General features: G+C 39.4%; 2 protein-coding genes across 4 annotated transcripts; one reads left to right on the top strand and one right to left on the bottom strand.

Moving 5' to 3' along the window:
• Positions 1 to 55071: 55071 nt before the first annotated feature.
• LOC127640611 (chemokine-like protein TAFA-5) lies at positions 55072 to 114403 on the bottom strand. Of its 2 annotated transcripts, none has more exons than XM_052123262.1 (4): positions 113766 to 114403; positions 82455 to 82604; positions 57572 to 57699; positions 55072 to 56139 (listed from the first exon to the last, which is right to left on the bottom strand). In XM_052123262.1, exons 1-4 carry the CDS (start codon positions 113872 to 113874, stop codon positions 56131 to 56133), a joined length of 396 nt encoding a protein of 131 aa, XP_051979222.1. In that variant the 5' UTR covers positions 113875 to 114403; the 3' UTR covers positions 55072 to 56130. The 2 variants fall into 2 exon arrangements, with proteins under 2 accessions (XP_051979222.1, XP_051979223.1); XM_052123263.1 differs by lacking the exon at positions 113766 to 114403 and adding an exon at positions 98065 to 98808.
• A 16658-nt stretch (positions 114404 to 131061) lies between these two features.
• Positions 131062 to 143602, top strand: LOC127640573 (proline-rich protein 5-like). 2 transcript variants are annotated; one of them, XM_052123205.1, is made up of 10 exons: positions 131062 to 131214; positions 132131 to 132149; positions 132555 to 132713; positions 135839 to 135919; positions 136581 to 136629; positions 136890 to 136947; positions 137054 to 137145; positions 137239 to 137373; positions 142515 to 142635; positions 142743 to 143602. In XM_052123205.1, exons 3-10 carry the CDS (start codon positions 132595 to 132597, stop codon positions 143057 to 143059), a joined length of 972 nt encoding a protein of 323 aa, XP_051979165.1. In that variant the 5' UTR covers positions 131062 to 131214; positions 132131 to 132149; positions 132555 to 132594; the 3' UTR covers positions 143060 to 143602. The 2 variants fall into 2 exon arrangements, with proteins under 2 accessions (XP_051979165.1, XP_051979163.1); XM_052123203.1 differs by lacking the exon at positions 132131 to 132149.
• Positions 143603 to 144179: the final 577 nt, after the last annotated feature.

The raw sequence follows: 144179 nt of genomic DNA, 5'->3' as shown, positions 1-144179 counted from the left end.
AACTCTTCCAAATACTATGCATCTCAGCCACGGTGACCACTAGGGCTATTTCAATTCTAAAATGTATAGTTTAATATTAAGCCTAACATCTTACGCTTGTCTTACAACTCATTAAAATATAAAAATGACTAATCAAATGATTCTGTAATATTTTGGTAGGGATTCTTGTAGGTATTCTTGGGGAGTCGTGTGTGCCCCTGATGTATTTATTCAGTTCAAATGGGGTAGATGGGGGTAGGGTATAACCCCCCATTCGAACACTGCTGTTAGGATATTTTTATATTATGACATTACTTTTTTCTGGCATAGGCCAACAACAAAAAATAACCATATTTTAAAGCAGAGAACTAATATGACTAGACAGAATGGATGGATGATGTTTGATAAAAAAATAAATAAATCCAATTTGTCCATGTCAGTCTGGATCTGGATTTCCATTCATCCTGTTATGACCAATGAAAATTATTCATACTAATGCAAATGGATCAAATATACTTACATTTGATCAATTTAACTTTCTTGATTCTTTTAAAATCAAGTTGAGACCAATTTTAAATATTTGTGTTAAAATAGCTCATTTTAATGAACTAAATTGAGCAAGCAGCAATATATTTGTGTGTGTGTGTGTGTCTGTGTGTACGTGTGGGTAGGTTTAAGTGGTTTATGAGGACATTTATTAGGTTACATACTGATGATTACAAGGGTATTATGCAATGAATGTGGTTTATGAGGACATTTTTTGTGTCACCACATTTCAAATCGTGTGTGTGTGTGTGTGTGTGTGTGTGTGTGTGTGTGTGTGTGTGTGTGTGTGTGTGTGTGTGTGTGTGTGTGTGTGTGTGTGTTTTGAAGCATCCAGCACTCTTGCAGCCCATTCTGCAATGTGCCATGCAATTAGTTGGGTGAGTGTGTGTTCGGGTCTGTGCTAGCCAACCCTTATGTATCTGGACTTGCCACGTCACTTTGTTGGTCACAGTGTAGACTCCTAGTCTCATTACTCACCCACACACAGATGGGCACTACTCGTTTATTCATAAGGGAACTTTGATCTTTCTCCAGTGGAGTCACATGGTTTGAATCTGAGGGGTCACCAGATGCCAAATCTGTCGGATACCAACCTCTTTTTTTTTGTATGAGGCTCTAAATGGCTTCTCTGTAACCTCCCATTTGTGTGAATACAAAACATAAATGAACATTTGTGTTCTATTGACTGATTTTCTCTATGAAATTGGCTTCAAAATCAAACATTTGTTAAATATTTACCTCGTTTTTTTCTTTTGTTTTGTTTACTTCCTCACACTGTATGTTTCTCTTTATTTATTTATTTCTGTGTTCCGAATAAATTACAACCATAATGTGTACCACCACTTATTAAGATGATATAAAAAGCCACAGTGCCTTCAAAAGACTGCGTAACTTTGCTTCATTAAAATTTTAAAACTTACATCAGTGTGGCAAGGCTTCATTACTGTCATTATCAATTATGCAGGCATTGAGACGTGCATCTTATTGAGAACGCCCGACTGTGTTTTGCATGCCGTCTGCCCAGCTTGCTGCATCTACACACTTTAGATATACATATCCATAAACATCCATGTTTAGAGATTGTTTTTTTTTTTTTTGCAAACTAAGTAACCAATCTCGTTGTGCCTAATCAAGTATGTCATGTATGCTTATTTGAGCCTCAAACTGCAGACAGTTCCCCTCTGTGGAACTCAATATTAATTTCATCATGCTAATGAATGATGGGTTTGCATTTACCTAGCTATGGATTAATGAAGGCCAATCAATACACCTGAATAAAAGATATTTGATAGCCTCTTTGTTCGGCATACAATGAACTCGAGCAACGCAAGTCGTCACTTTGACTAGTATGAATCAACAAACAAACAAACATCTTGACCTCTGTCTACAAATTCATTTAAAAAAGTAAAAAGAGGAGACATTTTGGATCTCTTTTCTGAATTAATTGCTTTGGAGTGTGTGAACTACTTTATATCAATTCACACTGTAATTGTTAGGGGAAAAACATATTTTGGAGGAAGAACAGCTTTGATTTTTTAAATCAGATATTGTGCTCTCTAGTTAGTAACATGCAGATTTATTGACAGAACAAGACATTAGTTTTAACAAGGCAGGCTTGTTGTCACATTGCTGCTGGTGCTGGCAATGACAAAGATGATGATTTAGGAACCCAGGTGCAGTTTATTACAGTAGTGCAATCCAAAAACCCTAACTATAAACATGAACTTGACTTGATGAAATAATAGACTTCGCATAAACTTGAGACTTGATATAAACATAACATGACTAGACTTGACTATGGCTTGACTTGACTAAAACAACAAAGTTACATTCATATTCAATACTTGACAAAGGACAATGGTAAACATGAGGGCTTAAATACATAGACATGGGAGAACAATGACAAGGGAACCAATGAACAGGCAGAACTGATAACAAGATAATTAAACAATAAACCAATGAAAACAAGACACATGAACATGGAGGGAACAGGAATAACATGATTAAGGACACATGACATGAAACAGGAAATAAACTTTCAAAATAAAAGACATGAAAAACACGAATCGACAAAATACACATGACACTTGTATTTGGAATAATAAGCCAGGATCATTTTGGCAAATGTTATTTGCACCATGGTGCATCTATTATGCAGTTTGTTGTATATTCTTGTGGTTTCACCAGACTATTGGGGTGCAAATAGCTGCACTGTGTGGCAGATGCTATTTTGCAAATAGACCAATTTTTCCATGCCTTTCCTGGAACCATAAAATGTTTTGTAAATACACATAAACATATCAACATGGCAAATGGGGAGACTAGGGCTATTCATGAGGGAAAGTTGTCACAATGGCTATATCTCAGTAACTAGATTTTGAGTCCAAATTCTATTATACAAATATATTTTTTAAGTTGGTTTGTATATTGGTCTAATATACAAATATATTCCTGTTCTAATTCCCATTGTGAAAACTTACCCCATATAGTTGTAGGCATGTTACGCCAATAGCAGACATGTTTTCACAAAAAATCAATATATGTTTAATGATCTGTATGGTTTTCCTGGGCAATAACTGTGAAAATGTTCAAGAGCATTTTTATAGTCAAAACTTTAAGTGTGTGTCCATACAGAAATTGATTTAAAAAATAAACCTACCATCAGAAGTAAAAAGTGCGACAACTAGCAACATCTCCCCTTCATTTGAAATTGATGTGATACATTTTTAATGAATCATAAGATTTGTCTTGTGCATTAATATGATTTGTGCAGTGGTGATGGACAGATGAGATGCATGATTATGGCTTAAAAGAACTTCTGTGGTTTCTCTTCATCTTATTGAGGTGTTTCCTGTTGCTATCCTCATTTAGAGCACAGCAGGTTCAGTCACCCTTCCAGGATACCCATTTAATTTCACATACCTATTCATTTTCAACCTCAGTGTGAACATAATTAACAGTGCAAAACTAAAAAAAAAAGCCATTTCAAGCAGCCTTGAAATGTAAGAATAGAACACCAACAAATTTCTAAATATCGTCAACAAATATCAGACCCTTAAAGAATATTCAGTGTTCCAGACAAGTTAAGCTCCTCATCAACGAGCCCTATAGAACATTAAGAAGAGTACCAGATGGACTTTGTCTATGTTTTACAGTAAATGTTAATATACTATATCATTTGCACTTTTGTTTCCTCTTTTGTACTTGGTTTCTGGGCACAGACAAGTGAGTTATGTTTTAATCTCTTTGTTCTGTCACAGCTTGTGAATACACCGTCATGCAGTTCTGCTGATTACAGGAGTTGAGTGTTGATGTTTAATTAACTTCCATTTTCTCTGATGCCCATTTCTTTTGTACCCAACAGAGAATAAAAAAATAAACACATGAAAATTAAGAAAATAAATATAATCATTTTTTTTTAACTCCATGGCACCGCTTTGATGGTAATGTTGGAGATTCTGTCATATTTGATAAGGCAAACAGTGTGATCAAAATCAGGTGATCACAATCATTCTGCAACAATGACCATCTTATCAGTGCAGGAACAATAAAAGACAGAGCCTCTGATTTGCTCTTTATTGCCAGTAGTTTGGCCGCTCTCCAGGGTCCTGAAATGACCCAACTCAACTGGGGTGATTCAAAGGATTTGAATGGATCAAAGATGGAGCGTTCGAGTATTGAGAAATTGGAGACTAACAGACAGTGTTTGAACCATAATTGTTTCATCAAGTCAGAATTCTTCAGCCTCAGTTGGCTCTTAGTTTTCTTAACAGGCAAATGAAACTTTTCTTTTTTGGATTCCTCATCAAATGTACAACTTGGATTAAATCTGAATCCACTCTTTTAAAAAGAGATTTTAAAGCTCAAGTCTAGTGAGGTTCAGACAGATCATTGAGGTCTCATAAACTTCATAGCAATTCAACACAATATAAATATTTCATTCAACACCCCATGCTTGAAATATGTGACTAAGAGTCCAATTGTAACATGTAATCTTGCTGAATGCATTCATCCTTGAAGATCTGATTCTGTCGACATTGTGCTGATGCTCAGAGACTCACATCTCTTTATTTTATGCATTAATCATTCACATTATTTCAATCTTCAAACATGATTTGAATATTGAATTGCCCTGATGCGTCAAGCTAGATCAGCCTCCAGTTCTCTTAATCTTTCTGTCTTGTTTTCTTTTTCAATTTTTCACTTTTATTGTTTACCATAGGCTAACTCTTCATAACCAAATCATAACCTTAAAATAACTTTTTGCATTAAAAGCCAAAAACAAAACTAAAACACAAAACTTCTTCTTTCATTTTTATCTAAGCACCTATTGTCCCTATAAAAATCTAATTCCTATTTCTAGAGATTAATCCTCACAAACCTTTACACTATAAACATTATCCCTAAAACAATCATTTGCTTTATTTATGAATCAATTGATGAATTGATGACTTTCTCAGATGTCCCCATAGGGTGGTTTTGTCAGATTTATCTCACTTTTAGGGACAGTTTAGTCCTCCAGTAGGTGAAGTATACACACACACACACACACACACACACACACACACACACACGCACACACACATTGGTGTGGCTATCCTTATGAGGACTCTCCATAGACATAATGAGTTTTATACTGTACAAACTATAGATTCTATCCCCTAACCCCCCCAAAAAACATGTTTTTTCAGTAGCTCTGTGGTTCTGTCTGCAAAGCTATAAGATGAGCCCACCTCGTAAAATTGCTTGCCAATTCCAATCTGATGCTTTCAATCTTTTATGCTTTCTAAGGTCTTGGAAAGGAGGCATCAGGAAAAGCCCAAGCAGGTCAATTTAATAAGATTATGTGGTGGAGATATAAAAAATAAGGATTGTTATACATCGGTACACTTACTGCACTGCATAAACACAAACAAATCTCTATGCACATTATTTGAGGCTTGCAGATGTTGCATCTGTTTTCATGGTCCAGGGGCATTTGGCCTTGTTGAGCACAGATACTTACAGTCTTACTGGGACTTTGAGAGCTCAAGTGAAATTCTACAGTCTGGATTTCATTGTAGCTGCATGAGGCAGCCTGGATGTTAAGCTTCCATTATCCTTGGCGGCGGTGATCAGAGGGAGGCACAGAGGGGAAAGTGTTTGTGTGGCTACATCTGATTGGAAGCCATTTTGGCCCTTATATCTTGCCAACAATCAAACTCAGAGCGTAGAACACATTCATACGCACAAACACACATTCAGTCATATTGCAAAATTGCTTAGGTAGAAATGATTGTCATAACTGCTCAATTAATCCAAACTATTTTGATTATTTTATTGTGTACAATGAAATATTTGGCAGGCATTGTCTGAAACCTGAAATTTGAAGCCCTTGAAGGTCAGCCTTTGCTTTTATCTAATGCTTTCATTTTATTCATTGCCATTTGCAAAAGTGCTGAAAACAAGGTGTAGCAAATAGCGGCTGACACACAGTTTTGAAACTTTGTACTAGAGCTTGTTCTTGTTGGCAGCTGAGAGGGTAATCGATGTGGTGTCCCTATGGAGTCTTTAGCTTTCTCAGGAATAGACTTGACTAATTGGTGATTGAAAATCCCAACAGTTTCCCGTGTGTTTAAAGGTCAACTGTTGTTTTAAATTGAGTGCCATGTTGTAGGTTGTAATTATTATGCTGGCTCAATAGTTAAGGTCATTGGTAAGCCAGAATGAAGACACAGCAAATGTGCCCAGACATCTTCAATACCAGTGATGTTGTTTGATATCTGTATTGTTGGCCAACATACTGTTGTTTTACAAACTTGGTTTAGATATATATATTTTTTTTAATCATTAAACCAAGACCAAATTTTTTTTACTTTAACTCGTCTTACAGCTTTTAAGCTACATCCAACAAACTTGGTACAGACTGTTCTTGATTAGTGTGCTTTGACTTTTCAAACTGACCGGACTTACGGTTTGTTCAAATCAATCAATCAATCAATCAATCAATCAATCAATCAATCTATCTATCTATCTATCTATCTATCTATCTATCTATCTATCTATCTATCTATCTATCTATCTATCTATCTATCTATCTATCTATCTATCTATCTATCTATCTATCTATCTATCTATCTATCTATCTAATCATCTGTCTGTCTGTCTGTCTGTCTGGTTAATGTTATCCTTATAGGTAATGTTTCTTGGAACCATTAAACACATTTAATGTATGTTTGTATCCGTGTGTAACCATAAATGCTCTTAAAATTGATATTGGATCTGTGGCCATGTTGAGAGAATGTCTAAAACAGCAGTTACTCTTTTTTTTTGTTTGTTTGTTTGTTTATGGTATTATTAAGATCAATGACCTGAGTCACAAGTTGCATGACATACTTTCTGCTTGCCTGCTGGATCTCAGACTTGTGCATTTCAAAGGAATTAAACTTTTTGATAATAATACATATTCATGTATTCAGCATCTCATTATCCTGATATAACATCTCTCATTTGCATATCCTCCTAATGAGGTGCTACAATGGGGAAGATAACATCATCTGCAAAATACCATTCTTAAAATGAACGTTCTTGAAATTTAAATATTTCAGATGCAGACTATATTTTTTAGATGCTCTGTATTTCTCACAGTCTCTCAGTGGGGGCACTTTTGGAGGAAATAAAAGAATTATGAGACCCAATGCTCAGAGAGAGACAACAATTCAGCATCTATCTGTCACTCTTAACTGACAGGCTGTCAGTCAGAATCAACGAAACAGGTTGTAATGGGATCTCTTTAGATTTGTCGGCCCGCTGAGAAAATATTTTGGATTGCGTAACAACTAAGAGACAGACAGATGGAGAAAGTAGGGGCTGTGAATTCTATGTATGTAAAAATGGAAAGCACAGATCAGAGTTTGTTTCTGGCATTTGTGCCAAAGGGATGACTGAGTATTTATATTTGCAGTGCGACGGAGGAGTGCATTGGTTCATTGGTTCTCAAAAACTGCTATCACAATTGATGTAAAACATTGACAGTGAAAGAAAAGAGCAGGTTAGAGTACATTTCAGTCCAACTTAAAAGAGATGCCCAAAATGAGCAACAATAATCAATTGTACTCTTATAAGATAGGGCAGGGCTTGTGCGATATCCACCATATAGCAATAGCTGAGAAAAGACGTCTGTACACTTGCCAGCAATCGATCTGCTCTTGGAAAGGATGACATAAACACAAGAATTGCAATCCAATATGTGCCAAAATTTCCACCCATGACTCAAACTGTGAAGGTGCCTGTAAGCCTCAATTAGAACATGAGAGAAATAATGAGTGGATGGGAGAAAATGGCAAAGCAATGATAAGAGATTTGATGTGGCAGACCAATTTCTCATCCCGCGAGACCAGATTCGAATTACCACGGTGAGTATTTTTAGCTTGATGTTTTAATAATAAGCGTCACACTGATGTAATTGGAGTGGAATGACATTTGGTTTGGCGAATGCGCATTTAAAAAAAGTTGTGCATGAAAAATGAATCACCTCCCTTTGTTGGGATATATGACCATGCCTATTGCTCCATCATTTTGTTGAAAACAAAATCAATTATGCTTGATCTCCCAATGTATCATTTATAAATTAACCAAATGCGTTTTATATTTACCTTCAGCGCTCCTACGGTACAATATTTAGTTACACTTGCAGTAAATGTGTTCAAATTCTTTCGTGACCCCGCTCCCTGCTATATGAAATATTAGAATTAAGCTTTAGATTAATGTCCAAAAGGCTTGTCTTGTTCATTTTGCAGGGCAATTCATCTTGAGAGAACATGATTTGGTTATGTAAGTGAACGTGTGTGCAGCTGGCTGTTTGTCACCCCTAAAGGTCACCTCTGATTGGTCCAATGAGTGTGAAAAGAGAAAACTAAATACCAGGTTGGGTGAGCACTTATGGCGTATGAGGTACCTGTCCAATTTGGCTATAGATGACAGTATGACAGTGAGCCGCAATGATGAATAATGGCATGAATATGAGTACAGAAAGACAGATATCAAGCTGTAACCCGCACAAGAAGAGACAGTCACAATGTATGTCAAAACTGCGTTTATTTGCAGGCAAACAAAAGTACAGCACGGAAAATCCAGAGGGGGGATGGTCAGGGTAGCGTAGGGTCAAAAGCCGGGGAAACAAAGTCGAGTAAAGGGGCAAATCCGGGAGAGAGTGGTCAACGAGAGTGGGGAGGTCGAAGCCGGGAAACAGGATCAGAGTAGACAGGACTAGTGGGAGCAAAAGACAGGGGAACAAGGGGAGCTGGCAAGCTAAGAGGAGGACAAGAGGAGTTCAAAACTAGACGAGACTAGCGGGGGGCAAAGACACGGGAAACTAAATACAATAACCAACAGGCGTGAGACGAACGGGTTGTGAAATATATAGGGGCGAGTGCAGGTGTAAACAATGATATGTGATGAGACGAGTGCAGGTGAAACTAATGTGCAGGAGTGTAGATGCCGCGAGTGCAGGTGGTCATAATGTTCTGGGGGATTGGAAACGCGTGAGAAACTCGAGGAAGGGAGATAACCTACGAGCATGTGAGCGAGTAGGAGCAAAGTGGGCGTGAGGGCTCGAGCGAGCAAAAAGAGGAAAGCTCGAGGGGGCGGAGCGAGGGAGTGAGGTCGAGGGAGTGAGTGTGTGTGCGACGAAGCAGGGATGGGGCAGAGGAGCGGGGTTCATGACAGTACTCCCCCCTCTAAAACGGACGGCTCCTGACGGCCGCGCTCGGTTGCGAGGAAGTGGTGCTGGACGATCCCAACAAACAAAAAAAACCCTGAACAGACAACCCACAAAACACACAAACAAAATTGAGGGCAGTCCAAGGGGCACAGAGGGAAATGAGACAGTCCATGGGGTCAATGGGCAGTTTCAAGGCAAGGTCAGGGGGAACATAGCGGACAGGCGGGTGGTCGGGAGATCTAGGGGGCAGCCATAGGGCAGAGGCTGGGTCAGGTGGTCTGGAAGGCGACTGGAGGACAGGGACTGGGTCCGGGTTCTGGAAGGTGACCACCGGACAGGAACAGGGTCAGGAGGCCAGGGAAGAGGCCACAGGACAGGGAGAGTGTCAGGGGGCCACCGGACAGGGTCAGGGGGCCAGGGAAGAGCCGTGAAAGGCGGTGCCGTCAGAGGCGGCACTGTAGGCGGCTCTGGAGGTGGGGTTCTGGAAGGCTCTGGAGGTGGAGCCGAAGGAGGCTTTAGGGGCGAAGGCCTGGAAGGCTCAGGAGGTGGAGCCAATGGAGGTGGCGCCGTGGGAGGCTCTAGAGGTGGAGGCCTGGAAGGCTCAGGAGGTGGAGCCAATGGAGGTGGCGCCGTGGGAGGTCCCCGAGGCGACGACCTGGCAGGCTCTGTAGTCTCGGGGGGGTAGAGCCGTAGGAGGCCCGAGAGGCGGAGCCATAGAAAGCTCTGGAGTCTTTGGGAGCAGAGCCGTGAGGGGCTCGGGAGGTGGAGCCTTGGGAGGCTCGGGAGGCGGAGCCGTAGGAGGCTCGGGAGGCGGAGCCGTAGGAGGCTTGAGAGGCGGAGCCCTAGGAAGCGCTGGAGTCTCTGGGAGTAGAGCCGTGAGAGGTTCGGGGAAAAAGGTCGTGGAAGACTCGAGAGGCTCTAGAGGTGGGGCCCTGGAAGGCTCGAGAGGCTCGAGGGGGGGAGCCATGAAAGACTCGAGGGACGGAGCCCCGAGAGGCTCGGGAGGAGGAGGAGCCCTGGAAGACTCGAGAGACGAAGCCCTGAGAGGCTTGGAAGGGGGTGGAGCCCTGAAAGACTCGAGAGGAGAAGCCCTGAGAGGCTTGAGGGGAGGAGGAGCCCTGAGAGACTCGAGAGGGGAAGCCCTGAGAGGGTTGAGAGGGGGAGGAGCCCTGAGAGACTCGAGGGGCGAAGCCGTGGGAGGCTTGAGTGGTGGAGCCATGAAAGACTCGAGGGACGGAGCCCTGAGAGGCTCGAGGGGAGGAGGAGCCCTGAAAGACTCGAGAGGGGAAGCCCTGAGAGGCTTGAGGGGGGGGAGGAGCCCTGAGAGACTCGAGAGGAGAAGCCCTGAGAGGCTCGAGAGGAGGAGCCCTGGGAGGCTTGGGAGGAGGAGCCTTGGAAGGCTCGAGAAGAGGAGCCCTGGGAGGCTTGGGAGGAGGAGCCTTGAAAGACTCGGGAGGAGAAGCCCTGAGAGGCGGCGCTCTGGGCGGCTCGAGAGACTTGAAAGGCAGAACCCTGGGGGGCTTGGGAGGTAGAGCTCTGGGAGGCTCGAGAGGAGGAGCATTAGGAGGCTCGAGAGGAAGAGCCCTGGGAGGCTTGAGAGGAGGAGCCTTGGGAGACTCGAGAGGCGGAGGCCGCGAGGGCTCTGAGGGGAGAGCAGAGGCTGGCAGATCCGTGGAAGACTCTGAGAGTGGAGCAGAGGCTGGCAGAGCCGTGGAAGACTCTGGGGGCGGAGCAGAACCCAGCAGAGCCGTGGAAGACTCTGAGAGCGGAGCAGAGGCTGGCAGAGCCGTGGAAGACTCTGGGGGCGGAGCAGAACCCGGCAGAGCCGTGGAAGACTCTGGGGGCGGAGCAGAACCTGGCAGAGCAGTGGAAGACTCTGGGGGCAGAGCAGAACCCGGCAGAGCCGTGGAAGACTCTGAAGGAACCTCTGCGGTCTTGAGCACAAGACGAGACTGGGGAGAAGGGGCCATGGGGACGGTCGAGGCTACAGGCGCTGGCTCGCCGACCGTGGCGGGCATGGGCGCTGGCTCGTTGGCCGTGGCGGGCATGGGCGCTGGCTCGTTGGCCATGGCGGGCATGGGCGCTGACTCTCTGGCCGTGGCAGGCATGGGCGTTGACTCGCTGGCCGTGCCAGGCTTCGAGACTGGGGCCGTGACAGGCTTCGGGACTGGGGCTGTGACAGGCCTCGGGACTGGGGCCGTGTCAGGCTTAGGGGCTAGGGCCGTGTCAGGCTTCGGGACTGGGGCCGTGACAGGCTTCGGGACTGGGGCCGTGACAGGCTTCGGGACTGGGGCTGTGACAGGCCTCGGGACTGGGGCCGTGTCAGGCTTCGGGGCTAGGGCCGTGTCAGGCTTCGGGGCTAGGGCCGTGTCAGGCTTCGGGGGTAGGGCCGTGTCCGTCTTCGGGACTAGGGCCGCGTCAGGCTTCGGGGCTAGGGCCGCGACAGGCTTCGGGACTAGGGCCGCGACAGGCTTCGGGACAGGGCCGTGGTAGGCTTCAAGACGGGGGCCTTGGTAGGCTTCAAGACGGGGGCCTTGGTAGGCTTCAAGACGGGGGCCGTGGTAGGCTTCAAGACGGGGGCCGTGGTATGGAATGTTGGTTCAGTTTCTGCCTGAACCAGGGCGAGTGCAGGTGTAAACAATGATATGTGATGAGACGAGTGCAGGTGAAACTAATGTGCAGGAGTGCAGATGCCGCGAGTGCAGGTGGTCATAATGTTCTGGGGGATTGGAAACGCGTGAGAAACTCGAGGAAGGGAGATAACCTACGAGCATGTGAGCGAGTAGGAGCAAAGTGGGCGTGAGGGCTCGAGCGAGCAAAAAGAGCGTGAAAAGCTCGAGGGGCGGAGCGAGGGAGTGAGGTCGAGGGAGTGAGTGTGTGTGCGACGAAGCGGGGATGGGGCAGAGGAGCGGGGTTCGTGACACAAGCACACAGAAACTTAATCAGCACAATCTTTTTGTGATATTGGGTTAGAAATGCATGTTTGGACATGTACATTTCAATTAATCATAAGTATTTGAACATTTTAAAATATGTAAAATTTAAGTGTGTAAATTCTGTGCCACCTGCAAAAGTAATGATTGCTTTCAAACAGGTTTCCTGAACACTCCTCCCATCTTACATTGGTCGCTCAAACACATCTTAAATGACTGTTACTGCGGAATGCAGCAGCTAAGGACAAATATGTCAGTAATATAAGATGAAGGTTGTTCAGTGATGTCAGGAAACTGTTTGTGGCAATATGGCAGACCTCTGAATATGAATGAATGTCATTGTTTGGAGACGCTGGTCCATGCGCTGATCAATTTTCCACGTTTGAAGCAGTGATTAACTTCAGCAGATCTTATTACAAAGCTGCTGGGGTTGGCAGCCTTTCTTTTAAGTGGCAGAGTTTGATTAATGAGATATCAACATAGATAGGAAACCTCAGTGAAGGGGTAAAAGAAAGAAATGCTAGATGGCTTTGAATTGGTTAGCAATATCTAAATTATCCAAAGGAAACTAAATGTCTCAATGCAAACAAAGCTTCATGATTGACAAAAACACTTAGCGACTGCTTAGATTGGGTATGTAGGGCTGAACGGGGCTAGTTGTCACACATTTCTAAGTGGGTAAATCGCAATCATGTTGGTTTGAACAATTAGTTCAAAATGCTCTATGATCATTTTTGCACATTTTTTCTCCAAACTAAAGTTCAATATTATCATATTGTTTTTAATAGCTGTTGATGAAACGTGTGAACACAATAAAACCAAACTAGCATACATTCAGGCAACGGTCAACTATATAATGAAGGTAGATTTCAACCAAAAGATTCAACTGTGTTGATGTTCACAGGACAAGGGTAGCCTATTTTTAGTCATGTTGGGGAGAGTTGTCACTTTGATATGGGGGCATTTGTTACATGTTTTCAAATTTTGTTACTTTATTCAATTAATTTATCACAATTTATTTAAGCCAAAGCAAAAACTTGTTTTCTTTTCCATTTCGTGAATTGCTTGTTAATGTTTCAGGATTGTTCTACAGTTCATTTTTAGATAAAAAGTCATTAAATAGCCCATATAGTGTTGTGTATGGCATATATGTGGAAATATACAATGTGTGTTTGCAATATGCATATATTTATTATATGTAGCTGTATTTTAAATACAGATATGTATGTTGTGTAAGATTGCTTTTTTTACACTTAAGATACTATTTTATGTGTCCAACATAGGTATTCTTCTCAAATCTATGTCAATAAACAGTAGGTTCCCACTATGGCAACTTACTCCATATAGTGTACCAGCTTGTCCCGCAATACAACTGTACGTTTTTTTGTGGACAATAAGAGTGGGAAGCTCTGGTCTTCCCTAATTTATAAATCACTCACTCGTTCACTAATTCACAATTTGTGAATATGGGAATATAGAGCAATTTCTGACACATCAATAACAAGCATCATTCACTCTTCTGCTAATGAGGCATCTTTAAACACTTACCATAGAATACTCATTCTAGCTGGACTCTTCCCAGAAGAGTGCTATTTTGACAGAGAGATCCATCATCCTCTTTGTCCTGCCCTGCAATAATCTGTTCATTCACTTACACTAAGGCTTTATAAGAGCTCTCCAAAAACAAAATGCACCATGTCTATGCGGCATTAGTGATTTGTAGAAGGGAGTGCATGTGTTTCACAAAATGCCTTCTATAACGATGCATCATTAGTTGGCGTTATTTGCTGCAACCTTTTTTTATTTTCTATTTTTTTATTTGTGGCTTCATTTATTTCAGAATTTTTATGTCAACAAGAAAGACTCACTGAGGCGTTATAAAACGCATCATGCGGTATATACTTTCACTTTGTGTAATTTCACACTTACATCTCCAGTACGGCATCCACAGAGAAAATATCTACACGCTCCACACATTGCTCAGAATGGATAAAAAAAACAACAACAACAACATTATCCAGATTAGGATTACAAGAAAAGGAGCATCCGTATTCAGAGAAAACTTTTTATTTAGGTCAAAGTCTCCCAGTGTTGCGGGTATCCTCTGGCCCCCATTTCTGGAACAGATTGTGTGGGGATTTCAACAGGACGTTTCTATGGCAATACGGATTAGGCAATTAACCCTGATGTCAGTGTAATTATTAAGACACTTAGTAAATGAATTAATTTCCCTAAAGGTTGTGCCAGCACAACCTCTCTTACTCCATAGAACAAAAACGTAGTAAAAAATCGTAAAAGGGGTGTGAGAGGCAAACACGTCTCAGGCTTTTGTCTTCTCACCTGCTCTCACTTTCTCTGAGGGTGAGGGAAATAAAGATCATGGCCTTCTTGAATGCTGAGGTGACATGTCTTTTTTGATGGGATTTGATGGTAGGCTACTCTCAGCTTGAAAATCTAGATGGCAATGTTATGTGGCACTGAAATTCTCTGAAAAAAATCCTGAATACACATCCTTGGTCTTATTACGCATGATTCATCAGTGCATATTATTCCAAGGCAAAAATGATTGTCTTTGTAAATCTTACTCCACCTATTATACGACTTTCGATTGTCATCTCGATCATGACAATTGTGACCACCTGATTTGTGGTTACCTTAAAGTTAACCACAAATCTTTTGAGGCATTGTTTTAAGATATCTTTGTAGATAATGTACGCTTTCTAATATCCTGCTAATGGTTAACACACTAAATTAATGTCAACTATCACAAATGTAATAAAGCCTAGGTGCTCTTGAGGGTGAAATTGACCTTTAGCCTCTTCGTCCCAGTTAAAAAGGCTCCTCAAAAGTGAGTACTACAGTTGACTGCAAATTTGCATTCAGGTCTAGCTCCTCTCTGGCATGGAATACCAACTTTTCACGATCAAATCAATTGCTAATTAATTAAAATCAAGTCCCACCTGACATTTTTACTCATTAAAAATCCCATTTCACTCTGAAATGTCACATTACTGGAGTTGGTTGTAAACACATCGTAATCAGATTACTTTACTTCATTGAAAAGTAGCCACATTAATAATTTCATAACTTTGTTCACAAGTCTTTCTTTCATCACGAGTCCGAGTAGAGTCTTAAGTCACTAAATGATAAAACAAAAATACTCATAAAAAATTATAAATGCATGATATTTGAAAAATTTGTTATACTTATAGGATTCTACCTGAACTTCCTGTACTTTTGTTTTGTAATAAAGGTGCCGCAGTTTTTCTCACGGTTAGTTTAACAAGGCTCAGAATGTGCACACAAGCGATACAATATGACATATGCAATGCAGTGTAATGTGATTTCATTAGGTATAATTTTGACAAAAATTGCCAGCTGTTTTAAGTCCACAAAAAACTGTAGATGTGCTGACTGCAAGGCGCTAAAATACAGGACCAATTTATCTTTCTCTCTCTCTCTCTCTCTCTCTCTCTCTCTCTCTCTCTCTCTCTCACATACTCTCACACACACAGAGGGAGAGGCAGTATTTATACCATGAAAGCATTGATAAAAGCGCTAGGTTTAAATTGACCCAACCTATGGTCGGATGCCATGTAGCTTCACTGCCCAATGTTTGCGACAGTACAATATTAGCTAGATTTGTGTGTTAGATGTGACTACCTTTGAGAATGTGTTCCTCCTGAAGTTTCTGCTTCTGAGGGCACAACCAAATGTGAGCATATATGGCACTGTGGGTGCCGCCATGTTTCATGGCACTCTTATCACATTTTGTGGTTTATGCGGAAATACATAATCAAATTCTATGATAATGGACCGATCGATCATTATACATGGGGAAGTGTTATGCAGATATAATAAAATCATACACATAAAACACAAATTCTTCTTTTAAAAAATGAATAGTTAAGGTTAAAAGACTTATTCATGAGTCCTTTTTGTCGAGTCATGTCTGAAATCATTTTAGGTCGAATCTGGAGTCAAGTCTGAAGTCTGTAAAAATGCGACTCAAGTGTGACTGGAGTCCGAGTCTCTAACTCGAGTCCTCATGTCTGCTTTTAAGTTATTTTCCACAATACTTTTCACAGTAGTTTTTGTTATTTTGCTCAACAAATTTAAAATAATGTCTGTATTTCCTCCTTGTTCATTTTTGCATGCAATTTACACACACAGCACCAGCACATGTTTCTCCCTTACAACGACTCAATGTATGCCATTCAGCTGTACAGAAACACAAATATAAACATAATTAATGTTTTAAACTCTACATAAATAGTTCTATTTTAGAAATGTGTCATTTAAGTAATGCAATTAAAATCAATTAATTGAGAGTCAGTTACTGTAATCTGATTACTAGAGGGTTTCAAATATAATTTTTAACTAAACCAACTAACTTTTTGACTAAAAAGTAATTTGTTTACAGTAACTAATTACTTTGCAATCAGATTATACCCAGCACTGTTTGTGAATGCCATTTCATGCTGACTAAAATTTTATACTGAACTTGGTGCAAAATTAACCCATTATTTGTGGTTTATAGTTCATTTCTGTCATTAATATAAAAATGCATTTGAAAAAGATGTGTTCACATTAGGGACCTCTCCACTCCAAGAGTAATGTTTGGATGATTTGCTGACAGACTTCACAGTTAAGCTTTCTTGACCTATTAAAGTCCTTCTGAGGACTCAATAAGCATTCTTCACTTGGCTTTAACTCTATTGTCTGGACACATTGATTAAGCCAGCAAATTTAGTTAATTAAGCTGATACACAGCACTAATTTTTTCAGTCATCCTTCCTCATGGTAAAGAGGTCAAAGGTTATGGAACACACCCAGGACTTGTTTGAAATGTTCAGCTATTTTCCCTTTTTATTAATTACCAAAAGCCCTTCTAATCATGTGTGTGTGCATGTGTGTGTATATACCACTTCATTAGTATGGTCTGTTTCAATTAGTATGCTAATTTAAACCAGATTGTTTTTTCACAGTGTTCCTCAGGTGGTATCAGCATTAAGTAATGTTATTCCGTTCTGGATCAAAACAGGGATGAAAGGAATTATGTACTGTGTCATGGATGTTAATTAACTAAAGGTTTTTGCAGATTCGTTTGCATGCTTATGCTTCAAGCACATTGACAGAATGACGTACTTGATAGAGGACAGGCATTTTCTGTCAGTCACTTACGTTTGTCCACTTTTTATTACATTTATGTTACTTTTCATCATGAAAAAAATATCTTCCCTCATTTTTTGGGACTTTTTATTCAAATGCTGTCTGTGAAAAAAATACATTATGTTCTTGGCAGATTATTTTTTTCTTCAAAGCCCATAACAGGAGGAAAGTGCATAAATTGACAGGCAAGGATGCAAACCAGGCACTAATATGAAACCAAGGAGTGTCATTGAATTGAGAATGGCTTTTAAAATCCAATTTTGTTCCTTAATTTGAATGGTATTTGAATTGAGGTTGCAAACAAGATGCAGAATTGTAATTGTGATTTTAATTTAAGGTAGCAGAATTAAAATTCAAAGAATTGCATCAATTACCCATGAAAGATGCTATCATGTAGACAACATATGGGATATTTTCAGCTAAATTTAATGACATTAAAGATACAGTTCACACAAAAATATAACAGCCAAGAGCCGTCCATCCATTCACTTTCACTGAAGCAGCAACCACAGCCTCCCAAATACTGTTCAAAGAGGTGTATTGTCTTCCCTCATTGTAAATCTCACGTTTGAGAAGGGCCCACAAGTTCTCAGGGGGCCAAGTCATTATTTGGGCATCTTTGAGGCCTTGCTGGCTAGCCAAGCAGTAGAGTACTTGGATGCATGCGATGGACCATTGTCCTGCATAAAGATCATGACCTTCTTGAATGCTGAGGACTTCTTCTTGTACCAATCTCTTTTTTGGCCCATTTTAGGTTGAGGTAATGAAGCTGCCTAATAATTATGCACACATTGATATAAGGTGTTAGTCACTTTCGTCACACCCTCCCTCATTACACAAATACATACCACCTGAAAATGATTGAATCCAATAAGCATTCAAGTTTATATGGCTTGGAGTTGGAAAATGGCAATGGAAATATTAATAAGATCAGAATTCTCACTTGCCTAATAATTGGGCACGCAGTGTAAAGGGAACCAATTTGGAAATTCTGGATCCCCTTCTGTCACTCACTCGACATTGTGTCGATGTAGTGACACTATTGGTCACTCCTGAGAGCCCCGAAACAGTTCAATCTTTGAGAAAAGGCCAATGGAATTGGCGAGTGGAATTTGCATCCCACTCCCTCGGTACAAAAGGAGAAGGAATTTCCACTCTCATTCAGACTTTTTCTTCGGAGCCGAGCGATTGTGTATCATTGAGCTGAATACTACAGCTGTTCCATTCACCTAGAAAAAGCGTATGCTGTTGGATATATGGTGCATTCTAGCGGCTTTCTCTCCTTGTGCATGCCTAGTGCAGATTACGCCCCTGGGCGCTTCGACAGCGCTACTAAGAGAGTATATTGCTGTTAAAAGAGTATATTTCCCCTTTAAGAGCAAACACATCGACGTGAATGTCTTTTAAAAGACGCTTATTTATAAAGATAGCTTTCCGTCTTTGTGTGATTCCTGGATGCGGTCATTATCTCTCTGCCTCCGACGGCCACTGGCGCTGCCTCACGTGTCTGGGCAGTGATCATACTGAGGCAGCGTTTGTAGATGGTTCATGTTCTCACTGTGAGTATATGACCATGGCAACTTTCGTTCACGGCTTCCCTTCTTCTGGGGGAAAGCCACTCCAGCCATTTTAGACTTGCTGAATCGGAGAGCACACCAACTTCCAGGTTCGTCCAATCTCACTACCGTCGATGGCTGGGCGGCCCACGGGCACCCCTCAGGTGGATAAGGCCGTCGCGGTGCATCTGTGCCTGTAGGACTACGTTGTCTCTGCTGACCAAAGCCTACAGTGCTGCTGGACAGGCCGCCTCCGCCCTGCATGGCATGGCCCTCCTGCAAGTACACCAGGCCAAGGCACTGAAAGAGCTGCACATGGGTAGTCTTGATCCCGATGTGCTGCAGGAGCTGCGCTCGGTGACCGACCTTACCCTCCGTGCAACGAAGGTCATGGCGCGAGCAATCGGACAGGTGATATCCACCTTGGTAGTCCAGGAGCGCCACCTGTGGCTGCATCTGGTCGAGATGAGGGATGCCGACAAAGTTCGCTTTCTCAATGCGGCCATCTCCCAGATTGGCCTATTCGGCGACACAGTTGAGGACTTGCCTAGCAGTTCTCGTGGTGAAGAAGCAGATGGAGGCAGTCGTTGCCCCTGCACGACTCAAGATCCCGTACCCCGTCTCCTCGCCGAGGACCCCCTAGGGTCACTACTTCGAAATAATGTCTCATTCCCTCCATTAGGGAACAGAGGTTACGACAGTAACCGAGTCGATTTTGTCCAATCCTTGTCAGTACAGCTGAGCTAAGCTGTATGTTTTCATAGCATGATGCCTCAAGTCAGTAGACGTCCAGAGACTTTTCTTGTACTGACAGCAGATATGTCTTTATTTTGTCTTTTTGTGTTATTTTACCATCTCTTGACAGAAAAAAAAAACAGTGCCTCCTCCTGTCTTTGCTCTGCTACATTACCGTGATGTCCACAGTCTTTATATTATTCTAGACCATGATGCTACAGAGAGTTTGACCCCAGTGGCTTAGTGAGACTAATTGCTTCATAAATTAGCCTGGAGACATGCTATCCACATCGCTCCCAGCTGGAGTTCAGTCTCAATCGCATCTCTGTATTTTACTAATGGTCATAAATGCTGGGAAAAAGGAGAAATTTTAAAAAGCAGCAGACAGCGGGCTCTGCCGGGTCAGCAAGTAGACATATTTATAAGAATAACTCAATTTGCTCATAATAAGAACACGTTTTTGATGCAGGACTGCCTAGATTTGTTGACTTTAGACAGGAAAAAGGTTCCAATGGAAGTTGTTTGAGAATATTGTCTTTTTGGCATATAGTGTGTCTTCACTAAATATGACAGTCTATTAAAATGTGAGCAGGCTGGCTTATACCAGTGTTTCTACATTTTCTGTTTAAATTCTTAAAGAATGTCAGATAATTTTGGAATGGCACATCAAATTGCGTGCCATTCCACAAGCCCCCCAGGTGGCCATGGAAAATAAGAGGGAAAATAGCATTAGAATGAAATAATTCTTTAGGGATGTATAAAGTTAGCATTACCTTAGAGATTAATGTAGTTGTTGATTCCCCTTCTGTCGCTCTCTCCACGTTGTGTCAGAGAAGCGACACTAGAGGTCTCTCTTGAGTGCCGATATTCACCTCTGAACTATGAAAAAAGACCAATGAGATTTGGCAACCAGTATTTGCATGTCCCGCCTTTCTTCGGAGCCGATGGTCGTGTCTGCAACTGCTGCATACTACACACCGAGTTCCTGTCATCCCTCTGCTGCATAACTGTTGGATTCCACGGCGCACAACAGCGGCTTTCTCCTGTTTGCACGGCTGTGCATTCCTGCCCCTGGGCAGATTTAAAAACTCTCACGAGTTTTGTCCCTAAAAGAGTGATTTTTATTTAAAAGAGTAATTTCCTCTAAAAGAGCAAAACACAGCAGTGTTGAACGTCCTTTTATGGACGCGTCTTTATAAAGATGCCCTTCTGCCCCTGTGTTGTTTCTGGATGTGGTAGAGTGCTCTCCGCTTCCGACAGCCACAGGCGCTGTCTCGTGTGTCTGGGTAGCAATCACACCGAGGCTGCATTTGTGGATGGTTCATGTTCTCACTGCGAGAACATGACCATGACAACGTTGCGGTCGCGGCTTGCTTACAACCGTGAGCAAGCCACTCCAGCCGCCCCCCGTATTGCTCCTTCTTCCCACGGGATTGAGGACGATGCGGCTGGCGATGGAGGCGATTTGGGGATGGCTGCGGGTGCAGCTCCGCCGGGGTACGCCCCCTCGGACCACCCGCGCTCCAGCACGCTCGTTGATTCCCGTCCGTGCTCGAGGCGGCGGCGACTCGCCTCACAGCCAGTCAGCCGACCCTCTTGCGATGGAAGCCGATGAGCTTGCCGCGACATCGGAGGGCGCGGCATCTGATGCAGAGGACTCCCCTGGGCTGCCGCCTTCGGGCTTGCATGCCCAGGCTGAGGCTGACGCACAGATGTCCGACATGCTTTCCCGGGCAGCCAACAGCGTGGGCTTGGATTGGAACCCTCCATCCTCCCCACAGCCATCACGGCTGGATGACTGGTTCCTGGGGTCTGCGTGCCGCTCACAGCCTCCAGTGGAGCAAGGTAAGTGCTTTGAGTTTATTCTCAGCACCAGAGCCTCGGGATGCCACATTGCCTCCCGACGCCACGTTACCTGTTCTGCACCGCTGCGAAGCCCCGCCGGGTACGTCCAAAAAAAACTCCCTTTGGTGCCCCTAGCACGGAGTTTAGAGGCGTGGCTTTCACTGCCCAACCCGTCACGCTGGCTGCACCGGACCATTCGACTCGGTTACGCAATTCCCCTTCGTGGGCGTACATTTTTCCGCAGTACACGGCCAACATGCCCATTCCCTGCGCGAAGAAATCGCCTCCCTTCTATTAAAGGACGCGATAGACAACCGAAACGAAGAAGGGTTTCTACAGCCCTTACTTTGTTGTACCCAAGAAAGGCGGTGGCTTACGACCGATCTTGGACCTGCGAGTTTCCAATCGCGCCGCTGGGGTTGATGCATATGAGACCACTTCATTACTGGCTCCGCACTCGAGTCCCGAGACGAGCATGGCGCCGCGGCATGCACAACGTAAAAGTTACCTCTGCCTGCCGCCAGACCTTCAAACCCTGGACAGACCTTTGCTTTCTAAGGGCTGGAGTACCCTTGCAGCAGGTGTCCCGATGCGTTCTGGTCAGGACCGACGCCTCCAAATTGGGTTGGGGCGCCGTGTGTAACGGGCGCGCAGCCGCAGGCCGGTGGAACCGAGGCCCGCTGCGCTGGCACATCAACTGCCTAGAGCTGCTGGCTGTTTTTCTGGCCCTGCAGAAGTTTCTTCCGTTAATTCGGCACAAAAACGTCTTAGTCAGGACAGACAGCACCACGGTCGTAGCCTACATAAACCGCCAAGGCGGAGTACGCTCCCTCCACGTCACAGCTCGCCCGTCGTCTCCTCCTATGGAGTCAGCAGCGACTGGAGTCACTGCGCGCCACTCACATCCCCGGCAACCTCAATGTGATGGCGGACGAGCTGTCAAGACAAAGCTTGCCCGGCGGAGAGTGGAGACTCCACCCCCAGTCGGTCCAGCTGATTTGGGACCGGTTCGGCAAGGCTCAGGTAGACCTGTTTGCCTCCCAAGAAACCTCCCACTGCCCGCTCTGGTATGCCCGGACAGAGGCTCCCCTCGGGGCAGATGCGCTGGCACACAGCTGGCCCATGGGGCTGCGCAAGTACGCATTTCCCCAGTGAGCCTTCTTGCACAGGTGCTATGCAAGGTCAGGAGGACGAGGAGCAAGTCACTCTGGTAGCCCCCTACTGGCCTACCCGGACTTGGTTTTTGGACCTCACACTCCTCACGACAGCCCCTCCCTGGCAAATTCCCCTGAGGAAGGACCTTCTTTCTCAGAGACGGGGCACGCTCTGGCACCCGCACCCAGACCTCTGGAACCTCCACGTCTGGCCCCTGGACAGGATGCGGAAGATCTAGCCGGTCTACCGTCTGCCATCGTGAGATATAATCAATCAAGCCAGAGCCCCTCTACCAGGCATCTTTACGCCCTAAAGTGGCGCTCTGTTCATGGACTGGTGTTCTTCCCAAGCCGAAGACCCGCAGAAGTGCGCAGTTAGGTCAGTGCTCGTGTTTCTTCAGGAGAGGCTGGAGAGGAGGCTGTCCCCTCCACCCTCAAGGTGTATGTCGCCGCTATCGCTGCCCACCACAACACGGTAGACGGAAAGTCTCTTGGTAAGCACGACTTAATCGTCAGGTTCCTAAAAGGTGCCCGGAGGATAGCTCCCTCCCGCCTAACCTGTTCCCTCCTGGGATCTCTCGGTCGTCCTCACGGGACTCCAGAGACCCCCTTCGAGCCGCTTGACTCAGTTGGACTCAGGGCCCTCTCTCTCAAGACCGCCCTGCTGATCGCGCCGCTTCCATCAAGAGGGTCGGGACCTGCATGCATTCTCTGTTAGCGACGCTTGCCTGGAGTTCGGTCCGGCAGACACGTTCGTGATCCTAAGACCGCGACCGGGCTATGTGCCCAAGGTTCCTACCACACCCTTCAGGGATCAGGTAGTGAACCTGCAAGCGCTGCCCCGGAGGAGGCAGATCCAGCCCTTTCACTGCTGTGTCCAGTACGTGCCTTACGTATCTACCTGGACCGCACACAGAGCACTAGACGCTCTGAGCAGCTCTTCGCCTGCTTTGGGGACAGCAGAAAGGGAATGCTGTCTCCAAGCAGAGACTCGCCCACTGTTTTGTCGATGCCATTTCCCTGGCTTATCACACCCAGGCCGTGCCCCCCTTTGCGTGGTCCGAGCCCACTCCACCAGGAGTGTTAGCGTCCTCATGGGCACTGGCTAGGGCACTGCCCTAGCAGACATTTGTAGAGCAGCAGGCTGGGCAACACCGAACACTTTCGCGAGATTCTACAATCTCCGAAGTTGAGTCAGTATCGTCCCGTGTTCTCTCAGGTACCGAGCCCGTAGAACTCGGGTGGCACACCCACGATCTGACTGGGTGAATCGCTTGCATCTAGCCCTTCCCCTAACCAGGGAAACAGTGCCTTCATTCCCAGGAGATCTCAGGTTTGGGACACTGGTTGATTCCTCCCTAGCCCTCGTGGGTCGCAGTTCAGCGGAGGAACTCGCCGACCCAAGCCACTGCGTGGTACCGCAAGCTACCCTGCACTGGTATAGGTGCTCCACAGGTAAGGCCTCCTTCGGACTCCCCCTGTGTGTAACGCCACGGTTCTGTCCCCTCTGGCGAGTGGACTCCCGTGCTTCCCTTAGGCAGTCACGGCTGCCTCGGTTGCCGTGCTGTATGTTCCCCCCTCTATAGGCTGGATCCACCACCGCACCTTTTCCACATAGGCCCTAAGTCAGGCCTCTGATGGTTTTGCCACTTAAACTTGCCTCCCCTCTCGGGTAGGCGTGGCCTTCGCAGGGTCTTATCCGCCCTGAATAAGGGCTAAGACCCCCTTCCCTCAATGCGTGTAAAAGGCCCCGGCCTAAGTTGCTCTATGCGAGAAACATAGAGAGAAAAGAGGCCCGGCCAGGCTTGGCCCGTTCCCAGGTTGGCGGCCAGCACCTTGTTCCCCCCTCCAGGGTAATGATAAGGAATCCTGATGGCTTAAATGGGGCATTGGGGAAGGGTACGTGCAGCCTGATACAGTTGGTCGTCCTGCACGTAAGAATACCTGCTCGCTCCTGTATCAGCAGTTCACATACACGGCTCAGCGCGTGGCGCTTTTATAAGTGGACCCCTAGTGTCGCTTCTCTGACACAACGGGGAGAGAGCAACAGAAGGGGAATGTCTAGGTTACGTATGTAACCTCCGTTCCCTGATGGAGGGAACGAGACGTTGTGTCTCCCCTGCCACGTCGCTGAGCCGAGCCACTGTTGTGGCCGGACCATTTCCGGCTCCTCAGAAAAATCCTGAATGAACTCCCGTATTTGCGCCGCTTAAATACCCATATGTTCGGGGGCGGGACATGCAAATACTGGTTGCCAACTCTCATTGGCTTTTTTTCATAGTTCAGAGGTGAATATCGGCACTCAAGAGAGACCCCTAGTGTCGCTTCTCTGACACAACGTCTCGTTCCCTCCATCAGGGAACGGAGGTTACATACGTAACCTAGACGTTTTATAACATGCTTTACAATTGACATCCACACAAATTACAGAATATAATTTTGTTTTTCTTTTCCCTTTAAATAAATAAAATTGTGACAATTGTTTGTGACAATTTGTGACAATTTTGATCACAATGATCACAATTATTGTTTTTTACTAATAATGCATCTTTATAGATAAAAAAAAAAAAAAAGATAGATTCTTTTATATTTTAGGAAAGTGTTAATTTGAAAGGGGATCATTATATTTGGGAGCCCTTTAGATTAAAAGTGTGAAAATGCTCTCAGAAAATAATGTCATAATTTTTTCAAATAGCCTATTTTGTTCAATTAAACATTCCCCCATTCTTAGAGAAAATGAGAGCAGTTGAAAACATGAAATGAACTAAACAAAGCATAATTAAGGGTTTGTAGACCCATACTGATAAGGCCATGAACAGAAGGGGAAAAAACAATGCTATTGTACATGCAAAGTAATAAAGTACATTTTACCACAAAATGTTATATAAATAGCAAAGCAAAATAAATAGGCACATCAACTTTTAAGATAACTTTTAACAGGAGAAAATGTTTCCCATAAATGTGGTTATTGACGCCAAAGATTGTGCGTCCAATCAAATTCGACGATATTTTGGAGCAAGTTTCTTTGTCAGCGAGAAGCTAGTCAGCACATCACACATTACAATGAGTTTTGTGTGATGAATTATTGGCTGCCGAGAGCATGAAATCATCCAAATTAAATTTTGTACCATGACAATTTTGGTGCAGCAAAGTGTTTCATTGAATCCAATCAAATATGGGTCCAGAAGCAAAACCACTTGACAACTGGCTTACACTATGATCCTCATGAATACCGCATTGCAAAGCCAAAACACAATAGCTACACATTTTCTCAAAATTGAGTTATGACATAAATCAGGTCTTTTAGACTTCGATCTGCCCTGTGACAGATGTTTTCGTCTCAACTATAGTCAGATTCAAAGAAAACAGAGGGTGAAAATTGCCATTACAACAAAATCCACACAAAAACAGAGTAACTTTGAAGACCTATTTCTCAGTTTCAGTGCTGGCATAGTTACTGCACTTTGATTTAGAAGGACAGTTTAATGCTGGCATACTTACAGTATATGACAGGCACACTGTGATGTTAATGTAATTTTGTTGCTTATTTGCATACAGTGAATACTTTCAATGCAACACAATTATTGTGAAAGCACTACACGTGTAATCGATCAAAAGTTAATCCAAAAAGTGGATTTTTTGAGGTATTGTCCCGAAGACATGAGGTACAACAGAGATAAATAGGTGCATTGAGTCATGCGTTCCTGCATTTAATTACAAACAATACATCTTATACATATTTAATTTATTCATTATTCAAGACCATGGCATTATGACACAGTAGTAATTGACTAAATAAAAGTGTTGCATAGGTGATTAGTGTGATGTCGTCAGAGTGTGTTTAGCATGCTCTACTTTCCTTTCTCTCTTCTCTGCTTTCCCCTAATGCAGTGGTGGGACGTTTTATCTGATTTCTCTAGTCAGCATAAAGCACAAGGGATTGGGTACTGTCTGTTCTGCAACAACCTCTTCCCATCCTCTGTACAAAAGACCACTGGGACTCAATGCATATGTGAAACTGCTAATGAAATGCATTCATTGGTGCCTTTGTAAAAGTGATAATTCACCCAAAAATGAAAATTCATTCTTCATTTACTCCCTTTATTGCATAGCAAAAAGTTGGCAACCCTACCGTCACTATGCATTTTCATCCATCCATCCATCCATCCATCCATCCATCCATCCATCCATCCATCCATCCATCCATCCATCTATCCATCCATCCAACCAACCAACCAATTTATAAAATTTTCCACAAGGATTTATCAGTCTTTTCACATCTTTATAAACTGTAATCCATAATAACAGCAGACTCCCTGTCATTAAAATTATAATTTATTTGATGAACTCCTGGTTATGAAATGCATATACTATAGTTCACTCAGTGCTAATTAGCAGCTTTGCAGCTTCCTCCCATTAAAGCATTCCAGCACGTCAATACAAAACCCAGATGAATATTTAGGAAATTATTTATCTTAGATTTACCTTTCATTAATGCTCAGAAGCCACTCAAACCCATGCCTGACACCGTATCTGAACGATAACTAATTTCTGAACAGTGACCTAGGTGGGCAATTAAGTATATGAAGTGAGTTGAAAGTGAAAAAACATCTAACATACATGCCACTAATTGAGGCACCAAGACAGGAATGACTAATGTGGAGGCACACAGTTGAGAGAATTAGAAACGTACTGCACCACTTTCTCTCTCACACTCTTCCTCGCTCCCTTTCTTTCTTTTCTCTGTGCAAATGTCTCGGGATGCAGGTGGACAGTCAATGGCACCCATGCTTGCATTATGAGACACTGCTTAGCTCTATTACCTTCGACAGTCTGAGATAAGTTCAAATGAGTGAGAAACAGTATCTCCCCTCAGCTAGTAGATATTGTTTACTGAATGTAAAGGAATAGCTCACCTTAAAATTTAAAATTCTCCTCTTTTGCTCATCCTCAGGTCGTTCCTAACCTGTATATGACTTTATTCCTTCTGTGGAACTCTAAAGCAGACGTTCAGCAGAATGTCTGAACTGTTCTCTTCCATACAATGAAAGTGAAGGCTGGTCAAGCTCCAAAAAGCACCTTCAAAGCATCATTAAAGAAGTGCAAGCAATAATATTCTATCTCTTCTGAAGCCAAGACTGCGTGAACCCACATGAACATCTTGCATTTTTTATTTCAATATCTTCCAGGACCACCAATGTTAAGTTATCCGGCAACAGTGTTCTCTCTCCCTCTTCTGTGCCTGTTGGTTATTGCTTCTCAGTCTTTGTTCATGACTATAAACAGTCACCATAACAGATGGCTCGTCCAACTACAAGCTGTAATCATGTCAGATCCATCTGCTCTTACTCAATATCACTTCCTGCATAGATGGGGCTCCACAGGGCCTGTGCCACACCTGCAACTTCCTGTTTTCGTTCATCTGATTTCCTTCTCCATGCTATCGCTATGATCACTTTTGCTCATATGTAAAATATGCCTTTAGAGAAAAGAGACTATATGGATGGTTTCATGTATATATATGTGTCTATGGATGAATGGATGGGTTTTATGGATGGATGGATGTTTTAAAATGAAGCGGATGCACATTTGGGTGGCTTATGTAACGTTTCTTCCAAACGTTCACAAAACTGTGGCCTAAAAAATATCTCCTTGAAGACTATCTATGTTCATGACATTTTTTTTTTTATTCTGTTATTATTCAATCTCATAGTATTCCAAACCTGTATGATATTCTCTGTTTGGTGACATGAAGGTGAGTATATGATGACATCATTTTCATTTTTAGGTGAACTATTCAAATATATTTCAAATATTAGGCAATACTACCTAAATCTGGAACCAAACAGAAGCATAATGGCAAAGTCAACCTTCTTTCATCGGGCGAATGCCATGAACTATTTCTCGCTTGTTGTAAAGAAGTAAGCTATTCTCCACAGGATGCCTGATGAGAAGAATCCAGGAGATTGTTTCATACTGTGCAGGGGAATGTCACTTACTCTCAAGAGGCAGTTACTGTCTCTCATCAGCATATCAAGTATGTCACATAAACTTCAAAACAAAACACATTTACATACTCATATGTCAGTCATTCATAATGTTGAGTTTAAATAATGGGGGTAAAGGTATAAGTGGCTGCCGTAATATGGAAGAGGTTTAGTGTTTATGGGTCTTTGTGTGATTGGTAATTAAGCTTTGCTTCTGTGCGGGTAATGTGTGTTGATTACTGGGCACTGACCAGTGAAATGTGAAGGACAGAGGAAAATGCGGTAGCTGCTGTGAGGGACCCACATTTTTTTTTTTTTTTTTTAAAGAGTCCAAGTCTCTTCACAACCTAAAGCTATGCATATTTAAAATTGTTCAGGGGGAATTTGAATTTCACAATACATATTTCAGAGTTGTGTTATTTGTATCCTTTCTGCAAAAAGAATGCTACTATATAAGAAATGTAGTGCCTTTCCACATATTTCTGAAACATTTATTTTGCAAGCTTACGCTGTATAAGCAAAACTGTGCAATTGTTACTTTAAAGATTTTAAATTCTGTCATTATTTATTCACCCGCATGTAATTCCATACCAATATGATTGACTTTTTTTTTTCCATAGAACACACACATACTAAGCATCAGCTTTTGTGTTCCATGCAAGAAAAAAAAGTATTTTGGAAAGACATGAGGGTGAGCAAATAATGATAAAAGTTTCTTCTTGGTTAACGATTCCTTTAGGAGCTATTTCAACCTATTTGAACCTTTTCTTGGTGTAAACTAATGTAGTCAGGTTGATTCGGTCATATAATAATATTTCTATCAGGAAGACTCGCAGACTTGAGTGTAATTTAAGATGACATTTATTTGATGACTATAAAACAGAAAAGTTATATCTCTCTTTGGCGTAGACCCCGTCTGGCGGTCCGAAGTAGTTGTACTCGGAACCGTCATATCCTGCCGGAGATAAGAGGAAGGGGCGAGGAGCCTACCCACATGCAAGATGGGACTCAACTGGTGGTGGTGGGGTGGTGGAGGTTGCCATGTTAGCACACTGAAACAGCAATGTGATAGATTGTGAGCAGACTTATAAAGCAATGGCTTACATTTTATTGGCTGGGAATTACCCAGCTAATGGTGTGATGATGTACAGCTGCTAGTCTTCCCGCTAGAACTACGCTGTGCTTACATTTATATTAATATTTTTGTCTTGAATGAAACCAGTTCACTTAGATGTTACCACATTTATTTACAGTGTAAGGCCCTATTCGGAAGGTATTCGTTTTGTTTGGAGAAGTGAGGAACTGTAAGACCTTTTTATCATAATTTGTATTACTATTATTATTAATCGAATTTCATAATTCCAAAAGGGTAGTAACAAATCAAAACACCACAATACAGAACAGACAATTCACAAGGACGATAAAAAAATCTGTGTGGAGACTCAGAGCCCACGAAGATGCAATATGAAAACATCAAGACATTGTAAACCACTTATCAGAGGACTAAGACTTGTGGCAACTTTACCTAAGATTCATTCTGCAGTGGTAAGCTTAGTAAATTACATAAATTACATAAAACTTACCTAAACCTAAATGCTGCTGAATTAACCTGTTTCAGAATGACAATAACACGTAAATGAACAAAGACACGCCCATCTTTGCACTTTCTACAGACAATGCTAATCTTTTGCGAATTACCAATAAACATTACAGACATCTGCAGTATAAATTACTTTACAGACATATGTCCCATCCAACTAGAGCTTAATACACACTTATACATTTCTGTTACAATCTTCATAACAATTTCAAGGTTTTTTATAAATTACCGATATTCACAGACATAACTGAAGGAATTTTTCAAATGTGACCCAACACTGTGTAATGGACTATAGCCTTGAATTATCTGAGGAATCGAGAGGCGAATGTCATTTGTAACCCTTCCCCAGCAGGCATGAACTCTCGAAGCATGGAAGTCACGGCCAACAGACTGGATCACAGCATTCCCTTCCTCCCTTTTGTCCCTGGGGTCTGTCTGTGGCGTCCATCCAGGATAAACTTGCAGGTAAGCTCCTGCTGTAACCCTGCTCTGGACCATGCACCCTGCCATCTGGGCAGGTGCTGCTCCTGTGTCCTATCGTCCGTTTTGTTTAAAGTCCCGACTGGTGGGTCAGTGCCCCTGTGTGTGGTGGAGTGCTGATTTCAGCTCTGAAAAGGGCTGGGGGCCAGCATCCCCTCAGAGAGAGGCCAGATAGAAATGTGGTATCAAAAAGGCTTCTGGGTCATACGTTGAAACAGGTATATTTGGTTGAATTCAATCTTTTGATCTGACAGTCAGCCTAAGACCGTGCAAATGTAACCGCTGTGCTCTAAAGTGCTATTGTGCCAAGGTAAATTATTTTGATTCATCTCCAAAATTCTCTGTAATTTAAAACCGTCAACTGATCCAGTGAGGTAAAATGACACTCTTTTCAGCCTTTCTTCATTGGTAAATTTGACCCTTTGAGAGTGCATTAGTGTTCATTGAAGCATTTAAGGTCAGGCATTTTGGTATTGGATAACATTCAACCACTCTTAAGCTGTTAGAACTAATTGGACTCTCTCTCATTTCATTATCTAACGTCAAACTAAAGCACTGCTTTAATGCACTTAAAGACTTTTTTAGAGACTTAAGTCGCGCCAATGCGGCTGTTAATATTCCCTTGTGCAGATCCTTTAAAGATGTGATAAATGGTGTCTAATGCCTCTGCCAACATTAGCGATTAGCTAGCATTCATCAGTGCCCTAGTACTCCTGAAAAGTAGCTATTAGCCTGCAGGCAACAAAACACATATTATAAATGTACCTCTTGCAAGCTAATAATTTATACATTTGTAGAAAACAGAAATAGCTGACCTGAACAACCTTGCAATGTAAGTTTGCACTTCACAATAAAGTGACAAATATATTGTATATTTCTCTGTTTTTGGATATGTCGGGCATGGAATGATCAATAGAACAAAGCTAATGAATAATATGTAGAGGTTTTTGAAGTGATTTATAGTCTTTAACAGGTTCCAGTTTCTTGAACCATCTATCTCAGCTCTCAGTTAAATGTTTCATAAGTTTGTACTCCAGGCTGCTTTGGAGCATAAAGCATTTGAGATAAAAGTATTTCAGATACAAAACTCTGTATGATCCTAAAATTCCTGAGGCATCCTAGTTCTCTTTGAGTCTTGAGCTGCCTCCCTTTGTGTGTAGATGGAGACTATGGTGTTTAATTTAGCCCTAGCCCGCTCCATGTGTGCTAAAATAGAAATCCTCCTAAGCATTTTTTGACACACTAGGGCCTTCTTTAGCAAGGGCAGCAAAGCTCTTTGAATGGGACTTGCTTGTCCAATCAAAGGGACTGTGGACTTTGCTCCTTGCTGTGTGACAGTGGATTACTGTTTTTGTCTGCGATGTAGTTATATGTTGTATTATGCATCCTCTGAACAGTGGAATGTCCGTAAAGTGTTTGTCCTTTCTGAGTATGTACACATTCACAAATGCACATATGCATACACACACACACTCTCTTACACAGGCTTGATAATTGCTGTTTGGCCAGCCCTGAGGGTGTATATTTAGCTGGCATGAAGCAGAGAGACTGCCATGAAACTGCAATTGTTAAAGTCTTGCTTTGGTCAGCAAAAAGAAGCCCATGAGCCTTTGCTTGCATGCTTTCACAGTTTTAATTTTTTAGTCAGTTTTGAAAAGTGCTTTTGAATATTATATAATGTCTTTGTTGCTACACCGTTTACAGTAATGGCTCTTTCCATATACTGTACCTATGGCTGACTTTGCAACAAAACATAATTAACATTAAGTAAAATTTATATATACCACTTTAGAACTAAGGCTGTTTTACAGTCCATAACAACAAAGGAAACTGGTTAATGTATGTATGTATGTATACTGTATAAGAATAAAAGTAAACATAGCAATGAGAAGAACAATACGCAAGGGAGATGACAAATATATAATAGCACAACACATTCACATGAAAACAAAACATTTTTCAGAATTTGAAAGGTCCTGCGATTTATTGTCCAAAGCAAGTTATATACATTTTTTATGCATTTTGGCAGACGCTTTTATCCAAAGCGACTTACAGTGCACTTATTACAGGGACAATCCTCCTGGAGCAGATAGGGTTAAGGGCCTTGCTCAAGGGCCCAACAGTGGGATCTTGGTGGTGCTGGGGCTTGAACCCCCGACCTTCTGGTCAGTAACCCTGAGCCTCAACCACTGAGCCACCACTGCCCCCTAATTAAGTTATATACATAATTTATACATAACTGATGTCGGTCAGACAGACACACTGCACACCAAAACATATATTCTCAAACACAAACAGAGTCTGTTCAGTGTATTTTGTATACTTAATACAGTATATATTCTTTTGGCAGATCCTTTTATTGAGGTTGACTGACAATTCATTAATTTTTATTAATTGTGTGTTCCCTGAGAATCAAACTCATGACCTTGATATCACTAGCGCCATGCTCTACTGGTTGAGCTACGACAGTTAGCAATGATGTGATACAAACCTGCATCTAAATGTGTGTACTTCCCCTTTACAGAATGCAAAAAGCAGTTTGTCAAATGAGTGAGGTGTCCAAAAAGTTTTCATGAAAGTCATTTTTATTTGTAACCTCCTGAGACCCCCACATGACTGCTGTGTGCATTTCATTTCACTTTTTGATTTGTTACTAGTAGCTGCTAATAAACGAGCACAAAAAATAAAATAAATGATGTTAACATATTTAGACAGCAGGACTAAGTTGTGAAATTTTAAGTAATACCAAGCTATAAAATATCTAAAAAACACATTTCCATCAATTATTTTATTATGTGTCCAGGAGTGTTGGTTATTCATGTTTTTGTGAGACAATATAGACATTACAGCTGATTTTCTAAAAATCTGAATAAATAATTCTGATTAAAATTATGGCCAGCATCATCAAATCTCTGCCAATCATGTTATAATAAAATTATGCATTATAAAATTCTGAATCTTTGCATTTATTATCATTGTCTGCCAAACATGTTGAGTGGTTCAAACATCATCTTCAGAGTGAAACTGAACTTTTGGTTGGATTTTAGGAGTGAATGCACTTAGCTGCATAAAAAGCTATGGAATGCAACCTTGCTCCCTTGCTCCCTATTCAGTGAATTACTTAACCTCCAGTATGCTCTTTGTCTGCACTGGTCTCAGTTAGAAATGTACCTTATTTTCATCCTAATTCCATATAAAGCCTCTGAAAGCAATTTTCTTTTAGCTTTTGCATGAATACATTCATTCTCAATGTGAAAATGCTAGTAAATATATAAGAATGCATTTACTAATGTTAATGAATAGAACCATATTGTACAGTGATAACAAAATAAAATATATATAAAAGAACTGATATTAAAATGAAGCGAAATGACCCACAGATGTGATATAGTTGAAAATGATTCAAAATAACTAACATTATGTTTGACAGCGTACTGATGCACAAAAAACGAATAGATATTTAAAGTGGCATATCAAATGAAATATTCTTTACAACCAAACAGGCTTCATAAAAAAAAAACATAAAGAGGTTTCTTACCAGAGGCACTTTTGTTGGCGCTCCACCAGTATCAGTGCTTTCTGGGAATCAACGTCATGCTGTTGTGCCATGTGAAGCGGAGCGCAAGACGTTTATCCTTAAACGAAAGTGTACAGTCTTGTGAACAGTAGTCAGCTGGTTTTAATTCATTTAAATTATGCGCTGCATATTGCAAAGCCAAAATACATCATCCACACATGTGGACGTGGGGGGTCGCACGAGGCTATAGCCCTTTTCACAATAAACATAGTTTCAAAAACGCTTTACAGAAAATCATACTGTAATGTCTTAACGTCCCCATTGAGCAGTTAAATAAAAATACATCAATAGAAATTACGTCTTAAAATGTTAATGTATTTAGGCCCCCAGTGAGCAAGGCAAAGATGTCTGTGGCAAGGAACGAATAGCTCCATAAGATGTTAGATTTTAGTTAGTGGAGAAACAAACTCGGAAGAAACCAGGCTAAGTTGGGGGAGCCAGTTCCCCTCTTGCTATTCATCATGAACATATGCCAATATCAGTTAGCTATGTGTAATACAAGGCATGTATTAATTGAGCTAACTGAGTAGATGTTTTTGTAGGCAAGGTTTAAAACTAAAGAATATCAATTTTACAGTAAGATTAAGCGTACAGATTAAGTGTAAAAAAAAGTAAATTCCGATTTGATTGTGGAAGTGCACATACATTCAGAAAGTATTCAGACACCTAACATTTTTTCACACCTCCACGTCTGAGACAGTCAATCCACACATTTTATTACGTGGCTTGTTGAGCGTGGTACCGCAGAGACCTGTGGAGACTTCATGCTATTCTCTGTGGCATCCACCACAACACGTCATGCACCGCACCGAGAGTGAGAACCACATTATAGTGACCATGAGGAGGTTAACCCAACGTGACTCTACCCACCCTAGCAACCGGGCCAATTGGTTGCTTAGGAAGCCTGACTGGAGTCACTCAGCACACCCTGGATTCGAACATGCTACTCTAGGTGTGGTAGTCTGCGTCTTTACTTGCTGAGCTACCCAGGACCCCGGCCTCCATAGTTCTTAACTGGAAGATGTTTGGAACAACCAGAGCTCTTACTAGAGCTGGCTGCTCGGCAAAACTGAGCAATCGGGGGTGAAGTAACTTCGTAAGAGAGGTGACCAAGAACCCAATGGTCACTCTGGTTGAGCTCCAGAAATCATGTGTAGAGATGGGAGAATCTTGCAGAAGGACAACCATCACTGCAACACCCCACCGGTCTGGGCTTTATGGCAGAGTATCCAGATTGAAGCATCTCCTCAGAGCAAGACACATGAAAGCCTGCTTGGAATCTGCAAAAAAACACCTAAAGGACTTTCAGAATGTGATAAACAAGATTCTCTGGTCTGATAAAACAATAATTTCTGTTTGGCCTCAATTCCTAACGTCATGTCTGGAGGAAACCAGGGACCGCTCATCACTTCCGCAATACCATCCCAACAGTGAAGCATGGTGATGGTAGCATAATGCTGTCTGGGTGTTTTTCAGGGACTGGTGAGGGTTGAAGGAAATCTGAACATATCCTTAATGAAAACCTGGTCCAGAGTGATCAGGACCTCATTCTTGGCCGAAGGTTCACCTTCCAACAGGATAATGACCCTAAGCACACAGCCAAGACAACGCAAGTGTGAATTAGGGACAACTCTGTGATGTCCTTGAGTGGCCCAGACAGAGCCCGGACTTGAACCCAGCCAAACATCTCTAGAGAGACCTGAAAATGGCTGTGCACCAATGGTCACCATCCAACCTGGCAGAGCTTGAGAGGATCTGCAGAGAAGAATGGCAGAAAATCCCTAAATCCAGGCGTGCAAAGCATGTCGCATCTTACCCAAATAGACTTGAGGCTGTAATTGCTTCCAAAGGTGCTTCAACTGAGTACTGAGTTAAGGGTCTGAATACATATGTCAATGTCATATTCAGTTTTTCTTTTTTTATATATATATATGCAAAGTGGTCAAAAATCTGTTTTTTGCTTAGTCATTATGGGTTATGGAGTGTAGATATATATATAAAAAAAAGTAACAATTTAAACCTTTATACCATAAGGCTAAAACAACAAAATGTGGAGAAAAACAAATTAAGGGGTCTGAATAATTTCTGAATGCATTGTAGATGCAGCGGTCCCCGCTGTTTGTCTGACAACAGCTCTAGTTGGCAACAATTTATTGTCTATGCATTCCATTTTAAGAGAAGTGATATATTCATGATAGGTGAACAATACACAGATGATGTACTCCATAATATGTTGAATGTCTGAAGTGTGCAACCAGTGGAAACATTACATTTTCATATGGCCAAGGGAGTCAGATTTGAAAAGTTGAAAACCAAAAAAATGGCAAACAACTTTGACTGTATATAAGGTGATAATGTACAGCCATTCATTGTTGTGAGTAAAATCCTCAATATGATAGAAGATGAGATGGGTGTGATATGTGTGAATCATTTATTGTGAGTGACTGCATTTTAGAATGTGTTGAAGCAAAACAAGCCTTTCGGTAGCAAGGCAAATATGAAGAGAAATGCAATAGTTTGAATGTGAATTTCTGAGGACAGTTTCTTCATATCTCACACTAAAATGCAGTGTTAAAAAAGATGGTTAAGAGATAAAAACCAATGCAAATGACAGGTTCAACGGCCTTGCACTGCACAACAACAATATCTGTAGAAAGACCAGACTGGCTAAGGACAAGAGCTTTGGGACTGATTAATTTGACATTAAAATTACATTTTATCTGGGTCGAGCTTGAGAAAGTTATCCATCCAGTGCTTTCATTTAGAAATGGCACAATTATCCTCATATTTAAAGCAATAGTTTACCCAAAAATCACAGTTCTGTGATTATTTTACTCACTCTCATAATGTCTTAAACCTGTATGACTTTATTTTGCGATAAGGACTGTCTGAATATACATTCGCTTACTTACTAAAAAAAATAAAAAATAGACAGAAATAAGCCTGTTGATCGAAGTTGAAATTATTTTATTTTGAGAGATAGTGAGGCTTTAGTGTGATACAAGAGACATGAAATTAGCACAGTGCAGGAAAGTGATAGATAGGGACAATGGTCAGTTACACAGTTTAGTGGTCATTATATAAAATGATCTAGAAAGCAGAATAATGCGATTGACAAACCAGAATCAAGTATTCCAGAGAGCCATGTACAGTAATAACATGTAGTAAATAAGTGTCTAGCAATTGCTTGTGTTTCAAAAACAATAATGAATGATGTCTTCACCCTTGAAATGGTAATTCAAAGAGGATGTTACATAATCTGAATGCATCTCATGGTTTTAAGATTGTTTTGTTCAGCAATAAAAAGAGTTATTAGTTCATAACAAGAGTGTTATGTATTGCCATCTCTCATTTCTGTTTTTATTAAAGCTGAGTTTATTTGGGTTTATGCTAAGTCCCCAGAGTGTGTGAGACAGGCCCGTTGTTGCTTGACAGGGCACATACCTTTAACCTTGATGTCAAACACTTATTAGCACTTGCTTCTACTGTTGCCATTTTTAAAGCAACTGCCAGCTTTGAGAGTGTTGAATAAATGCACCCTCAATGTGCTCTGAAAGCTCTCAGCGCTCGCTTAACTGTAGTGTTTGATTATGTGCTTATAATATACCAGTCAACAGCTATGCGTAATGGTGATGCAGAGAATGCTGAAGTGATTCGACTGGCTCTAGAAAACAAACTGCATCACCATGTATGGTTATGGGAATTTGCCTGTTAACACAAGGCCACAGGCCCTCCAAAAGTAATAAGCACAAACTATTTCAGACATAACTATTAAAAGTGAAGTTGTTTCTAAATTCCTCTTATAATCAAATATCTTTTAAAGGTTTGATGTCACTAACCTGGAAAACTGGGAAAAACTGCCAAATTCAGTGATATGACACTCAAAAATGGTAATTGTATCAAACTTACATGTAACTTTGTAGCAAGATCTCTGATTTCTGGGCAAAGGAGGAGTCATTTTTTAGGCGTTTTATTACTCTCTTTCAGTCTTAATAAAACGTAAACAAAAACAAACAGCTTCAGGTGGTGGCTCTGGTCTCTCTTCCCATTCTGATGCTCTGATGTGCCTTTTCAGGTCCCCCTCCATCATCACTATAATGAGAGACAAGTGTTAGAGATTATTATGGCCCAGGTGACCAGTCTTACTGCTCTCCCTCTCCCACAGACCGACACATGACCATGCCACAATCAAGCAGTTCGTCAATTCGAGGCATCGGGTACTCGTCAAATTTAGACACCGCGTTGACTTTCCGGTAATCAACACAGAATCGGACTGATCATTCACAGCATGGCGCACACCATTTGCATATGTCGCTGTGAATGCCTGGCCAAAAGAAACGGGCCATTATGCGGTTCAAAGTTTTTTCGTGAACTAAGTGGCCAGCCACTGGATAATAATGAGCCACCTGGAAAAGTGTTTACCGGTGGCTCTTTGGTACTAATAGCTGCATTGTTTTCTCTTTTGTCTGTGTGTCCTGCATCACCATTTGTGGCAGGCATCCCGGGAGTCTGAGTAAAAGTGAACGGGCGGCTGTGCTTCCCCAATCTCAGAGGCCGAAAGAACTGACTGCTTTGTTCGAGGCTATGACAAACCCGTTGCTGGATGGCCTTCTTGTGATGTTGATAATTGAGGAGGCTGGCGGCGGGATATTGTTGTGCCACCATCTGCACCTCCCCGGAGAGTAAGGGCCATAGCCGGGCCGTCCACTGGTCAGGAGACCATTTCCAGACCTCCGCTGTCTTCTCAAAGAGGTCCAGAAAGGCCTCCGAGTTGTCGTCCGGCCCCATCTTCATTAGGGCTGCGGGTGAGTTCTGGGGACGTTGTAGCTCCAGCCCCCTCTCTGGTGATCAGTCTCCAGAACACCTGCCGGTCCTCCGCTTGTGCCTGGAGCAGGACTTGGAAACGTTATTCCTGCTCCAGGATTATGTCCATCAGGTCCTTCTGGTGTTGATTCAGCTGGATGCTGGCAAGGGTTTTGAAGACTTCGCCCAGCGTTGAGGATTCCATAACAGTGTGATCCTCCAAAGCTGGGTTTTTGGCACCACTGTAGCAAGATCTCTGAGATCTGGGCAAAGGAGGAGTCAGGAGACAGCGAACAGTCAAAGGTGAGGGTTTTATTACTCTCTTTTAGTCTTAATAAAACTTAAACAAAAAGGGCTTTTGATGGCCAAACACACAAACAGCTTCAGGTGGTGGCTCTGGTCTCTCTTCCACTCTGACGCTCTGGTGTGCCTTTTCAGGTCTCCCTCTGCCATCACTATAGTGAGAAACAGGTTTAAGAGATAATTATAGCCTAGGTGATGAGCCTTACCACTCTCCCTCTCCCGCAGGCCGACACATGTCCATGCCCCCCATGCCCCAAACGTATACTTTACTGAGCGAACAGGCTTCCTTTAGTTTTCCTAAAAATTATGATGAAATGTACTGATGGTTTTGTTCTGCTAAGGTATTTTGTTGATATTTCTCCTGTTAGTGTACATCCCTGAAATTCTTGACCTAGGAGGACTCAGAGGAGTTAGATAATGGAACTAATCGTGGGTGTGATTCGGACAATCATGCGTGCTAGCTGAGGAGATTGTTGCTAGCTCACTATTTTAACGTTAATTCAAATGAATAACTTTGAAGCCCGCCTCTCAGAGTTTGTTCTTAAGTATACTTTTTATATGATGCCATCTAATTTTAAAACTTTGCTGCACTTAGAATAAACACAGGTTTTTAAACGCCTAGGGCAGGGGTTTTCAAAGTCAAAGACAGTGGGCCTCCCTTGTGACACAACGTACACGATAGTTCATCTCAGTCAAACTAGTCAGAAGATCTGTAACAGAGAGGAGGAGTGTGAGTGTGTGTGTGTGTGTGTGTGAGGGCATGTTTGTGTGGTTTACGAGGACAATTTTTTTAGGTTACAAACTGGTATTACAAGGGTATTATGCTATAAATGTGGTTTATGAGGACATTTCTAGTGCCCCCATAATTTAAATAGCTTAAAAAACATATTAAACTATGTTTTATTGAAAATGTAAAAAGGCAGAAAATGTTTTGTGAGGGTTAGGTTTAGGGGTATGGTTAGGTTTAGGGGATACAATCTATAGTTTGTCCAGTATAAAAATCAATATGTCTATGGAAAGTCCTCATAATTTTTTTCCTGTACCTCACATATGTTAACAGCAGTGCACAGCTGGCCACATCAATGGATTTGTTGATCTAGAGTGCAAACAATGGGCTGTGTCTGATACTCTCTAACGCTTGCTCCTTCACATCCTGTGCCATGTCAGAGATGCGTCAGAGAGTAGAATAGAATCAAGCTTAGAAGCTGCTGCCTCTCCTACCATCAAAGAACACATTCTGCTGCCGGCAGAATCAATGTCTCTCCGATGCTATGTGCTTTGCCCGCCTTGGAAATATGCAGTACAACGTGATATGAAGCTTCAGTGGCCTTTACATTTAATTTGACAAATTCTCTAACAAATTTTCTGACCTTGAAAGGCTTGAAATTTTCTTTGGAAACTCTGGAGTTTTTCCAGCTACCTCAGCACGATTGGTGTCTGCGCAGTTTAGCAGGTCGCATGATGTCAATAGCTAAAATCTTCTGACAAACAACACATGCTGCACAAGCACTCCTTACATACTCTAGCGTTACAGGCTGGCCCTTCACTTTGAAAACCCCTGGTCTGGGGTGTTAAAGTTCAGGATAATTTTTTTTTGTTGTTGCCTTTTTCCATTGTAGAAATTGTCACCCAAACAGATAAGAGCTTGCCAGATCAAGTCCCAAATGTACTTTTCAACTTTGTGTGCTGATTGGAAACACACACACACACACACACACACACACACACACACATAATCCACCCTTGACCCACGGAGAGAAAGGAAAGAAACAATGGGAGGAAGAAGTGATATAAACTCTTTTTTTAGCATCAAGATCCCAATGCGTCTCACCTGAAACTAACTATATATGGTCAACCATGACAGGGATGTAACGTAATCTGTGCTGGAAGTATAATTTCACTCTCCTTATTTCTGTTGTCGTTACTTCTCTTTTCTAAAGTCTTAGAACTTAGAAGCCCATTTTTTTTTCATTCCCTCATTTCCTTGTCCCAGGATGATTTTTTGGGGCTCACTGAAGGGCGAAGTGGGGATTCCAGCAGGTTAAAACAATGAGATCTGAGTGTGAAAGTGATGGATGAACCAACTCCGACCACATTTGTCTTCGGTTTAACATTTTCTTGTATCAAATGTTCAGGAAAGCTTGCTTAATATGCATTTCTGTGAACACTTGCACTGAAGGAAAGAATGAATCAATAGAGCTCTGGAACAAAAGAAGAATAGCAAGATGATTTGGGACTTCAAAACTCTAATTAAGAGCTAGGTACTTCATTTTGCCTGTTGTAATGAGAGCTCTATGACGAATGGCAGCACTATAGATGCTACATAACAAGGTCTCCCAACTGGGAGATTCGGAAGCCCCTAGGGATTTGTAATGGAACTGCGGGGGTTATATAAATGCATTTTTTTTAATTATTATTTATTTATTTATTTATTTTATTTCGAATTTATGCAAAAGAACATCTGACAAGAAAATAAAATCAAGCAAACAAATCAAAACAATTACAATAACACAATAAATCAAATTAATTACAATGGTTACAGTCAAAGACTTTTTTTTGGTTTTTTTTTTTTTCTTTTCTTACTCTTGTCAGTGTCCATTACATATTCGAAAAGGAGTGGGAAGAAGAAAAAAAACTTATTTAATCCCACCCCCTATCCATAATTCAAAAGCTTACCATAAGTCGACCCACGTTCCATCATAAATCTACTTTATTATACCCCAAAGCAAAGAAAAATAATTCAAAAAAAAAAATAAAAAAAAATAATAATATTAAATAAATTATCAATTATTTAAACAAGGAAAATAATAATTAAATAAACAATATAGAAGAATAACTTAGAAATATCAGTAGCTCAGAAAAGAAATGACATAATAATAATAACACAAAGAAACGAAAAATAATTACTAGCCCCAAAACACTCATTGATTATTCACCCCATTCTTCATCCCTGTAGCTCTTGAAGACAATATCTTTATACCTATTTTTAAACTGATTTATGTTTGGACATTGCTTTAGTTCATCATTGAGACTATTCCATAGCTTTACTCCAGAGCTGGAGATACAAAAACTTTTTCTAGTTGTCCGAATTCTGTTAACTTTGAAGTTATGTTAAAAATTTTGCAACTATTTAAACTCTCTGCTAAAACATTAAAATATTTTGGAAATCTAATTAAATTTTAAATGAAAATATTTAAATGAAAATAAATCTAAACTACAGGTATATGAAAATAGAACACTCATATAGTCTTGTCAAAATGTATTCTAATAAAAAAATCTAATTAGGTGTTTGAATTATTCAAATACCAAATTTTCAAGATGTTGCAAAGTTAATTGTATTCATCTATAGTTTAGTGTTACTTAAATCTTTGGGTGCATAAGTAAATCATTTAGATCATAGTATTTGTCTGACAAAAAATATAAACCCTTTAGAAATAACAGGCTCTTTGTCTGTTTAATAAGCCAGTAGTAAACTTCCTCCTTGTGCAATGTCATGAATTAAACTAATGGCAGGGGAATAAAACAAGAAGCACTGAGAAGCACGCTTGTGTGCAACCATGTACAACATTTATATTTCACAATATCTGATGTATCACGGCACTCACTCTGTTTAGCACCAGTGTTTCTTTATATTCACTTTGGTTAAAGTATAGTCTTAGGCAGTTCATATTTGTACACAGAGGTCAAAGAAAACTTTAAAGCAGGACAATGACCAGCTATGATGAATAGTCAGGATTGTGACTGAAATGGGTACTCTAATCTACTGTATATATTGACAAGCGGTTGATAAATGACATTAATTGCAGGCATTCACTGATAATGAGTCAGTGAAGCTTCCAGCCGATTAAGCTCCAACTTTTATTCCAGAGCTCGTCATTCTTTGATGCATCCCTTGAGAATAGACAGCATGGATGAAATAAAGAATATATCCCATTGCCTCTACTTCTGAGTTGAAGATGAATATATACACTCAATTGTTACCTGATGTATACAGTATATGTTCTACATAGTTGCCTGATAGATATGACAGTACTATTAATTAATCTTAGTGTGATGTAAAATGCTTTCAATAAGGGCTGTCAATTTGACATATTAATTTACTACTTTTTTCTTTTACTTTTTTTTCTTTTACATATTTAATAATGCCCTCTGACTGAAATGTAAATTCCGTAATAAAGAATGTTTATACTACCTGAGGAATTTATGCTTGGAATGCCACCTAAATGCAAAGCATGCCAGCCCAGCCCTAGCCGCTACTAGAAGCAGTGCACCTTGCCAAGCAACACATTCACCTAACAAGAGCAAAAAATGAGTTCTCACAGTGCGTTTTTGTGTTCAAAAACTGCGAGACTGAGTCCAACAAAATAGGAAAGAGTGTGTTTTTAAAAGGTGTATTACTTTTAACTTGAATGAGACACCTTAAAAAAAATGTGGTGCTCATGGCGCAAGATGCAGAAAAACAACAGCAAGATGCGATGCAATGGCCAAAAATGTCTGTCTGAGCATATGTACATAACAGAATTTAATGGAATTTGTCATGTGTTCTGTTAACGGACCCTAAATCTACCTCTACCGATATCTAAAGATTTTCTTGCAAAATTGATTGCTGTGGATTGCACAGTCAAAATTATATTTTGTCAGATAATATATAGAATGTGAATCATTGGGTAACATCTAAATGATCTGCTGTTATTCAAGTTAAAAATACTATTTAACATCACTGAATCAATATGAATACATTAGGTTACACCAACTAAACACATTTTTAAGGGTTAGATCAGCATCCCAGATGTGTATGACTTTCTTTGTTCTGCAGAACACAAACAAAGATTTTTAGAAAAATACATCAGCTTTGTAGGTCCATACAATGCAAGTGAATGGGTTCCAAAATTTTGAAAAGTCAGCATTAAAGTAATCCATAAGACTCCAATGGTTAAATCAATATCTTCTGAAGCAATCTGATAGCTGTGGGTGAGAAATAGATCAATATTTCAGTCCGTTTTTACCCTAAATTCTCCTTCTTGCCCAGTAGGGCGAAATGCGCGAAGAATGCAAATCACCAAAAATACAAGAAAAAGGACATAAATATTAGACTATTTCTCACCCACACCTATCTTTTTGCTTCACAAGATATGGATTAAACCACTGGAATCTTATGGATTACTATTATGCTGTGTTTATGTGCATTTTGGAGCTTCAAAAAATGGCTCCCATTCACTTTCATTGTGTGGACCTACAGAGCTGAAATATTCTTCTAAAAATCTTTGTTTGTGTTCAGCAGTGTTTGCAGTGTTCGCTGCAAAAGCAGCCAAATGCACTGCTAGGAACCAAGACTTGTAAAAGCACTCCCAAGGACAAATGTTGTTCCACTAGGTGCCTGTGGTATGGTCCTTATGGAATTGCATGATGAACAAGATGAATGATGAATAGACTGTCTCCAGGGCTCATCTGTCTTCTGAGGGGTTAAACAGCATTCAATCTATCTGTTTTACCTTCTGAAGGCGACATAAAAGTGCTTTGTTGTGATTAGCTATGGAAAACGCTGTATTTAGATGATCACAAAGCATTCTTAGCTTTCCTTTCTGATATCAGGGCATGACAGACATGACTATTCAAAAGCTAATGTCTATTACTGTGCAAAAGAGCAAGGCGGTGACATCTTTTCTGTTTTCTAAATATATCTTTAATCAATACCATTCCTTCAGAACTTTGCTGCTTTACCTCACAGTGCATTTGAATTTTGCATTGTTTAAATAGAGACGTGTCACTGGTTTAAAAGCATTCTTGGTGTTTGAACATTGAAAATTGTTCAATCTCCTGCCTGCTGATGTCAATGAATAGAAATGTATTCTACACTGTCTTACATCTGAAATCATAGGGATAAAAAAGTCACATAATGCTTACACTTTACGTTTCCCATAGCCAAAGCAATATATTAGATGACCCTTTTCACAAAAATGCGGCCAAGCTATTATAAATTTTGCCATATAATAGTGTTTTATGAACAAAGTTCATGAGGAGCAAGTTCATTTAATCTGACCAATCACACAGCCAGAGTAAGAGTATATAAACAACATATGTTTATACCATCATCACTGCAGGATACATTATCATGCGAACTTCTGAAAATATAAATGAGGCAATTAAAATATGTTTATTAATTATTTGCCCAGGGGTTGATTTGCACTCTGTGTATATCATGAGAGGTGAAAGGTCCCAATAAAATATAAATATAAACCACTCAAGTGAAGCGTTTTTTAATTAGAGCTTTTAATAAGTCCACCACAAGCGGAAAATGACCAGTGGTGGGTTCTGTCACTTCATCATTCTTAATAATCTTGATATAATGTAATAAAATTATGAATAGACAGTAATGATTACTCTATAGCGGAGGAAGGGAAATGAATAAGACCTTAGAAATACATGTCTTATAAATCAGACTGCCTCAGGATTTATTAAATATCAGTTTCCTAAAGCTGAAGTGTGCAATTTATCGATGTTAAAATACTTGGTTCTATCACAGCTTGATTTCCCTGAAAAGTGTAATCACTGTGACTGTTGTGCTATCAAATCAATTACTTTTCTGTCTTCTGTAGAACAAACATGTAAATTTGTATCTAACATCCTGGCCATGAAATGAAAATGAATGGGGCTGTCAAGTTTCAAAATGACTGAAAAAAGCATCCTTAAAGTATCATAAAAGTGGTCCAAATGACTTGTGCGCGATATTCCAAATCTTCTAAAGTCATATGATAACTTTGTGTTCCACTGACAAAATAAAGTCAATGTATGTTCATGATCACATGGGAATTCGGCCTGTTGCTTCCTAGAGTTCTGGTACCCTAGGATTGGCCACATTATGCCAACTCACCTCCAGTGTGATTACCTTCCTCTGTGGCGTGTGGCGTAGGAGACCCGGTTTTGTACACTGTATTGAAACTAGGAAGTAACTGTGTTTGCATAATTATTGACGAGAGTGATTTGGAGGTTGCATTTGTCCCTCTAACATTACATTTTTACTCCATTGATGGTTAGGTTTAGTTTCGGGGTTTGGTTTGGGGTTGGGGTGTACAGTTTATAAAATATGCATTCCTCTTCACTGTATTAATGTCTGTGCAGCTGATATTTCAACCAGAACATGGAAATCACAGGTGCCCGTGTGCCCAACAACAGTTACCTCTTTGGCCACAGGGGGCAGTGTTTTGAATTTCATTGAATACAGACTGATTTTAGCTAAAGAAAAGTCAATCTACTGTTTCTGATTTCACTGGGAGATCAGTCTGGTTATTTTGAACCAAAACTGTTCTCTCAGGCTAGTTCTCACAGACAGAGTTAGATGTTTTCAGTGTGTCCTTCTGACCTTGGACTGCAGGAGTTTTTTATGTTGATTTCCCCGCTACAGTCAGTTTCCCACAATCCCAATTTGCAGTTGAGGGGTAAAGAAAGGCAAGCTGTTAATTGAGTGGCAGCGGTTTGTATATACAGTACTGGAAAAATGTCACGTCAAGCTGTTTGTGTGACCTAACTGGCACTCGGTTAGAGTGACTGAAGAGGGTAATTTATCATTTGACAGGCTTTAGAATGGGCTGTCCATGCTGTCTTGCTATTGTTAGCATCAGCGGTCAGCTGTCACGAATGTTGGATTAGCAAGCATAGATGAGCGACTCAGGATGGACACAAGCATGGCCACACCAGGAAATGTCACAGGAAGACAAGCGCTGCATGAAAATCAGGAGAAATAATTAATAATATGTGTGACGAGAATATCTGGGAGGGGACTCAAACAGTTCTAGGTTGAAAAATGTTGCAGATCAAGTTAAAACTAGATACACATTTCCTGAATAAAATACCAGTACCAGCCAAAAAAAGAGCTAATGTTTTAGGTCAGTTTTAGGCTTCCGTTATGTGTAATTAAAATGCTGCATCAGAGCTGCTTTGTTGTCATGACACTCAGCATGCATTTTCTGTTGGCTTTTTATGAGAATCAACACGGTGTCTGAAACCTATAAGGCTGCTACCTTGCTGTCCAGTCAATCAACTAGTTAATATAGACAGCGTTTTTATATGCATTCTGCCTATGGAACAGGTTTCCGTCAGGCTTCAAATTTGACTAAGATGCCTTTATCTGATCGGTCTTTGAAAGCAGCATATAGTCTACAAATAGGAATTCTGCTTATGGAACTGGTTTCAGTTAGGCTTCAAAGGCACCATATTGCTATTTCTAATCATCTACAGCAAATTCAAGTGAGCTTTAGAGATAACCATGCAAATATTTAGAAAGTACAGTGCTTGCTTATTGGTAGAAATCCTGTCAGTAGAGTCACAAGTTAAATAAATAAAACTAAATAAATTTAAAAAATGGACGTCGGACCACCAAACTACATGCACAGGGTTGTAGTTTGTGTAGAATATATGCTGCCTTCAAAGACAGATCAGATACAGGCATCTTAGTAGAAAAGATGTTCCAGAAACATTGATTTGCAATTCATTTTATTGGTTGTTCTCTATGTGAATGAAAGTAGTATTTTACGAACATGTCAAGTCATAGATATCTTACGATTTCGCCATCTTATACAAATTATTGTTGAGTTGTCATGAGACTAAGAGAATAAGTATGGGTTTAGAACAAAACCCAAACCAGAATGTCTGAGGAATTCTTCACTATAATTCAGAGAATTTAGTGTCATTTTGTAATCCTTCAGGCTAAATTACAAATACCAAAACTTTATATAGGGTCACTAAAATGACAGCTTTTGGCTTTTAGCAAATATATACTCATCGGGAAAGCTGACCAAGGTTAAGAATGAGAGTATGATACAGAATGAAATTATGACAGTGACATCTGGTTCTTATCAAATGTTTCCACCTAACAGTTGGAGACTCCCTGGAAATGAAGACTTAGAGACCTCCGTAACAAAATGAATGCTCCCCTATCTCCCCGTCGTCAGCTGTGGCATTCTGTGCACTTCTGCCCCCCAGACTTGTCTTCCTCCCTGCGTTCTTGCATTAAGTTCATATCTCCCCAAGCCACAAGCATCCCTTTCCTTCTCACCTCTGCTCCTACTTTCAATCACTCTGTGCAGTGAATGGCACCGATGTGGAAAGGTGACATTCAGGTGTTTGGTGAATTGTAGACATGAATCAATCAGTTTTGGTAGATTCGGCTCAGAATGACTCACGGTCAGAGGAGAGCAGGCTTGCCGGTGTGCATCTCTATAATCCTATTTTGCAGATGCCCCTTGCAGTTCAATGTTCTGCCATTGCACGGCTAATACTGGAGGATGCGGTTTTGCAACATTACGATTTCATAATGCTACTGCTGAGTGGGTTTACCTCTGACATAGATAAAGTAATCAAAGGGTTTTAGACTATTTATATCTGTGCAAGTCCAAAAGCCTCCATTGTCTCTGAGTGTCCATTGTTTTGGGGGTATTCGGAGGTGAAGTTACTAAAAATGTCTATTTTCATCCCAAAAATGTGTATTTTTTTTTTTTACATTGATATCTCATAGACCTGTTTTGGAAAGTAACCATGGCTGGAAGAAAAATGTATTGCAAAAGTGACAAAAAATTCTTAGATATTTATTTAGTTTAGATTTTAAAATGTTTAACATTTAGTTTATGTTAGCTTTAAAAAGGCAACATACTGTTATTCTAGAAATTCAATGAGTGTTACTCTAGAAACCAAGACCAAAATTCCAGTTGTGACACCTCCTTGAGCTTTGAAGCATCCACCAAACTTGAAACTGACATTCAGACTGTTCTGACTTCTATGACTTTTCTAACTGATCGGACATATGTTTTTCAAGTAACGGATTATCTAAAATCCAACAATTCTAAAGACTAATTATCCTATTGATGGAATGTTCAAACAGGCCTCGAAATGTCTGTCCACCCATCCACCCATCCATCCATCCATCCATCCATCCATCCATCCATCCAAACCTTGTTTTAAAAATGATTATAAACTGTCAGGCTAGGTATTTTTGAAGCCATCATCAAAGTTTGTTTTGTTTTACAAACTTTGCCTATATAGTTTAATCTGTTATCTAACATTTGGCATACATCAAAATAATTCTGATTCTATATAGTTGTTGATTTAGTATAGGTTTAGTGCCTCTACAGACAACTGTCAGATATCAGCATTCACTTTTCCAAAGGCAAGTGTTGTTAGATGTGTAAGGTAATGGGAAATGTTTTAATTAAATAAAGATATTGCCTCTGAAATCAGTAAATGTGTTAAAAACACTCCCAAGAACTTCAGTATAGAGCTGTATGACCTAGAGATCAGGCAGTTATTTAAAATATGTCCTAGCAGAGATTTTATATCTTAGGAATTATGTACAAATACTTTAGTATTTGATGTCGATTCAATTTTATATTATAAGATTACAGATCATTTTAATTTTCTACTTCTTTTTACTTTACTATTATTATTATTATTATTATTATTCAGTGAATCATTTTAAGTATTTGACAAAAAAGGTAGAAACACTGTGTAATCTTATATTGGTTGAAAAAAACATTCAATCATATAAATATTTTCTCTTAATCAGTGTTGCGTAGTAATATATAAGTATGTATCCAATATAGAATATACGTCACAGGCCATTGGCCCATTATGTAAATAGAGTATATGGCCTTCACTTGTGAAAGTCAATTACACGTACTGTATGTTTTGCATGGGCTGAGTATATGGTACAATTTTTTTTAATCATTTGGAAATAATGACCCTTAGTTCAATACCAATGGCTAATACATCATGCTCAAGAGGGAAAGAGAATACTTTAGACCTCATTTTTTTATTGGATGATACTCCAGGGTTCTATTTCAGAGACTGTCCCCTTAAGAGGTCACATTGTTTTATGCTGCATCCTCTTCTAGTGGCCATGCTTCATCTGTCCTTTTGTGCTGACTGTGTATTCAATGAACAACTCAATTAATTCTTGCAAAACATCATTTCATCTTGCATGACCCTCAAAGTACTTGCCCAAATAAATTAAATTGCACATTTTTGACCTGAATGTGACCGGTCCCATTGGAAGCTACAGCATCTCCCTCAATTTAAAGTCACAATTTTTTGCCTCATCTTTGTGGTCCCATGTGATGGGCCCCAAAAAGACTGAGGGTGGACAGGTAGGGTGACAACCAGGTCTCAGTTTGGTTTGGGAACACATTCCAGACCTCTTTCAAGAATGGGGACACCGGGCATAGATGATTAATGGCAGGCGTATATGACTGCTTGAAGGGCAGACCATAATTTACCGCACGGGCCTGGAGGAACTCTGTTGAGCCGAAACGCTTGCAACTTTTGCTTAGCCTGTGGGTAAACCACATCCCCCTACTTGTGTTCAACTCAGGTGCAAAGATGTAATTCTTTATGTGTGTACTGTTTTTTATCATGCTAATACTTAATTGCCCACTCGCAATTATCGATAATTGCGGGACTTCTCCTTCGGTTTTCCCTTAATCAGAAATTTGCACTATAAAAAGGGTCCTAGGTTTAGATTTGACACAATTACACATTCAGGGCTTTTCATCTCTTTTTAATCTCCTCTTAATCTGAAACACAGAGTTTGTTCATAAACACAGCTGAGACCAAACGATTTGCTTTGACATTTTGCTAAACGAATTGAAGCAATGCTATCAATGTTGCGCCTCTCTCTGTCTAGTGATTAAAATCATTTGAATTGCAGATGACTCGTCTTTGTCTAAAGAGTTCAGTAAACAGAGGCTTCATTTTGATAGGCATGCCAATTTTTAATTGAAATGAGATTGCCACCAGCTTTGAGCCATAACACACATAATGATGTGTGACCAATGAAAGTATTCTTTTTTCACGTTCATCAAATATGGCGGTAATGACTGCGATAATCCGGATTATTTCAGAAATCTAGTATAACCTTTGTCATTCAAAATTATTTGAAATATACAAATATATTGCTAATTTGATACAAGAAAATCCCTTGCCATTATATCAAACACAGTTGAAAGCTATTTGGTTTGTTAAATGAAGCTTAACATTGTCTTTGTGTTTGTTTTTGGGTTGGCACAGTATGCAATAGACTGGCAAGTCTGAAGGTCAATATTAGGTAAAAAAATGCAAAAAAAGAAACAGCTTTCTCTAGAAACTAATCAGTCAATCATTGTTTTGAGGAATGATGGCTATACAATGAAATCATTTTGTTACGGAGGTCTCTTGAAATTGCCAAAAGATTTCATCATACAAAGGTGTGCACTACAGTCTTCAAAGACAAAGGACAACTGGCTCTATCAAGGACAGAAAGAGATGTGGAATGACAGATGTACAACTGAACAAGAGGATAGTACAGAGTCTCTAGTGTGAGAAATATGCCTAAAATGTCCTCAGCTGACAGCTTCATTGAATTCTACCCGCTCAACACCAGTTTCATACAGTAAAGAGAAGACTCAGGAGCCCTTATGGGAAGAATTGCAAAGAAAATAACACTTTTGAAACAGAAAAATCTAAACGAATAGGTTAGAGTGGGAAAATAAACACAGATATTGGACAACAGATGATTGGAAAAGAGTGTTATGGATCTTAACATCATTGAGCTTTTGTGGGATCAGCTAGACTGTAAGGTGCGTGAGAAGTGCCCGACAAGACCACCACATGTATGGCAAGTGCAACAGGAAGTGTGGGGTGAAATGTCACCTGATTATCTGGACAACTGACAGCTAGAATGTCAAGGATCTGCAAATCTGTCATTGCTGCAAGTGGATGATTTTTGATGAAAACTCTTTGTAATAGTAATTTTTCACATTATTAATGTCCTGACTATATATTGTGATCAATTGAATGCCACTTTGGTGAATAAAAGTACCAATTTCTTTCCATAAGAGCAAAATCTGTACATTATGCCAAACTTTTGGCTGCCAGTGTGTATATATATATATATATCAGCAGAGGCACAGAGCTGCATTATGCAGAAAATCAAACTGCCTGCCTTGTTTTTCTTTCAAAAGTCTTTCTGCTTATGCAAAAACTGTGGCTAATTTATTCATAGCTCAGCATTTAGTACCTCTAATCTATGACTGATACTTTTACTGGTGCTCGTAATTGTATGATATTGTTAAAGCCTTTTTTCAGGCAGGGTGCTTATCAGGACCAGTTTAGTGTGCAGCTTGTGGGGAGGGAAGCCCAAATTGAGGAGAAATCAACTGGCGCCTTGGTAAGCAGGGTCGGAATTACCGTGATGGACTGGTCCTGGGTTTCTCTCCCATGCATATTTTTGCCCATTGTCATGATCTTCGTCCTTAATAAGAGCTGACAGAATGTAAATGGGATTTTAAGGGAACTGGCAAAGTCTGTCATTTTTCTCATTTAGTCCATGGATGAGTGAGCCAAGCCGGTAAGATTTGTATGGGAATTTGAGATGGTTCAGTGCAACATGTCAAAGCTTGATTATGAACTCAAGAGAGCCTCTTTACCTCAGTCAATAATATTCGCGCCTCACTGCCGCATTCCTTACAGGTTTTTAAAAAGGGCTAATTGTTTGCAATAACGCTCCAATAGATAAAATAGATATCTGCATAAAAAATGAAAGACAACTAGACAACAATTGCTGCTGAATGTGAAGTCTTATTTAGTATTACTGCCCTGCTTTCCAGTAAAATATCGAAACATCCTTAAAACAAGATACACTGCAAAAATGTCATGTCTGTAAACTTTAAAATGTGCTTCATGTTGTAACACAACTCAAAAATATTATTTATTATGATAAATCAACCTAATTATTAATTACTTTATATTAACAAAGATCATTTTAGATTAAAGATTTAGATAATTGCAGGGTTTTAAAGTGGACAAGAAAAAAAAAATTTCAGAGTATACGTCTTGCATTAAAGGAATATTCCTGGTTCAGTAACAGTTAAGCTCAATTGACAGCATTAGTGGAAAAATGCTGATTACCACAAAAATAATATTTTCTGCTCGATCCTTGTTTACTTGGAAAAGAAAATGCTAAAATCACAGCTTCAGTACACTGCAAAAACCATTTTCTTAATCTGCAATTTAATGTGAAAAAAAAGCATGTAAGCAAATGTATCGCACCGAAATCACAACTGAGTCTGACAGAATGAACGTTACTATGTTTTGTTTGCAGAGGCGTTTCTTAACGCTTCTTTTTCGAATCAATACTTACAAACTGCTATGTTATGATATTGAAACAATTACTCTAATGCATAATTTGAAAAACGACACATTTTAACACATATTACAGACTCACCTACGTTTACACACTTAATCCAGCATGACTAGCTTCAGCAATAGCTCACATGATAGAGCTTTGGATCTTTAGAACTCGGAACTTCCGACTGGTTAGTAACAAGCCAAGCATGCAAGCTGACACATGAGATGCGAGTGCCATAGAAACGTCACAAAAGGACGTGTGCTTTTAATTTCTTTTTTTTTTTGTTGACACTATCGGTTAGGTTTAGGCATTTGGTTTAAGGTTAGGATGTCTGTTTATTTTAGAACACAATTGGTTAGATTTAAGTTGAAGTGTTAGTTTAGGGAGGTACGTTTGACACATTTAAACCTCCATATAATGTTTACCTTAAAACCTCGTCTGATTACGACACCATTTCACTCGCTTTTGGCGCCTCCCGCTGGACAATTCACTAGGAAACTGCAGCAAAACATTTAATTAAGCACACAATTTAGTTTTTGCTAAAATGTTGCCATAGTCATATAATGTTCATGATACCAGGCTGTAAAATCATGTTAACATATAATGCTTACATCTTGTGGCAATAATTTTAAAACAGTGTGTATTTTATTGTTTATGGACAGGCCCCACTTCCATTATAAAATTGATTTCCATACCTGCCATTTTTTACCGTTTTCTATGGTAATCAACATTATGCCACAAATGCAGTCGATTCAGCTTAACTTGAATTGAACCCTGAATACAATGGACATAGAGTAACTGAAATGCAAAAATAATGATTGTTTTCTAATAGGTTTCCAGACTACTTCCCCTTTTCTTTCATTGGTCCACAAACATATAGGTCTTCCCCAAACTCCCACATTGATGGAGCCAATGTGACTTAAACAAACAAAGAGCAATGTTTTGAAAGTAATGTTTTGAGCCACAGTGTTGACACTTTTCAGGAAAATTAAATGGCTTGCTTATAGTTGTCTTTTCATACTATACTGGATTAAGAATAGCATTTTAACTTTAACAAAATTAGTCTAAAGGATAAAGGTCCTACTGTATGTTCCATATAACATAAGTAAATCATTAGGTCTTATGAGAACAATTTCTAAAACCAAGAAATCAAGCCTATTATCAACACTATTCTCCTTCAAATCCTCAAACACTCGGGGTACTTCTGGGGCGTAGGGGAACAGTGCATGGGTGGGTGTTATTGGGGGGCACTGTGGCTGTAGCTGAGAGACACTGTGTGTAATGCAGGCTGTTAGTGATGTTAAATGAAGCTTGAAGCCTGGCTGACAGCAGCATTCCTCCACAGATCTGGCGCTGAGAGAGGAGGAGACGGGCCAACAAGGGCAGAGTAATGGTCTAAGAGAAACCACGCAGGACACTGGGCTTTCTGCGGCGGAAGGTCCATTATCTCATAAGGGCCATTATCTTAATGGGGTGACCGTCTCGATATGACAGATACCACAGAAGGACTGACACATAAACAGTTTTTATAAGATGAATTTTCCAGTGTACAATCGCTGCGGTAAAACACATTTGACCCATAGCATATACTGATGTATATAACCTTGTCAAGGTGGATTACAGTTACTTTTTATGTGGGTACTATATTGTAACTGTGTTACAAAACAAGTTTACTCACAAATGCACTTACATTTTCATATTTCCTTGTGTCATTAACTATCATTTGCGATGAAAGCAACAAGTAAATAACTTTCCAGGACATGATGTTTTTCAAGCCACCCTTTATGAATAGGATCACACTGTCAGAGTTAAATAAGGTTCGCTACAAAGACACATCATACAAAACTGTTAAATATATATAACTTTATGACTCTGAAAATACATAGGACCATCTCTCCCAAAGCAGAAGTCTTTTCCAGTCTCTGCTAGAGTCTCTTCGGGTCAGATGGATAACGTTCTGTTTTATAGATCACAGGTCCTGCTCAACTCCATTTCCAAATCCTAGCTGATGTCAGTTCATTTCACAATAATGGCAGCAGATCTTCAATCGAAGAAGAGTCAACAGAGAACTCAGTTTTATTGTAAATGTCTTTGTTGTCCATTTCAGTGTGCTCAAATGGAAAAACTCCTTACAAAGCTCAAGTAAGTGTGCATTTTAACTTGCATTTTTCAAAGCAGAAGTTACTGATTTGTACTGAAAATCTTTCCACAAAAATAGTTTTTCCAAATTTCTTTGGTCTGTAAAATTTCGATAGATCCTCACATGCTGCTTGATCCAAAGCAGGTTGATTCATAAAGTATTTTGTGTCCGGCAATGTTTTGGCATTGCCAAACAAAACATCTGCTAGTTCCGATGGAGTGCTGCTGCCAACTTGATTGACAGCACGGGGGTGGGGAGTGGTCCATTCCTTGTGGCCCACCTAAGCTCCGTATCTAGAGGTCCTCACCCCTTATCTTATGAGACTGAAGGATAAATGGAGAGACTATCAGACAGGGCTAACATGACAATGATGAATGCTCCCCTCCCAAACCCAGCTGTAGCTTTGGAGAATGAAGAGGTGCTTCCAAATGTGGCACCTCTCTTGGGAAAATCGGCCCCCATTGGCGTCAGGATACCTGGGATTCAACAACACAGGGGAGACACAAGAGGTACAACATGTACAGTTAATAATTCAGAAAGGTTTCAGTGTTGGGCTAAATCCTACCCACTTGGACCACTAAAATATTAAATTGGCTGAAAATCTCTTGGGTATACTATTTGGTGATGCAATTCAAATGAAACATTTCAGAAATGTATGTTGCGTCCCAAAATCGCACACTTCTGCACTATTTTACTCTATTTTGGAGTGCGAGTAGTGTATTCACACTGAAAAATGCAACGAAAACAAAAGTATAATGTGTACATGGATGATGTACTTCAACAAAACGAAAAAGTGTGTGGTCGTGGCTTGTCCTACGTAGCGGAAGCGGCAGGTTTTCGTAAAAACGATGCTGGCCTGACACAACGATCGTAAATAACGTTAAATGTGGCAACTAGTGAAACTTCTGTCAAGACAGTACCATGCAAATTTAAGTTGAATGCTTTCTCTTCACCCATGCTGTATGAATATGTACATCATTTGTGATATAAGTGTTGGACAGAGGTAGGCTAATGCACTAATGCTAGTGGCATCACACGTTGTGGTTTGAAATGTCACTTCTGCTAGCTGAAAAACAGTGAATCCCTCCATGTAGTAAATAACTGTCAGTGTTCTATTTGAGATGATACTACTGTCTGAAAATTTGTACACTAGATGGTCGAGTGCATAGTGTAAGAGCACACTGCACAGTGCAACATTAGCAATGTTTCCATCCAAGTTACGAATCTGTATATTGCAAAAATCCCATGCCTTCAAGAAAATAATATCATCACTTTTGGAAAAACTGCCACAAATTATATATTGAATTGGAAGTTGAAGCCACTGGGGAAGCCACTGTGGCTCTTTTGTTCAATGTAATAAATGAGAAAAAATGCTCTCATGAACCTCATGTTTGCTTAAGGTTGCCAACTTTATGACACACAAATATGAAACGCTTGAGCCTTTTGAGCACTTCAATACAGGACGGGTCCCCCTCAGAATTTCGCCGTCGGACCGGGGGGCTATGCAGTGATATTGATGATATTCTCTGAGCGAATTATGTAAATAGTGTATTCACATGGCTTGTTGAGGCTAATTCACATGATTTCTTTTATGAGCATCTGTATTCCTATATAATTTATGTAGCAATAAATTTGATTCCATCATACTTTATGTGCATTTCAAAAGTGAGGTCTATGCATTTATTATTTTAGGGATCACAACAAATATATATATATATATATATTATTTTTTATTTTTTTTACTATAGGCTACTATTGATATAGCAGTACCTTTTAGGCTTTTTAATCAGGAGCTACTAACAATCGGATTGAGATTTGGCACAGAACTTTTATTTTTTTAAATGCAACTCTATTAAGTTGGCATTACTGTTTATTATGGCTTTTCAGTGAAAGATTTACATCACTTACTGTGGTAGTTTTCACTTTGCCTCCCGGTTGTGCACACGTCCAGCCCGTTCTGTTTACCAGCAGGTCACAGCCTTCATCATCCAAACACGGCAACATCTCACACCACTGTCTGTTCCTCACAATATGCACTAATGAAACAAGAGAAAGGAAAAGATCAAGAAAAGAAAACAAGAGCAAGTTAAACAAATACTTTAACTTCAACATGAAATGGCATTTGCAAGCCATTTTAGTTATATAATGTGACATTTTTAGGAAAAATGTAGGACAGGACTCGATTTTATCCATCTGCAATTGTTTGGAGCATGGTCTACATGACATATCATTGAAAGGAGAGGGGCTTTGTGATGTGGTGGTTCTTATGAAAGATCACAAAGACAAAAATGTTTTTTTTTGGAACAGTGTGCAATGATAAGTGATGCAGGATAAGTCCAGTAATGTCTATTATGAAAGTAAATAAGGTCCATTTTTTATTTCATGTTGATTTGAAGCCCATTGGTGCACCAGGCATGCAAAAGAATTGCAATACAAATTCATAGTAGAGCAAATTTATTCCTAATAAACCTATTTTAGATTCTGATTACATTAATGTCATGAAGGTCAGGTCTACTAAACTAATACATAGATATAAAAATATGGTATTGCATAGATGAACATAGTTGACTTATAGGAGTTCACACTACATTACACTCAGAGGTCAAGACTGAGTACAGTAAGGACATTTCATACAACAAAAGCAGATAACAATGAAAGAAAAGAAATCAAGCCCTTGGCCTAATATACTAAACCTTTCTCTTTGAAACAGATTGCAAAAGTTAGATTTTTTTTTTCCTGAGGTAAGATTGGTTTTGCACTTAATCAAACATAAATGTCTATTTATAATAACTAGGGCACCCTAACATGTTCATTTGCATACCATGACACCCCAATTGGCCCTTAGAGAGAGAGAAAAGGGAGGGAGAGCAGGAGACAGAGAAAAAAAATTAAAGAGAGAGAAAGAAAGAGCATTCGTGAGGTAGGGAAAATGATAATCAGAGTGAAATATAACCCAGGGAAGCAAAAGTACATAAATATCAGGGTGGCAGGTTTGTACGTTTTGAGGAAGGCTAACAAAGTGTGCGGCAAACGAGTAGATACAAATGTTGAAACAAAAGAGGGGAAATGTCATTCTCTCCAAGCAAAAAGGCACATCCTTAAAGGTAAAAAATTGTTTTGGAGATGGCTTAACATCTCAGTGTAGTTTGTTATGTAGTGAATGTTTCCCTTACAGCGTCTACTCTAGGGACTAGCTTCCACTACTAATCTCCAGCATTAGTATTCACAGTTATGCCCTGGGCCATAATGACAAATAAAAGAGCCTTTCATGCAAATGTGGTACGTCTTCATTCTGTAGCCATCATTCACAAAACAGTAGGTTGCAGCCAGTGTGGTGCTCTTGTTTATGCTTTGAGATTAGCATTCAATTCAACATGACATCAGTCTTATCCGTAGATTTTTCATTGAATTTCTTTTGTCAGATTTTTAATTCATCAATCAGAGTTGGGTGTAGAGAAGAGCGGGTTGGTTGGCACAATTTTTCATTCTTTGTTGAATATCTTTGGAGAAACAAACAGCTTAAGTTCCTGGCTAAATACAGGCACATTTAATGTAGCAAAATATCCCCAACATGGGGGGAAATAATATTTTAAGAATCAGCCACTGAAAATCATTTTGGTGTGCATGCATTTGGAGGCAAATAATCAGATTTGCAGAATGATTCAGCATGGTCTCATGACAACTCGTATTAATTTGTATGCCAGATTTGTTGAGAAAGTCAAATTGTAAGATAAAATACATGGCACATACGAAAAGATACTGCTTTTATTCCCATTGAGACCAACCAATCAACAAACAGAATTTAAAATCAATACAATACAAGCATTATATTTCAGCTGGCCTCTTATATAACACTTTATTTAAGAAAAGAAACATCTGTGAACAAGTGTGGTCACTCATATCATATCATATATTTATTTTTGCAATACAAATGACTGATGTATCTCAATAACCTGTAATACACTTCCCTCGTCTTGGTACACAACAGTGATTTTCCTATTAAAATCATGGTTATGTTTATGTTTGGGTTAGGGGTTAAAGGAATATTCCAGGTTCAATGCAAGTTAAGCTCAATCAACAGCATTTGTGGCATAATATTGATTACCACAAAAGTACTTTCGACTTGTCCCTCCCATTCTTTAAAAAAGCACAAATCTGGGTTGCAGTGAGGCACTAACAATGGAAGTGAATGGGGGCCATTTTTTTTACATTAAAATACTCACCTTTTCAAAAGTATAGACACAAGATATAAACAATATGCATGTTAACATGATTTTTGTGTGATAAAATCACTTACTAACCTTTTCTGTGTAAAGATATAACTTCGTTGCCATGATGATGCAATATATACAAATCCTGAAACCCTAAAATGACTGTTAAAAGGATCATTTAAACAACTTTACAGCTCAAATAACACATGAGTTTTAACACAAGAATTAATGTAAGCGCTTTTATGAAATTATTATTATAAGGGGGTGGACGCCTAGATATATATATATCATTTGAGTGTATTAAATTTAAACTGATCAGCATTTAACCTAATATGATTATGTTAATTATTTTAGTGGAACTAATTGGTATTTTTTATCACATATATCCTTCAGAGCTAATGATTTAGTATTCTAAGTATCTTAATATATGCTCTTTGTGGTGTCATGCTCATACAAGCAGTTTGAGACCATTCCATATCTGTCTTCATGCTTTAGGAGACAGTGTGTATTCTGACACATAGGCCATTTCTCTAGTCTCTTCATGACCCAACACCATCCATTTCATTATCAATGTTTCTGCCAAGTTAGCAAGAATACCACTTAAGCTCTCCTGAGAAAAAGTACAATTATCTCTATGTTTTAAGTTCTAATAAGATACTGTAAGACCAGTCTCCAACAGAAGCTTTGTAGTATAAGACCTTGAATAGGAGAAACTGTGTGTGTGTTTATCCAAAGGTATTTCTGTTTCAGGAATTCAGTAAAGTGAGAATAGAAGTCGAGAGGTGGACAACTGGACCTCAGAGACCTTCTACTGCCTATTAAGGGAAGACTATCCATGGCCTAGGACCTGACTAGGACCATTGGATCCTATATACAGAACTAAAACGTCATGCCAACACTCAATGAGATAAACGATGTACACGATGACCATGTCATCGTTATCTATGCTTGTTACCAATAAGAATTCTAGAAACTATAGCATTATCGTCAACGTGATACTGTATCTGACTATAAGTATTGATGTTTTTGGACCTGAGTTCAGTTTGTGATTCTCCTGTCTTCGTACTCAGAGGCTTTTGTAATGCTGACTTCTGCTATTTGATTTTGGAAACAACTGTCTTCAGTAATTTGATTTACACCTCGACTCCTGGTCTTCATTCCAAGCCTACTGGTCTACGGGCCCAAGCTGTAATCCCCTACAGTACAACTCAAATGTTTTCTTATGATTTCGCCATCTTGTACTATTATTACATCTTGTCATCATGAGACTGAGTTGGAATGATTAATTGTCAGTGGTGCTTGCTTTACTAAGGTGCCACTATTACTCATACCTACATATAGGGATTTTTCAAAATCCCTAACCATATTCTTCTCTTGTATGTTCTTCCGTAACTTGACCTGCACGTATATGCTATGGACATGAACAATATCTCAAACCATGAATCTTATCGAGGAGAGGTGTGTTATGACTTTTCTAAGACTCTTTCTAAGACTTACTATTTTTGCCTGGTTGATGAAAAACACTGAAAAAAGGATCAGATGGATGTTTATTTTGATACATAAACTTAAAAAGTCATGCTCACCTTGATAGGATTTAATAATTGAATGTCTTTGTAGAATCAATGATGATTTTTTTGTCTCAAGGGGGCAAACAATCAGATCAGCATCCAATTCTGAATGATGAAGAGTGTCCATAATTTGGTTAAAGTAATATAAAACCCAGAGGATCTCGTACAGCTAATAATCTCAATAATGATTGAAAAACAATTACAGTAAAGTACTCTGCTACTCCAAATACAATAACCCAGATCCCAAGATCCCATTTCAAACTCAAACTTTCCCTCTCTAGTAGGAAGTCAGATCACTCCAGCCTTCAATGATGCATAACGTATGACAGATCATCAACATTTCAACAAGTCAACACACAAAATGTGTCCTGTCTATGCACAACACAGTAAGATCTCAGATTTGCACTCTAATGAGCTGTCCTCGCCGTCTCCTGGTAGAGTGTAGAGATTGTCACTTCACTGATGGCAAACAGACTATGACAGAGTCCACAAAGCACCTCTCTGAAACAATACTGGTACATCAAAGAACTTGGTTTCAAAACTTGAGGTTTTTGGACAAAGGGGGCAAAAAGTAATATTGAAGCTTAGCTGTGTAGCACAATGTGACAGTGTCCAATTAGGCTAAACATATTTTATAATTTAAATACTTTAGATTAAAATGACAAATTTCTGTTACTGTTAGAGATGCTGGAAATGAAATATCTTGAATTATAATCTGAGTATACACAGACTCCTTACTGATTTAAATTAGAATAGGCAGAAATATTACAAATAAAATAATCCCAGCAATTAATTCCAACACAAATTCCTGCTATTTTTGCATTTGTGTGTAAGTACAGATGGAATCATTCTTTACAACACCAGAGAAGAAGAGCAGTTCATTTTAAATAATGGAATATCAGTATGTCACCAAAACGAAGTCTAATTATGGCAAGAGCTTTTAATATTTTTCCTTTAAAGTAACCAGTATGTATTTTTATCTTTTTCAATTTTACTAGTACTTATTCATTTGACAGTAGTACGTATGTCTTTGCTACTAGTCACTAATTCAGTAATTCGAGCGGCAGTGACTCAGGTGGTAGAGCGAGTTGGCCACTAATCGCAGGGTTGATTCCTGGCCCACATGACTCCACATTGGGCAAGACACTGAACCCCAAGTTGCTCCCAATGGCAGGCTAGCGCCTTGCATGGCAGCTCTGCCGTCACTGGTGTGTGAATGGGTGAATGAGTCACAGTGTTAAGTGCTTTGAAAACCGCTAAGGTTAAAAAAGTGTTATATAAGTACAGACCATTTACCATTTCAGTAATGACAAGTAACTATAAAAAATGTATTGTATGAAATTTTTGCCATTGAATTCTATGGAGATCTGTGTTTCAGATATCAACTATTCACATCCAAGGCTGGACTGGTAATCTGGCACACCCAACATTTTGGCCCGATGCTTTTTGGGGCAGATCAGGGGGTGAACTGGCCATCAGGAGAACCGAACCCCCCACTAAACAAGTTTTGGGCCAGTTGCCATGTAAAATCCCAGGCCGATTTCTCTTCCCAGTCCAGTCCTGTTCACATCCAACTAGTATGTATTCCACTACATCTTCTTCTATCTTTTTTTATTTTATTAGCAGCTATTTATTTAGATGCTAGTACTTATAACAATTAGTATATATACTGGTTTAACTTGTACTAATGTAATAGAGACTAGTGCGTATTTGTTAGACAGTAGTGTTTATTCCAATTGTTACTGGTAAGATTTTTAAATGAACTATAATAATAATGAGATAACACTTGTTACTAGCAACAACTGGAATAGACAATAGTGTTTAATAAATAAGTACTAGCATCTAATCAATAAGCACTATTAAACTGGAATAGACACTAGTCACTAGTGGAATTAGTACTATATAAGTTCTACTATCTTAATAATGAACTAATTATTTTGTTTGTGGATAGTTGATATGCGATGTAGTGTGATATGCTGCTTCTTAAACTATTAAAACATTATTTATAGTTATTATGAATGCAGCTTTCATGACCCCAAATTAATTAAGAGACTACAGTACATGAAATGCTTATACTAAAAAACCCACGTGTCACACAACAGGACCATTTATAATGAACTACTAAAACCAAAATGCTGGTTAAAATTGTGTTTAAGTTCATGGGCATTCTATGTGAAAACTACAGTACCCATGCTGCCCTACAAAGGCAAAATGCCAACACTAATTACGCCAACACTGAAACATGGCTTCAAATTTACTTGGTTTCAGAGTGAATTTTATAGTTACTACAGTTTTCACACCGTTTTCTCTGAATCTGAGTAGAGCTGAGACACACTCTTCCATTTATACACACTAAATATGCTTCTCATTTGCTAAATGATTTTTTAGCTGTGTAACTGAAGCCTGGTTTTCGCACGGGTGTGGCAAGGTCCATTACATAACCACTCAAGCCAATGATCTGCTCTGCTCTAACCTACTGTATCTCTGGAGGTCACACGTGTCAAATGTCTTTCCATAAATATTGCAGTGGAGACCACAAAATTGATGTGAGCCATTTTAATTTTAGTGAGAATCTTCTAGTTTAAAGCACTATGGAGAAAGTTTTCTCAAATAGTAGACAGCCCAGACATGCTCAGGAGAAGAAGAGACAATCCTGTGCCATGTGCCAAAATAAAGTTTTCGTCAACATCACTATTTTACGATTTTACAGAAGTAACACCAATGGTGATATATTGACAAGTGTTATAGTTTCATAATCAATTATATAATTGGATAGAATCTATTAGACAACATTTTTTATTTTAAGTTTCTAAATGTGTTTGGGCTACAATTTTTCATAACATACTATAATTTGTATTATTATTATTATTATATTTGTTTTAGAAAGACTAGTATCATTGACCTAACCCCAGTAATGAGGAGCAATCCATCCATGGTCTTAGCTCTGCTTATATGGCATTCATTGCACTGTAAATACAAAGGCAAGATAAAAGAAAATGTGACCCAGGTCACATTAAATACATAAAATGTTATAAATACAAAATAAAGTTAAATGTTTTACTATGTTACTAGTATGTACTAAGTCATGTCCAATGTAAAATCGGAGTCCTGAAGCAAAACCAGTTGAGAACCACTGGTATAAAGACCTGATATTGATGTGTAGTTACAGTGTTTTGCCTTTGCACTGCAGCATGTGGGATAAAAATATATAGCTGTGGGTGTCCCACTTCTGTAATTTCCTTCAACGATGATTTAAGGGCACTAATCAAAATAATTTAATAAAGTACAATCCATTTTCATATTCTGGGCACTTTTTAAACCTGATTTGACTTGTATAATGGGTTCTTGATAATGTTGTGAGGAAAGGTAGTTCCAATTCTCAAGGCCCTATCAGTCTTGCCCCAGTTAAGACTTTAGCTGTGACTGATGACCGATGCAGAGGCTGGACTCAAGATTTATCGGAACAATAAATGAGATGGGCTGCTCATTGCAGCGGGCTGCGATTACTCAGACGTTTGGCAAAGAGGAGAACATTAAACATCTGTCCATACATTTTTACAGCAGATAGAGGTTGAGCATTCTATATGTTTATCATTCCAGTAATGGCGCACACTAGTATTCCGATCATCTTTGCTTACATAGGAAATGTCTGTAATTTACAAGTAACACACGTTCTTCTACATAACTAATTCATGAGCTGACATTTCAAACTGTTTCTAAACCAAGCCCTTTCTATCCTCAATGTTAAGCCTGCAACACGATCAATCAGTAAAGAATGTACGAATTTATGATGACATAACTCCATTGAATTATTTGTTTTCATTATGCTCCTGCTGAAATAAAACTCTTGCAATAATCCCAAAATGTCCTAGAAACTAATTGGTCAATACAGCGTTCCAGCCATGCTAAAATCCACAATATAGTAACAGCTGATGCAAAATACCTACTAACTATATAACAGTGCAGCACACATGGTGGATCATTATATTTGTTATGTAGCAATGTTATATCTTCAAGCAGAAAGATGGCATTAAATTAAATTATTAAAATAATGTCTAAATGTAATATTTTATTATGAAGTAACTATTTTCTAAAAGCTATAAAACACTCAAGGCCGTGCTAAATTGTGATTATAGTCACGGCTAAAGGGGTTGCAGGCTATTTACTGTGCATGATGCCTAACAACGCCCTTTAGCTGTGACTATATTTACAATATATGCCTCTCAAACCCTATTGCTTAAATATATGCACACTAATTTTCAACACTAGTTTAATTGATCCTAGAAAACAGAATTATGCTATAGTGGATGTTTGTGAGCCTAATATATGAGGAGTCAGTGTGGAAAGACTAAGTAATCTATGTTTTCATGGGCACAAGCGCACATTCACACCTGCACACACTTAATCACAGTGCATGCAAATTTTCTGAGCTTTGGGGAAACACAGAGGGTGCATTATATAATTAGTTTCTAGTGGGACCACTTATGTCAAGTTCCTGTATGTATTTAGTGGGGGTGCATTGTACATGTTGAAGCCTTTTCCTGCTGGAAAAAACAATCCTCAGAGTTGTGGAACATTGTCAGAGCAGAAGGAAGCAAGTTTTCTTCCAGGATAACCTTGTACGTGGCTTGATTCATGCGTCCTTCACAAAGACGAATTTGACATCCACAGTGGGTGCAAGACACCATGGCTTGAAGGCCTCTCCAGGTCTCCGTCTAACCATTAGATGACCAGGTGGAGGATAGGTGATGATATGGGGGTGCTTCAGCAAGAGCAACAACTGCAACCTGCATTAAAATGTATTTTAGAATTTGAACACTGCAATGCTGTCTCTTGGATTCTCTGATGTGATAATCCCAAGATAAACCCAAGTGAGTTTCATCTAGACTTTGGGATCTTGATTGATGGCACAGAACTTTTCTAGCCACTCTCAATGTTTTTGGGGGACAGCATCCCATTTGTAATGCTGCCACATCGTACAGAAGACACCCACAATATCAGGCAGATGCTTCTGAATTCACTGCCTGGGGTCAGCCCTGACCTATCACATCCATCTAGGCTGTGTGACTCAGGAAGCAAAACTAATCATTGAACTGACATTCTGAATTCAATTCCAGGGCCAAAGATATGGAATTAAAGGAATAGTTCAGCAACAAAAATGGCTCCTTGGAGCGTTAATGAGTTCTCAAGTAGCAGTTCGTGAACTAATCATTCTTTTTTGTTGGATCTTTTCAATTATTTGGTTTGTTCAGTTCACAAAACCAATCTGAATGATTTTTTAACAAATCTGACTGATTTGGTTCAACTCAATAAATTAATGATCCAGTCACAGTTGTTCTCAAGTTAACAGCTCACTGGAAATTATAATATTGAATATTTGTTACATTTCTGTCTGTTTCTCACCTAAAGCTATCAAATAAGACTTGTAATATAGCACACAAGTCATATTTAAATTGTAACTGCATTGATTAGACTGGCAAGCACATTCTTGAAAATATCTCGCTTTCTGTTCCACAGATGAAAGAAAGACAAATGCGTTTGAGTAATAAAACAATGACAGAATACATTTTTGAGGGATGCACTGTTTCATTAATGAGAGAGTTCACCCAAAAATAAAATACTTTGGTACATTTTATGGTTATGGTTTCAATAAAAATACCATAGTTCAACTATAGTTACTGTAATGAAACCATGGTAAATTTTTATGAGGGATGGATAAAGCAACAGGATTAAAAGGTAATGCAAATTATTGCATGTGAAATCAAAAATATTGCATATCAGAAAATAAATTTCCTCCCAGTCCTCCGGGGCTCCATTTCAAAAGGCGGTGTTAGGAATATTGTTTACTTTAAAGTAAAAAAGGCACAATAAAAATGAATGGTGATTGAGGCTAACATAATTTTTTTCAGTCATTCTTGGCTGAACTATCCCTTTAATTAAGGTGTTCTTTGAGGGAAACTTGATTAACCTGGCATCTGTCTGACAATCACCTTGTCTAATTGTTAAAATGCTCTCCTTTCTTGACTTTCTGCATTGATTTCAGGACATACTCCAACTGTCGGCTCTCACCTCACTTCTACCATCAGCCAAAGGAATTGGATTCTGTTACTGTCACTTCATGCCTGCTTCCAGGCTGAATTTGCGATCCCTCTGTGTCCCCACATGCTGTAGCCGCCTCGTATTCATTTTATTTATTTATTTTTTTAAGCCTAGTATGATATTAATGTCAGATATTTTTAGGCCACTTTGATTCTGTTCTAAATGAAAACTTAATGATAATGAGACTATTTTGTTGCTTTAATGATGAATTTATTCTAATTGTCATGTTGCTGCCATTACAAAAGAATTTAACAGATTTCACAGAGAATGTGTTTTGAGCTCTGCTATGTTTTCGTGTGCAGTCCGTTTGCAGTTGACTTGTCACTGTACTTGTACATGTAAAAATTTAATTATGATATGCACATGAATTATACATCATTTCAGCCTGGTTTCGTGCCAAAGACTTTTCTTACAGGTTCGTATGTTAAACACCACACATAAACTGAATGCAATGCTACAATGCCTCCAGGTGTCAAATCATATGTATATAATGTAGATACACGGATGAGCCAAAACATTATGACCACTCACAGGTGAAGTGAATAATGTTGATCATCTCCTAACAAGGCCCCATGTCAAGGTCTGGGAAGATTAGATGTTAAGTGAACAATCAGTTCTCGTAGCCAGCACGTTGAATGCAGGAGATATAGGCAGGAGTAAAAACCAGATTGACTTTGACAAGAGCCAGATGATTGGTTTCAGAGCATCTCTAAAATGGCAAGACTTGTAGGGTGCCCCCAGTCAGCAGTGTTGAGTACCTACCAACAGTGGTCCCCGGGAGGGACAAACCACAAACCGGCAACAGGGTGTTGGGCACCCAAGGCTCATTGATGTGTGAGGGCAACAAAGGCTATCCCATCTGGTCTGAAGCGACAGAAGGTCTACTGTGGCACAAGTCACAGAAAATGTTAATAATGGTTATGGGAGGAATGTGTTACAAAACACAGTGCATCACACCCTGCTGCATATGGGGCTGCGTAGTCGCAGACCAATCAGTGTGCCCATGATGACCCATGTCCACCATCGAATGGGCCTACAATGGGTACACGAGTGGCGGAACTAGACTTTGGAGCAGTGGAAGTAGGTCGCCTGGTTTGATGAGTCCTGTTTTATTTTACAACACATGGACAGCCGTTTACCTGGGGAAGTGATGGCACCAGGATGCACTGTGGGAAGACGACAAGCCGGTGGAGGGAGTGTGATGCTCTAGGAAATGTTCTGTTGGGAAATCCCGGGTCCATCCATTCATGTGGACGTCAATTTGATACGTACCACCTATCTAAACACTGTTGCACACCAGGTACACCCCTTCTTGACAACGGTATTCCCTGATGGCAGTGGCCTCTTTCAGCAGGATAATGTGCCCTACCACACTGCACACATTGTTCGGGAATGGTTTGAGGAACATGATGAAAAGATCAAGGTCCAAACTGCCTAGATCTCAATCTGATTGAGCATATGTGGGATGTGCAGGACCAACAAGTCCAATCCACGGCGGCTCCATCTTGCAACTTACAGGACTTGAAGTATCTGCTGCTAATGTCTGGGTGCCAGATACCACAGTACACCTTCAAGGGTCTTGTAGAGTCCATGCATCGGTGGGTCTGTGCTATTTTGGCGGCATGAGGAGGACCAACAGCATATTAGGCAGGTGGTCATAATGTTTTGGCTCATCACTGTATATTCATATAACAAGATGACATGATAAGATGACGCTGTATATCAAAAGTATGGTGTGCATGTTAATATATACAAAATATATATATATATACACTTTATTATGTAAATACACTTTATTATGTATATATAATATATATATATATATATATATACACACACACACACACACACACACACACACACACACACACACACACACTCAGTGACCACTTTATTAGGTACACATCTCTAACACTGGGTAGTTAGATTATTTGCCCCAGAATGGCCGGAATTATTCATGGCATGGTGTTGGAAACATTCCTTAGAGATTCTGCTTCATGCTGACATGATAGTTTAAGAAAGTTCATGATGGGGGGGCAAGGAGGAAGCTGTGGACGGCAAAATTCAAATCAAAAGGTAATTTATCACACAAAAAAAAACTAGCTTTCAGCCGACTGTCAACACACGCTTTCTCTGGATGTGTGTTCTGGGGTAGCTCTCTCTCTCACTGGTGTCTGGCTCGCTCTTAAAACCCGTCTCCACTCTCACTACAGTGACAAACAGCTGTTAGAGACATTCATTGCCAGGTGATGATCCTTCCTGTTCTCATCTCCTGATCTCGCTCTCCATTCACAAGCTGGCACTCAACCACACCCCCACCACCACATACTCCCACCACCTGACACAGGTTAGGGAGCCATCCTACCTGTCCAGTACTTGATTAATACTTGACAGTGTTGATTTAATACACAATAATCCATAAAGTTTGCGTAGTGTATGTGACATGAAAGAAGTGCCTTGATCAGTGAGTATTTCCTTTGGAATCCCCACTCGGGTGATAATTCTGAAGAATGCCTCCACAACACTACATGCTGAAATGTTGCGTAGAGTCACTGCTTGGTGCGTAGTCCACCAGAACCAACACAAAGCAATGCCCACGTGCTTTCCGCTCTAATGGCCCGATGAGGTCCATGCCAATTCTCTCAAAAGGGGCCTCGATCAAAGGAAGCGGGCACAAAGTTGCTCTTGGGGTGGCCAGCAGATTCACCAGCTGACATTCACGGCATCCCGCACACCACCTGTTAACCATGAATGCCAGGCTATAAAAATGGGCCATTAGATGGTTCATTGTTTGTTCTTCCCCCTAAGTGACCCACCATCGGATTATTATGAGCTGTCAGGAATAACATTTCCAGACCGCTCTTTGGTATCAACAATTGGGTTGTATCCTCTTTTGTCCAAGCGTCCTGTGTCACTCAATACAACCGATCATTTACAATAGAAAAATATGGATATGAGAGTGCGATGTCTGGCCAAAGAGGTTGACCATCAATCACTTTCACTTGGTTGAAGGGTTTTGTCTTGTGTCTGCTCCAGAGGGAAATACCCTGCAGGGAATCCTCTAATGGCTGGGGAAGCCGAGACTTCCCCCTCCCTAATGTCATCTTGCCGTGGAGCTGATGCACATGGCCCTGGCTCCACCTCCCCAGCCAACGCATCGCAAGCCACACCGAGGCACTTTGTTGCAGGATCCATCCACACAAATTTTCCTCAACAAAGTGGTAAATGCCGGTCCAGTCTTACCCAAGATTAGAGGATGGGTGAGGCAAGCACTAACCGCCACCTCGACACTGCTTTTGTCCTTGAAATTGAATATTCAAGGTCACTACAGGATAACTGTGGACATCACTCCTTCACCCTGTGACTAGCACCCAAAGACTCATCTTGAACCAGGCATTGATGGATGGAGGTTTGGTTGCAATACGGATACATCAAGGCCTGGTATGTACACCCCTTAAGGCTCACAGGTATGCGGTACATTCCTGCTCGATCGGGGGCAGCCTGTGGAGGATCGAGGACCCGAACCAATGTCCCTACCTCCATCACCGGTCATTGGTGCTGGAAATGCCTGGGCTCCCCACAGCTCCAGCAAACAGCTCTAGGCATCCCGCCTATGCCCGCAGCGGCAGATACATCAACCTGGGAGTAAGAGCGGAGCGGTCTAGTGCAAATCGACTGGTTGTGCAATCACTGAAATGGGGGGGCGGGGGGGATGATGACTCCCTATTTCCCCAGGAGGAATAGGATGAGAGGAAGGGGAGGAGAGAATGTGAGGGGAGACAGGAGAGAGAGAGAAGAAAAAAAAGGATCTCGGGGCTAGCCGGCTCCCGAGTACGCAGCCATCTGGTCCTCTGCCAGCTGGATGGCCATTTGGAGTGAAGCCGGGCGGTGGCACTGGACCCACTCCGCCATCCCTCTCGGAAGCCTAGCAATAAACTGCAATAAAGGAGCTGTTGGGTGAAGGCGAACGGTCGGCTGTGCTCACCCTGGGTCAACAAGCGGAAATGTTGGCACTGTTGTTCTAGTGTCCATCCAACACATTGCAGGATGGTTTTCATGAGATCTGCATACACCAGGAGGTTCTCTGCTGGTAACTGCTGCACTGCGAGATGGGCCTCCCTGGACAACAGTGGTAACAAGCGTACCGCCCACTAGCTGCTTGGCCAACTGCATGCCCCTGCCGTCCGCTCAAAGAGTTCCAGGAAAGTCTCTGCATCATCCTGGATCTGAATATTGCCCAACCTGGATGATGCTGGCTTTTCTTTCATGCTCAGTATTAAAATCTGTCTGATAACCTTTTTTTCATCAGATAAAGCCAAGGGGCACAAACCAAGATAAATGGTATCTTTTTCTTATTTATCCATAGAATAGATAATTTACTGGAGGGGGACTTTATCAGCCCACTATATTTAGAAGATGCTTTTTATCCAAAGAAACAAAACAAAAAGAAGTAATCAATATTTCTTTAATAGCTGCAGACACTTTTTGCATGTAATTAAAAACAAGTGGTAGTCAAACAGCAAACAAAACTGAGAAAATATTAAGCTCAAGAAAAACTAATTTTCTTCCGTTTTCACAGCCAGAGGTAAATTGACAATTAAATACACTGAGATTTTTCTTATAAGGTTTAAAATTGCATCTCAAGAATAGAATGTATGGTTTGTTATGAAATAACTGCATTTTTGAAAGGGCAAATCCTCTCAACCTGTGCTTGTACCGGTGAATAAATTTTATCCAGCTATCTTGTTAGAAAATGCCAACAATGAGTGACTGATTTTTATTGCCAATTTTGTTTTGTAAGCCATGGCCTGGTTTGCCAATAGCAACAATGAGAAATTACTGACATGTAGCCTGAGTAAAGAAAGTCTGTTTGTGCATTGGTTTCCATTTTTTTATATTTTCAGCGGGTGAAATAAGTATTGAACACGTCAAAGTTTTTTCAGTAAATATATTTCCAAAGGTGCTATTGACATGAAATTTTCACCAGATTTTGGAAACAACCCAAGTGATCCATACATACAAAGAAACCAAAACAAATGAGCTCAGCAAATTAAGTTATGTGTAATAATGTGAAATGACACAGGGAAAAATTTTAGCAGCTTTATTTTCTTTCTTTGAAACCAATTGAGAGTTTCCTTGGCTGTGTGTTTGGGATCATTGTCTTGCTGAAATGTCCACCCTTGCTGAAATGGCCACCCTCGTTTCATCTTCATCATTCTGGTAGATGGCAGCAGATTTTTGTCAAGAATGTCTTGGTAAATTTCCCCATTCATCCTTCCTTCAATTATGTGAAGTTTGCCAGTACCATTTGCTGAAAAGCAGCCCCACATCATGATGTTCCCACCTCCAAACTTCACTGTTGGTATGGTGTTTTTAGGGTGATGTGCAGTGCCATTTCTCCTCCAAACATGGTGTGTATTATGGCATCCAAACAGTTCAATTTTGCTCTCATCTGACCACACTATATTCTCCCAGTATTTCACTGGCTTTTCCAAATGTTGTGCAGCAAACTTTAAACGAGCTTTAACATGCTTTTTTTTTCAGCAATGGAGTCTTGCGTGGTGAGCGTGCATACAGGCCATGGTGGTGGAGTGCATTACTTACTGTTTTCTTTGAGACAACAGTACCTGCTAATTGCAGGTCTTTTTGAAGCTCTCCACAAGTGGTCCTTGGCTCTTGGACAACTCTTCTGATTATTCTTTTCACTCCTCTGTCAGAAATCTTGCGAGGAGCACCTGGTCGAGGCAAATTTATGGTGAAATGATTGTCTTTCCACTTCTGTATTATGGCCCCAACAGTGCTCATTGGAACATCCAGAAGCTTAGAAATGCGCCAATAACCAATGCCATCGTTATGTTTTGCAACAATTAGGTTGCGATGGTCTTGAGACAGCTCTTTGCTTTTACCCATCATGATATGTGTCTTGTGTGACACCTTGGCAATGACACTTTTTTGTAGGCCATCAGTTGGGACTGAACCAGCTGATATTAATTTAGACTGACAAGGGGCTGGATTGCTTTTTAATTACTGATAGTTTTCAGCTGTTGTCTTGGCTTTCCATGCCTTTTTACACCTCCCTTTCTTCATGTGTTCAATACTCCAATACTCAATTTTCCCTGTGTCATTTAACATTATTACACATAACTTAATTTGCTGAGCTCATTTGTTTTGGTTTCTTTGTATGTATGAATTACTTGGGTTGTTACCAACATCTGGTGGAACACCATGAAATGTATTTCTGTCACTGGCAATGAGGCATTTTCTACCTAAGAGGAACAGCCCTGCCTCTGACCTGGCCACCTCTTGCTCCCGCTCTACCTTACAAGGAAATGGTTCTTTTAATTGCGCTGAAATGGCCCAACCAGTCCTGTTTCTGGAACGACCAACAAAAAAACCCACTCTCGCTACCCAAAAGCTGTATGCAAAAGCAATGGAACCAGCAGTATAGCCGTGTAAACAGTGCCCCAAGCGACAGCACCCACCATTCCAGCGGGAAAGCGGAAGCATTCCTGATATGTCCAACCCCATGAAGAGGAGCCCAGAGCCCACCGTTCTTCTCAGACCAGAGCCAAAGAAGGCTTGAGTCGAAACACACAGTGTTTCCCCCCTCTTCCCCACCGCAGTTTGTCTGGAACAGGATATTGTTTTAAATACTGCTTATGTGTGTACTGCTCAAATAAAGAATGTTCTTGCAAAAAAGAGAAAAGTGCCCATTGTAAAAACAACTCCCGCACACATGTCAAACAAAACACGACAGAACAATAAACTGTAAAATTCAACAATAATTTTATTGTTGTAAACAAGTATCATTAACAGCAGCAATATTAAGGACTTCAGGTTGAACCCTGGCCCAAAATATTAAACAAAAGTAATCTAAAAAGGAGAAGACATAAATAATCTAAATGTATAGAAAATAAAAATACAATGATGCTTATTCCTATCTATTCTAACAAAAACAGGAACAAACCATATTCAAACCAAAAAGGGCAGGCAACCCTTATACCTGTGCTTTATAGACAAATATCTAGTCGAATATTAAAATGTCAAATCACAACTACACATTAATATTGCGTCTAAACACCACTTAAGCAAAGTTTGATTTGGAGGATGGCGAGGAGTCTGGAATAGTATGACCATCCCGGAGTAATGACAGCTACTCTCATAAGCGTTGCAACAGGATCTTTTAAACACACCATCAGAGACAGGAGATGTAATTTGCCGATCAGCTACACCTTGAAATGAGTGCACAGCAAAAACGAACCACACCCACACACACACACAGAAAGTGAGAGATAGAGGGCAAAACACAGCAGCAGACAGTTAAAACTAGTACAGGACGTAACACCTCCACCACCAAGAATCAACAAATCGTTGATTCAACTGGCCCTGGTGATGTCACTACAAAAAAAGAACAAATCGTAAATAGTTTCAGAATTATACTAAATAAATCAGTCTTGCAGCATTGTACCAAAGAACAAAATGAAATCTCACCTTTCTGAAACAAACGAGAAATTAAAACATCAAAACGAATAATAATTATTTCGTCTGACGAAAATGACACATAAGTAGAATAAAAAAAAATAAACAAACCAAACTAAATCTAAATGAATCTCGCAAAGTCATACACACGGAAAACAAAAGCAAAAACGAAATCGGACAGCAAATGCAAAAAACACTACGTTGCAGTTCATTGACAGGCACCACCCGTTCAATGGACAGCGACAGGTCTAAATCAATATCATTAGTGGTGGGCTGCGGCTCTGATAAATCAACTAGATCATTATACTTACACATAACTGCACAAAAAGAAGACACAAGAGCATAAGAAACCAAATTAACAGAAATTTTTAGAATCAGAGAACGGATCATTTATTACTTCAGATAACAGCAAGGATCAGATCAACACCCTCTATGGGTAATTTAGAACACGCCACGATTTTAACAGAACCAGAAATCAGTTTGGATTGAATGTGCAGATTATGCAAGATAACTTTTAGTGTACCCATCCCCAATCCCTTGGACCAACACTGAACCACAATATGTGTCTTCTGTAAATGGCAAAAAAAAATGTGCACACCAGTATCGCGAAGGATACGAATGGGGACTTATTTTGACAGGTCGTTACAAGAAACCATGCCATCAGAAACAAACGGGTCATAAACCGAATCAACTTCTTGCCCATTAGAATTTAGCTGTTCACCCTCAGAATAATCACAAAATTCTTGTCTTTTCGAATGAGGCTCTGAACTAACAACACAAACAAAACCCACATTCTTTTGCGACTGTCTTTTAGAAGACAAATTTTCCTTTTTCAATACTGGACACGTAGCAATGAGATGGCCAATCTGATGACAATAAAAACATTCACAAGTTTCCCTTTGACTATATGCACAGATTCTTCTGAAATCTTTTCTGGGTCTAAAGCCCTATCACGTCCGAGATAATTCCAGCATTAACAGAGGGTAGACAGTGAATTTATTGCCGTCCGAATCTGAAATGAAAATTCCAGGCCAAATTACCTACTTTTGACAAAAACCAAGCTTGTGTGGTAATTTAATTTACCGTCTGAATCCACATCTAAAATAATCCAAAAGCTGTTTTGGAAATCCTTTTTGACCACTGCTAAGTGCTGTACGTTTGCGCTGTGTGTTGTAACAGCTCTGGTGCTAATGGACAGTTGTGAAAGTTGGAGGATTGTGTAACAGAAATTTGAGAAATTAATCACAATAATAAAATTATGTTGCCGCTCCACCACAGTGAGTGGGAACTCTGAAGTAGAAGCGAAAGAAAACGTCATGGTTACTGTCGTAACCGCCGTTCCCCGAGGGAGGGAACGAGACGTTGTGTTGAATGAAGTGACACAAGGGGTCTTCCTTGGATGACCGGACATACGGGTATAAAGAGAAGCGGGACAGCGAATGCCAGTCAGGATTTTGCACTGAGGAGCCGAAAATGAAGCGCGGCCATTTACAGTGCTAGGTCTAGTGCTGTGGCAGGAGGAACACAACGTCTTGTTCCCTCCCTCGGGGAAAGGAGGTTATGACAGTAACCATGACGTTCCCCTTCTGTCACTCACTCGACGTTGTGTCGAATGAAGTGACACAAGGGGTCTGTAGAATAGCGCCAAGCACTGACCGTGTTACGTGACTGTCGAAACAGGTGCACAGCAGGCTATTGCATGCTAGAGGCGCCTGTGCCCCAACGCACCCAACTCCTTTTTTCTTTTTCTTTTTGCATACAAACCTTTGGTTTCCCCCACTCCTGTGGGGGGAAAAAGGTGTTACATGCCTAGCATGGGAGCAAGCCCAGCAGCCGCGTTTTAGAGGAAACGCTGTGCCGGGCTCGAAGCGAGCGAGGCACCTGAGCACTGACTGAGTCCGCTCGTTGGTGAGCCGCGCTGTCATTGAGACTGAGTCTAACTCCATGCCAAGAAAAGAGATGCTCTGAACCAGGTCGAGCTTGCTCTTTTCCCAGTTGACCTGAAGCCCTAGACGGCTGAGGTGCCTAAGCACCTGGTCCCTGTGGGCGCATAGTAGCTCTCGAGAGTGGGCCAGGATGAGCCAGTTTTCGAGGTAGTTGAGTATGCGGATGCCCACTTCCCTTAGGGAAATCTTTACTGTCCTTGATATGTGCGGCTTCTATAGGTGTTTTCTGAAGTATGCTGAAGTGACACTGACACTGAACCCCAAGTTGCTCCCAATGGCAGGCTAGTGCCTTGCATGGCAGCTCTGCCTTCATTGGTGTGTAAATGTGTGTGAGAATGGGTGAATGAGTCACAGGCAGACCATATACCTTAGGAGGAGGGTGTGGCCAGGCTGTGAAGGAGCACAGATGGCACAGAATCAGCTGATCAGAAGGGGCGAGATAAAGGGCAGCCGGAGATGCTGGTTCGAGAGAGAGAGGGAGCCGCACACGACTGTGTGTCTGTGTTTGTTTTATCTTGCTTTAAGTTTGAGTTTAGACATTAAACTTACGTTTACTGTTCAGACTGTTCCCGCCACCTCCTTGCCCGTCCTTTATCTGTTACACTGTCTTTGGCCCAGAAAACACAACGGCTGTGTTGCAGACTATTTTAAATGTGGACTCATCGGACCAAAAAACACAGTTCGTTCTTCTTTCCATCTTAGATGAGACTGAGCCCAGAGAAGTCCGTAGCACTTCAGGACAGTGTTGATGTATGGCTTCTTCTTTGCATAGCATAGTCTTATCTTGCATCTGTGGATACAGCAGCGAGTGGTGTTGCCTAACAAAGGTTTACCAAAGTAATCCCAAGCCCATGTTCATGATATCCATTAAAGATGAATTATGTTTTTTAAGACATTGACGTCTGAGAGATCAGAGATCACGTGCATTCAGAAGAGGTTTTCATCTTGCCCTTTACACACTGAGATTTGACCAGGTTCCTTGAATCTTTTAACTATATTGTGCACTGTAGAGGGTGAAATCCCAAAATTCTTCCAATTTGTCTTTGGGGAACATTGTTCTCAAAGTTCATCTGTTGGCAAATTGACACATATGATCCTTGTACTTGAAGGACTAGGCTGTTTTTGGAGACTCCTTATATATTATGATTTGTGTGTCATCTGATTTGAAATTACAGTACATAAAAAAAATTAATTCACAAGGTAAAACATCATATAATGTTTAGTTGTAGTGCATTCTATATAGCAAAGGGTGAATATAATTTACTAATCACTCCTTTTTGTTTTTATTAGCATTTTTCATACTGTTCCAACGTATTTAGAATTGGAGATTTATATATATATATATATATACATACACATGTCAGTCTTGATCACTGATTGATGGACATGTGATATCAAGCCCACAACAGAGTAGCCCACTATGGGTAATGTAAGGTCACAGAAATATGGAGGACTGTGTCTTTCAAAAGCAATTACTCAAGAACACCTACTTTCATCTGGCCACGAAGAAACTCCTACCTTACGAAATATGTCTTGAAATGAAATGGATGTCATAGCAACAACTTAAGGCAAGAAGACACATAACCACATGAAGATAAGTACAGGTCATACTGAAACCCAGTCCAAGCAATCCTATAAAGAATCTAATCAAGGAGAAAAGGAAACCAACAAATACAGTATACTTGCAAAAGCAGAAAATTTCAAATAATGTATATTTTATAAAATGCATTGTTCCAAATGTCAATTCTAATTGGAGCCGCATTCGAAACCATTAATGACTATATGAATGCACATCTCTGATCAGTCTGACACCATATTTTCTATTACATGGCTTGAAAACTGCAAACAGTTATGTATGTTTTCGGCTTAGTTATATAAATTATTTTGTATTGTTTCTATATTCTAAAATTGTCTGTTCAAGTTTACTGCAGTCTTTGTAATTAAGATTGTTGATTACAAAACACTTTTTTATGTGCCAGAAACATTTTTGCTCTGATTAAATGATAAAGTATATTATAGGATAGATATATTTATAAAATTGGCCTGTCGATTTTACTTTTTTATCAAATCAATTACATGATATGCCGATTGACTGATCAGATTTAATCAAATTAATTGCAATTAATTGCATATACTGTATAAATATTTGCACACAATGGCCTCCAAGTAACAATAATTCAATATACGATAATATAATTCAATACTGATATTGAATTAATAATTATATTTCAATAATTAGACGTTTATATAATAAATATAATAGACTTATTAAAGAGCTTTTCTAAGGACAAGTCTATGTAGACATGCATCAAGGTTTTTTTGGTTCCGTCTCATCATAAACATGTTTTTAGGACAGAAGGCTTGAATTGCTCTGATGGTAGGAATATACCTTATTATGGTGTGGCCGCATGATTAATTGAATACATTTTCAAAGCATTATTTTCTATATAATTAATTGCACTGAATTAAAGGATTAAAAAGCAACATTCCTTTTAAAAGATTTAGAGATAAATAGCTTCAATGTAGCTTGTAGTGTAGCTAACATTTTCAAAACATCAGCTTGACAATACATTAACTACTTTGAATTATTAATAGTTTGTGGCAAAGTACAGTTTCAAAGTATCTTCCCCAGCACAGTCTATCATATTGCTGTTGCCACCGTTTTATAAAAGCAATAAGCTCAGTCTAATTAACTGGCTCCATTTGCTTCTGTGTGACAAATTCAGAGTAATAACTTTCAATTGCAAGACACACCAAAAAACAAATACAAATAAAAAATACTCAGATTCACTTGTCATTTGTGTTTTCACAAAGTTTGTCATTTAAATAGCACACTGCAGCTCCGATCTAATCTCTACAAAGTCTAAATTTCCCCAGTGTCCGGCAAATCATAACACACTCTGTACACGTGACCTCAGGCACTGATGAAACTTGCAGCAACAATCCAAATCCTGTGAGTGACACTTCAGCCAAACTCACTGAGCAACGTAATCTCTGGGATACTGATAAAACATGATAAAACGCCCTCTATGGTGGCCCAGTGTGCAAGAAAACGTGATACAGTGCCCTCCTGGTGCCCAATTTTTATATTTTTGTATATATCCTTTTAAAAACAGTTTAGTGGCAGCATGATTCTACCTCAATTGTATTTTTGTTTGGAGTCAATAAACTCATCCAGACAGTTTTTTGAATCGTTAACATGTAGAAGTTAAATGTATCTTTAGGAAGAAAAAGAAATGTAAAAACCATCCGGATGAGTTTATTGGTTCCAAAAGAGAGTGCAAATGAGGTAGAATCATCTCTTGGGTGGAGTACCCCATTATTTTTGGTACAATCCTCACACACACCCTTTAAGATGTTCAGGTGTCAGTGGGTTTAGTGCAGTCTGAGCTGTAACCTTCATATCCAATTACATTGTGTGAGGTAGGTTACATAGCATAATGTTTTACATTTAAACCAATGGAAATATTGCAGCTTATTAAAGATGTATTACTAATGTGTGTAGACTGCATTTTCTGGTTTGGTTTGTTTTTTAAGCTGTATATCATGTGATGCCCAATGCTCTTGAGTAGCATAGGTTTTGAATTTATTCTACATTTACATTTACATTTATGCATTTGGCAGACGCTCACTTATTACAGGGACAATCCCCCCGGAACAACCTGGAGTTAAGTGCCTTGCTCAAGGACACAATGGTGGTGGCCGTGGGGTTCGAAACAACGACCTTCTGATTAACAGCCCTGTGCTTTAGCCACTATGCCTGTCTTCACTGAGGCTGCCATTGATTCTTCTGCCCTCCAGAGAAAGGACCTTGATCTGTCAGTGTCATACACCATAGGGAAGGGGTCAAAGCAATGAGGAAAGATGAGGAATTCAAGGTTCTCTTTTCAAAAGCCAAAGAACAAGCAGGAGCAGCTGGCATTGAGGTCCCTAATGAAATACCTGGACAAGCCAGACACATAAAGGTACCTCAGAGGTACAAGTACAGCTCCCAATCTTCTACAGAGGACCATCAAGCCCAGAGCTTGGAGGAGCACTACAGAGAAAAGGTGTTCTTTACTTTTATTGACACCCTCTCCAAGGAGCTAGACCGGAGTTTCAAGGGGAAAGATGACACCCCAACTGGGGCAATCCTATTGGGTCTTCACTGCCTTATCATCTCAATTCACTGGAAAGGCATGACAGATGACAGAGCTGTTCTATCTATTTTAGATGTTTGCCAGTTTTATGACATGGAGGAAGAAAATCTTGTTACTGAACTCAAGGTGTTCTACTCATCCTATGCTCTTCCAACCAGCATGTGCAAGCTATGCTAAGGTGCCTTAAAGTCAACAATGTGGACACAGTTTTCCCTAACCTGACTAAGCTTGTTAAAATATATGCCACATTGTCAGTGACAACCGCTTCAGTAAAGCGGTCATTCTCTAAACTGAAGCTGATCTGGATCCAGCTTAGGAACAGATGTGGGGAAGGCAGGCTCTGTGTGTGTGTGTGTGTGTGTGTGTGTGTGTGTGTGTGTGTAGTGTGTATTTATCACTTTGTGGGGACCAAATGTCCCCATAAGGATAGTAAAACCTGACATTTTTGACCTTGTGGGGACATTTTGTCGGTCCCCATGAGGAAAACAGCTTATAAATCATACTAATTTATGTTTTTTGAAAATGTAAAAATGCAGAAAGTTTTCTGTGAGGGTTAGGTTTAGGGGATAGAATATAAAGTTTGTACAGTATAAAAACCATTATGTCTATGGAAAGTCCCCATAAAACATGGAAACACAACGATGTGTGTGTGTGTGTGTGTGTGTGTGTGTGTGTGTGTGTGTGTGTGTGTGTGTGTGAGCGTGTATTTATCACTTTGTGGGGACCAAATGTCCCCATAAGGATAGTAAAACCCGAAATGTTTGACCTTGTGGGGACATTTTGTCGGTCCCCATGAGGAAAACAGCTTATAAATCATACTAAATTATGTTTTTTGAAAATGTAAAAATGCAGAAAGTTTTCTGTGAGGGTTAGGTTTAGGGGTAGGGTTAGGTTTAGGGGATAGAATATAAAGTTTGTACAGTATAAAAACCAATATGTCTATGGAAAGTCCCCATAAAACATGGAAACACAACATGTGTGTGTGTGTGTGTGTGTGTGTGTGTGTGTGTGTGTGTGTATGTAATAAATGGTTAAATAGTTATTAGTTCCCTGTGTGTTTTTATTACAAAGCTGTAGTTGCTATACTTAAAATCTGAGTCACATTTTAATCTTAACCAGGGTTTGGAACTGTTTGACCACAAATGCGTCAGAAGTTTCTGGTGCTCCACCACATGCAGCTGGTGCTTTTTTCATTTTTTTCGCCCCCATCCCACAGACAGCCTGTGTCCGCCACTGCTTCAGGATCAAATTCAAATCTGAAAGCCACAGCTATGGGTGTTCTGGTGGGTTTAGAAACAGTGAAACCAAAACCCGGATGAGCACCCTCCCACCTCACCCCCCGTTCTTACCATCGACACATGCTGGACTAGCTCTGGTAGTGCCAGCAATCTGGCCCTTCCTGCAGGCACATCTGGCTGTTTGCCGGGCGATGGTCCTCCTTGGCTGACTGCTGTCCCTGTCCAGGGTCACAATTTCACAAGTACCTGCCACCAACTGACCTAAATGAAGGACACAGAGTTAAGACAATGATCAGCTGGGCTTTCAGTACCACTAGGATTAAAATAAACTAATATGAAAATATGAGTGGTGCTTGCCCTTGAAGTCAAGGATGTTGTGGGTGGTTGCCAAGGTGTTGTTGGTTGTTACTAAGGTGTTCTGAGGGATTTTAAGTGTGTTGCTAACTTTCTATATAGTTGCTAGGGTGTGGTTGTAAGGGTGTAGCTAAAGAGTTCAAGGTGGTTGAAACGGCATAGCTTGGGTGTTCTGGGTAATTGAATGAGTGAAAAGGGTGAAGCTAAGGTGTTTTGGTTGGTGCACGGTTGTTTCTAAGGTGTTTAGGGTGATTTTTAGCTCATTGCTATGCAGGTCTTAACAAGCAGCAATAATAATTTTTCCATACCATTATTTGGGTACGGATTTTTCTTATTTCTCAGGTCTTTTTTCCATGTTACTGGTAGGAAAGTAGAGAGGTTACAGCAAAGGATGTAGAGGAGAAGGTAAGCTTGATTAGGCATGCCAAATTCAAACCTGTGTTCACCACATGAATGCCACAGTACAAAATCACATTGAAGCTTGTGTGCTAACCACACAAGACCATGGCTTCAAAAGAATAAATGGATTTTTATGGTGCTGAGCTGTTAGTTTTCCTACTAAAATTGTAGACTGAGGCATCACCCTTGTTAGCAGACTGATGGCGACCAAGTTCTGCTGAATGTGCACACTGCAGCCATTGCTCAATGTTCCTCTATTATCCTGCACCTGCATAAACAGTAATCTATATACACAGCCTCATCAAGCCAGTGCAACATGCTGGATATGGACCTGCGACAGTAGATCATGTTTTAGCTGTGACGTGTCAGTGAGAAAAACCTTGATGCATTAGGGTGGGCTGCAGATCTTCCACAAACCCCACCATAAGTCCACACAGATGGCTCAGAAAGCAGCAAGCAACCTCTTGACAGAGCGGTTATTTTAAATGATGATTAATCCAGCTTTTGCACTGGGGCGCCTCTGCTCTCCCCCAAAGAAATGGTTTATGTGTATAATTAGGTTATGCTTTGCCAAGCTTTCAACAAACAGTCTGTCACAATCATCATAATCGCTTTGTTATTACCTACAGGACAAATGCATATAAATCTAGATGCTTCTGCTTAAATTAAAGAGTATGGTTACAATGGACAAGGTACTGTATATCTATTAGGAATGTAACTGTGAATATAATTTTTATGTTACCGTTCCACAGATCCAGAAAGTAAACCCTCATAATTTGGCCTATAAAATGTTCATATCATTGTTTCAAAATTGTTTCATGATATAGGCATTAGTACTGGGTACAAATATAGATTTTCTGAAGCATCTCGATCTTCATTTGAATGATCTCGAAATGGATTGTTAAATCCCAAGATCAATCTTTTACTATATTCGCAACCCTCTAGGCGATAATAGGAAATCATTTGCATTTGCAACCATATTTTGCACTATGTGACTAAGAATGTCTATGATAAGCCACTGGCTGGTAATTGTTCAGATTTCATTCACCAGTGATTCTGTAGTACAGTGGGAAAGTAGTTCAGCAGCTAGATCTTTTCATTGTGTGTTGAGAAAGTTTGGTTTGACTTGTTCTGTGCAATGAGTCCAAAGACGAGATCCATGCAATCCATCTGTCACTGAATAATGTCTCCTTTAATACACTTTCTGTTCTGTACAGTCAGTTGTTGATCCAAAACAAAAACAAAGATAAATATTTAATTCAAATCATGCATTACACGGATGACGTAAAACCATTAGAGTCCTCTCTCATTAACATTCACTCATTTACAAAATGGACGCTTTTCTTAAAGAGACAGTACCAGTGTTTATACTTGTAAATAGAATAGTGCTGCAACTAATGATTATTTTGATAATCGATTAATCTTCAATTATTTCTATGAATAATCGATTAATCGGATAATAAAGGACATTTTATTTCCTGTATTTTATTAAAATATGACTTTTCAAAAAACTGAAATGATAAAGGAATCCTAAATGATAAAGGAAGTAAGGATTTGGTTTGATTTACATTACTTTATTCAAGATTCTATACTCTCAAACAACTTTGAACAAAGCCTGAAACATGAAAAGTTAAGTTTGAATTTATTATTATTATTATTATTTCTTTCAGGACATATGTGAAACAGTTCCTTTACTTGTAAAACTTAACAAAAATGCTCATCATATAACAGTAAAATGGTCTATAGGGCATGGAGTGGGACAAAAATATCAGTCCAGCAGGGCAACGGTGACACAAGAACAGAAATATTAATAATCCTGCCCAGCTGAAAAATACATAATTATGTTAGATACATATGCTTGTATACTGTCACTGATTACATACATTTAAATATTTTCATATTATAGTTTTTAAACTAGTATTTTCACTGATTACATGGTCCTAAAATATTCTTTTAAAAATTTAAATATTTATCCAGTAAAATAATGTTTTAATTCATTATGTTTACACTTTAGAAATATTGGCTGCATAAATTTGTTGTAATTTTGGATAGGTATGTTTAAAATGTTGTTTTATCCTTGTGCTTTTTGGTTAATCAGTCATACAAATATTTTTATATTGTTCGAATGAATCCGTTATTCCTCTTGATTTCATTATTCGTGCCTTTCTGAATAAGGTATTTGGCTTTGGGCACATCCCTAATTCACACATATATACAAGTGGATACAATGACGCTGGACGGAGAAGTTTGGCGACCTTGGTGTGCGCACATGTTAAATTTGTACATTTGTACAGAGATGATTTCACCTCTAAACAACTAAATTGTGCCAAAAAATTGGCAAAAAAAATGACTAAAACACCAATTGCGAGTGGGGTGGCAAATGGGGTAAAAACAAATGTCTAGGGAGTGGCCAAGTGTGGCCGTGGCCACCATGGACCGAAACTGATTATATTGAATATAAAATTTTGTATCGTGTTTATTGTTTACATGCATAATTGTTCTATTTTAGGGCTGCAACAGCTAATCTATAAAATCGATAATTATCGATAATGGAAATCATCGACAACGAATTTAATTACTGATTAGTTGGAATTTGCAGTAAGCACGGAGAAGCCCCTTCAGTGATGTCACTTCACAGCCAAGTGAAAAATGTGTTGCATTATGAAACTTATTAAATTACAAATTGAATCGGGAAAAACATGACCCAAGATGTCCAGCACATGAGAGAACTTTATAAACACTTCAAAGAAGATCATAATAAGCATACAGTTTAATGTGGAGCGATTGCTGCATCAGGTGCGTTGACAGAGGGTTTGTGTTGTTATTACTTCAAAATCAGCCACGAATTTCGCAGAACTATTTGTTCTTACCACAAGCTATTCTCAGTGAAACTCTAATGAGCCAGCGAGCATGCGCATCCGTGTCAATCAAACCGATTGCAATGGAGAAAGGGAGCACAATCATTTTGATTAAAGTGTCCAACATTATACCATGATTTCTGTTTCAATGTAATCAGTTGTGCAGCTTTCATGGATATCAGACTGAAGTCTCAGCAGTCAAGGTGTGCCGGTTTTTAAAGTGTTTTCTCCTGCTCATGTAAGCGCATGTGTCTTTTCAGCACAAGAGTGAATTTGCACAGGGTTTACAGATGATTGTACTATATTAAACTGTATATAATACTGAATATAATATATAATAGTGCTAAGGGTCCTGATATTTGAAAGTCCTCCTGAAAATGCCACATGTAATGTCTGATTTCACTAGTAAATGTATACTATGGCAAATATGCCCAGTGTGATTTCAGATCGGATGGGCATGGTCTCGAGCTTGTCAAGAGTAACATTAACTAAGATACGACATAATTTACACATTCCACTTCTTGAAATGTCTATGTTAATGTATCACACGATTCACACGTGATTCACTTGAATTTATTTATAGACTTAACCTGAGCGCGATGTTAAATTGTGACCTGAAGTGATGTAACTTCGGAGCTTGTCTTTACATCTCTTAAAGTTGACCACATTTATATCCACATCAGCGATTAAGGTAATTAACTGGTTAAGACTTCATTCCGAAAAAAGTTAAAATGCTCCATAAAGGTTTAAATGCTCCATAGAGTATTCATCTATTTAAAATATTCCTCCTTATATAAAACGATAAACATTCTCCGTCTTATTTATTTTTATTTCTTCTTTTTTAAACGGTGCTACCTCTGGTATAATGTAACATTATTTAACTAAATATTTTTATGGTGTCCTATCATAAAAATCCCTGAAAGATTTATGGGACTTCCAACTGTTTGTAGGCTATATTGATTTTATGTTTGAATTTGTATTTATTATTCACTTCAAAATGTGTGCTTGACATTTCACCTGAAATACCAGGAGAAACCTCTGTTAACTTATTCCATATTTAATGTAGCCTAAAAATAAAGCTTCATCTGGTAAGAAAAAAAAATAATAAAATAATATTTCTTAATTAATAACTGTATAAAACTAATAATAATTATTAGTATTGTAATTATTAGGCTATTATTATGAAAAGGAATATACAAGGCATATTTTATCAATAGAAGCACTTCCGGTTTAAACCCCTCCCACACACGGTTCTATCTGGATTTAGAGAGAGATAATATTGTCATATGAACAGATACAAATACAAATACAGATAATGGCACAACTGCACACCCCTAGTGTGAATTAACTTTTTCATTATTCAGTAAAACTGTGAAAACTGAAAGAATGCATGCAGTTTTCACAGAATATTTTATTACACTGTGTTGTTGATCAGAAGGAATGACATGAAAGAAAATGCAGATAACGTTTTTAAAGCAGTTTTATTTATTTTTTTACAAAAACTTTAAACATGATTTTTTTTTTTTTACTGAATAGGGTATGGATGGGGGTACACAAGTTTTTCTAGTTTCAAAGGGGGACTCAACCAAAACCACTGAGCTAATCTATTGCTTCTTTATAACTCACTGTGACTGGGCCATTTTCTGAACAACCAATATGTGTAGTTGACATGTAAATGTTGATGCATTAAATGGATGGATCACACTCGTTCCAAACCTGTATGGACTTACTTTCTTCCATAGAGCACAAAAGCGGATATTGGGAATAATTGTAGGGACAGACTGCCTCAGTCACCATTCACTTTCATTGAATGGAAAAAAAAAAAGGAGCAGCATCAACATTCTTCAAAATATATTCTCTTGTTGAAGAAAGCAGGTTTGGAACAAGATGAGTAAATGAAGATAGAATTTAAATTTTTGCGTGAACAAGTTAAGAATGATTTGTTTTTCAATTTAGTTTCATAAAATGCTCTTCTTGGACTAAGGGGTAAGTCAATATTATGTTCTCACAGTTCTTTTATATCAAAAGATCAAGAAAAATTGTAATCCTCGTTGTGACTGCTGACTGGCATGCTGTTTAGTCGGCTATCTAAGCCAGCTCCATCCTCACCCTAATTTATTATTTCAGCACATATAAACTTGCACTTTCTTATCATTTGACTTCATTCACAACAACATGGTTTCTGTTTTCAAAAAACAAAAAACTTTATTTAAACTTTCGTTGCTTGTTGAGGTGTACAAACAAGCAGTTTAAATGTTTATTTGTTTTATGAACACCCTTTTTCCTGTATGGCATGACTGAGTTGCCGGGTTCCGTTCCGTCACCTAAAGGGGTGCGAGTGGAAACTATATTTATGGTTCTAGCCAGTGATTAGGGCAGTACCATCTTTTCCATGGCCAAGGGGCATCCTGAAGTCATTCTTTATTTGTTAACATTAAAACAATTTATTATTTTGGTGATGTGGTACTGCAACAATTATGTATTTAATATGAAAATGTATGTGATTATTTTTGTCCAGTTTGTTTAATGGCCATTAATGTATGTTTGTGTTTACCCCTTTTAATGTTTATTGGTGCTAGACACTAAAATATTAATTCCCCAGTGTTGTGTATATCGGTCAGTCATGTCTTTGTCAAGTGATTTAGGGACTTTACTACTATATTATTGCCTGGCAGCTGGGCCCTATTTTTACTGTTAGTCTGTAGTAGTGACAGGCCATATGAAGCTGTACCTCAATAGTATATGATGGATTATAACATCTTTTCGGCTTGATACAGTTGCCAGCTGAATTATTGACATGTAAAATTACCAGCTTGTTTGTATATGTATCCAGCACAAGTTTGATCTTCATGTGTGAAACTGTTTAAATGATCAAACATGCATGAGCTCCAACACAAACAATGATGGATGGTGCTTCCACTGCCAAAGACAAGCCATCAATACAGATCTAGTGAATGGTAAAAGCACACCCAAGATGGTTTGGCTTGGTTTGTCTGTTTTCCATATCTATAAATATAAACAACATGTATTAAGTTTCTGGGCAGAGCTGAAAATCTGTTTGCCCCAGGCAGCTAGTGAAAAACAGGCATAACTTTCTGAGACAGATGGAGTCCCTTGCTTTTTCATCAGGATGTAAAGCACACTTTAGTACACCCCCCATTGAAAGTCTGCATTTAAAACTGAGAAAAGGCTTTTTAAAAAACTGAGGGCTTGTCGGAACTGCCAAAGAAATGTGAAGAAAAGTTCTCCAGACGACCCTTGTTGCAAGCTACTCTTGTCTTATAAAACGAGCAAACCTTCAATCCTATTTTAGGCCGCCGAGATGCTGGAGCGCTTCAGTGATTATTGGAACATTTTCAAGAGGTGATTTGATTTTTTTCTCCCTCTGTCTGTTTTTTCTCTTCTCCAGACATCATTTCTCATTGTCTCCCCCTCTCTCGTGAAATCAAATATCAGCATGCCTCAGTGTTACAAAACTCACAAGGCATCGCTCAGATGTCTGTTCCAATACATGTGTGTCTGCTCTTTCTGTTTTAAAAGACTCACAATTTGAACAATGCCTTGAATAAAGTGAAATCATTTATAAGAAATTGCAGATATTTCATGATTACATCATCACGTAATATAATGCAAAATTGACTCGCAGGAAATGAGAGCAATGATGTGGGTGTTCGTTCTGAGCAAAACCAGTATTTTTTTCATTCCAGTTCAAAGGTTCCACAACCTCCTTTCCAAAAAGTTACCGTTAGAACAAAATGTAATGTAATGTTGTAATGTAATGTTGTAATGTATTCCGTTAGATTACTCAAGGTCAGTAACATATTCAAAATACTTTAGATTACTTCTTCAGCATTGGTAGATTTTTTCACTTGATTTGACTATAAAATCTCTGCCAGTACAGTAAGACAAAATACACAAGTTAAAAATACATTCTCTGAAAAACACAAATCTTGAATATTCAGTACAACACCCATCTCTAGGGTGGAAACTTAGCTGCACTGAGTTAAATAGTGTACCGTCTGCTTTATCTCTGTAAAAAAAGTTATCTTCTTTCTTTTCCTCTCATTTTTGCCAACATCCACCCTCTCTATCTCAATGTGCCCTAGTGGTGAGCCTCACTATTCATCTCCAACTTCAGCCCCAAATAGACTGTAATGACTGGGCTCTGAAAGACACTGGAGAGAGAGAGTCCATAGAGCCATTCATGGAGCCTAATCAGCATGCCATGAGCAAAGTCTTGCTCTGCAGTGACTGAATGCAGACAGTGAGCGCCCCTCCTTTAAACTCTCACTCGTTCATTCTGCCCTGTTGTGGCTTTATGGCTAACCTAATACCATCCCTGTCTGCCATTTTACAACACCTTACCTTCCCTGCTGAAAATAAATAGCTAGCTGGTTTGAGCTGGTCTTAAATGTTTTAAGCTGGTCTTAGCTGGTCTCCCAGTTGGCCATGCTGGTTCTCAGCTGGTTTAGCTGTCTGACCAGCTAAAAGTGTTCAAAACCCGTCTAAAACCAGTCAACAGACCCTTTCACAGAGTTTGATGACGCATTCAGCCTTATTTAGCAACATGAATCTAACCTTAACCATAACTTAAATATAAAAAATAAATAAATTATTCAGTGATAATTTATAACATTGTTGTTTGTGTTATCAGCTGGCTGTTAACACTGTGATGGAGTGTCTGATACAACTTCTAAGGGAGTGACTGCAGTGCTCTTTGTTTTTTCCTCATTTGGAGTGTCGTGGAAACGTAATACTGGATTTTTTTCTTTTGCTGTTGGAGCAAAAGGTAACATAAAAGCAATATTTGCTGTGGTCTCCCATTCATTCAGCCAGATCTCATGAACATTATGTGACTGTGGCAACATTTTTGTAGAACTAAATTGTGTGCTTTATTACACGTTTGCTGCTGTTTTCAAGTGGAATGTCCAGCAGGGGGCGCCAGCGATGGACATTTTGTCGTAATCGGACAAGGTTTTTAAGGTGAATATTAGATGGAGGTTTTAATGAGTAAAACGTACCTCCCTAACCTAAAAGATTAACCTAAACCTAAACATCTAATTTACCCTTAACCAACACCTGAACCTAACCAACACTGTCCAAAAACAAAATATGAAATGAAAAGCAAATATTTTCAAGCAACCAAATCATATCGTGTTGCTTCTCTGACATTTTTGTCTCACATGTCAGCTTGCGTGCTTGACGTAGAACGTGGCGTGTGCAAGTCAGTTTGCAAAACTTTTGTTATAGTTATATTCATTCTATGAGACTAGGTTGCATTCATTGCTATGGAAGTTTATCCCACTATAGTTTACACATTTCATTGACCAACCTCACAAGGCTTTGGCTGTTTTTTGCAGCAGTTTTCTTTCCTTTTTTCCTTTTCCACATCTCCCATGAGTCAAAGTAAACAACCATTAGATGTGTATGAGAATTGGGATAATTCAGAGGAAAACACAATTAAACAAAGAATATAAAAAGCAGTTATTAATAAAGCAACTCACAGTGGGTTCACCCCAGGACAAGCCATTATGACATCATTAACTCTGCAAGAATGCAAGTCAACACTTTGCTAATGGTTGCAAGGTTAAAACCCTCTGACAAGCTTCAGATTGGTTCATATTGTTCTAAACTGCCTTTAAGTGCTGCAGCTTAGACGTGTTAAGCGGCACAACTCTTGATAGATGATACGCCCCCCCCTGTCTGTTTAAATAGCCCCACTGACAGTGAAATGTCTGATTCATCTCCAACCTCTGTGAGCTCTCTCCCCAGGATCTTCTGTATACTTCAGTGAACACTCCAGTGCATGCATTTTAGGGATGAAAGAGCTGCCAACCATGCATCTCAGAGATGGAGAGTTGCTGCCTGTGCTGATCTAAAATTCAAAAGCTATCCTTTACAGGCTGTCAGAAAAGTGATGGAGTGAAAAGGGAGTCTATCATCAGGGGACCCATGCTGGACTCCACCAGCGCTACACAACGCTATCAGCCTTCATTCTCATGCCAAGATCGTTCACTTCAATTTTAGAATAAAAGGCTTTATGCTGCAGTTATTGCATTACAATGTGAGTCAATTGGATACAGATGACTTTAGGATGTTTTTATTAAGAAAGAGCACCAATAACAAAATCACTTTCCAAAATAGATAATGCTTTAAGACCAAGATAATTTTTTATGACATTTAGGATACTGTATGAAGGCAGACAGTGTGGTATGGAGTAATTCTATTATAAACGGCACCTAGCCAGAGCCCAGAACCACAGGAGGTCAAATACAAGACAGAGACCAGCAAGGCTAGATCTGAGACATGACAAAGTGGGGGTGACAGATTGGGGTGAGCTGAGGACAGGACTAATGGGGCTTTTCCACTGCATGGTACAACTCGACTCAACTTGACTCTGCTCGCATTTTTGGGGTTTTCCACTGTGGATAGTACCTGGTACCTGATACTTTTTTAGTACCACCTCAGTCGAGATTCCAAGCGAGCCGAACCGATACTAAATGTGAAGTCAAAATCCTGCAGATCACTGATTGGTCTGGGAGAATCGTCACTACCAGCATCTCTGCATTTCCGTCACGCGACATCATCCCGCTTGTTTGAAAGTTAGCATCAGTGATAGCAGTATCATTGGTTCACGTGACATTCAAATTGTGAAAAAAATAAATGGCTGTGCGCAAAACAACACCGTGGTCAATAAACGAGTTGCAGACGGTCCACTCGTTAGCGATGAGCGAAATGAACAATTCTCTGAGGAAGTGTCTCAGCTGTTCGCCGCACACGGCTACCACCGTAAAAGTGACTGCAGAACCATCAAGGAAAGTGGAAGATGTTCGACCAAATGGACGCTATCTAAACCGGCGAGCAATTGGAGGGAGAGGGAGCCCTGGACTCAGCCATGATGGAGGATGTTACATTTTGTTACGTTAACTCTATACTCTACTTGAAAGCTTCACTTTATTTAGTTGACAAGCAACTGGAAGCTTGCTTCTAAAACAACCAGGCCAATTTAATTGTTACACATGTGTAAAATCAACATGCAACAACTGCTTTATGGAGCATAATGAGCTAGTAGCTAACAGCTAGCGGTTGTGTTATTGTTTTGGTCAGTTTGTGTCATGAGTAATATGATGTCATGGCAGTAGAGGCGGTGCAACTATGAAGATCAGCCTTAATCTTAATGACAACTATTAGTCAACCATTGGTAGGTTCATACCCCTGAAAATTGTAAACACAACTGTGGCTATGACACGCATTCTAAAAATAACAGAATAGCCCGACATATCAACATGATCACAGAGGAAATCAACAAGTTACTACCGAATGTTCCAGTAGCCTGACATCGATCCCATTTTGCCGAGTTACTGAAGGAAGTAATCGCGTTCACATAATAAATGAAGAGCTTTATTTGGAGGTGGCAATTTCCCTCTTAAATAACATTTTTACTCCATTGATGGCTAGGTTTAGGGCTTGGGTTAAGGTGTACGGTTAATAAAATATAAATTTCTGTTGACGGTCTTACATAATTTACAACTAAAAGCAACCAGCTTTTAACCCCACTCTGTGGACATTTCACCCATAAACTGAAGCTCACACATTGAGGGCAGTTATTCAAATTTCAGTACCCACAAACTGATTTCAGCTGAAGAGCTTTTGACCTTCTGTTGCCGAATTAACATTGAGATTAGTATGCTAAAATAACTTGCTTTTGGTGCCACTCTGATGACATTTCACCTGCTTGAGCTGTCATGTGCCCAAATGTTCAAAAACACTTCCAGCTTCAGACACTGGGGGAAGTACTTTGAATTTTGGCAAACACAGAAACATTTCTTTACTTAAGACCAAGAACTTTAGACCTACTGTCTCCAAATTCACATTGAAAACAGTCTGGCATCTTGGCTCAAGCAATTACTTGAGTTTGTGGTGGGAAAACAGTTCTTATGTTAGCAATTCCATTTGGCCAAAGATGATACACCCTCACCTTTAAGTATTGTCTAACTCAATGCATTCTAAACAGTAACAAAATTGACTTGTATTTAAAAATCATATATAAAATTAATATATACAATATATTGCAAGTTTAACATTTCAATAATTCGTCAGCCAAGGTTCATTTTGAGTTTTGGAGAACTGAAAAATAAGCTAAAACAAATTTGCATCTATTTGGGATATTTACTTATTTGAACCGGTAATGGGGATCTGATTCCTTTGTATCCAAATCCCTTTAGAGATTGTGACAAGTTCAAGACCATAAAATATGAAGTACAATAACATTTCCATTGAGTATAGAGAATTATAGCAAGCTGAAATTGGTACATTACATCCTGTATGCACATAATTCAGGGCAATACATTTTTATGACAAGCCCTCTTTTTCAGCCAGTGACTATTGCATCATTTCATCTGCCAATAACTTGCTTAAAGCTCAGATTACTTTATCTGGGCAGTATATATTTCTCCCTGTCACCCTGAATACCTTTTAGCCCTCCCTAGACTGTTGAAGTAGGTAGAGGGAGGGTTAGCAGGGTGGGGGGACTCAACTTTAGAGTCAGTAATGACAGTGTGCCTGAGATGGGACCTAATGCCAGGTCAGTCTGTCTAGGCAGGCAGACACATTTTTTGCTTTCAAAAGACCAATCACACCAAAAAAGCCCCTGCAAACTAAAGCAGAACTTTGAGATGTTTGCTTTTACAGACTCCTGGGGAGTGCTTCAAACTAATTTATTTAGAATAGTTAAAACTTAAAAATGCAGAACACTTTGTTGAGACATGCAGGCAATACACATCACTGCTGAAACCACAATCTTCCACTTTGTTAATCACTCCATGGTTTTAGTCTGGCATCCATCCTCTTGCAAGCTATTTCTATAAATTATCAACTGCCGGGGGAGTTGAGATGGTCACGGCAACAAAGAACCTCAAACTTTATAACCAACTTTAGATGCTTTTAAAGCAACAGCATGAATTACAAATAATTAGCAACAGGATTGAGATATTGCTTTCTGTTCTGTTGTTTCTGATTGTCACTATCACCTCAATTCTGACAGATTGAAATTGAACTTAATAGCCCATGGCATTAAGGTCATGTAGTAATGTAGCATTACAATAAAAACGCAAGTGACAATGATTAATCTAGAAATACTACTTCATGTCTGATCATTTTTCTCCTTCTTTCCTTATTTTGTGGTATATACTATACCAAGGCTACATCACAATATAGTAATCAAAGACAAAATGAGAAAAAAACAGCATCAACACAAAGTCTGTTTTTATTATTAGCATTAATATTAAAGTCAAGACGAAACATCATGTGTAACCACTTTCAATTCTTTTAGTGATAATCTGAGTGAAACATTAATATTTACAATAATATGAAGGAAAAGAGGTGTGCAAGTGGGCGTTCATGGAGCCAGACCTGACTGTGAGTTTGCAGACGATTGCCAACAACTACTTTCCTCCTGAAACATCACCAGCACCCGCAATATTTTAGAAAGGTGACATCAGCCAAAAAGAAAAGTCCTGTCAAAGCTGGAGCAAGTATTACATTTTGATGAGACTAAAAATCTAACTTTTTTTTTCATTAGAAAAACATGCACTGATTAATTGTGCACAGTATGACAAGGGATGTGTATTTAGAAAGTAAATATAATACAAAAATTATATATCTTTTTTTTATTTTAGATGTTCTCTTGTTTATACAATCAATTTAATGAAAATAAAGAGTGCATTTCGAAATGCAGTATATGCAAATAAAATAAGTGGTATTTAAAACTGGCATAAAGAAGTGAATAAATGGAGAAATGTTGGAAAATGTGAGCACAGATCTAAGACTAGTGCATTACAATATCAAACACCTAACTCTCCTTCTGTAAGAAATGAAAGGTGTTGGGGCAGATGCCTCCTGTGGTTCACTGTATCACAAGGTTCCTTGGCACTTTGTGAGAAGCAAACCCATGCATTCTCCAATTATTTTCTTAAAAGCCCAGTTACTGTAGCAACCAGCCAACATGTGTTGTTTGCCAAGGCGGCAGGCCAACTCAAACCTTTAAGCTGTTCAAAGCTAGCTCTCACATAATGGGTGATTGAGCAGACCATGAGACCAATGCTCAACCTTACACCTATACTGATTTAGCACAATGAAAGATTGATAGTACTATTAATTCACATAGAAGTAAATTGATTGTTTAAATATAGTGATGATCTGTGAGGGCTTTCGATCAAAATTATATTCCAATGGGTCTTTATTCTGTATATAGATCCGTTTTCTGTGGTGAGAAAGGACTAGAATATAGAAAAATAATGATCTCTTCTCAGGGCAAAAAGAAATATATTAGCCACCGGTCATGAACATGCCTCAACTTTTTGACACTGAGCATTATACTGGTACACTTATGCACCATGGATCAATTTTATGGGGCAGAGTTTCTCGCTTTTTCTCTCTAGAGTGCATGGAAAACAAAAAAATCTCAGAACGAGCTTCAGGGTGTCACATCATCATCTCAAGAACTGGAACATTTTGTATTCTTTCTTTCTTTCTTTCTTTCTTTCTTTCTTTCTTTCTTTCTTTCATCTATCTATCTATCTATCTATCTATCTATCTATCTATCTATCTATCTATCTATCTATCTATCTATCTATCTATCTATCTATCTATCTATCTATTTACAGAAAAACACCAGTGATGATGGTCTGCTCAAAGAAGGTTAGTTTGCTAGATTTTTTAAAAGGAATAGTTTGCCCAAAATTGAAAATGTTCTCATTATTCGCTCCCCTTCATGTTGTTTTAAACCTGACTTTCATTCTCCCATGGAACACAAAAGAAGATATTCTGTTTAACTTAAATTTTATCTGTTTCTAACAACAAAGCTATCATATGGCTTCAGAAGACTTGGAATTGTCCTATGACCACATTTATCATTCTTTTATGGTACTTTTGCGTTCTTTTCAAATCTCAAAAGCTTCAGTACACTCAAAAATTATTTTAGCCTATTTTTAAGATTTGAAAATTTCATTTTTATAACAAAATTCCATCATATTGTATTGTGTAAATCGGCTAAAATATGTGTACTGAGGCTTTTACGATTCACAAAGGATGCAAAAGCACCATAAAAGAATTATAAATGCGGTCATAGGACTATTTCAAGATTATTCAAAATTAAATTAATAAAATTCATAATATTTAGATTTTTTTGTTTGTTTTTAATTTATTAAAGATTAGTCAATTCAGTTTGATTTCACGATATTATGCAAATCTTAAAATATTTTTGGGAGTTAACCTTTCAGTGTAACTGCATGGAAAATAGCAACCAAAAAAAAAATAACTTTATTCGGGGGGCAAAGTCATCCAGGTTCAAAACGACAGGAGGGTGAGTAATAAAGGCCAGAATTGTCATTTTAGGGTAAACTAGTGCTTTAAGTGCATACCAATATTTCCTTGCAATTTGGTCAAAGGGATTCTCACAATATAACAGAATGACAAATGACAAATGACAGTGAATTAAACTACAACAGCTAATTGTGTTGATATCAACATATTATAACATCTACTCTCACTTTAGACTAAGTGATTGATTGTTGCTGTTTATTTGAGTTGCAAAGAGGTTTAGTAAATGATATTGCTATACCAGCATGGCATATCCATGAGTTAATAAATGAAATAATAATCCAAACAGATCTCCTTGCCCCTAAGCCAGACTGAAGTGCTGGCAATTGCGAACTACATCAAATGTCATGTCTTTATCCATTTCTATTCTATTTGTATCACTGATACACCTATGCTGATAGAACTCAACACTTGTAGTGTATGATACTCCCGAAAACTACATTATGTGAATGATGTGAATACATCAAACAAGGGTCAAAAGCGCTCTTGTGGAGCGAGTAATATTACTGTTATTACATATCAATTACATATTAATTACATACTAGACATTTTAGGCTATATGTGATTGTTTTCGGGGATGTTTGTAATTTAAAAAAATTCCTTTGCTTTTTTTTTTTTTTTTTTGTAATTAGCTATAATAATATGTAATATGTGTAACATGGATAATGCAATGTATTTAAAAAAATAAATAAAAAAGAATTATGACAATTATGGTTTGGTACATGGCTTACCTTCTAAATGTGCTTGAATCAAGAACAATAAAAAAAAGCCCACCGCTGCTCCCGCGAGCGCCCACGCCGCACGGAGATGCTGCATCTTTCTTACGATCTGGCACGGACTGACGCGTTTAAAACAGCAAATCCATTCCGACTCAACGCAGCATCGTTAAAACGCACTGAATAAACATTCCCTTATTCTGAGGAAGAACAGTCTTTTCGGGAGAGACACTTTCCATGCAGAAAAGCCCCTCTTGAAATGTCCAGAACTGCTCGTGCGACAGGTTTCTATTCATTACGATTAAAGTTCAATACAAGAGAGTTTCAACACGCCATAAAGGGGGAAAAACGTTAACAGTTGCATAGTCTCTTTCTCGCTGGTAGACCCAAAATATGTAACAGGCTCTTTACGCAAAAGCATCCGCATTCAATGACGAACCCCTCTCCAGTGTATCAGTCAGGAGAACTTGAGACTAAAACTGAAAGTAAAGAAATCCTTATTCAATGCGTTTGCCGCTGTTTGCTTTTCAGTTCATTTAATTCAGACAGTCATTCCGCGTGTCTTGGCACATCCACAAACGAGCCTCGCGCTGCACTAGCAAGTCGCCCGCCGGAATTCCGTCTGTCTTTAAAGTCAAGGAAAAGACATCAAATATGTCCAGTCTCATGTGAGGAGTCTCTCTAGTGTACTGCATCATTCCGTTGACTTCCTAGTAGAAACTGTGCGCACGCTATATGCATCCCAAAGACGCGCGCGCGTAGTGCTCGAGCGACTCATGTTACGCTGCGGGTTAGCACGCGAGTTTCTTCTTGGTTTAATATCGACGTCATCACTGTTAAAACTGTCAATCTCCGGGCGATTCCGCTTTCTAGAGTGAGTGCGGTTGGTGAATACACCCGGTTACAGTAGGCCAACTAACAAAAGTACTTTTTTCTCTATACTCTAAAATGCATGAATTTTGTGTTAGCCTGTATTTTGCATATGAAGACATCTAACATTCCAGGAATTCCTAAATTAAGATGTCTTAATGTGAGCTAATGTTTTCAATTTTTTTATATTAAAAGGGAGTTTGTATTACAGCTCCAATATTTAGAATATATTCAGATTATTTTTCCATTTTCCATTTCTTATGTATTGTGTCATGTAAGTTGTAAGTATCTAAACATGCAATGTTTGCCCACTGTTTTATGATTGAGTGCTGTTCCGACCAACAGTAGTTTCCAAGGGTGCAAATTATGTTCATCATTTTGAATTGAAAATATGTCATTACAGTAGGCCTACGTGATTCGTATGTCATTTATAACTGTGATTTTGAAAAGTAGTTTTCAGCGTATCAGGCTCAAGACAGAGCAAATTTGTATATTGTAAAATAATTGAATGGATGTCTGGCAAGCTTTGAATAAGATTTTTAGACATTTTCCTTGACATTATCTAAGATAATGAAAAAAATCCACCTTCCAAACCATGTCTTTACTTTACCCAAATACACTTTGATAAACCTATAATAATGATAATATATTCTAAATATTTTAGAGCTGTCAGGACGTCATTTGCCCGTGCGTGTTCATGTCATATCCGTACACAGAAAAATAAGCTTCGTCTACTGTAGCGTGTATGGTGTGGGAGTAGCGTGAAGATGAATGTTTGTTGTCACAATGGATGAGAAAAATTGACCATGGATAATTCAAAATGGCAAACCTCCGGGGAATCACCGGTTGTGAAAACAAAGAAACTCTGAACAGAGCAGAACCTACAAGCAAAAAGGGAAAGCGACAGAGTCCATAAAACCTGAATCAACATCGGCTTTTCAGAGGTGGCGATAACTCAGAGATCTGAAAGGATTTAAAGTGACCCAGAGATGGCTTTTATCTTACTCAACAGGTAAGACATTTTATTGATATGGTTTATGTGTATTTGTGTAAACATGTCTGTGTATGTGTAGGGAAATGCAATAATTATACTGTAATCGGTGCAGATCTTTTCACTTGCTAACACACGTGTGTATTTTTCTTTATAACGGGAATCATTTATATAAATAAATCCTTTAGTCCTATGCTTGCCAAGGACATGGGAGTCTTGAAACAATGACACAACGTTTCAATGTTTGACCTTTTCAGACAAGCAATCGTTATGTCTAATGTTAACGAACGTTGCCTAACTTTTGTAACGTCATTTATTTCAAAACATCAATGTTTCCAATAAGTCAAAACAACAGCATAAGATATGGCACTTATCTTCTCAGATGACATGTTTTCAGATATCTGTCTTTTCCTTATTTCGTTATTTATTTGTCCATTGGCTCTGATAAGATGTCCTGTAGTCATGTGTACACCGGTGCCTCGAACCACATTCATCTACGCAGAGGAAAAGAGCCGAACCACAACCAAAACAATGTTCTTCTGCAAGACAAATGCAGTTTTATTTCTTAACCGCTAGAGTGCCAAAAGTTAGATCGCTTTAAAGGAGTAGTTCACCTAAAAATTGTAAATGTTATTTTACTCATTTACACACCCTTATGTTGTTCATAGCCATATGCTGTTTTTTTTTCAATATGAACTTTTTCAATACTTCCATACATTATGTTTTTGTATGGAAAAGAGCAGAGTTAGGATTCTTTAAGATTGTGTTAAGATTCTCATGGGGGAAAAAATTAGGGACAACTTAATGGCAGTAAATAATTTTGTGTATTTTCTTTTTACTAGCCATGATGACACAGTCATGTCATTTTACAGATACATCAGTGATGTAAAGAAATTCAAATTATATTATTTTTTTCTCTTTGAGACAGCATTACAGAAAGAAAAAATGACTGAAACAGGTAAATTGTTAGCAATGCACACACAATGTTTGTCTTGTCCTGTGTGAACTTAAAAAAAACATATCTTTTAAAATCAAAAATTATCACATTTTGGACCTTTATTGCATTTAACGTTTATAGACAGGATTTTAATTTTCTCCCAATCTCCCAACTAAATAGCAACAAAAAAATACCAGAGCACTTTCCTAAACACCTCTTTGTCAATAGTATGCACTGCGAAATGTTCCTGATACATGAGATCATTGCGTGTACTAAAGGTTGATTTTGAGGAAATCTGTTCTAATATTTAATAATTTTTTTATGTCCAAATGTTGCAAAGTAGCCAAAGGCAATTATTTAAATTATAAAATTTATTTTTAAACACAATAGTTATTTGTTATTTTTGCGTTTTGTTCAAATTGGTTTAGTCAAAAGTTTTTCAATAACTGTCTAAAGGGATAGCATTTGGGGCAAAAATACCTCCTGTCGCAAAGGCCTCCAAGAAACACATTGTTTTTCGAAAGTGGGGTGAATGCACTGATCCAATCACATTTGAGATGTTATGAAATGCCACATGAGATGAAAATTAATAGGAAATGGTGCCCCCTTTTATGACGTGTTTTTTTTATTAATCATTACCTTAATGTATTACTCAAAAAAAGCATCTTGCTGTCTCAAAACTGTTAGCATTAGTTGACAAATGTTCCACTATAACTACTGCCCCTATATCTACATGATGTCAATATAAACCCCCCGGGGGCCTTTTAAGTGTGGGGTAAAAAAAAATACCTTTCCACCTTTTTAAAAACAGAATTTCAATCAAAACACCCTTCTGTTATTATTTAATTTCAAACAAATGACGATGTTCCATCAATATTCAGTAAAAATATTTTTTTTCCAATCTTGATACATTTTGTGACCATTCAAATGACAATTTTCCTTAAGGTGTGCCTTTAGCCCCATTGTCCCCAAAGGTGCGTGAAGCATGTTTACAGCAAGAACGCAGGTCATACATGTAGTCAATTATTAATATCAAGGATACTAATAACAATGCCTCCTCCACGTATTGCGAAACAAACAAAAACTTATAATTTATGAATGGATAGTTTTTCCCCAAATGAGGATGTCCTAAAATGTACCCAAAGGGAGGTTTTGTCAGATTAAGCTCACTTCTGGGAACAACTTTGTACTCAAACTATAGCTAAGTACATACACATGCATGTTTTTCTATCATGGTAGGGACTTCTATTGCTTTTTACTGTGCTAATAATATTTTCTATGACCTAACCCTATTCTAGACATTATTTATTATGTTTATCAAGCCGCTTTCCATTGAGTGGTGATTACAGTAGGTCATTTGGTTGTGGTAACATTTGGTATAGGCAAACCCTGACTCCCAGCAATTAAAATTATCCATCTAAAATTATTTTCAATGACCAAATAAGTAGTGTCTTAAATAATTAGTATCTAAATGTATCCATTAATCCAGAGAATTTAGGGACATGGCTTATTTTTTGATTTCTTTGGAGTTTTAACCTTCTTGGAAAACGCTACTTTATCCAGTAATGGATTGTGGTTGGGTTTGTCTCTTCAAAATATAATTGATTATGATCTATTTTAATACATATATTCAGATTCATGAGTAATCAATTTTCTTTTCCGTTAATGCCACTTTTCATCTTAGCCCCCAAGTACAGCTGTCCACATGTGACATCCCATCACATTCTCATATTGTTCTCACGTACTCTGAGCTTCAGTGGAAGAATGGCAATCAATCAGCGGGGACCCAATTAAATATGTTCAGAATACCGCACCACTGCAAAGTCAAGCTGCTACTGAAATATCCTGCCCTATAAAAACGTGTTCCCCCCGTGTTGCCAATATATCTCCTACAGATCTCTCTTTCTCTCAATTTCCATGTCGTCTAAGGGGAATATCTATATTTGACTCTGCAGTGTTTGTTGAAAGTACTGTATGGAAATATGTGGTTGGACAACACACCCACAGTTCCAATTTATTAAGCCTGCTTTTTATTTATTTACTATTTACATTTGTTTTCCATAGCAATTGCAACGTCTCTGAAGAGACATTGGAAAGCGATATTGGCGTGATATAGGCTAGCTCTCCGTTCCATGTGATGAAACTCTTGGTCTATTGGTGTAATATGTTTCTATAGAAACAATAAGAAACAGACCAGTACCCTATTTTGTTCTATTTGTGGTGTATGTAAGGTAAATCTATTCATGGCGAGTTAAATCCTGCAATCTGCAATCATTGCCAACCCTGCAAATCAAATGTTCTGAGAACAATTATGAATATTTAATTTTGAACTATTTTCATCGAGATTACAGCACTTTATGCATGAAATATTTAGTAACAGTGTTAAGTCAATGTAACAGTTGAAATTCTACACCCATTGCGACACCTTAAACTGAACTGAAAACCTCACCATTTCAATTTTGGGCTTAATCTCTCAGATCAATGCAGGGACAAGCCTCTGTTTGTCTTTTTATCTTAATCCCTTTCCTTGATTTTGAATTAGAGAGACAAAATCCATTTCTTCAGAGCACTTCTGTGAAATAGATTGCTTAAAGCACATCAGCAGCAAACTTTAGATTCCAAATGAGAAAGATTACTTGTAAACGAAACATTTATCTCATGCTAATGAGAGTATTAGATGCTAGATGAATTATTGTGAGACAAAAACAACATTCTCCCAAGGCAAAAGGGTTTGGTAATGAATGAATAGCATGTGTAATGACTCACATCTCTTTTCATAATCAAACAGATATGATGTGCAGATGTATGACTTTCTGCTCTGACAGGTGTTCTAACTACAGGATCATCTGGCACTGGGTGTAAAACCTTTATTCCAATTCAGCATAATAAGTCAAGACAGATATTAGCCTAATAATAGATACTACAAGAAGCATGTAGATGAGAAGAAATTTATATACTTAACAACCAAAGGATTCCACCCCCACACAATGTCTCTAAGTGCATAGCACATCCTTATTACAGTTTGGGTTGTGCAATCCAATTTGGATGATTCCCATTAAATGTGACATCTGCCTTCAGAACATATTCACAAATACCACAATGTGCATTCCAGTAAGTCTGCTGCATTTCAGCAATATCTTTTCTGTTCCCAAGATATGTTAATCCATGTATATTTCAGACTCTGGAAACATACAGTTGCTCAAAAATTATACAATATGGCAAAAATATGTGTACAGCCGAATGCCACACCCATGTGCTTGTTGCGCATTTATTTTCAAAACCACTGGCATTTATAGGGAGTTAGTCCTCCAACAGCTCCCAATCTTCTGAGGATTTCCACAATATATTGGAACATAGTTGTGGGGATTTGCTCCCATTCAGACACAAGAGCATCAATATCATATACATTGCCTGAAAAGTGTGTTTGTGCTATCTTTTTTTAAAAAATGGCACTTAGTTTGAGAATTGCTAAACATATTTCTTAAGAGTCCAAATACATTTTTGGGCCTCTGAATACTTCAAACTACAATATAGAACTGTAACTTTATCCTGCGAAAGGAGAGGTTAGCAATATGTCTCTGCTTTCAGAGGTAATCAGAAAGAATTAGGCCTCACAGTTTATTTCGACAGTCAGAGAGGAAAGCCGATGGTAAAGATCAAAATCAAAGAGAGGTGGGAAATAGTGACAAGTCTGGATACGTTGAGTGATAAGAAGGCATGGGCTCTCTTTTTTTCGCCTGCCCACAAAGAATTTTGCAATCAATCTTCTCAGACTAATTTGGGCCAGACTACAGCATGTGTGTGTCTGGGTGTGTGTTTCAAAGAGAAGTGGAAAATGGTCTGACAGGCTGTAGTGTAAACCTGCAGAGACACATTTAAGTCAATATTTACTGTCTTAAACAGATGTGCCTTGGTGTATTTGAAACCACCAGCCCCACAATGCCACATTTGAGTATAAAACGTTTTCTTAAATGGGCATGACAATTAACCCTTCTCCATTTTGGAAGACAGCAGATCTTTCTTTTCCATGCAGTGCAGGACCGTATTGACTGGACAGGACTAATATTTTGCCCATTGACCTTGATGCACCAGGCCACATTACTGAAGCAAATGTTTGTGGAATGGATGGCGTGAGTGAAATGAATTATTGACAGATTCCTAAATTCCATCCACAAAGGCAGATATGTGGATAGTAAGCAGTTTTTGAAGCTTTGGACAAATCATTTAGACAAGGTGCAGTGGGCAAGCAATGGGGCTTAACATTTTTTTCTCTGAATGAAATAGGAGCAGATTATCAAGTTGTAACCATGTATTCCCTTGACTTGTTAAAACACAGAAGAGTCTTGCTTGTGCGACCAAGCTTCTGAAGTGATACATCACTCGTCACAGTGAGAAACTCCTCAGTGGCATTTGTAAATTATAAGCCACAAGAGACTGTGTTACAGTGAATTTACAACAGGAAAGGTGTTTTCTTAGGCATGACGTAAAATGGATGGCCTAAATCCCTCTTAATCATGGTAAAAATATTGCTTGTAATCTGTTGCCATACAGTGGATATACTGTAATATTTTTGATAGACAGACGAACAGACGGACAGACTGGTTGGTTGGTTGATTGATTGATTTGTCAAGTTAACAAAATAAACAGTTAATTTAATCATTGATAATGATCACAATAGACAATTTGCCCACCAAGTAATACAAATGTTCATCATTCTAATTGAAGGTTGTTTGCGGTTGCATTAATATTGAATGTGTGGTCGCATTTGTGCATTTATTAACAATGAGCATGGCTCATCCGATCAGAATTTAGAGTCAGAACTACTCATTTTATAAAAGGATTTCCAAACTCACACAGGGTTTCTATTTGCACTACACAGTACACAGCCGATTCAATGGCAGAACTTAAGTCTGATGATTTTATTAGCAATGACTGAAGCAAATATATTGTTATGGATCACTAAAATGAAATATGGCTTTGACTAAAATATTGTTTCGACCAGAGATGTAATCACGAGAAGGTATTCCACTGAGGATAACTACATTTTCTCAAACGGTTGGTGGCATTACCAATAAATTGAGAGAAGAAAAAAGTTAAAGTGCTTGTAAAAGACTGGGCACTTTATGAATTTTACTGCCCACAGGCCAGATGGAAATACATTCCTTCTATATTCAGCGCAGAATTTATACCATTTTCCTTTCGTTGCTATGCAAAGCACACAAGAACATTTTCAAGACAAACCATATAGCATCTGCCCTTAACAGTTGCAGAGATGGAGAAACAGTTCTTGAAAGGTGTGAATGTTTATGTGTCTATCTGCCTGTCCTCTAACACTTTAGACTGCCAGAGAAGAGTGCAAATCATAATCTATTATACATTGGCACTAAAATTGTTTGGACATTTAAAAGTGCAGTTCACTTATAAACAACAACTATTTACTAACATTCATGATTTTCCTTTTTTGGGGGGGGGGGCAAAAACATTGGCTAAATCGTTTCTGAAAGATATGGAAGCCATTCAGACTGAACACGTTCTTGCAAAAGAATCATCTAGCAGAGTGTTCTTCAATATCCCGTTTTACTGAGTAATAAATCAGTGCAAAAGATTCAGATAGATAGCGGTACGAATGAACCGGACTGAATCGCAAATCGATTCAGACTGTTTTGCTAAGCCGTTTGGCCAATTCACTGAAAAGAGTCAACTCAAAAGAATGATTCATTCTTCAGGTTCAAATCTGATTCAGGGCAAATCTGATTTTACACAGCCAACAGAAATATGGGAAACACGTAAAGATTGCTGATATTGTCAGTCAATACAAATATGGTCTCGAGACCAAGTCCGAGACCAAGTCCGGTCTCAAGTACTACAACACTGCTGCAAGGACACTTGTGTCAACTTGAGGGGAACTGACTTCAGACATCCACTAAAAATTAACTAAAGTAAGAAAAGTGACATTTGACTTGAGAAAAGGACAAGCATTATTTGTTTGCAGATGCCACTTGGTTTGATATTTTGGATCTAATGCAATGACCTTCAGACATTTTTAAGTGTGAGTTAAGCATCCAAAAAATGTTGGGGGCCACTGTATGTGTATTCCATAACCGAGTGACTTTTCTTGTTTACTTGTTGTAATGTTCATTGAGCCAATAAAAAATAAATGTAGACGTATACCAGTGCAAGCAGGTGTACCTTCTAAAGTGCAGATGAACAATACCGTTTCAACTTTTGACCTGAGGTTAAAGTGAATTATATACAAACAGGAAGTGGCTGCAGTTGTTGCAGAGTAATGGTGATATTGAAGGTGGGGTTAGAGGGAGGAGGGGATGTAAACCAAAATAAATGAACACTTAAACAAAATAACCTTTATGCTGGCCAAGCTTTACATACGACAATTTGTTTTAAGAGACCGGAAAAAGCATGCCGGCGCTGCCACAAGAGTGACTCTTGAAAGCTTTTCTTAAATTATTTGATCCACAAAGAGATTCTGCAACAAGCAAAGGCATCAGCTGCTTTACATTATTCAAGGCTTACACAATGGCACTTCTGGCACGTCTCCTGCTTTCAATTTGAACTTGATTTAGTTAAGCTGGGAGAGTTCATAGCAGAGGATAGTGTGGCCTGCCAAACAGCAAGGGGGGTGGGGGTGGGGGGTTCAATAAAAGACATGCTGCAGTCAACACGCAGTGCAAAATACTTTTGATCTTCTGTCTGAACACATAACAGTGCTGTTGTGCAGAAAGGTATCGGTGGATGACAAACTACATCTGTCTGCAAGTTTTGAGGATGATATTTTTAAAGATTCACCACGAGAAAACCTAATATAACACATATTAATAGGATATGGCTGGGACTATAAAGTGCCAATACATTCTAGCATTTATTGCTCCTGAGAAAAAGCACAGAATCAAGAAACAGAGAGAGATGGAGGAGTAAAGGCATTTTGTTTCCCAGAGACAGCCAATGAAGCTTAACAAAGCCATGTTTCAAAATGTATGAATGTATCAGCTGGAACTACACTGCTCCAGTTGAATAAATATCTTCAGGGTTTCTCTCCCTCTGTGTCCATTAAATGAGCTCTTTAAACACTCTCGTGTCTCTCTCTCTTACACTCTCTCTCTGTCTCTCCCTCAATATGTTTTGTGGGGAAACAAACGGATTGATCTATCACACACTGGTCTGAAAGTGTCGAATGGATCTCAATGTCAGCACATTGTCAGAATGGAATGCAGATATACAATGCGAAAGGTTTCGAAAGAGCCCAACCGTGTTAATTGAACTGCTTCATTATCCGCTGCTTTCATAAAATAGCAGCTCATTTTGTTATCTTATGATGGACTCTTCACATTTCTTTCCGTTCCTCTTCCAGCGCTGCTTTCAAACATGTTTATTTTACCAAAACAGTTTATTTCCTCTGCTACGGATCACTGGAGCAAAGAAAATCCCCTATCTATTTTTTCTGATTGTCTCTTGTCTGTTTTTACGAAGGTACCTCCTTCAGAAAGCTCTCCCTGCCCCCACAGCGCAACAGCACCTCTGGCGATTAGTATTTTACAAACCGACAAACTACTTTGTCAAGTCCTGTAACTTTGAAATTTTTCTCAAGGCTTACTTTTGTGCTCACCCATCTTCAAAGTGACTTGCATTGCTTTATGTGTACAGTATGTGTGTAGGGGTTATTTTATGTTTCACTTAAGCGCACACTGTTCCATTCTATGAGTATGTAATTTGTGTGGGCTTAAAATAATAGTTCACACAAAAATGAAAATACCAAATTGTCCTTCCAGACTTTCTTTCCTTCATAGAGCACAAAATGACTTTTACTGGATAGAAAAAGATGCAATGAAAGTGAATTGTGTCTCAGGCTAACATTCTGCCTAACATCTACATTTGTGGCGCACAGAAAATGTCATACATGTTTGAGGATGATAAATGATGATGATTTCTGGGTGAACTATTCCTTTAAGGCCTACTCTGTCTCTTCCTCTTATTTTAACTCTAAAATCCATATGCTATTCTACCCCCAAAAGATTTGGGACAAAAATATGTGAAATCTAGATGTTTTTATTAGTTTTTATCTAAACTACTTATTAGGAACATTAGGCTAACTGTGATAATAATTATATTAATAATTTACATTTGAAAGTGGTTTATATATAAAAAGGCTATATAATACTAATATGGGCAATTTCCATATTTGTAGTAAGATCAAATGCTTTTGTACTCTATATTAATGTATTACTCTATATTTCCATATTACTCTCTCTATATATATGTTTGTTAGGAATGACAAATATCATGTTCATTTGTACATGTAGTATGCAAACAGCAATAATTGCATACTACATATAAATATAAACATGAACATGGTATTTAGCATATATTTAGCATATAACTACATAACAGATGGAATATGAAAACAATCAATGTATTACAAGTGTAATATCAGTTTTAAGTGCATTAAATACCATAGTAAATATGGGTCACATATGACAACATATGCATTCTAGGGGTAGTGATACAAACTCTCTAATTATTTAAAACATTTTCAACTAAATGTCCACTTCATGTTAAAAATAAATCAATAAAGCAGAGACGTAGAAGGCTGTGTAATTTTTGACCAACATATTCATTTTAGGGTTAAAATAGCTGACTTGACAAAAGTGGGGTCTAGGAGTGCCTTTAACTTTGCAAATCTCTCTAAGAGCACATATCCAATGAGAAATCTTCAGACGTTTTCATTGTTGATTTGGCTTAGTGTGCACTTTGGGGAAAAACTTTATAGGGACTGAAGCTCAGGTAATAGAAAGCCAGAGATGGGACGGTATTATTGCACTTTAAATGCTGAGCTCCTCAGAGAAGCTCTGCCTCATTCGCTTCTCACTTCCTGCATCTGAAGACTAAATTGAATGAAACACATCCAGGCTCTTAAAACTTTAAAGTCACAACCCGACCAACAAGAGCTCTTAAAGGGTGAAAATTCTACATTTTCACTTTCACATTCAGCCACTTACTGGTTGACAAATAAAAAAAGGACTTAAATATTGATCTGTTTCTCACCCAAATCTATCATATCGCTTCAGGAGATATGGATTTAACCACTGGAATCATATAGATTATTTTTACGCTGCCTTTATATCCTTTTTGGACCTTCTGAGTTCTGGTCACCATTCACTTGCATTGTATGGACCTACAGAGCTGAGATATTCTTCCAAAAAAAAAAATTGTGTTCAGCAAAGAAAGAAAAAAGACACATCTGGGATGGCATGAGGGTGTGTAAATGATGAGACCATTTTCAGTTTTGGGTGAACTATCCCTTTAACTTTTCTTGTTGCAACTCCCGAGTCTCATACACACTTTGGAAAGAACGGTTCATAGAAATTCATTCTTTTTTGCTTGCTTGTTTGAAAGGATGTTCAAAAGAATGCTGTGGGTCTTCACACCACCTCTGCATGCTTTTATCACATCCATAATAAGACATATGCCTGTACAGAAGGGTAAAATTATAAAAAACAAATGCAAACAATGCATTGGCTGCTTTCATTCAAGTACTTTATCATGGGCGACTTTAACATGCTCTGCATAGTAAGCTAGTAGGTCAAGAGCAGATGGTCATCACAGCCATTTCATACTCTAGCTTAAATTTCAAAAGCCAGAGAACAGCAGTCAGGTTAAAAGTGTACAGTGTGTCAGCACAAAATAATACCAAATTTTTTGCTTTTTGACTCTCCACACTAGAGAATCAATATACAGTATTACGAATTCTGGGTATGAATAATTTGAGGCCAATAATATGAAGAGAAATGGTTGATTGAACCAGTTGCATGTGAGATAACATACTTTGCTTTTAGAATATTCTGTTTATGCATTGAACACATTAATTCTTGTCTTCAAGCTTATATAGAGATATGCACTGTAGTGTGCATTTTCGCTTTTTAAAGATAAATAATAGGACAAAAAGAGTGTGGGGGTGTGGGGGGGTTGCTCTTAATAAAATGATTCCTCCTAAACTCTTGACATCCTAAAATCTGTTGAAGGGGTAAAATGGGGTAAAATGGCGTGTGAATGCTGGCTCTGCAGAACGATCAATAAAGATTTCCATTTACTGGCCTGTCTGAGGATGAGCTTAAGATTTTAATGTACTCTGGTCAATATGCAATGGGACTCAGAAAAGAATACAGCCTTTCTGAATGTATTGTGCTGAAAGATACAATGTGCTGTGGGTGTAGGCTCCAGGAATGCTACATCCTCTAATAAAACTGATTAAGGGATTTTTGCCCATTTGCTGAAAGGCCACTGGGGAGGAAGTGTCTCTATTTTGCTGTGTCCTCTAACTAAATGCAATGCTATAGATGAAATCAATAGGACAACACAATGCTATTGAAGACTCAGGCGGTGAGAGAGACAGAGTACGTGGGGCTTTACTCCTTGGTCCCCAAACACCAGACTGTTGATCTAGTCACATAAAGGGGCTGAACCTGATTAGGTTAAATTTAGTACCTACCTATCTATCTATCTATCCATCCATCCATCCATCCATCCATCCATCCATCCATCCATCCATCCATCCATCCATCCATCCAGTTGTGGTTGCTTAGTGGGCTAAAGCACATAACTGGTAATCAGAAGGTTGCTGGTTCAATTCCCACAGCCACCCATTGTGTCCTTGAGGAAGGCACTTAACTCCAGGTTGCTCCAGGGGGATTGTCCCTGTAATAAGGGCTCTATAAGTCGCTTTGTATAAAAGTGTCTGCCAAATGCATAGATGTAAATCCATCTATCTATTAATGTTTTGTTTTAATACTGTAGCATACCTAACGGTCATTAATACAGTATATATTCATATAACACACACACATTTATATATTAGGGCTCCACAATTAATTACAATTAAATTGCGTTATGACATTGTGTGATTATTTAACTGCAAAGGGCTACGCCCATTTAATTTAATTAATAAAGAAATAAAGCTGTTCACTTCAAAGTCTATGCACGCTGCTCTGTCCTGTCTGTATTGTTTATAAACATTATTACAGTGTATTCAGAGCAGTTCTGTGCTCCACAACTCTTTTACTCTTAGCATCTCATGTGCTCAATTCAGTTCTGTGTGGTGAGCTCCTCATATTTAAAGCATTCCAGATTCACTTTAATTTCACTTTTTCATACTTCCAAGTATGTTTCACCACGACATGTTAATATACAAATAATTCACCCCATGGCATTTATGTACAGCGAAGGAGATGTTAAAATGAGTAGTACAATATAGTAAGAAGGATGAGTATATTGCTTAATTCATATATTTGTTTTCTGTAGTTAAAGAGGAAAAACAAGGAAAAGTGATTTCCGAAATCCATCGTTATGACCATATTTAAAAGCGAAGCTAAACAAATGTCTCAGTGTAATACATTAATACTAAGCAAATCTATGCAATGTAATCAATAAATAAAAAAAAAAACATCCACTACGTTACCAAAATCCACAACAGAGATGATTAAATCCACTAAATCCTCACGCTACAGTCTGCAGCGAGGAACCTCTCAGTAGTATGGGTAATCGGTCAGTAGGCCTATTTACCGAAATTCAAAACACTGCCCCCAGTGGCCAAAGCGGTAAGTGTTACTGGGTTTATGGCATGTGTGAGCTCCATTTCAAGGTGTATTGTCGACAGAGGGGTGCCAAAAATTAGTTGTTTTCAGCAGAGCAGGGTTTAATAAAGTGAAGAGGAATGTACTTTTTATAAAGTGTACACCCCAAACCCTCAACCTTCAATGTGGGATCCGAAGACAGGTCTCCAACGCTGTTGGTGCAACACATTTTTGGTCAAGATAATCATGCTAGATTCAATGCAAAAAATTCTAAAGGAAGATTGGAGATGACGCTTATCGGTGAGTCAGCATAACGAGGCTGATCTTAAATGGCATTGGAACTCAGGGTTGCATATTCTGGGGGTTAGTGGATAGGTAACCTCCCAATAATCAAAAGAAGCAAATCTCCCCCCAAATCTAATCCTTGTCCGGACTGTCGGAAACAACATGCTGACTTCCCGTGTGATCATGTTGGCAGACTTTGGGGCATCCATCATCTCTCTGTCTATTGATCTATCTATGGATCTATCTATCAATCTATGGATCTATCTTTCTGTCTGTCTGTCTGTCTGTCTATCTATCTTTCTGTCTGATTATTTATCTATCTATCTATCTATCTATTTATCTGTCTGTCTGTCTGTCTGTCTGATTATCTATCTATCTGTCTATCTATCTGTCTGTCTATCTATCTATCTTTCTGTCTATCTATCTATCTATCTGTCTGTCTGTCTGTCTGTCTTTCAATCTGTCTGTCTCTCTGTCTGTGTGAGTATCTATCTATCTGTCTATCTATCTATCTATCTTTCTGTCTATCTATCTATCTGTCTGTCTGTCTGTCTTTCAATCTGTCTGTCTCTCTGTCTGTCTGATTATCTATCTATCTGTCTATCTTTCTTTCTATCTAACTATCTGTCTGTCTATCTATCTATCTATCTTTCTGTCTGTCTGTCTATCTATCTGTCTATCTATCTTATCAATCTAACTATCTTTCTGTCTATCTGTCTATCTATCTATCTATCTGTCTGTCTATCTATTTATCTATCTATCTATCTATCTATCTATCTATCTATCTATCTATCTATCTATCTATCCATCTGTCTATCTGTCTGTCTATCTGTCTATCTAAATATCTTTCTGTCTGTATATCCATCCATCCATCCATCCATCTCTCTATCTATGGGATGAAATGCTCAATCCAAAACTCCTCACCTTGTTTATTCCATGTCATATCGAGCTTATCACACAGCAAACTCATTATTGCTGTTGAATTTAACACTGCATTATAGTTCCGTTCATATGGGAATAATTACAGAAAGATGAAGAGCAACCTTCTTACCGCAGTACAGGATCAACAGACCGGTCAACAGCAGTACAAGCCAGAAAGTTGAGGACATCGTCCACCATTCATCCCTCCGTCTATTCCTCTTTCTAAAGGGCGAAGCCATCAAAGTCAGTCCGTTTTTAGTCTCAGATCTTTAGTCGAATTACTCATTACGCTCTCATAGCCACCAGCAATTCAGGCGTTGACGTTCATCGCAAAGTTAGCTTAAAGAAATGAGGGAGAAACGGTGCGAACGTATCCGTGAGGATCTTAACGCTGGAATTGGAAATCGAAACGCGGGGAGACAGGAAATTATAATTATTTAAAGAATGATTCGACCTTTCATGTTTGTTTGTCGTAGGCTATAACTGATACACCGAACGCGTCCTTGTGCTAGAAAAATAAAATAAAAACCATAGTCTAGAGGAGTCTCGAGACTCGTTTTGAACAGTTGAAGTAGCCTACCTACTTTCAAGGGAAGGTTTAGACCGAACACATCTTTGTGCTAAAAAACAGAAACAAAAAAGCTAGACACAGCTCCACAAATAAAGCTAAAAGCAGGTGTCTCGAGACGAGACGCGTTTTAACAGTTCTTTAAACTTGAATCAACGTCTACAAAACGCGGGGCTTCAGTGCGAGACGCTGAAAATCAGCTTGACGCGGCGCCACGGTCAAAGACGTCAGTCTAGCTCATGATTACATAGAAAAACAATTAAAAACAGAAAAACGCGTTCGGTGTGAACGGCCCCTTCGAGTCTGTGATAAAATAAAGAATTAACAAACGTTAAATCACAACAACTAGAGATCGAGTGCTGCATATATTTAACGTGAAAAGTTTTAAAACTTGAAGAAGAAAAATCTAAAAAAAAATTATTTTGCTTCGAAGAAAGTTGGAGATGTGTCTTTTCCAGCTCACGACTGCAGAAAAGTGTTTGATAACTGAAGTGTGTGTCTTTAAGACTGTTGGGTCGAATCGATTGTTGTGCTTATCATTCCCCATAAAGTGTACAGGGTGGGTTTACAATATCTGAGGCCCCAAGCAATCGACCAACCCATGGACCCATTTAGAACATTTTTGCTTGAACAATTGCATTAAAACTGATTTTAAATCATAATTTTACATTCAACCTATCAGCCATTGTTACCAAGTACATTCAAAACGTTTAATGAAATAGAAATCTAGTTAAAGATAGGCCTAATGAATGCATGCAATCAATAACATTTCAGAATTCAGTTGTTATTTATTATTATTATAACCTATCAATTATTTATGAACGTCCAGATTGTCATTATAATATGATGTATTATTATTATTATTTTGAGGATTTGTTGTATACAATAGTAATACATGGACATCTGTATTATCTACTTTTATTTCACCTTATTTTCTAATGCTGCAGTGTATTGTTCGCCATGTTGCAGAAGTCTGTATTTTATGTAAGCATAGTAAGCAACATATGAAGCAGTTTTATAACAGTAAACAAGGAACGGCAGCCCCTCAACACACTAGAGTAGTTAAGGTAAAAAACACTGACGTTTATCAATCGCTTTGCTTGATGCAGAACAATCTGGAATACGGTTAAACAATGAAACAGTCCCCTCTTTGCAACCAGAACTTGTTCAGAATGTTACATTTTTCTGACACCTACGCTAAAAACAATAGACTCAGCACAACGAATGAAACAGAACACAGATGTCTTGACATGTGTTTTGAGACCTGAAGTTCATTTTAACTTGACACAGTGTCTAAAAATGTGCCGGTCCTGCGTGAGCAACACATTCTCACACCCAAACTCGTCACATATGGACGAAGCGTCCAGGACCCCTTGGCGTCACTTATTGACGCACTGGGTATACCTTTGGCGTCATTTTTCAACGTGCAGGGTAGTCCGATAGAACCGGAGCCTGTTGAAATTTGACGTCTTGGGCTGCGAATGGGTCGAGAGTCGAGACTGCAATAAATAAAAATAAAAAGGAATAGGCTACAGTAAATGATCTATGCCAGGGCTAGTATAATGGTGGCCCCCAGATCATCTTTATCTGGCCCTCCAACTGTTTTTTTATGTTTAAAAACCCTCACAATCTGATATCAAAGTGCCCTCTCAGCAAAGGTTTAGCGCGTTCATAGGCAACCGCATTCATCGGTGAGTTTAACCGCATTCATCGGTGAGTTTAACAATTTAGAAGTCTATCGGACTACCCTGCACGTTGAAAAATGACGCCAAAGGTATTATACCCAGTAAGTGACGCCAAGGGGTCCTGGATATGGCAAGCCGAAGTGTTCACAAACGCCTGGCCAGGCGTCCGATTGCACATTGACACGTCAAAAGCGTGCGTTCGACAGCCAAACGCGCGTCAAAAGCGTGCGTTTTTGCCATAAAAGCGCGCGTTCTTAACGTGAAATTTGTGCACACAGAAAACGCACGCTTTTGACGCGTGTTTGGCTGTCGAACGCGCGTCAAAAGCGTGCGTTTTCTGTGTGCACTAAGCGCACAAATTTGGTCAGGCGTTTGTGAACACTTCGGCTTGCCATACCTGGACGCTTCGTCCATATGTGACGAGTTGGGGTGTGAGAATGTGTTGGTTCGGAAGGCCTGCATATTTTTTTATAAATTAAACACCCGAACTCAAGGTCCTACTTGAAAAACTATCCCGAGCCCGGGTGGACCTTTTATGTGAACCGCAGACAACAGCGTATTCGCACGTATACTCCAGTGGTTATTGGAACATTCCTAACGGGGCGCAATTGCGTGGTTTGCGTGGTGGTTAAAACAGCTATCAAGTGTACTCAAAATTTGACGTCCTGACAGAGATATCTACTCCGCCTCTCTTAGAAGCAATATGCATTTTACTGTTTGCGGTTTCGTCTTCACAACATTACATGCCGTGTTTCCAGTGAAAATGAAGACTTTAGAGTTCAGCACCTCAAGCTGTGAACAGTGAGTGACATAATATGCAAGGAGACCAGAAGAACTAAGAACATGTATGATTTCAGCATTGAGCAAAAATAACATTCATAAATAATACCCAAAACTAGAATAGAAATAAATTTGAACCAAATGTGGATTCAAACATGGAAAACCATCACTAATGCACATAAATGTCTCAGTAAGATCCTTGAGCTGTAATTAAAGCGGCCCTTAGTTCCAGCTATCTCTTGGGACGGCCTTATTTTCCAAAACCTTCATTTAGATGAGCGATGATGGTCTTTGATAGTTTTATTTATAACATGGTAAGTTTCTCCCCTTTGAAAGATCAATAGATCAAGTGTGGGTGGTTTCCTGGGGCAGAGAGTCAACTCTGAGTCGGGTACGTGTCTATAATTCATAGTCCTAGAGCTTGCGGATGCTTGGTTGCTCAGATGATTTCTGTACAACAGCAGACAGCCTTCGACCCACCTCTTTCTAAACCCGTCAGTGTCCACCCCTGCCCCCCGGCCACCCCCAAGGGAAATCACAACTGCTTCAAAGCTGCCTCGGCTATTGGAAAGAGAAGCCTGTCTATAATAAGAAATATTTCTGATTGTATAATTTTTCATTTCCTTCATTCATCACAGCCCAGTGAGTGAAGATTGCTGAAATTCAACACCTACAGTATCTGTCCATTCTTCACCTTGTCATTGTTCACCTCTACAGTTCAGAAACAAGTGTGCCATACTGCAATAACATTTACTTCTATTTCTCTTCTAACAGTTCTCAATAGAGTGCAACTGTCTGGTTCCGAAGTTAAAATCCCAATTATTTTTCCCATAGGGCAATTGATTATTAACAATAACTTCTAAAATTTGATATACAGATAACTACTGTGAGCTTTGTGGTTGTTTATCAATCATATATGCTTCTGCTGAAGCCATCAGCCCACATAAGTATAACTTCAATTTAAAAAAAAAAAACAATCGTGTTTATGTTACGTATACCTTGTCTTGTTTCACCTTTGCCCTTTGTTTACCATTTTTGTCACTTTTGTAATTCCTTAGTTTTCACTTTTGTCCCTTTTGTAGCTCCACAGTCTCCCTGTTAGCGTTCGTGTTCTCCGTTCATTGTTTTCACCTTCCCTCGTTAATTTGCCATTGGTTTCTGTTTATCACCGTGTTATCTTGTTTTGAGTTCTGTTTGTTCATTGGCCCCTTTGTCCCATGTTCATGTATTTATACCCTGGTTCTTTGTTCAGTCCTTGTCTATTGTTGAATGTTGTTTAGCCTGGTATGTTTTCCCTGCCCGTGTTTTCAGTTTTATGTTTATTTCCCCATTGAGGGTTTTCCTTTGTGTTTATCTATTGTCCACTTAATAAAGTAAGCTGCATTTGGATCCGCATCTCCTCGTCTGCCTTCGCTGCTCATTCGTAACAGAACGATAGACCAAAATGGATCCAGCAGCTTTCTTCGTGGAACTGACACGAGTGGATCTAAACATCCGTGAGTTCTCCCACTGTTTCTCCTGCTTGGCCGCCCACACCGGTTGGGATGACAACCTCCTGAAGACCGTGTACAGGATTGGTGTACCTAAACACCGGTGTTATGATTTGCCGGAGATTGGAGACTACACCTGGCAGGAATATGTGAGTCTCGTCGTGGAGGAATTCGCTGCTGGGGAACCTCCTCTCTCGATCCCGGCTCCCGCCTCTGGGCTCTCTACGCCTGCCACGGTCAGCGAGCCAGAGCCCACGCATGTCACTGTGAGTGAGCCAGAGCCCACACATGTCACTGTGAGCGAGCCTGAGTCCTCGTCAGCCACGGTGAGCGAGCCTGAGCCCTCGACCGTCCCCGAGCCAGCGCCTGTAGCCTCAGACGTCAGTGAGCCAGTGCCGATAGCCTCAAACGTCAATGAGCCAGTGCCTGTAGCCTCAGATGTCCGTGAGCCAGCGCCTGTAGCCTCAGATGTCCGTGAGCCAGCGCCTGTAGCCTCGACCGTCCCTGAGCCAGCTCCTGTAGCCTCAACCGTCCCTGAGCCAGCGCCTGTAGCCTCGACCGTCCCTGAGCCAGCGCCTGTAGCCATGACCGTCCAAGCGCCAACGCCTCCCGAGCTTTCCAGAGCTCCACCTTCCGAGCTTTCCAGAGCTCCGCCTCCCGAGCTTTCCAGAGCTCCGCCTTCCGAGCCTCCCGAGCTTTCCAGAGCTCCGCCTTCCGAGCTCTCCAGAGCTCCGCCTACCGAGTCTTCCAGGGCTCCTCTCGAGCTTCCCAGAGCTCCGCCTCCCGAGCCTCCTACGGCTCTGCGCCCAGAGACTCCAGAGCTTTCTAGGGCTCCGCCTCTCGTACATCCTACGGCTCCACCTCTCGAGCCTCCTACGGCTCCGCCTCCAGAGCCTCCTACGGCTCTGCTCCCAGATCCTCCCGAGCCTTCTAGGGCTCCGCCTCCCGAGCCTCCTTCGGCCCCGCCTCCTGAGCCTCCCGAGCCTTCTAGGGCTCTGCCTCCCGAGCTTCCTACGGCTCCGCCTCCCGAGCCTCCTACGGCTCTGCGCCCAGAGACTCCAGAGCCTTCTAGGGCTCCGCCTCTAGAGCATCCTACGGCTCGGCCTCCTGAGCCTCCCTCAGCTCCGCCTACTGAGCCTCCTAGGCCATCGCCTCCCTCGGCTCCACCTCCTGAGCCTCCCGAGCCTCCCGAGCCTCTCCCGGCTCCGCCTCCTGACCCTCCTACGGCTCCGCCTCCAGAGCCTCCTTCAGTTCCACCTCCTGAGCCTCCCCCGGCTCCGCCTCCAGTGGCTCCCTCAGCTCCGGCTTCTGAGCCTCCTAAGCCATCGCCTCCCTCGGCTCCACCTCCTGAGCCTCCCGAGCCTCTCCTGGCTCCGCCTCCTGAACCTCCCTCGGTTCTGCCTCCTGACCCTCCCCCGGCTCCGCCTCCAGTGGCTCCCTCAGCTCCGCCTTCTGAGCCTCCTAAGCCATCGCTTCCCTCGGCTCTGCCTCCCGGGCCTCCCTCGGCTGAACCGGTGCTTGCCCCATGGCCATCTCCTAGGCCACCAAAACCGGCCTCTGTCCTGTGGCCACCTCCCCGGTCGATACCTCCCTGGCCCCCTAAACCTGTCCCTTTGTGCCCCCAGGGACTGCCTAATTGGCCCCGTGGACTGTCTCATTTCCCTTTGTGCCCCCGTGGACTGTCTCATTTCCCCTCGTGGCCCCCCTTGAACTTCCTGCCTGCCCTTTGTGCCCCCTTGGACTTCCTGCCTGCCCTCTGTGCCCCTTGGACTGCCTTCTTGCTCTTGTGCACCCCTGGTCTGCCTGTCTGCCCCTGGTGCCATCATTTTGTTTCCTGTGGGTTTCTTGACTTTGTTTTTTTTTTCTTTAGGATCGTCTAGGATCCGATCCTTTGAGGGGGGGGCTCTGTTACGTATACCATGTCTTGTTTCACCTTTGCCCTTTGTTTACCATTTTTGTCACTTTTGTAATTCCTTAGTTTTCACTTTTGTCCCTTTTGTAGCTCCACAGTCTCCCTGTTAGCGTTCGTGTTCTCCGTTCATTGTTTTCACCTGCCCTCGTTAATTTGCCATTGGTTTCTGTTTATCACCTTGTTATCTTGTTTTGAGTTCTTCATGTATTTATACCCTGGTTCTTTGTTCAGTCCTTGTCTATCGTTGAATGTTGTTTAGCCTGGTATGTTTTCCCTGCCCGTGTTTTCAGTTTTATGTTTATTTCCCCATTGAGGGTTTTCCTTTGTGTTTATCTATTGTCCACTTAATAATGTAAGCTGCATTTGGATCCGCATCTCCTCGTCTGCCTTCGCTGCTCATTCGTAACAGTTTAATAGCAGAATTCCTGATGAAGAACTACACTACCCATGGTCCTGAAGAGAAAGATCCACCAATCCGAGAATCCTGGCCAACAAAGCCATGAAGTACTGTGTATAAATCAAAATAAAATATATTGATCACACACTTACAATCAACAACCTTAAATCAATAGTTTTCTATTTTTCATCACTTTTAATTATGATTATGTCATTTGATTATTAGGAAAAACAAATGAATGGGAAAATATACTACCAGATCCAGGATGGCTAAAAAAGTGGGCAGGCACTGTTGCACTCTTTTGTTTTTGCTTCTGGACCCAAATTATACTTTGGATTTCAATTGGCGACCCAATACAGAATCAAAATTGTTTATCATACAAAAAAACCAAATATATCTGTGGCAGGGTGGAGGGCGAGGCCGGGTCATGATTCTACACACCCTTATCAGGCTAATCAAGCCTCCGAGAGGGATAAAGGCCGACTGCGGAGGATTGTGCGGGAGAGAGAGATAGTTTACGGACATGTCCGTCATGTGTGTTTGTGTGTTCTGTTTTAAGTTTTATATTAAACTATTATTTATATTGAAAAGCCGGTTCTCGCCTCATCCTTTCCATTGAACAACATTACACTGGTGCTGAAACCCGGGAAGGAGGAGGGATACGCTGTAGTAGAGTTCTCGCCACTACTGTCCACCCCAACGGAGCAGCCGCGGCCATCTGCCTGGAAGCGGACGACGGCCGCCGACCACGAGGGGAGAAGGGGCTCCTAACTAAAGGCCAGGAGCAGTCAGGGCCGCTGCCAGGGGCGGAGGAGTCCCCTACCATCCGCTGAAACGCGGTGTGGTCTGAGACCGCCAACCGTGAGTGGGGAGGGGCTCGCTACCGACCACATGGAGCAGGAGAACCGCTGCCAGGGTCGGGGGAGTCCCCTTCTGTTCCCAAAGAACGCGGCGGGGCGTTCCATCCGCCAGGGGCTGGAGGTCTGTTGTCCGTTAGAAGGTGGAGGAGTGACCGAGGAACAAGCTACAGCGTATCGGAGAACTGGCGAGTAAGAGTTGTTTTTTTTATCTCTCTCTCCTCTCTCTTTCTCACTGCTGCTCCGTGTTGGCCTTTTCCCTCTCATTTAAATTTTACAGTGTTTTTTGGGGGGGTACTGAACTGTTACAGGAAGTACCCCCCCTATTTAATTATTTCTGTTTCCCTCCCCTTGTCCCCTCATCCAGGTAGACGGGGATGGCCTGCCGGCAGACGAGGCAAAAGGCACGCCCCTCCCCAGGGAAAGGGGGTGGGTATACATCATCCTGGGCTCCCCTGCCTGAGAGAACGAGGGAGGAATGTGGCAGGGCGGAGGGCGGGGCCCGGTCGTGATTCTACACACCCTTATCAGTCTAATCAAGCCTCCGAGAGGGATAAAGGCCAACTGCGGAGGATTGTGCGGGAGAGAGAGATAGTTTACGGACATGTCCGTCATGTGTGTTTGTGTCTTCTGTTTTAAGTTTTATATTAAACTATTATTTATATTGAAAAGCCGGTTCTCACCTCCTCCTTTCCATTGACTTCTTTACAATATCCTTAAAATCAAACAGTGACCATTATTAATATTACCAAAAATATTATTGATTATTTGGTTACTAAATGTGTCATAAGTTTTATTAGTTTAATGTTCACAGCAGCCAGTAATTCACTGCAGAAAATACGTAGTTGTGTTCTTATTTTTTGAGGATGAGGGCATGTCAAACAACCTGTCCACAGTGTAATCAGCCTAAGTTGGCTAGCCCCTACCAAGTGATGAATTTACACCAAATACCATATAGTTTGATTGGACAGAAAGCCTTTGATGTCAACAACAAAAGATATTGGATGCATTTTCTTCTCCCTTTTAAAAGATGATTAGCCTGTTTATTTTTCTATCCTAAGCATTATTATAAGGTGGGATGAATTGTATAATTTGTGTTTAGCATTGTTTTTCGCTCCTGTTTGCATCAGAACTGACCTGCATCCCCTTTTTTGGTCACGACCCACCAGTTGAGAACCACTGATCTAGAAAACTGTAGCTAGAAAGCCATTTACCTTTGATGTTAGGCAAGCAGGCCCAACTGTACTCATCAGACTTGACCTTTGTAACAGGCTAGTGATTTCTTGTTTTACAGCTTAATCAAGTTTCACAAGCACTACTGTTTGTATGAAGTTTGCTTTTATTCAAGACATGTATCAAAATAGTTAGTCATGGGAGTATCATCCAGTTTCACTGAGGAAAGAATATACTGTGTTTAGTGGAAGGGGGCAAGGAGATGTCAGGAAAGAAGAACATTACTCAGCCACTTAAGATGTAGGGACCTTCAGGAATGTGTACTACAAAAGATTGAGGATGTGGAACACTGATTTGATGGGACCTGAGGGAACAGTCAAGGTTCTTGTCACTCTCCTTATGAGATGGATTAAGCATGAGTGACTGACAGGAGGTATGTCTTCATCAATGTTTATTTGAACGAGAGACAAACAGATTTCGTTGGTCATTATTGTTGTGTAGTTTTACTGTTATTAAAAACTGGACTTAATTGCGCTTGTCCCTCTTTTTAATTACATAATTTTGAATTAAACAGAATTGTTCATTATCCTGGGACCATTTTAAATTAAATATTGGAGAGTGATAATACCCTGTATTTCCTGTTCATTATTACCTCATAACGTCTTCTGTTTATTGCCACTTATATTACATTTATATTATTCTAACATAAAATGAAAGATTGCACACATGAACAGTGCCCAAGGTTTAATGTCTAGGCCTACATACAGTTTAAGTTTCTATTTGTAATGCCAAATGTGTATCCAAACAGGAACTTGGCCTCTTTATCTGTGTAACTTATAATTAAAGTCCTTGGAAGTAGCCCAATAATAGGACCCACTTTTGAAGTACCCACTTGCTTTGCTTTAATGTGTAAGTTCACCCAAAATTGAAAATTCTGTCATTTTTTGCTCATTCTCATGTCTTTCGAATCCCAGATGACTATCTTTCTACTGTGGAATGTATTATATCTCATTATTATATATTTTTAAATGTTACACATGCTGATTCGCACACAATAGCAACAAAAAACGTACAACTCATACATCATTTTCCAAGTCTTCTGAAATGGGCAAGTATTGGAGGAAATTTAGATGCCAGATTAAAATATTTTGTAATGAACATTTGACATGAATTACAATCATAAGAAACTTGTAAAAAATATCATAGACCAACAACCAAGAGCACATATTTATTGCATTTAGGATCATGTATAATAAAACTACTGTGCATTATTTAGATCCCTAAGTCCTAAAGTTTTGCTTAACAGGAAGCTCCACAAAGGCTGGTGGTTAGTTGAGTGTCTTGATTAGTTGGGGGCAGGAACCCTGACTCAGGTCAGTAACTGATGACAAGACTAAGCTATTATTCTTTTCTCCATCTCAGCAGCAGTCAAATAATTCAGGGGAACTTTACAGAGCTGAGGAAATGCTACGAGCCTCTACCTCCTTCCCGCATGTCTTTGGCATGGTGTCCTTGGTCCTTTTGTGGCCAGTTGTCAAGGGAGTTTTGTCTTTTGATGGTGAAAGAGACCACACACCATCTGATGCTGTCATCTGTAATTGGCTGCCTGCCTAGTGGACCTTCCTAGCTGCCATTCTTCTTTATCTCTTCACTCTTATCAGTCCTTTTTCTTTTGGGTGTCAGCAGGGCAACATATATTTGTTTATACAATTGGAGAGCACTGCGGCCGTGATCAACCTTGATCTTTGTGTCACCATGAACATTATTTTCTACTGAAGGTCTGTAGTAATCTTTGCACCTGAAAAAGTTGTCCATTGGCTAATATCTCAAAGAAAAATAAAAGACAACAATGATGACTACTATATAGGTGCACTGAGATATGGAGTGGTGTCGAAAAGTTTGAGACCACATTGAAAATCTGGTCTTTTTTATTTATTTTTTATACTTGGAAGACAGAACATTTTATGATTTTGAAAAATTTTAAATAATGAAAGATATGACAGGAAATGACATGGAACATTTAATATTCTGCAGTACTTATATGTCACTAATCAAATGTAAGCAAACTCGTAATGGGTTAAAAGAATAATTCCCCCAAAAATGAAAATTCTGTCATTATTTACTTTCCCTCACATTGTTCCCAACCTGTATTACTTAATGCTGTGGAACTCAAAAGGAGATGTTAGGTAGAATGACAGCATCATTCATGTTCATTGCATCTTTTTTCCATACGATGAAAGTGAATGGTGACTGAGGCTATCATTCTGCCTCATTACCCATTTATGCTGCTAATACTATATGCAATATGTGTGAATATGTGTAATATATAAAGTGATGTTTTGCATTAAGTTAGAAAACACTGTAACATTGAAGTCTCATACTTTTGAACACCAATGTACATGTTAACTGTAGTGCCTTTATCCCTCCAAGAAAAATAAAACAGATAACACTCGTAATTTTGAGACATATAGTCGGAATTGTGTGATGTAAAGTCACAACTGCATGTTATAAGTCACTATTGAGAGATATAAAGTTGCAATTGCCTGATATAAAGTGGCAATTGAGAGATATAAAGTTGCAATTGCAAGATATAAAGTCGCAACTGCAAAAGAAGATCAAGTTGAAATTGCGAAAAATAAAGTTGCAATTGCGTCAAATATATAGAATTTTATATAGAATATAAAATTGATATTGTAAGTGTACCGGTAGCCAGCTTTTATGTGCTGTGCAGTGTGTGTAAACCTCACTCCCCTGGCCTCAAGATGCGCACAAGAGACTGACGCTAGGGGCTGTAGCATTTAGCCTCCTCGTTAGCGCGTCTGCATCCCATGTCGGGGACCCCGGTTTGAATCCCGCTTGGAGTGGGTCGAGCAGGACTGGGTTCAATTGCAATTGTGATATATAAAATGGTAAAAGTTGCAAATGAGAGATGTAAAGTAGCAGTTGCATAATACAGTCGCAACTGCAAGAGAAAATTAAGTTTAAACTGTGAGAAATAAAGTTGTAGCTGTGAGAGAATATAGTCGCAATTGAGAGAATATAGTCGCAATTGAGAGATATAAAGTCACAAATGTGTGATCTAAAGTCGCAATTGAGAGCTATAAAGTCACAATTATGAAATAAAGTTACAATTGCATGATAAAAAAAATGCAACTTTATTTCTTGAGATTGCAAGTTTATATTATAAAACTGCAATTGTGAGAAATAAAGTCACTATTATGAGATTTCCGATTTCCTCATTTATTTCTTAAATACATGGCATGATCTGGCATACATACATAGTGAAACTTCCTACAAAAAAATTAAAAATAACATTTGTATGTGTCAGATATATTGACTCCAAAATAATGATGAGTTGATTTGTTTGGGACGGAGCAAGTGCAGAAGTGGGAGGTGTCAATGAGGCAGTACATAGCTCATGTTGCAAATGTTGCATCTGAGGCCAGCACCCTGAGCTATTTTTTGCGGAACTGCTGAAAGATTAACTTTTATTTCTATAGATTTGATATTGTACAGTAACTTTCTTGAGTCAGTAATTTAATTTGTTTTAGTGCCATGTAAGGTCAAAGTCCTCATTGTAAACTGTCCATCCTTTATAAAGCAAGTTCTGGACTGATTGCATTTGATAGATTATAGTAATTTCAATAATGGAACTAAATTTGGAGGTGGATAATGTGAGGCAACACAAATCCCACCCCTACAGTCTTTTGTGATCACAACAACAATATGGCTTGGTTATTTATCCAGAAAGCCCTGCTGTCACTTACTGTCCTAGGTTTAACTTGGCTCATTGATCATCATGCAACCAAGTCCAAACTTTGCATTTCAATGACTCACCTTCACCATTCAATACAACACATTTTGAAGAAAACGCAGTCATACTTTTAAAGGGATAGTTTTTTTCATTTCAAAAATGAAAATTAGGTAATTTACTCACCATCATGTCTTTTGAAACCTGTATACTTAATTCTGTGGAACACCAAATGTAGAATGTCCAAGCTGCTGTCAAGTAAGATTTTAAATGCAAGATTTTCAGTGCTTTCAGTTTCCTTTTTGGAGCCTGACTGCCCCTGGTAAACCGCTTTGGGCTCAGATATTCTGGTAAACATCTCCTTAAGTGTTTCTCAAAAGAAATAAAGTCATACTTTTTGAAACAACATGAGAGTGAATAATTATTTATTTATTTATTTTAGCTTTCCAATTGAACCAATTTTAGTTTTCTAAATGAACATTGCCCCCTGTTGTTGGGCTTGAGCATTGTAACGATAATTTAATATGATTTAATACAATTACGTCACTAACTAGATCTGTTATCCATGAACATGAGACAATATGCTAAGAATGTTGCTAAGATACTGGGTGCAGACTAACATCTCAATAGACATTAAATAAAAAGAGCAGGGCAGTGAAATGACGGAGAGTTACGAAAGCAAACCCACGGAGAGCCAAGGTGGGAAATCGCCAGGGAAATTGAGGTGACAGAGGCTTTGAGGGACCGAACGGCTGTTTCTGCCTTGTTGCTCCAGAGATTCATTGCACTCCTCATCAATCATGGAGGCCTGATTAAATTTTTCCTGCCCAGAGTGAGGCTCATGGCTCTCATGTGCAGAGTTGGCATAAATCCTGGTGGTAAGGAGTAGAAGTGGATTATATTGCGCAAATTAATTGTTGGTCGAATTTGCCACTTTTCCTTCCTGCCTGGGGAGGGCTTGGATCACGAGCACCATATTGTCTTATTCTCAAAGCAGTTATTTTGCTGGCACACCTCCTAGTTTCTTGCTTTCTCTAAGGGATCATGTCAAGAATGTTCATGTCCAAAGATTCCAATCAACAGGTAAAATGGACAAATCTGACAACATGTAGATTAGTATCATCATTATTTCATAAATAAGCCAATCCAGACTATACACAAACACTGGGTTTCCCAAACTTTTTGACCAATGAATTTGTATGACTTTTCCATGATCTTTACAGATATTTGATATTTTTAAAATAATTTTGATTCAAACTTATTCACTAATATCTAGCCAAGATCTAGCTGATGAAATGCTCAAAAGCAGAGCATAGCTAGAATAATGTTTATGAATTGCACGGATCGATTAAATTACAGTGTTAAAAAATGCAATTTACTCAAAATGCCTCTACTATGATTAACATGTTTTCAATTTCTGAGATCAAATTCATTTTGAGATTTTACCTGATGTAAAAAACATCTAAGTGGTGTAACTGTCCGGAGATAGTCAAATAAAAATGGCATGTCGTTTAAAGATGAAATTCTTGAAAAAGAAATGTTTGCATAAATTGTTTGGAATAGTATTTTATTATTAGTTCTTAAAAAAATAAGCAGTGAAACAATTTTGTTTTTAAACATTATTAATGGAGAGGAAAGGTGTCCAAGTCACACCAGCTAACTACTGGTGTTCCTCAGGGATCAGTAATTGGACCCCTCCTCTTCTTGATCAACACTTCATTACTCTGACTGACCATTAAGGCACATGGATTTTTCTACCACTGCCACGCAAATTATACACAGTTTTACCTGTTGTTTCAGCCAGACGACCCCACCGTCTCAGCTCGTATGATGGAGATCTTGACCTGGATGAAGGAACGTCACCTTCTGCTCAAACTTGGCAAAAGACAGAACACCTCTTGATCCCAGCCAACCAGTCTGTTGACCATAACCTTACAATTTATATTGTTTCAACTCTACAAGCGCCAACCACGACAGCCCAGTACCTGGAAGTGGTTGTTGATGTCCTTGCCTGCCTGAATATGCTGTGCAGCTCCTGGTCCAAACTCTGTTAATTTCAAGACTGGACTACTGCAATGCTCTTTTTCAGCCTCCCAGCTAGCACAATTAAGCCACTGCAGATTGTGCTGAACGCAGCAGTGCGTCTGGTCTTCAATCGGGGCTCAACTCACCCTATTCTTGTTTTCACTCCACTGGCTACCTGTACTGTAGCTGCTCGCATCGAATTTAAGGCTTTGGCCTTCAGGACAGCCAATGGAACAGCACCCTCTTACTTCAATTCACTCCTCCAGTTGTATGTCACTGCTTGCTCTTTGCGGTCAATGAACGAGCGCCACCTGGTGGTCCTTTGCAAGTGTCCATTTCACAATCATTCACTTTCTCTGTTCTTCTGTGTTGAAATTAGTTTCCAAACTCCACATGATCTGCTGAAATCATCTCAACATTCAAGAACCAGCTGAAAACACATCTATTCACCAGTCCTCACTAATTACACTTATTTAATTATAATAATATAAATTAAAAAAATCTTTCCTTGTCTGTCTCTTTCTTCTGCGCTTGCTTCTACGCTACTCTGAGAACTTGGCAGCGTGATACTCCAAATATTGTTGAGTTTGGATGAAAATTGCTTGCTGTTTCTCAAGTCGCTTTGGATAAAAGTGTCAGCTAAATGGCTAAATATAAATGTAAATGTGAAAAAAAAAACTTTTGTCCTCTACATCAAAGTCAGGTGGTGTAACCAACATGCAACTAGCCATTTTGCTAACTTAAAAAGTATGTTTAAACACTTTTTGAAAATAATGATTAAGCTGATAAAGGAATTTAAATACCTTTTACTTGGTGGTTACGCCACTTGACATTTTAAATAGTTTATCTTTCTTTTACGAAGAAAATTCAATAAATGTTTTTCAGAAATGTATGAAACCAACATGGACACAAATATAACATTTCTAAAAGCTTGAAACATGTGTTTTAAACTAGATTTAAACTCATTTTTATCAACTCGAACAGCCTTATTTGTCAATGACCCAATTTCACAATAGAAATGTCATGACACTTATTCTTTTTCATGATTTCATGACAGTCCTGTAAAACACAATTTTAAAACTCCCTGAAATATCCAGGTATTCCATGACCGTGGGAACCCTGAAAATAAGTCATGCACACCATCTGATGGAAGACTGAAGAACAAACAAAGAGGCAATGCTCCCTATACCTGCAGATCACTCATTCAATTTGTAGGTTTATTTTTAGAGCACTTCCTCTTTGTTTGATCAGGCTGGAGCAGTAAACAAGTTTGGGATCGTCTCTCTCATTAGTGTTTATCATGCGACTCCTTCCGTCAAGGTCAACAGCACCCTTGTGCCTCGGCCAATGTCAGGAGGTCCACACCAAGACTAATGATTTGACCACTGGTGACAGAAGAACTTACTAATTGCACCAGTTATTTTTATTTGCCTGCCATTATTTGCTTCAGACCATTAATGTCACTTATCTGACACAATCTGGAAGGTAATATAATGGATGCTTTAACCATTTTTTTGTTGTTTTGTTTTTGCAATTAGTTATAAGTGTTGATGCTGGGGGGGTCATCTTAAACTGGTTGGCTGGTCTTGGCTGCAAACCCATTTTAGAGATGTTTGTGGCACCTTTTAGCTGGTCAAATTAGGAGAACAGCTGGCCTCCCAGCTGAGCACATGGCCAGATGTTGGGAGGTTTGGGGATGGTGTTGACTTTGCTTGTCCGACCTCCAGTCGGATGGTGAAACGACCAAAGGGAACCACCCAGTCAGACGAAGAGAGAACAAATTGCCCACCCAAAGGTCAAACCCCAACCCCAGGCTGTGTGACTATCCAAGCAGCCTTTAGTTGTTGTTTTATTTCCCAGTTGGATCACTTTTACCATTAGAGCTATATACTGTATGTCCTTGTCCAAAACAGTGTAAGATATATTCAAACACTTACCTAATTGTCTCATATGTCACACATTTTGAATAGTTTTATTAGCTTGCTACATAAATTCAGTCATGTAATGTTGTACGCCTATACAACATATCTATTTGTATTTTAATTACATATTATTATTAGCATCTCTGGCAGTCTAAATCCATTGAATTAAATAAAGGGCTAATGCACCATTCTAATTAGTGTCTCAATTTGTACACAAAGAAGCTTTCATAAAAATTCTTCCTGCATATGCTAACTGTAGGTTTTCTATGTTAAACAGCTAGCATATTCAAATGATAAATCAGCAAAAAAAGAAAACCATTCCATGGCATGTAAATGCACCGCTATTACAATGTGTCGTGAAATAAAATCGCAAGCAGTGCAATACTGCACTCTAGAGGAATTCACTGCGTGGGAACCACGTCCTGCACTTGCACTGAGTCCTACATCAGTCACGTGTTCATGTTGTCAGCGTCAAATCTGTACTTTTTTATAAAACGATCAGTGTTACATCTTAAGAAAAAGAACATTCTTACAAGGACTGGGAAACATGCACAAAGTGTTCTCTAGGCCTGCTTGCTTGAATTCACAATATATTTTGAATAGTCTACTTTGGGAATAAGGCAAAAAAACACAAAGAATGGACCTAGTTTAAATTGTAATACCGATCTTATTTCGTGCAGACAGTCTTGTGAGTCAAACGCACATTAAACTGCGGTGCGGTTGTTGAACACACTTGTTGCATGTGTGAACCGTTTACAGCAGTGTCGGCAAACTCCTCCCACGCACCGCCCACGAAGATCAGCTCCTCACATCCGAGCGTTTAAATCTTCCGAGCTTGTCGCACTAGATGCATAGTAAGTTGACAAACGGGGTTGAAGGTTAAAGTTGTAATATTACGTGTTTTGACTGTTAAAGTCGAAGTTGTTTTGAGCGTTTAATGCATGAGTTTGGCAGTCTTGGAAATTACGATGTGGTCAATGCCAAACTAAGATTCAATTACGACTGAGAAGAACAATCCGGTAAGTACACATAACTCAACTGCAGAGATTCGGCTTGTTGTTTCTCTAAGTGGATGTGCCACAAACAACTTATGTAACTTAACTGGGATGTAACAATTGACTGCGTCTAAAAACCTAGTGAGATACTTTTGTAGGTAGCATTTTGGGCATCATATGCGCTTCTTTGGATCAGTGGTGAAGAAGATTCACTTTGTGACTGACTGAGCAGCATGTTTATGGGCCGTTCACAACGAACACGAAATTGCGTTAATAAAATAATAATAATAATAATAGGCCTAATAATAATAATAAAGCATTGACAGTGCCTCGAACACCTGCGTTTTTTTTTTTTTACTTTACACGGCTTCTAAAAAAATAAAAACAGCGTGGACGTACGCAAGTTCGAGTTCTGTGTGAACGGCCACTAAATATATATATATTATATATTTCATAATAAAGTAATTTCAACTCTTTCTTGAAGTCATTTTAGCCTCAACGTAGTCAGTGGTCGACCAGTGTATTTAGGCCTATTCCAGAGGCCCATATTTATTATTATTATTATTATTATTATTATCATGGTCGTCTGATAAATTTTCCTGTTTGGTCGGTTAGTTTCGGCAAGCCGCGACGCCGCAGAGTTTGTTTTTTCCGTTGTGCCATCCTGTAACCACAATAATATGCACGTCATTAATATATCATATTAAACTGTGTGATATTATAGGCTATATAGGGCAATATACATTTGGGAATCTATCGGGCACCCTGCTTTGATATCGGCACTTTCAGCGGCCACCCGGTCAATCACTAAACACAATTAAAAACAAATAGATTAAAAAATGAATAAAGACGGACTAAAAGTCTTACAATTTATGTTTAAAAATCTTTTAATAGGCAGTTGACATTTTGATGGGGGTTTTTTTTTTTAATCCCACATCAGTCTGGAAATGAATAACAGGGTGAGTAAATGATGATATAATTTTTATTTCTGGGTGAACTATCCCTTTAACTGCATCCTTTTCTTAAAGCTTGCACAACAGATTTTTTTAAATGCTTATCAGATACCTCTGATAACATGCTGTGCATGTGTGTAACCATAGTGCAGTTAGTACATGTGATTAGATCACTAGGATGTCTCAATTTAGGCTGCACATCAAAGGAAATGTGCTTGTTTGTATTGTAGATGTCCTGTGTGGCTTTCACTATGACATAGGCAATGATATACCTATGGTGACCCATTTATAAGCTGTAAAAAAAACTCCCTTGCAGTGGTTTCATGCATTCATTTCATCATCAAAATCTCTGTGGTGTGCATTGTGGGGAATTTAGTAACGTGACTAATTTATCTTACACATTTGTTCTAGACTTGATCTGGAATCTGCTTGTCCCCACCCCAACTGAACCATGGGGTCATTCCGAAGGCCCAGACCCCGCTTTATGAGCTCGCCTGTGCTGTCAGACCTCGCCCGTTTTCATGCCAGCTCACCAACATTGCAGTTGTCCAATGCTATTGTTTGGAACAGGTGGGTGGTTCCATTTCCCAAGGAGGATGAGGAGGAAAGGCATTGTTTCGTTAAAGGGATAGTTCACCTAAAAATGAAAATTCTCTCCTTTTTTTACTATAAATCTCCACTTTCAGTTTCACATTCTTCTTTTGTTTTTGGTGATTGGCATTCTTTGTGCATATCGCCATGTACTGGGCAGGGAGGAGAATGTATAGTAAAAAAAGACTTAAAAATGTATCTATTTCTCATCCACACCGATCATATACCTTCTGAAGACATTGATTTAACCACTGGAGTCTTATGGTTTACATTTATGCAACTTTTATGTCCCTTTTGTTGCCTCAATTTTGGTACCCATTCTCTTGCATTAGAAATCATTCAGAGCCGAAATATTCTTCTAAAAACCTTCATTTGTGTTCAGCAGAAGAAAGTCATGCACCATTGTTCCCATGGATCCTTAAAATGGCTTAAATTTAAGGTACTTTTATATATAATATAATATAATATAATATAATATAATATAATATTAATATATATATATATATATATATATATATATATATATATAATTTTAAATGATACAACAAAAGTCTGAATTATCATTTAAAGAGGTCTTTGGAAGAAAATCGTGATATGACCTTATCTGATTATCAAACTACAAAATAACTTGATTTAATTAAATAAATGTTTGCGCTGCATTCTTTAAAGTGAACATGCAGCACTGTTGTATTTTCTCTAAGCACGTGGGGGCTTGTGAGTGTTTCCAGCTGTTGCAGAGCAGTTCGTAATTATTAGTCCATATCGAAAATGTATTGGTGTTGATAAAATATGACTATGTTTACTTTTATTTGTTTATATTGTAATACGCTGTAGGTCATTGTAGGAGTGCACATTTTATTTCCCTTATCTGTTTGAATGAGCAGCTGGAAGCAGTGAAATGCAAACATTTCAAAATAAGAGTCATCGGTGTATTTCAGCATTTAACGTTAACAGATCTTTTTTCTGGTTAAAAACTGCTTCTGGAATTTAATTCAATTTGGACTCTTGTGGTCTCTGTCTGGCCCTCCCCATCACAGGAAGACTAAGAGCATTTTTCATAGGCTACCAATTAAAAAAAAAAAAGAAAAAAAAACTTTTGTCAGATTAATTGCCTTTTTCAACACATTGTCATATCAGCTAATCCAATATTGTTCGACCTCTAAGATATTTTTATATAATAATACATAAACCAATTTTAATGTGATCTACTGTATATATGGAAAAGATGTCTTGCATACAGTAAATCATATCCTGTTTTACTGATAAGCATTGTTAAGGGCATGTTGAATGTGTGCCCCTGCCTGTTTAAGTAAGAGTCTGTGATACATGATTTATTTTGAGATTGTGTGGGTTTGTTTTGGTATAGGGATATGGTATTAATTTAATTTCTTCAGGTCTTTGAAAAAGGTCTTAAAAATGTTAAAAACTCTGCTGCAACACCGTAAACATCTGGGATGGCATGAGGTTGAGTAAATGATGAGAGAATTAAAATTTTTGGGAGAACTATCCCTTTAACTGCCATGAGACTTGGGGATTTTGGTGGTTTTTATAGATATTTTAAAGGGGAAAAGTGAAAGTCCATATTTGAGTCAGAGATTCAGTGATTGTAACCACTGACCTTTTTGACTCGAGCTTTAAGTTCAGGCTTACTGAAAGCTACTAGCTCAGCAATTTAAAATTTTAAATCTAAGGACCTTCTATTTGTTTTCTCAACCTTAAGGAATAAATACAAATTCTGTGATTTACTCATCTTCTAGTCATGCTTGGCCAGACCTCTGACTAAAATGGCGAAAGGTCTGTGCTCTATTGCAGCTAAAAATGGCCAAGAACCGCCCATTTAGACCGGAAGAGCCTGAAATTACGTTAAGTCCTGTTTATGTCCCATTAAGTGGCAGGGTTATCTGAAATATATTATTTGTATTTATATATTATCTTACATATAATACTATAGTATAAGACAGGTGTGAGAGGAAAAAAATTTGAAAACTGTGTGGCAGTATCCACAAGCGATTGCACAGAAAACACATAGAAAAATTACACAAAATGTTTAGAATCTGAGTACAGCTACAGGTTCTGGGCCCATGGAAACCAGAAAGTAATTGTGCTCACATAAACAATAGTGAGCATGATTTGGAGGCTGCATCTCTGCTCTAAGATTAAATTTTTACTTCAGTGATGGTTTAAAGTTAATAAAATACCTACATTCAAATTTACTGTTTTGCATCATTTATAAACAAAAACTATAACTTGATTTTTGGAAACTGGAGCTTTCTATCTATACAAGAACACATCCAGCTTCAGCCACTGGGGGCAGTGCTTATAATTCCAGTATGTACAGACTGAATTCAGCAGCAGATCTTTCTACCTACTGTCGCCAAATTCACAGTGAGATAAGCAAACAAGTTTGAAACAACATGAGGGTGAGTACATAATCATAGAATGTTCATTTATGGGTTAACTATTCCTTTAACAGAGTAAACTAATACAAATTCAAACTCTTGATATGTTGCTAAACTAGTTGCTTTCAGGAAGCCTGAACTTTAAGCTGTGAGTCAGAAAGGTCAATGTTTACAGTCAGTATACCGCTGACTCAAACGTGAAATCTCACTTTTTCTAAGATGACTCCAAATTTGCCATATTTAGTCTTTTGGGATAAGTACCCCATGGAGACAGGCTGTTTTTAATGGCATTAGAGGAGGAAGCAGACAGCAGCTTTTGCCTTCACCACTTCCTTATGGAAGCAGCACCTCCGTTGCCCCTCTCTCAGGAAGTGTAGCGCAGGATGTTAGTCAAAAGTAGTTTGTTGATTTGCACTTATTTGAAAAGTGAAGGTTTGGTGATCAGTTGTTTTTATTAAAAAGAGATTTGCTGTTTACGGATAACACTCACTGTAAACAAATGAATGCAGGGGAGGATTTTCAGTAACGGTTAATATTCCTTGTTTCAGTCACATTTTACAAAGTGCAGTTCATTGTATTTAAAAAGATGCTTTGTATAGAATTTTCTTAGCTTGCAAAATAGTGGTAAGAGCACTTGAATGAAGTATAGTCTCTTTTCTACAGGAGCGGAGTCTTTTTTTTATTTATTTTTATCTGTTTTTGCAGTGTTCAAACGGCTGTAATTAAAGTGTTCCAAGGAGGGGGGCTGCAGGCCAATGAGCTCTACACCCTGAACGAAAGCTTAAGGTCTGAAATCAATACTGTGACTTGCATCCTCTTAAATCACCTTGACTTGGTACCTGCTTATCTGTTCAAAATGAAGGATTTTAACCTTACAGATCATTTTATTAGTGATGCATGCAAAGGCAAGCATCATTATTACTAATGCTTATTATTATCTCAAGTCATGCAGCTTATTAAGGTACTGGGCGGTATTTCTTTTTCTAAAGTAAATTAAAAGATCAAAGTATTTTAACATTGTTTGTGTTCCTGTACGTTGCGTTGTGGTATGTTCAACTATGCGATGTTAGGTTATGTAATTTGGTGGACAATAAAAAGGGTGAAAAGATTCCTTACCATTACATTGAATGAGGGAACAGAGCCATATCTAGGGACCAGAATATCAAAGAGACTTTGGGCAGGACTCTTCACTTTTAGCAACCACAAATAACATCCTAGCAACCACTCTGAATACCTTAGCATCTGCTTAACAACATGCTAAAAATCACTCAAAACAGCTTTGCAACACCCTGGCAACCACCCATAACATCCTATCAACCACCTAATAATGCCCTAGCAACCACTTTGAACACCTTAGCAACTGCGTAGCAGCACCCTGGCAACAACTCACCCATTGGACCTTTCTATATTAAGTGCTACTAACTGAGATATTGAACATTCTCTATAGGTGGCTTCTGAGAACCGAGTTGGGATCTTTTATCACGGAGTACTTTCAGGTAAAATCAATTTTTTAGTCCTGAAGACATATGGAAGTGAATCACAAATAAAAGGACACCAATTGTTCATGGCAGATGTTAGTCATTATATCCTTAGGATATGCACAGTAACTTGAGCATCGCTGAATATAATGAGCCAATGAAAAGGTGTTCATGCAGATAGCATTTAAAAAACATATACAATCACACTCATAAGGTGCTGTAGGCAGGATTGAGAGTTTAAAATGGATTCAAATCCATGCAACATTCTTTCTATTCAGGACCAACTCCTAAATAAGGGCCTGGCGAATATTTTAGAGAAGATTCGGCTTCATAATGGTGAGAAAGTATTTTAACGTTTGAAAATTACACACTTATTAATAAGGCACTGTACAGGTTTGTTCAGTTTAGTCAGTCCCAACATTCTGCCATCTCTCACATCCAGATGAAAATCTTCTCCAAGCTCTGTCTGAAATGTGGGTGAAGTTTTTCACAGAGATCCTGCCAACCCTTCAAGCTATTTTCTACCCTGTACAGGTATTAAAATGATCTCACCTACAATTCAAAGTAGTAGGTCAATGTCAAGTTACCGACACTATGGTGACTGGTCATTTTCGGCTGTGTATGTAGGGTCAGGAGTTGACTGTGAGGCAAATGGCTCTTCTGGGCTTCAGGGATTTGGTTCTGTTGAAGCTTCCTCTTGAGACCATGCTTCACGACACCTCATATCTTCCTTCAATCACACAGATGCTCCTTATCCTACAGGTAAGGTTTATGCCATATTATGTTACATTCTATTACACATTGTTGCATAATGATGTTGCATTATTGAATTAAGTTGTTATAATTAAAGGTAAGACATATCAAGGGCTCCATACTGGACTTAACGTTACATTACTTGTACTTTGCTTTATCCTGTGTTACTTTACGTTACTTTAAATTACATTATTTTACATTGCATAATGTTGCATAGATGTTCCATAATGCGTAAAGTCATAGGTGTAGATTTAGATAGAGATGATAGGGACATGTTCCTACCAACTTTGAGAATCCCTTCCAAAATTTGGGCAATTTTAATACTTTTATTTTTATTTAAATGACTATTAAAAATTCTCAGTATAATTTTTCATGTGTAAATTATTGTCCGAAGTCTTCTATAGCAGTGCATAAGAGGTGTTGTCAAGTGGAACCTGGTACTTTTCTCAGTGCTGTTTAAGATGCACCAACTAAGTTGTTTGTGATTTACTGTGTAAGGGCTTTTTTAATCATTCACTGGAGGTAACATGGGCAGATTTCCATTTGTCTTTTAGGTCCAGTCCTTTAAACAGTCAAAAGTAAAAAAAAATGTTCTGAGTTTTCCATACGGCCCAATAGAGGATACTGCTTTTATGAGTGGTAAGCGGCCTGTTACGTTAGACACTTGAGTTTGAACGACTGTGCCAGGTAAGGGGGCGTATTAGAGGTGCAAGATTTTAATATGCCAGTAGAACTGCACAGACATCTGATTGCCATCCCAAACTAAGAATTTAGTGATGGCCAGTGGGGCTGCATGAGATATATATATATATATATATATATATATTTGTGGTATGAATATGTTTGTGTGTGTATATGTGTTTCTATGATGACATAAGCGTGAGTGTGAATGAGTCAGGCACGCAACTGGTCAAAATTACTCTGTCAGCGAGTCCAGGATTTCATATTTTCTGCACACCGCGTATAGCATACGTTTAGCCAATATGTGTTTTATTATGCACACTGGAGAAGAACATGGGGGTAAATAGAAAAGTATTGTCAATGAAATCCAGGATATAAAATGAGGCTATATGAGACTTGTTATAGGATGAAATATTGTGCCTATAGACAATATACATTCTTTATATCAACATTTTGAATGATGTCTAACTTGCAATATGTCCCTACCAACTTTCAAACAAACCTACGCCCTTGCGTAACGTGAAATAAAGGTGAGATCATGGGGGGCTCCATACGGCACTTTCATTTTTTATTTATTCATTATGCAACAGTATCAAGTCTTTTTCTGTGTGGTTGTTGTTAAAATATAAATATATTTGATGAGAAATTTAAATTAAAGGATGTTGTAAAATGCCGTTGTAGGTAAATGCAGAGCACTAAACTATTTTACGTTTAGATTCAAACCGCAACTAAAAGATGGCAGCGTGTTACTGTAAATGTATTGCTAATGGACTGATCGCGGTATCATTTCTCCTGTAATTAATTACCTTGGTACTCAACCTGTGGCTCACAAGCCTTTTGTGGATCTTTAATGACAGTGTTGTGCCTCAAAGTCTCACTTTCCCCCAATGTTGTACTACAACAAGATTTCATCTGAGGCTTTCTGTTATAATGACAACTTTTAGTATCATATAAAGACACATCACTATGATGTGCCCTTATTGCCCTTAGGTTGAGCAAATGTTACTCTGTCAGGCTGCTCAAACAGAGCAATGCACTGAAAGTGCCACAGAGCTGCAATGTTTACACTTTTTGGAGAGAATCAATTGGCAATATAGCAATAGTTATACTTATCTATATTTAATTTTTTTTAACCCCTTTTCTCCCAATTTGGAATGCCCAATTCCCACTACTTGGTAGGTCCTCGTGGTGGTGCGGTTACTCCCCTCAATCCGGGTGGTGGAGGACAAATGCCCACTTTTGAGACAGTCAATCCGTGCATCTTATCACGTGGCTCGTCGTGCATGACATTGGAGACTCGCAGCATGTGGAGGCTCACACTACTCTCCACGATCCACGCACAACTTGCCACGTGCCCCATTGAGAGTGAGAACCTCTAATCGTGACCACGAAGAGGTTACCCCATGTGACTCTACCCTCATTAGCAACCGGGCCAATTTGGTTGCTTAGGAGACCTAGCTTTAGTCACTCTGTACACCCTGGATTTGAACTCACGACTCCAGTGTTGGTAGTCAGCGTCAAAACTCGATGAGCTATCCATGCTACCAGTTGTATTTGCATATTAAGATGGAATGGGAGAGAAAGTTTTGACACCGTAAAAAAATTACACACAGTAGCTTTAGCACGCAGGTGATGAAAAAAAACAGGCCCACCAAACATTTCAAAAGGAGTGGGAACTTTTGTTTGTATGCAAAAATGGTGTGTGAACATGAATATGTCTGCTTTGTGGCAGTGTAATTGAAAATGAAATTTAAAGCGACACTATGAAATCAAGCCCCTGACCCAAAATTCATTTTTAAAATATGTCTTTTCCAAACAAAAATCGAAAAGTGTCAGCTTTGTTCACAAACAAATCAAGGCTGAGTAATGCTGGGGTAGAATGTCTTGCTTAAAGACATAATGGTGATTAAGTATAATGATGCATCATCTGGTTGCCGAATCACACCCACTTCTCGGCCGTCTCAGGAATGAGCCCAGATATTCATTGATTCAGCTTTCTTCATTAAGGGACCAAGAGTAAGGTTTTTTTTTTTGTTTTTTTTGCATGTATTTTTGTTTACCCTTTTTATTTTTATTATACAGATTTTTTTTCTTGCCCTGCCAGCATTGGTCGTCTCGTCGCACCACACACACACACACACACACACACACACACACACAAAAATGTATACATGTTAATGTGCAAAAAAATTACATTTTATATACACTCACCTAAAGGATTATTAGGAACACCATGCTAATACTGTGTTTGACCCCCTTTTGCCTTCAGAACTGCCTTAATTCTACGTGGCATTGATTCAACAAGGTGCTGAAAGCATTCTTTAGAAATGTTGGCCCATATTGATAGGATAGCATCTTGCAGTTGATGGAGATTTGTGGGATGCACATCCAGGGCACGAAGCTCCCGTTCCACCACATCCCAAAGATGCTCTATTGGGTTGAGATCTGGTGACTGTGGGGGCCATTTTAGTACAGTGAACTCCTTGTCATGTTCGAGAAACCAATTTGAAATGATTCGAGCTTTGTGACATGGTGCATTATCCTGCTGGAAGTAGCCATGAGAGGATGGGTACATGGTGGCCATAAAGGGATGGACATGGTCAGAAACAATGCTCAGGTAGGCCGTGGCATTTAAACGATGCCCAATTGGCACTAAGGGGCCTAAAGTGTGCCAAGAAAACATCCCCCACACCATTACACCACCACCACATGATGGATCCATGTTCTCATTCTGTTTATGCCAAATTCTGACTCTACCATCTGAATGTCTCAACAGAAATCGAGACTCATCAGACCAGGCAACATTTTTCCAGTCTTCAACTGTCCAATTTTGGTGAGCTCTTGCAAATTGTAGCCTCTTTTTCCTATTTGAGTGGAGATGAGTGGTACCCGGTGGGGTCTTCTGCTGTTGTAGCCCATCCGCCTCAAGGTTGTGCGTTTTGTGGCTTCACAAATGCTTTGCTGCATACCTCGGTTGTAACGAGTGGTTATTTCAGGCAAAGTTGCTCTTCTATCAGCTTGAATCAGTCGGCCCATTCTCCTCTGACCTCTAGCATCAACAAGGCATTTTCACCCACAGCACTGCCGCATACTGGATGTTTTTCCCTTTTCACACCATTCTTTGTAAACCCTAGAAATGGTTGTGCGTGAAAATCCCAGTAACTGAGCAGATTGTGAAATACTCAGACTGGCCCGTCTGGCACCAACAACCATGCCACGCTCAAAATTGCTTAAATCACCTTTCTTTCCCATTCTGACATTCAGTTTGGAGTTCAGGAGATTGTCTTGACCAGGACCACACCCCTAAATGCATTGAAGCAACTGCCATGTGATTTGTTGATTAGATAATTGCATTAATGAGAAATTGAACAGGTGTTCCTAATAATCCTTTAGGTGAGTGTATATATCCGTATTTCATATTGGGGCAAAAATCATATTCTTGATAATCATTTTTGTAATGTTTTCCTGTAAAAATATCAAAAAATCCTTAAAATAAGATCGATTTGATTAATCTTGTTTTAGAAACAACACCGCATAATATATTTCGGGTTTTCAGAGAATGTATTTTTAACATGTAGTTTTAATAGTCAAAACAAGTTAAAAAAATCTACCATTGCTGAAGAAGTAATCCAAAGTATTTAGAATACATTACTGACCTTGAGTAATCTAACAGAATATGTTACAAATACAGCATGTATTCCACTACAAATTACAGAATACATTTCAAAAGTAACCCTCCCAACCATGCGCGTGTGTGTGTGTGTGTGTGTTATTACACTGTCCCCTGCTTACTGCGACATAAAAAAACATGAAGGTAATACTTTAAACTTAAATTGCTCCTTTGGCAGGAAAGTTTCTTATTATTGAAATGACATACATTCAGGGGGCATGATGATGCTACTATTTGTGCATAATTATGTAATTTTTTTTACATTGTTATTAGTTTCCATAATTAACCTGTGAAGTCAAGAGGCATTTTATATTTATTAAGATAAAAATATATATATACCGATCAGCCAAAACATTAAAACCGCCTGCCTGATATTGTGTAGGTCCCCCTTATGCCACCAAAACAGTGCCAACCTGCATTTCTGAATAGCATTCTGAGATGATGTTCTTCTCACCGCAATTGTACAGAGCGGTTATCTGAGTTACTTTAATGACCAGTCTGGCCATTCTAAGTGTAATTTCTAGAGACTGTTGTGTGTGAAAATCCCAGGAGATCAGCAGTTACAGAAATACTCAAACCAGCCCATCTGGCAACAACAATCATGCCACGCTCCAAATCACTGAGAGCACCTTTTTAACCCATTCTGATGGTTGATGTGAACATTCACAATATTGTTTACTGCATTTTTATATTGGCAGAAATTGCAAAAACTATATTCAATACATCAAAGAAAACCTGCTCTTATTAATTAGTGAGCTTTCGGTTTTTGTATATTTATTTTTATGTTTTCTCTGGGCAGGGCATTCATGATCCTAACGGACCCACACAGGAGTATTTCCTACTCGAGAGACTAGTGGATATGGTTATATCCCCCTACCTTAGTAACTACCTCTACATGAGTCAAAGTGATTCCTCTTCAGGTGGTCATTCATTCTGCACTTTACCTCAAATATGTTGGTTTGCCTTCTTTATACATATTACAATGAGTGTTTGAATCTAACGACTCTCAAAATTGTTTCCTCACCAGAGGATCACTCGGAACACTTTAGACTGGTTAACGGCAGTCCACACCTTAGACAACCTGAGATTATGGTGACGCATTTTAAGCACGAGTCCTTTCTGGCACCTTTATTCGAACATGAAGGTGAAGCCTATTTGGAGAGGACTGGCGGTGTCCGACGCCACACTGTCGCCAACGTGCACTCCGACATCCAGCTTCTATCCATGAAAAACAGGATATGTCCAGGAAAGGTCAAGGTCAGTGGAGAACCCAGGATGACCAAGACTGGCAGCAAAAGGACACCCAAGCCTTTCTCCAGTGAACCGGCCTTTTTTGAATCCTGACCGGTTGCCATGGAAATCCCAAGAGATCAAGTGTGCTCTAACCAGTAAGAAAGCAATAAATGTGATGGGGGTGGGGGGGGGGTCTCAAAACAGAGGAATTCTCTTTGGCCTGTCAGTGTTTCTGAAAGCTTTAGGGAAGAGGATGTTTTTGTGGCTGAAGAAAACATCTGTTCACTCCTTTCTTGTACAGCTCTTCAAAAGTCACTTTTTTGCCATTAAGGTGTCAAGGTCTTGTGAAAAGGTGAGCGAGCATAGTGCACAGAAATACAGTAAGGTACTAGCAGAAACCGTACTGGGCCTAAGGATCCATAGGATTATGATCTTAATTGCACTGCCTTTTAAATTCCTCTCTTTCACATTCATAATTTATTTGTTGTGGAAACTAAACATGCAGACATAAAGAAAAATGTTGTTTGAGTATTTCAGTCATTTTATGAATGTTTTATGGTTTGAATGACTTATTGTACATTTTTAATTAAGAAAATGCATTTAATGTGAAATGTAAAAACATTATTACAATTATTTTTTGTAGTAATAAAGTTAACGGAATAAAGAGTTTACTTTTTATTTTTGTAATTTACACCAGCCTTCAATGATTTATTTTATTTCTTTAGAGTTACATGTGAACCTTTCATTACAATTCCTGCATATACTGTGCTATTCCGAGTTCATGAAGTAGATTAGCTGTTAAGTAGCTTTTGGTGCTGTACTCCAATCCTGATTGCCTTAGAAACCCTTTGTGGGCATGTGAGCCCTGCTGAAAAGCTTTATACTGAGGGTATTACTAAATGACGTTTGACCTCAAGGTGAAATTAAGAGTGGCCTGAAAATTATAAGTTGAAAGCAACAACATATAATGCGGAGATATACGCTATAAGTATTTGGATACTTAACTCACTGAAATGTATAAATGCCATTGAATTAGATGTATGTTTAAATTCTAAAACAATAGATGCATTGTTTAAAATAAACACAAAAGTACTTGGATACTTTTTAGTTGTCAAACATTTGTGGAACATGTACAGCACATACTGATGAACTACACCAGCGTTTACTCTGCTAGGGAAAAGGTGTTGCATCATTTGTTTCCAAATTCCACTTTGTGATATTTTGTATTACT

The sequence above is a fragment of the Xyrauchen texanus genome, chromosome 49 (genome assembly GCF_025860055.1).
Source record: "Xyrauchen texanus isolate HMW12.3.18 chromosome 49, RBS_HiC_50CHRs, whole genome shotgun sequence".
In the NCBI taxonomy this organism is placed as follows: Eukaryota; Metazoa; Chordata; class Actinopteri; order Cypriniformes; family Catostomidae; genus Xyrauchen; species Xyrauchen texanus.
This window is presented reverse-complemented; position numbering and strand designations above follow the sequence as displayed.

What these genes read in the sequence shown, in the direction of transcription:
- LOC127640573 (XM_052123203.1), top strand. Translation starts at nt 132,595, where the DNA reads ATGGGGTCATTCCGAAGGCCCAGACCCCGCTTTATGAGCTCGCCTGTG. An exon ending in CTATTTTCTACCCTGTACAG is followed by an intron (nt 137,146 to 137,238) that starts GTATTAAAATGA and finishes CTGTGTATGTAG; the next exon opens with GGTCAGGAGTTGACTGTGAG. An exon ending in AGATGCTCCTTATCCTACAG is followed by an intron (nt 137,374 to 142,514) that starts GTAAGGTTTATG and finishes TTCTCTGGGCAG; the next exon opens with GGCATTCATGATCCTAACGG.
- LOC127640611 (XM_052123262.1), bottom strand. Translation starts at nt 113,874, where the DNA reads ATGGCTTCGCCCTTTAGAAAGAGGAATAGACGGAGGGATGAATGGTGG. An exon ending in TCTGTTGATCCTGTACTGCG is followed by an intron (nt 82,605 to 113,765) that starts GTAAGAAGGTTG and finishes TCCTTCATTTAG; the next exon opens with GTCAGTTGGTGGCAGGTACT. An exon ending in TAGTCCAGCATGTGTCGATG is followed by an intron (nt 57,700 to 82,454) that starts GTAAGAACGGGG and finishes TTGTTTCATTAG; the next exon opens with TGCATATTGTGAGGAACAGA.